Source organism: Monodelphis domestica, chromosome 1, assembly GCF_027887165.1.
Source record: "Monodelphis domestica isolate mMonDom1 chromosome 1, mMonDom1.pri, whole genome shotgun sequence".
Lineage (NCBI taxonomy): Eukaryota > Metazoa > Chordata > Mammalia > Didelphimorphia > Didelphidae > Monodelphis > Monodelphis domestica.
The window spans coordinates 600,420,644-600,542,539 of record NC_077227.1 but is presented as its reverse complement, the minus strand read 5'-3'; the positions used below and the strand labels follow the sequence as shown (position 1 = coordinate 600,542,539).

The 121,896-nt window shown below is 38.6% G+C and overlaps 5 protein-coding genes across 10 annotated transcripts; 3 read left to right on the top strand and 2 right to left on the bottom strand.

Moving 5' to 3' along the window:
* Positions 1–22,130: 22,130 nt before the first annotated feature.
* Positions 22,131–39,045, top strand: LOC103099756 (zinc finger protein 2-like). Its single transcript, XM_056817778.1, has 5 exons — positions 22,131–22,356; positions 36,183–36,232; positions 36,656–36,782; positions 37,404–37,517; positions 38,162–39,045. The coding sequence occupies exons 1-5, from the start codon at positions 22,131–22,133 to the stop codon at positions 38,899–38,901; spliced, it is 1,257 nt and encodes a 418-aa protein (XP_056673756.1). The 3' UTR covers positions 38,902–39,045.
* Positions 39,046–45,236: 6,191 nt separating this feature from the next.
* On the top strand, positions 45,237–60,575 carry LOC130456548 (zinc finger protein 2-like). Of its 3 annotated transcripts, XM_056813749.1 has the most exons (6): positions 45,242–45,320; positions 48,231–48,387; positions 50,946–51,025; positions 51,380–51,506; positions 53,663–53,776; positions 54,696–55,829. In XM_056813749.1, exons 3-6 carry the CDS (start codon positions 50,993–50,995, stop codon positions 55,682–55,684), a joined length of 1,263 nt encoding a protein of 420 aa, XP_056669727.1. In that variant the 5' UTR covers positions 45,242–45,320; positions 48,231–48,387; positions 50,946–50,992; the 3' UTR covers positions 55,685–55,829. The 3 variants fall into 3 exon arrangements, with proteins under 3 accessions (XP_056669726.1, XP_056669727.1, XP_056669728.1); XM_056813748.1 differs by lacking the exon at positions 48,231–48,387 and having other exon boundaries at positions 45,237–45,320; positions 54,696–60,575; XM_056813750.1 differs by lacking the exons at positions 45,242–45,320; positions 48,231–48,387; positions 50,946–51,025 and having other exon boundaries at positions 51,385–51,506; positions 53,593–53,776.
* Positions 60,576–60,678: 103 nt separating this feature from the next.
* On the top strand, positions 60,679–76,109 carry LOC103101462 (zinc finger protein 2-like). Of its 3 annotated transcripts, XM_056813751.1 has the most exons (7): positions 60,679–61,179; positions 66,824–66,935; positions 69,523–69,672; positions 70,104–70,188; positions 70,574–70,700; positions 73,826–73,939; positions 75,050–76,109. In XM_056813751.1, exons 4-7 carry the CDS (start codon positions 70,156–70,158, stop codon positions 75,955–75,957), a joined length of 1,182 nt encoding a protein of 393 aa, XP_056669729.1. In that variant the 5' UTR covers positions 60,679–61,179; positions 66,824–66,935; positions 69,523–69,672; positions 70,104–70,155; the 3' UTR covers positions 75,958–76,109. The 3 variants fall into 3 exon arrangements, with proteins under 3 accessions (XP_056669729.1, XP_007476620.1, XP_007476618.1); XM_007476558.3 differs by lacking the exon at positions 69,523–69,672; XM_007476556.3 differs by lacking the exons at positions 66,824–66,935; positions 69,523–69,672.
* Positions 67,158–68,431, bottom strand: LOC100616755 (small integral membrane protein 15-like). The gene has a single exon (XM_016425195.2). The coding sequence runs from the start codon at positions 68,307–68,309 to the stop codon at positions 68,079–68,081; it is 231 nt and encodes a 76-aa protein (XP_016280681.1). The 5' UTR covers positions 68,310–68,431; the 3' UTR covers positions 67,158–68,078.
* Positions 76,110–95,148: 19,039 nt separating the features above from the next.
* LOC100033201 (zinc finger protein 883-like) lies at positions 95,149–112,671 on the bottom strand. Of its 2 annotated transcripts, none has more exons than XM_056813746.1 (6): positions 112,356–112,671; positions 111,758–112,232; positions 111,258–111,346; positions 105,022–105,148; positions 104,549–104,644; positions 95,149–98,359 (listed from the first exon to the last, which is right to left on the bottom strand). In XM_056813746.1, the coding sequence occupies exons 2-6, from the start codon at positions 111,807–111,809 to the stop codon at positions 96,783–96,785; spliced, it is 1,941 nt and encodes a 646-aa protein (XP_056669724.1). In that variant the 5' UTR covers positions 111,810–112,232; positions 112,356–112,671; the 3' UTR covers positions 95,149–96,782. The 2 variants fall into 2 exon arrangements, with proteins under 2 accessions (XP_056669724.1, XP_056669725.1); XM_056813747.1 differs by having other exon boundaries at positions 111,758–112,149.
* Positions 112,672–121,896: the final 9,225 nt, after the last annotated feature.

Sequence of the window (121,896 nt, the reverse complement as noted above, 5' to 3'; positions counted from 1 at the left end):
CACAGGGCCAAAGAAACACAAAGCTAAACCTGATTAGTGCCAAAAAAAGCACAGAGGATATATTAATGTCGACTCGAGGTTGCGACACTTAACATACATGAAGACATAGGCCTTCCTTGTATCCACACTCTTCTTGAAAATACTTACAGACGAGTATCCCTAATTTGGCTCCTACCTGGCTCCTATAATCTAGTCCCTTTTCATAGCATGGCAACTTTCTGTAGTCTTGGCTACTGACTGGGTAAATGCATCATTGCTTATATCATTTTAATTGGGCCATGATTCAAGGACCTGTTATAGATTTATTTTTCCTTTACTTAGAATTTTTACACATAAAACTTTGATAGTCTATATTTTCATCCAGAAATTATCTTTTTTTAATTTGTATTTTTCTGATGTCTTTTAATTTCTCTTACCAATTGATTCATATACCTCATAACTCAGAGATGCATCCCTAAATGATACTTGTGTTTTTCAATCACCCTCTTCGGGGGGGGGGGGGTGTAAACATATTATTATTTTAAATTGAAAAGTTTAAATTCCTTTTGAGGAGAATTTTAGGTTAAGAAACATGATACCTCTCCGAATCCAGAAATTGAACTGTTTGGAGAAGACACCATGAAGATGCCTCCAGACTACAAGCTGCACGAGAAGTTCAAGAATGAACTTTGGGTGTGGTTGATTGAACATTTATTTATATGTATATTTTCATACCAAAGGGGACTGCCCTCTAACTGGTTTTTTATCAATGCTTCTAGCAATTATTGATTTTGTTCTTTTTTCCCCCTCTTATCCTCAAATTATTGTAATCTTTAAGTTGATTATATTTTCATGTTCCTTTTAGGGAAACTGGTTTCCCAATAACGATCAAAGGGGGATGTAAAAATGGAGATTTGAACCACAGACTTCAATCCCCAGAAGTCCTTGGTACTTCCCAGAATTCCCTATATTCTCACCTGAGATCCCCACCTGGGCGAGATCAAAATTTGTATTTAAACTGGCTGTAACGCCTACTTTTTTCTCTTCCTCTACTCAGAGATTGCAACAAGATGTAAGTGAATTGTGAATGGGCTAATCAATTCTAGGCACGTGTTTTTCTTATTTTGTATTTTCTTATTTCCTTGATTTCTAATAATCTTAATAAACCTCATAAAATTATAATACTATCAGTAGAGACTAAATTTAACTTTTACATTATAAGGTCACAAGTTCTGCCCATAATAGCCCTTGTCTGTTTCTTCATTGTTAGCTCTACTGAACTATGACTTCATCCCTGTCTCTAAACATTTAGGAAGAAGCTTCTTATTGATCTCTGTTGTCATTCCATTGCTATTGCTGTTCTTGACAGTAGCATTTATTCCCCTGTCTTGCGTTTCTATTATTTGGAGTGTATGAAGAGCGAATAATCCCTTTAATTCTTATTTTTTCTCTCTGAAAATGTCTTGAAAGCTTCTTTTTAAAAAAATTTTAATTTTTTAATTTTATTAACAAATTTCCACTTTTTCTGAAGTTATATGACCCATATTGTCTCCCTCCCTTCTTCCCTCCCCCTCCCAGAGCTAAATTATACATGTTATAATGTATATACATGTTATACATGTATTGTCACACAAAATATATTTCCCTATTATTCATTTTTGTAAGCAGATAATCTTATAAAACCAAAACCCCAAATCATAAACCAAAATTAAAAAGTGATAAATCATATGTTTTCATTTGCAATTCCAACAGTTCTTTTTCTGGAGGTAGAGAGCATTCTTTTTCCTAAGTCCCTCAGAATTATCCTTGATCATTATGTTGCTGTTACTAGCAAAGTCCATCTCAGTGATGGCTAATCTTTTAGAAACAGTGCCAGACCCTACCACCCTCTCCCAGACCACAGTCAAGTCCATCCACCCCCAGAGACTGCATGCCCCTCCCCCCACCAAGTGCTGAGCATGCTTCCCACCACCCTTATCCCACACAGGGGAGGGAGGAAGCCCTCCCATTGGGCTGCTGAGCAGAGTGGCAAGTGAAGTGAGGAATGTCCTCAGAGAGTGTAGAGAAGGGGAGGGAACAGCCCCAGTACTTCAATCCCCTCCCCCTCTTCCACCTGTGAGCTGCCCACCTTACCCCCTGTGCTCTTCCATTGGTTGCTGGGCAGAGGGGCAGGGGATGTGAAAAAAATGTCATCAGGCATGGTGAAAAGGGGGAGAGGAGCAGCTCCTCCTGAGTCCCTCTGCATTTCCAGTAATGAACTTGGGTGGGGGAACAGGAGGAAGGTGGTCTTGTACCCACAGGGAGTACTCTGTGTACCATCATTGGCCCCCATGCCATAGGTTTGCCATCACTGGTCTATCACAGTTGATCATACCATAATATTTCAGTTACTGTGTATAATATTTTTCTGTTTCTGCTTATTTCACTCTGCATCAGTTCATATAGATCTTTCCAATTCTTTCTGAAATCATCCTTTTTTGTTGTTATTTTTTCTAGTTCTTTAAAATAGTTTTTTAGTAGTTCAATTAGTATGACACTGAATAAGTAAATTAATTTAGATAGGATTCAAAAGCTTCTTTATTATTGAATGTCCATCTTTTTCATGTATTTTTGAGCTCAGATTTATAGATTATATCACTCTGTACTGAATCTTAAGCTCCATTGCTTTTCAGAAAATATTATTCTTTTCCCTCCTGTGTTTTCTGGTGGGTATAGAATAGTCCTGTATTATATGAATTTCCTTTCTTTTGTATTTGAAGATCTCTTGACTGCTTGTGGAATCTTGTTTCTGAATTGAATTATTAAATTTAACTATTATGTGTATTGGAGCTTGCAGTTTGGGGTTTTTCCCCCCCAAGGATGAACTATAAATTATTTCAACTGGTATCTCATTTTGTATGCTGTTTTTCACGGCTGTTCTATTATTTTCTGCATTATGGTGTTAAGGTTTTTTTGTTCTGTCATGTTCTTCTGGGAGACCTCTGATCTAAAGTTGCCTCTCAGCTTCCAATCTTCCAAATCAATTTATTTTGCTTACCTGTAAGCATATTTTAACATTATTTTGTTCTTTGCTTCTCTTCTGTACTGTCTTTTACTTCTGTATATTAACATTATCAATCTATTGTTCTTTCTGTAAGAATTAAAATTTTGAGACTGGCCTTAAATTAATAAAGTTTATTAGAATCATTTGGATTGAGCCATAGCACTGCTGGGTTTGTACCCCCAAAGAGATTGGGAAAAGACTTGTACAAGAATATTCGTAACTGTGCTCTTTGTGGCGGCGAAAAATTGGAAAATGAGGGGATGCCCTCCTATTGGGGAATGGTTTAACAAATTGTGGTATATACTGGTGATGGAATACTATTGTGCCCAAAGGAATAATGAATTGGAGCAATTCCATGTGAACTGGAACAACCTCCAGGAATTGATGCAGAGTGAAGGGAGCAGAATCAGGAGAACATTGTACACAGAGACTGATACACTTTGGTAAAATCGAATGTAATGGACTTCTCTGTTAGTAGCAATGCAATGATCCAGGACAATTCTGAGGGATTTATGAGAAAACCATTATCCATATTCAGAGGAAAAACTATGGGAGTAGAAACACAGAAGAAAAATAATTACTTGATCATATGGGTTGATGGGGATATGATTGGGGATCATCCTAGTGCAAACATCAACAACATGGAAATAGGTTCTGATCAAGGACACATGTAAAACCCAGTGGAATTGCACATTGGCTACAGGAGGGTAGGGAAGGGCAGGGAAGAAACATGATTCTTATAACCAGGGGAAAATGTTCTAAATTGGCTAATTAAATACAATTTCATATAAATAAATAAAATGAGCTGAAGAAGGGGGAAAAAAAGTACAGCTCAGCCACTTCAAAAAAAGAATCACTTGGATTGATAAAAGATAAGAAATAAGTAGAAAGATAAGAGTAAAATAGCCTAATTAACTACCATGTGGGTGCTCCCAGCATGACCTCGAGCAGCAGTTCCCTTTGGCCACTCACCAGAGACAGAGAAAACATTTCCTTGTTCATCCTTTTTACCCTCTCTCTCTCCTGGGTCAAACTCAGAGTCATATCTGGATCAAGTTCATAGGTCACATTCCTGTGACCTATACTAGGTGATGCAAACTCAAGCAGACTCACGTAGACTCAAGTGACCTGATTTATCTAATGATTTCCCTCACACAGTCCTGGCTTCCAGGTCAAATGGTTGGAGAGGAGATGACGTTAAGTGTGCGATCCCAGAATAGTAAATTTTCTTCACACATCTCTTTTGTTTTTTTGGTGGGTTGTCAATACAAATTCCCATTTTTCTATTCTTCCCATTATTTTTTTCTGTGCAGTCCATAAATTCTGCCCTCATAATTCTCATTATTCTTTTGAATCATGCAGGAATAGCATGCTATTACTATTTGTTCTAACATTCCATGGAGTTCTCTATCTCATTAAGCATTGGATTATACTCCTGTTTTGCAGTATTTATTCACAAGTGTCTGAACTTCTTCATGAAATGTGGAAGCCATATTTCTTTCTGCTATTAATGTCTTTCCTATTAATTTATTGGCTTATGTTCACGATCTTTGATTTTTCTTTTTTCCTGAGATCTTTAAATAATCAAGGGACACCTCATTTTCCTTTTTTTTTTTTTGCCACCACAAAGAAAACAGTGTGGGTTTTAAAATTAATAATCAATAACTAAGTGTTATATTTTATAAAGTTTTATTAATAATAACTAAAACAAAAGAACTGCCTGACTTCAGCCCGGTCACAGGTTCAAGAGAACAAGAGACAGAGCAGTTACAGACACTTAAATACAATCATGCAAAACATGGGGACACAGGAAAATGGAATTTTGGGAAATACTAAGGGACTTCTGAAGGATGAACTCCAAAGGCTCAAAATCTCCATTTATACATATCTCCCCCATGATCCTTTTGGTAAACCAGTTTCCCCCAAAGGATCATGGAAACATAATCAACTTAAAAATTGCAATAATTTGTGAATAAAAGGAAAAGAGAACAAAACGAATGATTACTAGGTTGGCAAAAAACCAATTTGGGGGCAGTCCCCTATGGCATAAGAGTATACATTCAAGACAAAGGCATTTCAACCCCCCCATAGTTCAGTTCACTTCCCAAAGTTCACTCTGGATCTTCTGGTGCAGCATATTGTCTCTTCAGGCATCTATCTTCAAGGGGCATTCTTGATTCTGGGAGGTAGCAAGTTTCTTATCCTAAAATTGCTCAAATTTAAATCAAAGTTCACAATAATAATTTGGCCCCCCTGAGGTGAATAATAACAAACCCAGGGATCGCTCAGGGATGCATGGCTGAGTTATGAGGTATATGAATCAATTTGCAAAAGAAAATCAAAAACATGAAAAAATCCAAATAAAAGAGAAAAATAACTTGTGAATGAAATGCAAAATGTAAAAGTCTTATGTCTAAAGGAAAAACAAATCTATAATAGGTTGTTAAATCAGGATCCAATTAAAATGATTTAACCAATTATGCATTTACCCAATTAGTAGCCAGGACTATAGAAAGTTTGCCACACCATGAAAGACAGAAAAGGGATTAGATTTCAGCAGCAAATGGGAGCCAGGATAGCAGCAAAAAGTAGGTGTTTGATATAACGTCTCAGAGTCCAGCCTCTGACATATGTCAAAACAGTTGCAACCTCAAACCCCAAACAAGTTCAAGTCCTCTTGTCTTGGCTCAAAATTACATCAATCCCACTGGGATCTGGTCTCTTTGACCTTGTGCTCCATAGGCACTATGCAGGTGCTCTGTGCTTCTTTAGCACTGTGCAATAGCTCTTTTTGTATTCTCTTGTCCTGGAATCAGACAGAATCGTTAATCAATGTCCCATAAATTAAAAAAAAAAAACCCTTACCTTCCATTCCATTCCAAGGCAGAAGAGGCTAGTCAATGGGGGTTAAGATGGGGGTTAAGTGACTTGCCCAGGGTCACCCAGCTGAGAAGTGTCTGAGGTCAGATTTGAACCTAGGACCTTCCATCTCTAGGCCTGGTTTTTAATCCACTGAGCTAGCTAGCTGCCCCCCCCCATACATTTTTTTAAACAATCAAGGGCATCATTTTTATAGTCTAAAGCTTTTGGAGCATGCATTAATATGAGAACAAATGTATTTAAAACTTATATTACTGTAAAATAAAAAAAAATTAAAGAAAAATCTTCTCAGTACTGTTGACATGTGCTTCAAATACAAAAAGGAGAGAAAAATAAAACTCAGATACTATATTGCACATGCAATAAAAAAATCAAAGGTTTTTTAAAAAAAGTTTTAAAAATAAAAAATATATAGCTTAAAATCAGTGATACACTGTCAGCCATGTGCAGGTACAAAATGATTTTCAGAATAAAACAGTAACACAGTAGATAATGAACATTTAAAGAAGTACCAAAGTCCCCCAAATTCACAATAGCCCAGTTAATTACAATAGCAAATAAACCCACTATCATATTTCACATAAGTTGCTGTGTGACATAAAAAACCTATGAACTGATGAATCTTTGTCACAATTTTTACAGATGTAGCAAATCCTTCAATCTTGGTAAACATATTTTTAAACAAAGTAAAACTTATTTGGGTCCAGAACATCATCAAGAAATCTAGATTGTTCCGTTGGAAGTAAATTAAAATGAAGAATTTTGCAGGAGCTCTTTTTTGGGGGCTTCCTGATTCATAGAAACACCTTGGTAGCAACATTTCTTTGTTTCTCTACCTTTAATACAACATTCTTTATAATATAAATATAAATGTAAAATATCAACCATTCAGAAACCACTAGTTATGTAAAATTATGTCTAAAGACCCCTTAAAATCACAATTAAATTCTTAGCTTATTAAATTCTCTAAAGGTTGTATATAGCTTTTGATGAAGCCCATCTATCATCATCTATGTGACAATATACAAAGGCAACATGTCATCTTTGATGGATCTAGTGAAAATGGTTTGGGCAAGATGTTCATGGGCTTACAATTATATTTTTGTTCTCCAGCAAAGGTAAAGGTACAAATTAAAGATCAATATAGGCAAAACATAGCTTAAAATTGATTCAGTATTACAGAAAGGTATTGACTAGATTAATACAGATAAACTTAAAAAATTTTAAACCTTAAAGCAATCAGTAAATACAATAATATAAACCAATGAGAAGGTGCAGACAGGCAGTGCAGTCAGAATCCTTTTCAACAATCCCAATAGACTTGTTCACTATTATAGGAGGAGAATAAACTCAAAATAGTTAGCAAGAAGCTTCCAGATCTCTTTTAAAGTTTACTTTCCCTCTCCCACTATTTATTATCCATTTAGATTTCATAAGTCAGGGGGCTGAATTTCCTCATAGAAGCACAGGGTAGAATCTCTACTCTGCATGTTGAGAGCAGTTAGGACCTTTAAAACTTTGTCAAAATATATCAGGTTGGTTTGTAGTTTAAGCAGCCTAACTTGTGGCATATTCTTGAGAAGGAAATAAAGTGGGAAACCTCCAATGAAAATAAAAATTCTCAGTAAAAGAATTAAGCAGATCCAAACTGCACTTTTTAGCTCTACCAACTCAAACTGTTGTTTCAGAGTTTCAAGCATGCTTTGCAATAGCATTTTTCCTGAAAGACACTGAATGGGGTTTATTTAAGGATTAAACAGAAAGAAGCAAAACTTCAGGGAAAACAAGAGTGTATTTGCATATGAGAGAAAAATTGCTTCTCCTTTTTGTTTTGGTTCAAGAGAGAGAAGGAAAAAAAAATCAGGCTTATTCCCCAAAACTGACTTTAAATCTACTCATTTGGAACTAACTGCCCTCCCTGTGAAAAACCTTTAGTTAGCAGCCTTCTAAACTAGGAGTCCAGGATCAGGTTAAAAAAATCTGCTTGAAAATTAGAATTCTCCATGCTGAAAAATGGCTATGGCAGGCTAGAAACACACACATGAAGTATGGAAAAGGATTGGGGTGGAAAGATTTTTATACGTCACCCTCGGTGGAAAAAAATGGCTGGGATTGGCAGGCTCTTGTGACAGGTCTGCTCTTGGCAAGAGGAGGCTCCAAGCTGGGTGAAGAGTGGTGAGGAATGCTGGCTGAGCAGATGGACAGGAGAAAGAGCAGGCTGCAGCAGGCAGTAGGGCGGGGCAGAAACACAGACACACAGTGGACCCTTGTGGTGGGCAGGGGCATGGCAAACTTACTATCTTTACTGTAAGGCTATTTGCTCAAAAATTTTTTTTGAGAATTCATAATCGCCAAACTGTGAGTTTTTAAATTAATAATCAATAACTAAATATTATATTTTATAAAGTTTTATTAATAATAGCTAAAACAAAAGAACTGCCTGACTTCAGCTTGGTCACAGGTTCAAGTGAGTGAGAGAGAGGAGTTATAGCCACTTAAATACAATCACACAAAATGTGGGGATGCAGGAAAATGGAATTTTGGGAAATACTAAGGGACTTCTGGGGGATGAAGTCCAAAGGCTCAAAATCTCCATTTATACAACAGCTATGAATATTTTTGTACAAATATTTTTCAATATTATCTCTTTAGGGTACAAACCGAGGAGTGGTATTGCTGGATCAAAGGGTATGCATTCTTTTAAAGTTGGTTGGTCATAATTCCAAATTGCCTTCCAGAATGCTTGGATCAATTCACAGCTCCACAAGCAATGTATTAGTGTCCCAAATTTGCCACATCCCCTCCAACATTTAATACTTTCCTTTACTGTTATATTGACCAATTTGGTAAGTATGAGGTAGTACCTTAACATTGTTTTGATTAAAAGCAAAATTTTTAAATAAAGTGTTAGCAAAGAGACTATAGCAATAACTTACAAGGATCATTCACCATGACCAGGTGGGATTTATAAAAGGAATGTAGGGCTGGTTTAATGTTAGGAAAACTATTGACAAAATAGACCATATCAATAACCAAACTAACAGAAATCACATGATTATCTCAGTAGATGCAGAAAAAGCCTTCAACAAAATAAAACACCCATTCCTATTAAAAACACTAGAAAGCATAGTTGGCCATTTCTTTTTCTTTTATTCTTTTTTAATTTTTTATAAAACCCTTACCTTCTGGCGTTGAATCAATACTATATATTGGTTCCAAGGCAGAAGAGCAGTAAGGACTAGAAAATGGGGGTTAAGTGACTTGCCTAGGGTCACACAGCCAGGAAGTGTCTGAGTTCAGATTTGAACCAAGGACCTCCTGTCTCTAGGCCTGGCTCTCAATCCACTGAGCCACTCAGCTGCCCCCAAATGTGCCATTTCTTAAAATGACAAGCATCATCTACCTAAAACCTTTAGCAAGTATCATCTGCAATGGTGATAATTTAGAAGTCTTCCCAATAAGATCAGGGGTAAAGCAAAGATGCCCATTATCACCACTATTATTTAATGTTGTTCTAGAAATGCTAACTTTAGCAAAAGGATAAGAAAAGAAAATTATAAAAATTAAAATTAATCATCAATAATAAAAATATTATATTTTAAAGAATTTATTAATGATCATTAGAAATAAAGGAATAAAAGGGATACAAAATAAAAACTACGTGCCCATGGCTAATCAGCCTGTTTAAAATTCCTGAGCTTACCACCACCATCCTTGCCAGGAACCCAAAGAGGCTGAGCAGGACCACCCACTGAATTTATCTCCAGTCTACAAGAAGTATGTAATAACAGGAAGTCAGTGGGCTTCTGGGAAATGTAGTTCTTTTTTAGGGTAACATATTTCTCAATTATACATTCCCCCTCTGTTGATCATTAGAAGACTTGTCTCCTCAATTGATCATTTAACATAATCAACTTTTAAATGACCATAATTTGGGGATAAAAGGGAAAATAACAAATCCATGATTTCTAAGCACATTGACAAAAAGCCAGTTAGGGGGCAGACCCCTTCAGCATAAGAGTATACCTACAAAAATAAATGCATTCAACCCCACACAGTTCAAATCACCACATCCCAAATTTCACTCTGGATCTTCTGGTGAAATGTGTGGTCTGTGCAGGCATCTTCATGGCACCTTCTCCAAACATTTCACTTTCTTGATTCAGAGAGGTAGCATGTTTCTTATCCTAAAATTACTCTCAAAAATAATTTAAACTTTGCATTTTAGAATAATAATACATCCCCCCTTCCCCCCCAAAGAGAGTGTTGAAAAACACAGGGATTACTTAGGGATGCATGGCTGAGTTATGAGGTATATGAATCAATTGGCAAGAGAAATCAAAAACATCAAAAAAAAATCCAAATAAAAGAGAAAAGATAACTTCTGGATTAAATATAATGTACCAAAGTCTTATGTGTAAAAATTCTAAGTAAAGGAAAATAAACCTAAAACAGGCCCTTGAATCAGGGCCCAATTAAAGTGATTTATGTAATTATGCATTTACCCAATCAGTAGCAAGGCCTATAGAAAGTTTGCCACACTATGAAAGACAGAAAAAGGAACTAGATTTATGGGAGCCATGATGGAGCCAGAATTAAGATATTTGGTAGAATGTGGGACAAGGAAGACATGCCTTTGACATATGTCAAAACAGCTGCAACCTCAAACACAAAACAAGTTTAAGTCCTCTTGTCTTTGCTCAAAATTTCATCAATCCCATTGGGATTGGTTGGTCTCTTTGACCCTGTGCTCAATAGGCACTATGCAGTTTAGCTTTGTGCTTCTTTGGCACTGTGAAATGGCTCTTTTTATATTCCCTTCTCCTGTAATCAGACAAAATCATTAAGCAAAGTCCCATAATTTTTTAAAAACAATCAATAGTCTAAAGTTTTTTGGGTATGCATTGACATTAGGGCAAATGTATTTTAAATTTGTATTACTACAAAAATTTTTTTTAAAGTTAAAGAACATTTTCTCAATATTGTTGACATGTGCTTCAAATACAAAAAGGAGAGAAAAAATAAAACTGAAAAACTATATTGCACATGCAAGCAAAAACAATTAAAAAGGTTTAAAAATAAAAAATATATAGCATACAATCATTGACACACTGTGTCAGATGAGAAAAGGTAGAAATCAAAGGTTTCTCAGCCAAAACATGAAATCCATTTCCTTTTTAACTTGACCATGAACAATTGTGCGAATGCAAATGATTTTTTCAAAGTAACAGTTTTTTTTAATAAACAACAGTAGTACAACAGTTAATGCACAATCAAGAAGTATCAAAATCCCCAAAGTTATAATAGTCCATTTAATTACAATAGCAAATAAACCCAATATAATATTTCACATGAGTCTAAAAAAAAAAAAACCTTAATAGCTAATGGATACTTGTAACAAATTTTTTCAGGTATAACAATCTTTCAACCTTGGCTGAGATGTTTTTTTTTTAATCTATTACTGCCATCATTACAAAAATATGGCAGAGGAGTCTAGAAAGGACACAAACCTCTGTACTGTTGATGTTGGGTCTAAAAATGTCACCAAGTGATGGAATACTATTGTGCTCAAAGGAATAATGAACTGGAGGAATTCCATGTGAACTGGAATGACCTCCAGGAACTGATGCAGAGTGAAAGGAGCAGAACTAAGAGAACATTGTACACAGAGACTGATACACTGTGGTACGATCAAATGTAATGGACTACTCTAGTAGTGGCAATGCAATGATCCAGAACAATTTGGAGGGATTTATGAGAAAGAACACTATCCACATTCAGAGGAAGAACTATGGGAGTATAAACACAGAAGAAAAACAACTACTTGATCACACGGGTTGATGGGGATATGATTGGGGATACAGACTCTAAATGATCACCCTAGTGCAAACATAACAATATGGAAATAGGTTTTGATCAAGGACACATGTAAAACTCAGTGGAATTGCAAGTTGGCTATGGGAGGGTTAGGAGGAGGGGAGGGAAAGAACATGTCTCTTATAACCAAGGAAAAATATACTAAATTGGCTAAATTAAAAAAAAATGTCACCAAGAATCTAGATAATTCTGGTAGAAGGGTAGAGTAAGCTGAAGAGTTACAAATGGGAGATGCTCCTTCCTGGGAGCTATTCAGGGATGCCACACCCTAGGAACAGCTTCTCTGGTATGAGACATTGTTACAAATGTGGAGATGGGGATATAATAGTGCTATCACACTTCAGCTACTAAATGGACCCATTACCTCTTGTTACAAATAACTCAGAGGTAGGCAAATGATCAGTCAGAGCTGTTGAAAAAAAATCTGAAAATCATGTCTGAAGACCCCTTAAAAACAATTTTAAGGGGGCAGCTCGGTAGCTCAGTGGATTGAGAGCCAGGCCTAGAGACAGGAGGTCCTAAGTTCAAATCTGGCCTCAGACACTTCCCAGCTGTGTGACCCTGGGCAAGTCACTTGACCTCCATTGCCTAGCCTTTACCACTCTTCTGCCTTGGAGCCAATACAGAGTATTGACTCCAAGACGGAAGGAAAGGGTTTAAAAAAAACACAATTTCAGATATTTTATTTAACTCATTAAATTTTCCAAAGATTGTTTACCAGCTTGACAGAGTCAATCCATCATCTATGTGACAATTAACAAAGCCAAAAATGGAAGAAAAGGTGGTTTATGGGCATTTACAATATTTTGTTCAGTATAGTTATAGGGGAAAGGTAACAGAATATATCTCAAAGCTAAAAACACAGTAGATTAAAATGATTCCATGTAACAGAACAGTATTGATTAGATTAATATATGAACTCAAAACAACAAAATTAAATCTTAAAGCAAATCATTAGTAAAATACAACTTTCATAGAACAATGGGGTCTGAAAAGGCTTAAAATTTTCACCTCCAGACTCTATAAAGTGCCTTCCCTGGGATCTCCCATAGAGATGGAGAATTTTCCACTGAACATGGTATGGAGAAATCCCAAATTGGATAAATCTTAAAGACTGTGTAGGACCAAATGGTGAGAGGTTGTAGGAAGATGAATTTTTCCCCTGGATCTCAGGCAAGATAATTGAAAGGACCAGTGCACCCAGGGATGGTAGGAAGAAAAAACATCCTAAAACTGGAAGCTGTTTGAAATAGGCAAGGTACTGATCTTTGATAGAGTGTGCCATGCTTGCAATTTTACTTCCTGTTTTTAAGAGTAACCTTCCTTCCCCTTCCTCCATGGGGTAAAATGTTGGGAACAGTTTGCTTCACCTGGCACATGGACAGGGAGTTAGGAGGCTAATTATTGCCTAAGAAAAGCACACCCTGGTTTTTACCAGCTTCCCAGAGAGGAGCTCCAAGGACTCCCAGTTCATGAGTTCCAAAGACACAGTGTCAGCTACCAGCAACTCAGCAGGATCAGCAATAGCAGCCAGGTCTGGGGCTGGGGGCCAGGGAATGGGGGATGGGGCTGGAGCAGGAGCAGGAGCAGGAGCAGAAGCAGGAGCAAGCACTATCAGGAACAGAAGGGAGAGACAGTAGCTTCGAAGAGAGTTTGGAGCTCCATCAGAGTTTGGGGAGGGGGAGAAGGGGAGGTGAAAAGCCATGGCAGGAGAAATGTGGCTTAAAAATGTATCTAGGCTATCTTAAAAATTAAGAATTCTGGGGCAGCTGGGTAGCTTGGTGGATTGAGAGCTAGCCCTAGAGACGGGAGGTCCTAGGTTCAAATATGGCCTCAGACACTTCCCAGCTGTGTGACCCGGGGCAAGTCACTTGACCCCCATTGCCTAGCCCTTACCACTCTTCTGCCTTGGAGCCAATACACGGTATTGACTCCAAGATGGAAGGTAAGGGTTTAAAAAAAAAAATTAAAATATAAAAAAAAAATTAAGAATTCTTTTCTCCAACTTCTTGTTGCCAAATATAAAAATTAAAATTAATCTCAAACAGTAAAAATATTATATTTTAAGGGATTTGTTAATGAGCATTAGAAATAAAGGAATACAAGTATTATAAAATAAAAACAATGTGCACATGCCTAATCAGCCTATTCAAAACTCCTGATCTTACCACCACCATCCTTGCCAGGAAGCCAAAGAGGCCAAGCAGGATCACCCACTGAATTTATCCCATTTCTATAGGAAGTACATAATGACAGGAAGTCAATGGGCTTCTGGGAAATGTAGTTCTTTTTTAGGGAACAGATTTTCAATTATACAAATTGAAGGCACTAAAGTAGACAATAAGGAAACTAAACTATCACTCTTTGCAGACAATATGATGACATACTTAGAGAATCCTAGGCAACTAAAAAAAATCAGTTGAAATAATAATTTCAGAAAGTTGCAAAGTACAAAATAATCTCATATAAATCATCAGCATTTCTATATATTACCTCAAAGTTCAGCAACAGATAGAAAGTGAAATTCCATTTAAAATTACCCTAGACAGTATAAAATACTTGGGAATCTACTTACCAAGACTAAGGAATTATTTGAACACAATTGCAAAACACTTCACACAAATAAAGTTAGATCTAAACAATGGGAAAAAATAATTGTTTGTGGAAGGTCAAGTTAATGGAATAAAAATGACATTTCTACAAAAATTATTTTATTTATTCAGTGCCATACCATGTCCACTAAATGTTCAAATTTAACATTTAACATTTTCCCTGAACCATCTTCCTTTCTTCCTATTACTATTTCTGCCACTGGAATTATCATTTGCCCAGCTTTCCATGTAAAAACCTTGATGTTAACCCTTTGACAATTCTCACTCCCTCAGCTCTTATAATCAAACTATCACCAATTCCAATTTTTTCTATCTCCTATTCTCTGTCACTGCCAACACCTTAATAAACACTTTCATTACTGCTTGCCTGGACCATTGATGGCCTCCTAAAGAGTGGTCCTACCTCCATTATTTTTATCTTCCATTCCTTGAATTCTGCTCTGGGGGATGGAACCAAAGTAGAGTCTTGAACTATCTAGGAAGAAAAAGCCTTGCTGAGGTACCACCTGACACCTGTCAGATTTGCCAATATGACAGTAAAGGAAAGGGATAAATGTTGGAGGAGAGGAGGTAAAATTGGGACACTGATGCATTATTGGTGGAATTGAGAACTGATCCAACCATTCTAGAGGATAATTTTCTTTTCCTGGATACATCATTCCCTGAATCCCAGAGCTTTGTCTCTGAGTAGTATTTAGAGCTTGACTATATGTAGTGGCTGATCAGAGCATTGTCTTTCTTGTTCAGATTAAAAGCACCAGGAAAGGAGATTTTTCCAATGAGCTGCAGAATGTAGGACTAGAAGGTTCAATTGATTGGCTTTACAATGGACACAAGGGAAGAAGGTATCTGACCAGGCCTGGACTCCATGGGAGAGGCTGATGCTTTATAATGGATATAAAGAAAGGATTCCAGCCAGGACTGGACTCCCTGGGAAAGATCTCTGATACAATACAATAGGAGAAACTTCCAAGATAAAAGGTGTATTTGTAGCTAGACAGTACTTTCTGTCTTTTTGTCTACATTTTTCCAATTCACTCTTTCCAACTCTTTGTAAATAAAACTGCTAAAAGTCATTTTGACTTAAGCTGTGTAGCATACCAGGTACATCAGCATCTTGGAAGTATTATCGATATATTGATATTGTATCCTATGTATTAATATGTCAAATTCATGGTCATGTTACTTATTGATTATTGCATTTCTAAATCTTCAGTCCAAAGGACAAGAGAATTCCTAAGCAGGGAGTTACTGGCCACAGGGTCCTGGCTCCCATCTTGTCGGACCACATTCCTTTCCAAAGCACATGTTGGATTAATCTCCTCCTCTTTGATATTGTGATTGTCAATTCAACCAATGTTGAAACCTATGTCATGTCACATATTCATTAATCGCCTCCCACTTCACATTCCTAAAATCTCCAATAAAAGTTGGGGAACATGTGCGAGCCACCCTCTTGCTCTTGCCACTCTCTTGCTCTTGCCTCTTGCCTCTTGCACCTCTTGTTCTTACATCTCTTGGTCTTGCCTATATTGCTCCTCATGTCTGCTTGATTCTTGCAACGCTGTTGCCCACATGCTCCCCATTAATCTTTTGGCTCACAGGCCCATGGGAAGAATTACGGAACTTCAAGCTCCCCACATGTTCTCTTGTTTCTCATACTTCTAATTACTCCTCTTGTTATCTTGTTCAAGAGAGATATTAATGGAGCTCATGACTTTCCATGTGTTTTAACTTGTTGTTTCTGAGTCTTTATTCCTGTGTCTCTCCCTCTATTTCTAATATCTATTCATCCATCTTCCTATAGTCTCCATTCTCCTTTTCAGGTCACCACCCACAAGTAAATTATATAGGAACGGCAGGCAGTCCCTATAGCGGGGATGTCTTCTCTATGGATTGGTGCTGAAGATACCCCAGAGCAGGTAAACACGGACCCTCCTGAGGGACAAGCCTTTCCCCAGACTTTGATCATCCAGCAGCAGTCCAATAAGGACTGTTTGTAGTTAAATGACTGAACTGAGGTTCAGCTCCCTCTACACCCCAGAAAAGATAGTCCACTTATCTGACTGTGGTATTCAAATAAAATCAATTTTAATAACCAGTTCAGATTGGAGAGATATCATGGAAAAGGGAAGAGGGATTCTCTAGATAAGGTTTGAGTCTTTCTCAGATATGGAGCTGAGGCCAGGCCTCACAGGCTGGTGGAGGGTTTCTCTTATTCCTGTCTATGCTATATCTGTGCTGGTTTTCTTAATTTCAAAATCTTATCAGTAAACAGCAAGCAACAAAAAAAGTCTTTACTTTCACTGCTGGTTGGGTCTGTCTCTTCGGGATGAAGAAAATAACAGTACCTCTATCCAGAGACTCGGAAGAAGAGCTCTTCCCACTTCCCATGCCAGGAAGGAAGTGCTAGTCACAAGACCAACTGCCACTCCCAGTTGCCCCTTCCCCCACAAATTGTCAGTCTTGTAAATTTCTTCTCTCTCTACTATTCCGACTGTTGCTTGTTCCAACACAGTGGAAGAAAGTCCAGAACTTGTTTTTGTTTTCTTTCCACACTATCTCCCTAGGCTTCCTGTCTGTTGTTTGGTTCTATGGAACCATGTATGTTCAGAATGAAACTGTGTGCCAAGTAGATGTGTGATCATGAGGGTATAAAATAAAGCCAGATCTTAATCAAGGCAGAGCAGTTTATCCTCTGAAACCTATGCTGCGGGTTGAATGCAAAAGCTGTGTCCCATCCATCATTTTGATGACACTGTCCCATCTCCAAGACCCCATCCCCTTTGGGAGGCTGGCCTACCCCATAGCAATGCTTTTCTTCTCCCCTTTCCTCTTACCATCAAAATATTATTCATTTATGAAAGTTTCCCATCACTTAAATTTTTAGAGGATATAGACAAGTAGTAATGAAATCTTTAAAATTCCCAGGAAACTTTATCTCCTGCCTATATCTTCTGGGAGCCATTAAGTCACAAGCCTTGACAAAGTCACTCATAGTAGCTAGGGAGGCCACAGAGTAGCCCTTGGCAAGATGTTATTGCCCACTCAATTCCCTTTGCATAACCTCTTTCATTAACATCCCTTACCTATGGAATTGACATGATTGCTATTCCCCTTAACCTCAGAAGGAATAATGCAAGTGCAAAATACCTGTACTCTATTTCTCTAAAACATCACCAAAAAATCAGACCCTCAAACCCAATCCCTGGGTTAACTAGGTACATAACTCCTAATAAAACCGCAGCTACAAGCCAAACCCAGAACTTTTCCACTCACAGAAACTTATTCTCATGAAGCCAGCATACAAATCAATCAAAAAGGCCCATACAAAATGTGCAAGTACACCAAGCTTCATCATGCCTTGTAAAATGGAGATGATTCTTTCCCTTGAGAAACTTCCTAGTAAACCCTGAAAAATATCAGTCTATTATTAAATCTGAATTGTGTTCCCAGTACCTCTCAAACTCAATGATATGATTGTTGAATTGTCTTTAAGAACTTCTGACTGATAATTTCTTTTTATTAAGACTAATAAGTAAATTTTCTTGATTATTTGTAAGCTCAAGCTCCTCACAGGGTAATGAGAAAATTAAGCCACCTGTGACAAAATCATTTATCTTACGTGAAACCTTTATTCTGTCAAGAATCTGTAATCACAATACAAGAATATATAATGTTAATCAAGTAAGTGATTTGTTAAAAGTTAATGTATCACTTTTCCAACTATCTCTATTTAGACATGTGTGTTAGGTAAAGTATCTGTGTGCCAAGAAAATGGGTATAAAAATAAACACCAAGCCTGGGGATTTGGAGCAGCTATCAGGTGCAAAGCATGCCCATGGCCATAAAATATACAGCTGTCTTCTGTGAATGTAATGAATGTGGGAAAGTCTTTAACCAGAAGATTCTACTTATTAGACACAACCTAATACATACTGGAGAGAAACCTTATGAATGTAATAAACATGGAAAAGCCTTTTTTGGCCTCTCATCTCTTACTCAACATAAGAGGATTCATAGTAAAGAGAAGCCCTTTGAGTATAGCAAATGTGGGAAGTCCTTCAGTCAGAGAAGTCACCTTAGTTGGCATCAGGGAATTCATACTGGGGAGAAACTCTATGAATGCAGTGTTTGTGGGAACATTTTCAGTCAAAAGTCATCTGTCATCCAGCATCAGCAACATTATGCCAAAGAGTAAAAATTGGGGATGTAATGAATTCTGGAAATACTTTAGTCAGACTTGTCCTTTTACTAAATGCACAAGGAGTTAAGGTGGTACAAGCGGCTACATAAAAATATAAAGTCAATCCCTCCTATTTTATTTAATTTATTTATTTTGAAACCCTTACCTTCCATCTTAGAATCAATACTGGATATTGGTTCTAAGGCAGAAGAATGGTAAGGGCTAGGCAATAGGGGTTAAGTGACTTGCCCAGGGTCACACAGCTAGGAAGTGTCTGAGGACAGATTTGAACCCAACCTGACTCTCAATCCATTGAGCCACCCAGCTGCCTCCTGATCCCTCTTATTTTAAATGAACCTCATCTTAAAACTTGTTGCCATTTCTGGTTGCTATTCAGTTTCTTGTCTTTTTCTGCTAAACTTCTTCTTCACCACCTCCATCGTCATCGTCATCGTTGTCTTCTTCTTCTTCTTCTTCTTCTTCTTCTTCTTCTTCTTCTTCTTCTTCTTCTTCTTCTTCTTCTTCTTCTTCTTCTTCTTCTTCTTCTTCTTCCTCTTCCTCCTCCTCCTCCTCTTCCTCCTCTTCCTCCTCTTCCCCCTCTTCTTTCTCCTCCTCCTCCTCCTCCTCCTCCTCCTCCTTTTTATAAATGTAAATCATTTGTCAACTGGAGAATGGCTTGATTTCTTGTAAATTTTACTTAGTTCCTTATATATTTGAGAAATTAGACCTTTGTTAAGGAATTTTGATATAAAACTTTTTCCCCAATTTGTTGCTTTCCTTCTAATTTTGGTTACATTTATTTGTACAAACCCTTTTAAATTTAATATAATCAAAATTATTCATTTTATTTCTTATAATATTCTTTGTCTCCTTTGGTCTTAAATTCTTCCCTTCCCCATAGATCTGACAGGTATACTATTTTATGTTCACCTAATTTACTTATAATATCTGGAGAATACCAGACATGTTAGCATCTTAGAAGTATGATTGATGTATTGATATTGTATCCTATATATTCATTTACCAGACACATGGTCAGATCACTTAATGATCATTGTATGGAAAGGGACAGTCCAAAGGACAAGTACAAAGGACAAGCAAATTCCTGGGCTGGGCATTGCCAGCCACAGTGTTCTGGCTCGGACTATATTCCTTTACAAAACGCGGGTTGGATTAATCTCCTCTTTGATTTCGTCATTGTCAAATCAACCAATGTTAAAACCTATATCATGTTATGTATTCATTAATCACTTCCCACTTCACAAAGCCACTCTCTTACATCTATTGCTCTTACTTCTCTTGCCTTGCCTCTCTCCCTCTTGCCTCTTACATCTTGGTCTTGCCTATAATGCTCCTCATGTCTGACTAATTTACACAACTGAGTTGCCCCACATATCTCCCATTAATCTCTTGGCCATCTGGTCCATGGGGTATATCCCAGAGTTCTCAACTCCCCACATGTTCTCTTGTTTCTTATACTTATAATTACTCCACTTGTTAACTTATTCTAGAGAGGTATTAACGGAGTTCGCAATTCCCCATGTGTTTTAACTTGTGGTCTCTGAGTCTTTATTCCTGCGTCTCTCCCTCTGACTGCCTTATCTATCCATCCATATTCCTCTAGCCTCCAAATCTCCTTCTCAGGTCACCACCCACAGTTTCATTATATAGGAGCTGATGGTAGTTCTGATAATATCACTCTTTATATTTGTCATATACACATTTTTAATTGATCTTGGTATAGGGTGTGAGATACTGATCTACAAATAATTTTTGCCATACTGTTTTCTAATTTTCACAACAGTTTTTGTCAAATAGTAATTTCTTATCCCAAAAGCTCGGATCTTTGGGTTTATCAAATACTAGATTGCTGAGGTCATTTACTCCCAGTATATTTCATTGATACACTCCTTTTATTTCTTAGTATCATATTGTTTTGATGATCACTGCTTTATAGTACAGTTTGAGATCTGGTACTGCTAGGCCTCCATCCTTCACTTTTTTTTTCATTAGTTCCTTTGATGTTCTTGATCTTTTTTTCTTCCAAATAAATTTTGTTATTATTTTTTCTAATTCTACAAAAAAGTTTTTTGGTAATTTGATAGGTATGGCACTGAATAAGTAAATTAATTTAGGTAAGATTGTCATTTTTATTATATTAGATTGTTCTACCCACAAGCAAATAATGTTTTTCTAATTGTTTAGATGTAGCTTTAATTGTGTGAAAAATGTTTTGTAGTTGTGTTCATATAATTCCTGTGTTTGTCTTGGCAGATAGATTCCCAAATATTTTGTATTGTCTATAATGGTTCTAAATGGAGTTTCTCTTTCTAATTCTTGCTGTTTAGTTTTGGGGGAAATAAATAGAAATGCTGATGATTTATGTGGGTTTATTTTGTATCCTGCAACTTTGCTAAAGTTATTAATTATTTCCATTAACTTTTTAGTTGTTTTTCTAGGATTTTTCAAAGCATACCATCATATCATCTGCAAAGTATGGTAGTTTACTTTCCTCATTGCCTACTTTAATCCCTTCAATTTTTTTCTACTCTAATTGCTGCTGTCCTTAGCATTTCCAGCACAATATTAAATAATAGTGGTGATAAAGGGCATTCCTGCTTCACTCCTGATCTTATGAGGAAGGCTTGTAATTTATTCCCATTGCTTATAATACTTGCTGATGGTTTTTAATAAATACTAATTATTTTGAGGAAAGGTCCTTTTATTACTATACTTTCTATTGTTTTCAATGGGAATGGGTGTTGTATTTTGTCAAAGACTTTTTCTGCATCTACTGAGATAATCATCTGATTTCTGTTAGTTTGTTTTTTGATATGTTCAATTTATGTGGATGGTTTTCCTAATATTAAACCAGCCTTGCATTCCTGGTATAAATCCCATCTTGTCATTGTGAATAATCCTTGGGATAATTTGGTATAGTTTCTTTGTTAGTATTTTATTTAAGATTTTTGCATCTTTTTTTTTTTTTTAATTCTTACCTTCCATTTTAGAATCAATACTGTGTATTGGTTCCAAGGAGAAGAGTGGTAAGGGCTAGGCACTGGGGATTAAGTGACTTGCCCAGGGTCACACAGCTAGGAAGTGTCTAAGACCACATTTGTATCCAGAACTTCCTGTCTCGGGGCCTGGCTCTCAATCCACTGAGCCACCCAGCTGCCCCCTGCATCTATATTCATTAAGGAGATGGGTCTTTAGTTTTCTTTCTCTGCTTATGGTCTTCTTGGCTTGGGTATCAGTACCATATTTGTGTCATAAAAAGAATTTGGTAAAACTCCTTTTTTATTTTGTCAAATAGTTTGTATAACATTGGGATTAATTGTTCGTTAAATGTTTGATAGAATTCACTTGTGAATCTATCTGACCTTGGGGATTTTTTCTTAGGGAGTTCCTTGATGACTTGTTCAATTTCTTTTTCTGATATGGGATTATTTAAGTATTCTATTTCCTCTTTTGTTAGTCCAGGCGAGTTATATTTTTGTGAATGTTCATCCATTTCACCTAGATTGTCATATTTATTATGATGTAATTGAAAATGCCCGCCTCTTATAAGAAATACAGAAACAAATGCAGGAAAGGGTTCCATCATAAACTCTGCACATCATCTCGACGAGAGGTGATCCAGCTAGGACTACATTTCCCAGAATCCCTCAGAGATCTAGTTTTCCAGAATCCCTTTGGGTCGAAACCTCCCCAAACGGAAGCGGCGCCGCAGGTGCTGTTAGTCAGACTTCTGTTGGACTCTCAGCCAGCTTCGTCCTGTAGGTAAATTACGCTCTGCTTTCACTCTTACGCGTGCGTCCGGGTGATTGTCCCAGGAGGGGCCCGAGTGCTGTGGGATCTGGTTACTGTGGGACGTGAACTGAGGCGGGGAGAACCGTTCGAAGCCTCCCCGCGTCCCTGGGGGAAACCAACACGAACTGGACCGTGTCAGCTCCGAAGCAGCTGGGGCCGAGAGCATGGGGGCCCCGCCCTCAGGTCTTGGAGGCTTGACTGCTCCCTTGCCCTATCCTCTTCATAGTCAGTCAATAAACATTGATACAAAAGAGGCAAAAGAAATGCCCTTGCCTTGAAGGAGCTTTCAGGCTGTTGGGGGAGGCACCCGGGCAACCTAGGCTGGAATTTAGCTTCCAGTTAGCTAGTTGGGTACATTGGGAATAATTGAGAGAAGGCACTAGAATTAAAAGGGGTTAGGAAAGGCCACTTAGAAGGAAGCTAGGAGGTGGAGATGAGGAAGGAGGGTATTCCAGGCATGGGGGACAACCAGGGAAAATGCTGGGGAGTTGGGAGATGGAGTGCCTTGTTTGAAGAAGAGACCCGTGTAGCTGGATCCAAGAGTACATGTTGGGGTATAAGAAACCTGGAAAAGGTGGCTTATGAAGGTCATTGAAGACCAAACAGCATTTTATATTTGACCCTGGAGATGACAGGGAGCCAGTAGTTTCTTGAGTAGGAAGATATTAAAAACTCATATTCTACTTTAATTTATGCTTTCAGTTTCTTTAGTGCCAAGATGAGAGGCCATCTCCTTTGGTAATTACTATTAAAACACCTTGTATTTATACGCTTGCACCCACAGAAGATGAACCTCCAAAAGTTTGTGATTTTCCATCTTGAGAGTTATATTGAGCAATTAATTATAAGATTTCTTAGAAAAGTACAGTCCAAGGAAGTGGAGAAGTTTTGGAGACAAAATATATAGTTCTCATTAGACAATTGAATTTTTTTTTCTCCACATTCAGCAGTTTCAGTCATATTTAACTTTTTGTGTCCCCATTTGTGATTTTCTTAGCAGAGATACTGGAGTGATTTGCCATTTCCTTCTCCAGCTCATTTGACAGATGAGGAAGCTGAGGCTAACAGGGTTAAGTGGCTTGTCCAGGATTACACATCTAGTTAAGTGTCTGAGACCAAATTTGAACTCATGAAGATGAGCCTTCTGGACTCCAGTCCCAGTATTGTGGAACAACAACTGGTAGCATGGCTTGAATGTTTATTTTATGATCTTATTGTATAAAGTCCATATTATTTTCCTTGTGTGAAATTATTGCTTTGATTACAGTTTTGGATTTACAGTGTTTAAAATAATATTTCTATAAAAAAGAATAAAGTAATATTAGATCAGGAGTGTAACCAGTCACAGATCCCTTTGACAGTCTGTCTGATGAAGTCTTTGGACTCCTAAGAATAATGTTTTAAAATGCGTAAATGAAAATGCATAAGATTACAAAGGAAAACAATTATATTTAAATATAAAAATTTTTAAACACATTCACAGACCTCCCTTGGTTAAGAACCTCTGTGCCAGAGTGAATTTATTTACTTTCCCCTCCTCCCCATGTATGGTAGGCTAGGTTGGGGAATGTTTTAAAGCATTTAGATTCAGTTTTCAACCATGCATTTGGCAGTCTCAGTCAAGGCTTAGGCATAAAACAGATTTAATCTAGATAATAATTAAGGTATATTCTTTTAAAATTGACTGTATCCAGAATTTAAGACTATATGTCAAAATGTTAGCATGCTAATTGGACCTTAAATTTCAGGTGCAAAGGTGCAGAAACAAGACTTCAAGTCTTTCTAATCTCTTCTTCTGAAGAAGCAAATCCTGCTTATTAGATCATATATATAAAGGATATATTCTAGATGTACATCCTTCTACCCCCCAACTCTTCTTTACCTCTGAATTTTCTGTTTTCTACGTCATGTAAATCTGCTAGGCAGTGCTGTAGCACAGTGGATAAAGCACTGGACCTGGAGTTGGAAAGTACCAAGTTCAGATGTGACTTTAGAAAGCTAGCAAAATGTGATAATGATGGCCAAATCATTTAAACTGTTTGCCTCAGTTTCTTCTTCTGTAAAATAGGGACAATAAATAGCATATACCTCCAAGCATCATTGTGAGGATAAAATGAGATGATATTTGTAAAGTCCTTTATAAACCTTATAAATGCTGTCTATAATAATATATACTGTCTTTTTAAAATTATTTTTTTAGTTACATGTGGAAGCCATTTTTGACAATTTTCTGATATTTTAGAATTCAGATTTTCTCCCTTCCTCTCTCTTGAGGCAGTAAATAGTCTGAAATATGTTATACCAGTGCTTTCATGCAATACATATTTCTATATTGCTCCTGGGATGATAGAAGACACATATTACACATACAATAAAAAGCCCATGAAGGAAATAAAGTGGAAGATGACCTGCTTTGATCTGCCTCGGGCAAGGTCCAACCTCACTCGGGACTTCAGGGGTTCCCTATAGGTGGCAAATGGTCAGTCTAGAAAATAACAAATGGAAGACAGCTGTATATTTTATGGCCATGGGCATGCTTTGCATCTGATAGCTGTTCTGCCATCCCCAGGCCTGGTGTTTATTTTTATACCCATTTTCTTGGCACACATGTCTAAATAGAGATAATTGGAAAAGTGATACATTAACTTTTAACAAATCACTTGATTAACATTCTGTATTCTTGTATTGTGATTATAGATTCTTGACAGAATAAAGGTTTCACAAATTATTTTGTCACAGGTAGCTTAATTTTCTCATTACCCTGTGAGGAGCTTGAGCTTACAAACAATCAAAGAAATTTACTTATTACTTTTAATAAAAAGAAATAATCAGTCAGAAATTCTTAAAGACAATTCAACAATCATAACATTGAGGTTGAGAGGTACTAAGAACACAAGTCAGATTTAATATTAGACTGATCATTTTTCAGGGTTTACTAGGGAGTTTCTCAAGGGGAAGAATCAAGTCACTGATGCTTGATGAAGCTTGGTGTACCTACACATTTTGTATGGGTCTTTATGATTGATTTGTATGCTGGCTTCATGAGAATTACGTTTCTGTGAGTGGGAAAGTCCTGGGCTTGGCTTGGAGCTATGCTTTTACTGGGAATTATGTACCTAAGTAAAAGTTAATCCATGGTAGTCTTTTGGGATTGGGTTTGAGGGTCTGATCTTTTGGTGATGTTTTAGAGAAATAGAGTACAGGTATTTTGCACTTGCATTATTGCATATAACCTTCTGAGGTTAGGGGGAATAGCAATCATGTCAATTCCATAGGTAAGGGATGTTAATGAGAGAGGTCATGCAAAGGGGGATTTGAGTGGGCAGTCACATCTTGCCAAGGGCCACTCTATGGCTTCCTTAGCTACCACAAGTGACTTTGTCAAGACATTGTGGCCTGATGGCTCCCAGCATTGCTCAGCAATCAGCCTCTAACAGTTCCTTCTTTCACTAACACTAACATTTTTCTTCATGAGTCCTTTGTAGATATCTTGGAAACTTACTTTGTTGATAATAGTTTAGTCCTTCACAGTTGATCACTGTGTAATATTTCTGTTACTATATACATGGTTTTCTTGTTCTGCTCACTTTACTTTTCATCAATTCATATAAGTTTTTCCAGGTTTTTTTGAACTCATCCTATTCATTATTTCTTACATGCTATAGTATTCATTACAATCACATAACATAACTCATTCAGCCATTCCCCAAGTAATAGATAGCACCTTAATTTCCAATGCTATATAAAGTTCTATATAAATGCTATCTATAACAATATAATATATGCTCTCTTAAAGAAAATATATGAGAAGGGAGATTTATAAACCAAGATGATTATTATTGAGTATGGAATTCTTGAATCAGTAATAGACTACAAATATTCTTGAGAGTGAATTCATCCACTTCTGTTATTAAAGACTGAAGGTATTCTGCTGGTGGTGTCTTAGACACAATATATGCTCTTTTGTTTAAAGAACTGGTTTGGGTTATTTTAGGAGAAGGGGAAAAAGGAGTTCATCTTTATGTCTCTCTATTGTGTCTCCATTGTAGAAAGATCATAAATTTTTCTCCTTTGTTAGCTTATAGCTCACATACATCTTTCATCTCCAACATTTGTATTCTCAAGCAACAGTTCTATAATATCTGCCTCTATCCCATCTTTATGATCTCATACTGAATCATCTTTCCATATTTAATCATGTGATATGTGCTACTCACTAACTGAGTAAAGAATCCCTTAAAATCACTCCAAAGTTGGTCGTCCTTCTACCATTTAAAGAGACAGTCCTTGGGAGGTAGGAAATATAGGATTAATCTCCGTCCTGGTTCATGAGCCCTCACATCATATTGTTCTCCAATACAGTTGTCTGAATCTTCATCCTTGGTCTGGATGCAAAACTTGACATTCACACATTTGTTTTCTGAAACAAGAAATGCTTCAGATGCTGATTTATCAAGTGACCCTAGGATCTTCATCAGTGGCGTCATCTTCTCCCTCAACCACAAGAATACCTTTTTGTTCTTCCTCTCTAAATTGAACATTCACTGTCACATATAAGTACTCTTGTGGAAAGGCCTTTTAGACCCTGGAGATGGCATCTAAACTAATGGTGAGCTTGTTCAAGGAGAACCCCAGTCCAGAGGCATCTAGTCAAGTCAGGGACTCTCAGAGATGTAGAGTATACCAGTATTTGGATCCTTGCCATATACTGCTGCTTTGGTGTTATGTTGCTGCTTCCAGAGCCCATCTTCTAGGTTTAGGATTGGGAATCTCTTTAGGAAACTGTGGAGGAGAGAATTTGCAATGCACGCAAAGGACATCATCTATCAGTCAAGTGACAATTCCATTTGGAATGTTCCTGGGAAAAGAGTTGGAGCCAAGCCAACAGCTGAACTGGTCTGGACTTATTCTGAACTGGGCTGAGAGGCTTTTGGTCTGGACATTGGGCTGCTGGTGGCTGCTGGTGGAGACCCTGAAACTTTTGCTGGCTGGTTGAGGTTACCTGGCTGATTGACAGAGAAAGAAGAAGAAAAGACAGTTGTCCTCATATCTCTCTCACTGACTGTTTCACAAATTGTGATAGAGATTGCCATATCCTCAGTATCCTCCACCCTTAAGTGCATTATAGATAATAGGGAAAACCCCATCCCTCTTACCTTATCCTCCATCCTTTCCTATCTTCCCCCCAAAACCCTTACTTGAGTTAAAGAAGAGTAAAGAGTATTTTCTCAAAAGCATCCTAGTTCACATTGTTAGAGTTAAAATGGTTGAGGTCTTAAACTGTAGTGAGTTAAAATGGTGGAAGATATAAATTGTGTTAGATATAAGAGAGGGAGAGTAAATTTGACCGCAGAAATATGTTTCACTACAGTGTCTTGGTTTTAAATCAAATATAAGGTGGTTGCCAGGGAAATATTCCCAATTATTCAAATACCCAAGTCAATTGGGTTTTATAGAGATTTTTAATTAACAATACAATGAGTAATCAAAGAAAGAGAGAGAAAGAAAGGAATAAGTATGAAGGGCCTCAAGCCAATATGGCCTAGACCTGAGTCTTAAGAGAGAAATCAGTCAGTTTTTTTAACACTCACCACAAGGTCTGACTAAACAAGGATTCTAGTAACACCAGGCCAGCTCCATCTCAGCTGACTTTACCAGAGAGCCTTCTAGCCAGAGACTGTTCCAAAAGGCCTCTCTCCAGAGCCTCCAGAGGGACAGAGTCCCCTTAGAGGAGCTTCAGGGAGACCTCCTTAGAGATTGTCCTCCAAGAGTTTCCCTTCTCCAGAGCCTCTCTCAAGAGATTCTTCCCAAGCAATCCTCATCAGAGATCCTCCAAAAGGAATTCTCCAAAAGGAATATCTCCTCAAGAGCTTCTGCTTTTTCTTATATAGGGGTTTTTCTCCCATGTCACCTCCCCTAAGTCCCTACATCTACCAATCACTGTAGACGCTTTCCAAAGGACTGCCCATCTGAATTCCTGCTAAGTCGACAAATCTCAGTAAGTCTGAACCAGTGAAAACACAGCTGAGTCAACTAATCTCATTAAGACAAAACTTGCCCGACCCTTTTAGGTACCTAGCATCTCATTGTATCAATTCTAAAAACAGGCCTGGCTCAAAGAACTCCTTGCCCCACCATAAGCATGGATCCAAGTACTTTCTTTGTTTAGCAAGGACTTTTTTTCCCCTAAAGCAGTCTTAAGTATGGTTGGAGTAGAGGTCCTCCCATTTCTGATGCTGGCGAGTTCTCACATCAAAATGGGGAATGTTTCTCAGTAGGGAATTTGTTCCAATTAAGAATTCCCTGATGGGAAAATTTTTAACATTCACAAGTCTGAGAGATTTCAAGATTTACAATCCCCCCTGATGATCATTGGGAGACTAGTCTCCCCATTGATCATTTAACATAATCAATTTGTAATCCTAAATGCACTTCTAACTATAGATATACACAATATTCAATTTTCTAAGAGAAATTAGAATAGTGAGAGAGGGATAGTAAAGAAAAGAAAGCAAAACTAATGTTTTGCTAGGCACATTGACAGAAAGTCAAATTAGGGGCAGTCCCTTTTGGCATAAATGTGTACATTTACAATAAATGTTCAATCAAAGTTCAGTTCAATCAATCATATCCAAAGTTCATTCTTGATCTTGTAGGTTTCCAGCATCTTTCTGCAACAGTTCATTCTCTGGATATAAAAGTTTCAAGCTTCTTTCTTGAAGATCTTTTCTTGAACAAAATCAAAATCTTGAATTTTTATAAAAGTACAATCTTAAACAAAAAATCAAAATTCTTGGATTTTTATAAAAATACAATCTCAAAAAATTCAAAATTCAAAAATTCTTAGATTTTAAATTAAAATACAATCCCCCCTGAAGTAGGTGTTAAAAAACATCAAGTTTAGCTCAGAATGCAATGTTCAGTTATGGGGGTGTATGAGTCAATTATCAAAAGAATAGAAAAACAATCAAAGACATAAGGAAAAATTCAAAATAGGCCCTTGTATAGGTCCAATATAAAGTAATTTCTATCCCACAAGTCTGTAGGACAGAATGCAGTAATATTTCACTTAGCCATTTGTAGCCAAGACTACAGGAAGTTGCCATAATATAAGAAGAAAAGAATTAGAATTCTATTTTGATAGGGAAGCGTCATTCCCTCGTCTGATTTTTTTGTCATTCTCAGGGATATAGGGAGCCAGCATGATAGTCAAACTTTGTACTTGTATGAGTACTTCGTAAAGAGTGTAGATACAAGGAAGTCCTACAACTTAACATATGTCAAGCGTCACAACCTCGAGTCTCACATTAGTATTTTATGTGTGCTCTTTTGGGCACTTTTCAGGTTAAGTCTGTGCTCCTTGTTTTTTATCCCTTTTTCTGGAATCATACATAAACATTTATCACAGTCCTATAATATTTTATCAATAAATGGCAGGTTCCCATAGTTTAAAGCTTTTAGGTATATATTGATATTATAGCAAGAATATATATATATATATATATATATTAACTTCTATTACTGCAGAAAAAAATATTAATATTAATTATGTGTACCTTCATACAAAAATGCGAAAAAATCAAATATTCTAATCAAAATAAAGAAAAGAAATAATAAAAATAAGGAAAAAATCAGTAATTCAATGTGTTCTCAAAAAAAAAAACAGCATCCACTTGTCTAAGGATTATTATCTCTAATGCATATGATAGGATAGAGTCAATCAGTCTCAGCAGAAGATGCTTTCTTCACATGTGAGCAGTGAATCCAAGAGTCTTTTTCTCCAATCTTTATGGATGTTGGAGTAGTTAACAATATTTGGAATGGTCCTTCCCACAAAGGCTGAGTTGCTCCAGTACGCTTGAAATTCTTAATATACACTTTATCTCCTGGGTTCAGGTCATGCAGAGAAAAGTCTATTGGTCCAGCTTGTACTGCAGCTCCGGATTCATGAAGTTCACGTAGTTTGTGCTGTAAATCCTGTATATAGGAAGCAATAGTAATATCTCCCCCTAATAGTGAGGTATATGCCGGGGAGAAAGGCTTAGCCTGTATAGGCGGATGTCCAAAAAGCATCTCAAATGGTGAAATATGGAAGTCTCCTCTAGGCCTGCTTCTAAGATAAAATAGGGCCAGAGGGAGAATTTCAGGCCATTTTAAATGGGTCTCAGTGCATAATTTGCCAATCATAGTTTTAAGTTCTTTGTTCATCCTCTCTACTTGGCCTGAGCTCTGGGGATGGTATGGAACATGAAATTTGGGAGTTATTCCCAAGCAAGAATATATCTGATTTAGAACAGAATCAATAAAATGACTTCCCCTATCGGAATCAATACATGCTGGCAGGCCAAAACGAGGAATAATTTCCTTCAAAAGTATCTTTGCAACAAAATCCGCCGTGGTTCAGGTCGCATGAAATGCTTCCGGCCATCTGGTTAGTTGATCTACAATTACTAGACAAAATTTATAACATCCAGCCTTTGGCATCGTTATGAAATCTATCTGTAGATGTTCAAAAGGTGTGTAAGCCAGAGGACGTCCACCAAAGGCTTTTCCATGAAATGCATATTGGTTATATGCCTGGCAGGTAGAGTAGCTGAATACACTTTAGAGGCTATGGTAGTTATACCAGGGGCTATCCATACTCTCTTAACAGAGTCCACGGTGCCCTGGGTGCCAAAATGACCATTTTTATGAATAGATTGGCAAATTTGGTTATAGAAACTTCTAGGGAGCAGGGGTTTTCCTTCAGATGACACCCACACTCCATTAATCTGTTTTGCTTTGAATTTTTGTTTCCATTTTTCCACTTCCTTTTCATTATAGGAAAGTGGTAAATTTAAATCATTAGTAGTTGTTAATGTTAAAATTAATTCAGGCCCTTCTATGGCTGCTAGCTTTGCAGCGGCATCTGCTCAATCATTTCCTCTAGAGACAGGGTCAGTGCCACCTGTATGGGCAGAACAATGAACTACAGCTAGGGCTTCAGGAAGCTGGAAAGCAGAAAGAACTTCATTAATAATTTCTGCATTAGCTATAGATTTTCCAGCTGAGGTTAAGAATCCTCTCTGGAGCCGTAACATTCCAACTGAGTGACAAATGCCAAAAGCATATCTAGAATCTGTATAAATTGTTGCCTTTTTATCCTTGGCAATTATACAAGCTTGCTTCAGAGCTATGAGTTCTGCTTCTTGAGCGCTAATGTTAGAAGGTAGTGAAGCTGACCATTCAGTGGCAAATTCTGAGACTACGGCAGCTCCAGTGTAACGTATGCCATCCCTCATAAAAGAGGAACCATTGGTAAATAAAATCAGATCTGCATTGTCTAAGGGAGTGTCTAAGAGATTATCTCGAGGCGTTTCTGCCATGGACACTAATGTTTCACAATTGTGTAATGGTTCTCCTGAAGTTGGTAAATCTGGAAGCAAGGTGGCAGGGTTAAGAGTAGTACAACATTTTAAAGTAATGTTTTCACTATTTAATAAGTTTATTTCATATCTTGTAATTCTCTGATCTGAGAATGCCTGTATTTTATGTTTTATCAATAATGCTTCTACCTCATGTGGGCACATTATTGTTTTTTTTTTTGTTTTTTTTTTTAAATATATTTTATTTGATCATTTCCAAGCATTATTCGTTAAAGACATAGATCATTTTCTTTTCCTCCCCCCCACCCCCCATAGCCGACGCGTAAGTCCACTGGGCATTAGATGTTTTCTTGATTTGAACCCATTGCTTTGTTGATAGTATTTGCATTAGAGTGTTCATTTAAAGTCTATCCTCTGTCATGTCCCCTCAACCTCTGTATTCAGGCAGTTGCTTTTTCTCGGTGTTTCCACTCCCATAGTTTATCCTTTGCTTATGAATGGTGTTTTTTTTCTCCTGGATCCCTGAAAGTTGTTCAGGGACATTACACCGCCCCTAATGGAGAAGTCCATTACGTTCGATGATACCACAGTGTATTAGTCTCTGTGTACAATGTTCTCCTGGTTCTGCTCCTCTCGCTCTGCATCACTTCCTGGAGGTTGTTCCAGTCTCCATGGAACTTCTCCACTTTATTATTCCTTTGAGCACAATAGTATTCCATCACCAACATATACCACAGTTTGTTCAGCCATTCCCCAATTGATGGGCATCCCCTCGTTTTCCAGTTTTGGGCCACCACAAAGAGCGCAGCTATGAATATTTTTGTACAAGTCTTTGTGTCCATTATCTCTTTGGGGTACAGACCCAGCAGTGCTATGGCTGGGTCAAAGGGTAGATATTCTTTTGTCGCCCTTTGGGCATAGTTCCAAATTGCCCTCCAGAATGGTTGGATCAGTTCACAACTCCACCAGCAATGAATTAATGTCCCTACTTTGCCACATCCCCTCCAGCATTCATTACTTTCCTTTGCTGTTATGTTAGCCAATCTGCTAGGTGTGAGGTGATACCTCAGAGTTGTTTTGATTTGCATCTCTCTGATTATAAGAGATGTAGAACACTTCTTCATGTGCTTGTTAATAGTTTTGATTTCTTTATCTGAGAACTGCCTATCCATTTCCCTGTGGGCACATTATTGTTAATGGACATCCCAATACTAAATCAACAGTTTTTGTTACTAGTAAGGTTGTAGCAGCTACTCCTCTAAGACATGGTGGTGCTCCTGCTGCTACAGGGTCCAATTTAGCAGAATAATAAGCAATTGGGCGCTGAGAAGGTCCCAAAGTCTGAGTTAACATGCCAGAAGCTACTCCTCTTTGCTCATGCACATACAAAATAAATGGCTCGTTGTAATCTGGGATGCCTAGAGCAGGGGCAGACATGATAGCCTTTTTTAGATCTGATAGAGCTGACAAGTGTTCAGGCTCTAATTTGAGGGGTTCAGGAACCGAATCCTTTGTTAATGCTATAAGGGGTTTAGTAATTTCCCCATAGCAAGGAATCCATTGTCTGCAAAACCCTGTTGCTCCTAAAATTGCTCTCAACTGTTTCTTGGTAGTAGGAGCTCTTAAATTTTGAATATTCTCGATTTGTTTTGGAGAAATATAATGAGCACCCGCAGACAGGATGAATCCCAAATATTCTACTTTAGGGAGACACCACTGAACTTTATCCTTCGAGATTTTATGTCCTCTTTTGTACAATTCCAAAAGAAGGTGTTTGCTATATTCTTGACATGTTTTTGCGTCTGTTGAAGCCAAGAGGAGATCATCTACATATTTGATTAATTTGCTATTTTTAAATGTTATATTGTCTGTGTCTTGGCTCAAAATTTGCTCAAATAAACTCGGACTTTCCACATAACCCTGTGGGCGCCGACTCCATGAATATAGTGAGCCCTTCCAGGTAAAAGCAAAATTATGCCTGGAGTTCTCATGTATAGGTATGGAAAAGAAAGCTGAACACAAGTCTACTACTATAAAGTATGTAGCTGTGCTAGGAATAGAGGAAATAATAGTATTTGTGTTAGAAACTATGGAGTGTCTCTTTATAACGTGATTATTCACTGCCCTCAGATCCTGTACGAATCTATAGAGGTGCTTACCATCGGGCCCTCTTTTTGTTTTTTTAACTGGCAGGATGGACGTGTTGTATTCAGATTTGCAAGGGATTATTATTCCCTGTTCTATTAATGAGTTAATAACTGGTGTAATACCCTCAATTGCCTCCTTTGAGAGGGGATACTGAGGGATGGAAGGAGGTGGGCTAGATTTAGTTTTTATCTGCACAGGAACAGCAGATTTAAGTAAGCCTATTTCGGAAGAAGACATGGCCCAAAGAGACTCCAGTATATCCTTAGGTATTTCAAAAGTGGAAGGCTCTTTTGCCTCCTGGTTTTCCGAGAGAAGTACAGGGAGTAAATTTAAAGATTCCTCTGGTACTTCCAATGATAAAGAACCATCTGGTGAACAATGTAATGGTGAAAATTTCACCTTTTTAAGATTGTTGTAATATTGAACAATGGCCACCAAGGAATTTACTTATGAAATTCCTAAAATGAAACACTCAAGTCAGAATGGAGTTTATGGAGGTTTAATCACAATGGGAGTAGGGAAAGGAGAGGGAAAGAAGGAGAGAGGAGAAAAGGGAATGGGGCTACTCAACCTCTGACCAAGGCAGAGGGAGTTTTAGGCCCAAGGCCAAGGTGGAAAGAATCAGTCCTTAACTCATGTGACCGATCTGAAGGAAAGCTGTCTGCGGGCGTCCTCCCTGTCCAAGCTTCTAACACCAACTGTCCTCTCGCTCTCTCCACAAGAAGTGAGCGAATTCCAGAGGCTGTTCCCTACCTCACTTACTGTGCCTCACAAGTGCCAGAGTGTTTTTCATTTAGGATTTGGCGACCAAATAATTATTACATTCAGTTTCAAGCCTAAATTTAACCTTTACACTATTACAGTGTACAGTGTTCTCCAGGCTGCTTATTTCACTCTGCATCATTTCATGTAGATCTTTCCAGCTTTCTCTGAAACCACCCTGCTTATCATTTCTTATAGCACAGCAATATGTCATTACCAACATTTACCACAATTTGTTCAGCCATTCCCAATTGATGAACTTCAATTTCCAATTCTTTGCCGCCACAAAAACGGCTGCTATAAATATTTTTGTACAAAGTAGGTCTTTTCTCCTTTTTTATGATTTCTTTGATATATAGATCCCAGTAGTGATATTAGAGAACCAAAAGGTGTACATAGTTTTATAATCCTTTGGATCAGTTTACAACTCCACCAACAATGCATTAGTGTCTCAATTTTGCCACATCTCCAACATTCATTCATCACTTTACTGTCATATTGACTAGTCTGATAGGTGTGAGGTAGAGAGTTTCCTAATCACGAATGATTTAGAGCATTTTTATATGATTGTTGATAATTTTGATTTCTTCATCTGAAAATTGCTTATTTCCTTTGGCCATTTGTCAACTGGGAAATGACATGTATAGAATGAACTATCTTAAGAGGGAATTGTCTCCCCCTTAACAAGAAGTCCTCACAGACTGTGCCTGCTTTTCAAGCATGCTATTGAAGGAATTTTTGTTCAAGTACAAACTTTACCAGATGACCTCTGAACTTCTTTTCCAACTCTGAGATTCAGTGTTTCTCTGATATGAAGTAAAAGTAATGACAGATTTTGGCAAGTGGTTTCTGAAACCCTATAGCTTTTTAGTCACGCTTTATTGACAGGTAACAAGCCAAGTTATGCAGAGCTACTCAATATTCTTTCTGATTCTGATGTCATATAGTTATGTAACTACTTTGGAAGTCAGTATTTATTCTTTTCATAAGGAAGAGAATGAAAATTACTTTCCCTCAGTTAAAAGAGGTTGGAGGCATAGAGATGTTGAGGTCTGTGTTCTAAATCTTATAACCAGTTAATGACAGAGCTGTCAATTTAGGGTATATTTCCTTTCTCAGAAACAGAACTGTTCCTTGTAATGTTCTACAAGCACAGGAACATGAAGGTGTTAGGGGAGTAATATCTTTGATCCTTGTCTCTTAACCAAGAAAAGGGCAGGACAACAGAAAGTATGGGCACTTTCTGACCTATCTCTGTGTGATGTGAAGGAGAAAGGAAAACCACCCTAAACTGTTATGTATAGTTTTTTTTAAAACCCTCACCTTCCATCTTAGAATCAATATTGTGTATTAGTTCCAAGGCAGAAGAGTGGTAAGGGCTAGGCAATGGGGGCTATGTGTTACATTTAGTTTTAACATGTTGAGTCTGGAAGTTGCAAGAGAAGACCAGGTTTCTTCATGTTCTCTTTTTCTTCCCCTAATCCTGCATTCTCTGGACTTTACCATTCTCCAAGAAGGGAACACAGAAGAAGAAATGGTTCCTGTGTTCCTGGCATCCAGATCTCAGGTAAGTTGGTCTTTCCTGAAAGGTAGTCACAGTTTCCAGAATATATACTTTTCCTTCCCTCATCATGAAGCTTTTCTGCCCAGCTCTATCCTATCCAAGAACAAGAGCCCCCAGTTCTTAAACCCTAGGAAACTGGCCCATTTTTGGTGGGTGATAGACTCTAAAGGATTCTCCCTGCTCTAGTATCTTTCCTTAGTGTGTCCCAGTGATGGGCATAGTATTGGGAAACAAGATATTTTTTTAGCCCAAATGCCTCTCTCTTATGCCTTATTCATTATTCCATGGTACACAGTACTCAAAGCCTTTAGCATTATTGTAGACCTACCTCTTTTCTGTCTCATCTATATTTTTAAAGTACTTTTTGTTCACTCCTTTTCCCAGGACTGAGAGGGCCATAGGTGAACAAGAATGTATTTGTTTCAGGAATCAGTTACATTCAAGGATGTGACTGTGAACTTTACCCAGGAAGAGTGGGAGCAATTGAACCCTGCACAGAGGGAATTGTACAGAGATGTGATGTTGGAGAACTATAGAAACCTCATCTCTCTGGGTAAGGATAACTTCTCCCTTCTATTCAGAATCATTGGGAGGGGCCACCACCTTGACAGCTCTAGGGGCGCGTCTGCTTCAGAGCGAAGTTGCTAAGAGCTTTTCAGTTGCTCATCTGATTTTGCCTTGAGATTCAGATCAAAGATTTCTAATCCTTTTTGAAAATTTTACTGGGAATATAGTTAAAGATGGGAGGTTTCATTTGCTACCCCACCTCCTTGTCTCAAATTGTACCATTCTTGTCCTCAGTTCCCAGAGATTCTGGAAATAAGGTTTGAGCCTCTTTCAGAAATTGGTTCAACTCTTGGCTTTGCTATTCTATTCTAACCCAGTAGGATAGTAGCATGTTATATTGGAAAGAGGAAGGAGTCAGACAAAAATGTATTTGTCCCAGCTCTTTTTCTTCTTAGCTCTGTGATCTTGAGCACATAAATTATTTTGCTTAAACTTGTTTCCTCATATGCAAAATGAGACTATACTGATGATGTAGTTCTTTACAGTTTTCACATTAGATAAATATGTTTCCCCTCTCTTTGCAGAAAAAAAGGCAAAAATTGACTTCTATCACAATTCTGTGTCTCCAGGATAAGCTGTTAAGTCTCATTCACTTCTCTGTATACAGGACTCCCCATTTCTAAACCTGATGTGATTTTTCAATTGGAACAAGGACAAGAGCCTTGGATGCTTGATGTGCAAGGAACTGAAAGGCAAGCGGTCCCAAGAAGTACCTCTTTGAGTGAGTAAAAGAGAGCCTGGAAGGAACTTAAAGGAAATAAAAGCCTAGGTGTTTAGTGAGGAGGTGTTCTCAGTGATCCTGAAGTGTACTGAGATGGTATCATGAGCCCTAACGGAGTTGGTTTTTTTCCCATATTGTATTGGTGGGGGTGGGAGATCTGTTTTTCCTTAACTATTGCCTCTGACTCCAATCTCATTTTTTAGCTTAATATGCTTTATCTAGAGACCATCATTCATTATTCTTTGAAAGGGTATCTATCCAAATTGCCTTGGAAACCTTATATATTCTGATATTCTTATTCATCAATATTCTTTGTACTTTTAAGAATGTTGAAATGTTAACCCAATTCCTGAATAAGCTTAATCATATTTTTGCATGCCTTTCTGATTATTTTCCCCTCTCCCTAATTCTTTCTTCTTTGTATTTCCCCTGTTCCTAGCTTCTTTTTAAGTTATAACATAGTTCATGCTTGCCCAATTATATGGATGATTCAATTGGCATTATTTTTAGCATCAGTATTCTGTATTCTAAGGCATAATAATACCTTATTCTAACAAATAATTTTCTTTTTAAATAGCACAAAGATATATTTATATGTACACATTTTTATTATATTAATTTACATTGTTTTCTCTTGTTTGTAGACTGGGATAGTAACTCAAAGACCTATAGAGCAATTCCAAAGCAGACCATTTCAGAAGAAATAAAAGCGCCAGAGATATTAATGGAAAGAGCCACAAAAGAAGTTACTGTACCTGAGGTTAGAGTGGAGAAGAAAAAGGAAAACTCTGAGGGGAAGATATTGGAAAAATCTCTTTCCCAGGAGAGAGGTTTCAAGAACATTTCGGTCAATATCTCCAAAAATTCCAATAAGGAGAAAAGCTCTGACTGTAATGTATGTGGGAAAACCTTCAGACATATAAGTAGTCTTCGGAGACATCAGATTACTCACACAGGAGAAAGACCCTATGAATGCAGTGAATGTGGGAAAGCTTTCTTTGACTGTTCATCCCTTACTATACATAAAAGAATTCATACTGGAGAGAAGCCCTATGAATGTGATGAATGTGGGAAAGCCTTTTTTGACCGTTCACATCTTAATCGACATCAGAGAATTCATACTGGGGAAAAGCACTATGAATGTGATCAGTGTGGGAAAGCTTTCTTTGACCGGTCATCTCTTACTCAACATCAGAAAATTCATAGTAAAGAGAAGCCGTATGAATGCAATGAATGTGGGAAAACTTTCATCCAAAAAAGGGACCTTAAACGACATCAGATGACTCATACTGGGGAGAAACCTTATGAATGTGGTGTATGTGGAAAAATTTTTAGTCACAAATCATCTGTAATTCAACATCAGCGACGTTATGCGAAAAAATAACCCTAGGAATATCATGAATTTTGGGAAACTATCAGCCAAACTTGTCACTTTATTAAATGCTCAAGAATCTACGCATGTTGAGAGACCACATGAAAACTTTTACTTTATCTCCCTTATTTTAAATAAACCTATTGTTCAAACTTACTACCATTCCTACTTGCTATTTAATTTTTGTCCTTTCTTTTGCTTGGCAGCAAATGAGCAAGTGGTTTGTTGGTAGTATGTCATGGGCCTGATGTTAGATACTTGAAGTACAAAAGTAACTGAAAACTTCTGAAAAATGAATTTTCTCTGGTCTTGTGGGGACTCAGTCTGAGGGGGACACAAATACTCAGGAGGAAATTAAAGTCCTCATATCCTCCTAAAACATATGTCTTCCTTGGCAAGATGTCCAAGTAGATTGAGGATTCCTTGTGAATGACTGACCCTAATTCTGAGGTTGGGATAGTTTGGGGCCAGTTTTACATTCCATATGAGGCTGAATCATTTAACAAACATTTTTTGAGTCCTTACTATGTTTTGGGCATTGTGCTATACTCTGGGGATTCCAAGAAAGATAAAAACAATCCCTGCCCTCTAGAAGTCTATATTCTGGGGAAGATAATGGAGGTGGGAGGGGCACCTGAACATGGGAGACACAGGAAAAGCCTCCTAAAGGTGGACTTTGAATTGTCATGAAAGAATCTAGGAAATAAGATGGCACAGGATAGGGAATGGAGACAATAGAACAATCTAGGAAGAGGGGCAGCCTGTGCAAAAACCCAAGACAGGAGAGAGCAGTATAATTGGTACAGAGAGGAGTAAAGTGTAGAGAGACTGGAAGGGTAGTTAGGAACCAGGTTATATCGAGCTTTAAAAGCTGGAGGACTTCTGTTTGGTCCCAGAGGTAGCATATAGGGAAGTGGCATGGCCACAACTATGGTCAGAAAATTTACCTTGGGGGAGAAGCTTGGTGGCTCAGTTAATAGAGAGCCAGGCCAAGAGATAGGAGGTCTTGGGTTTAAATGTGACTTCAGACACTTCCTAGCTATGTGTCTGGGCAAGTCACTTGATCCCATATTGATTTGCCCTTACTGCTTTTCTGCCCTAAAACTAACACACAGTTCAGATTCTAAGACATTAGGTAAGGGTTAAAAAAATTTTTTTTCACTGACAACTGAGTAGAAGATGAATTCGACTGAATGTTGTTACATGGTATTCTCCAATGGAATTAAGTAATTGGAGCCCTGCAGTGAGTTTGATGCTATCCTCCCACTACTTGTGGGGGTTCCAGTTATTAAAAAAAAAGACCACTATTTTCATTTTAGGTGGGGGGTTCATATGGATTTGAGATTCTAAATAGATTAATGCTGTCTCAGATTCCCTTGTTTTGTTAGCCAACCAACCCCCTTAACCACAATCTGGCTCCATCCTATCAAGGTAACCTATTTCTTAATTTTCATCTTCATGAATTTTCCATTTCATCCAGAGCAATCAACTGTGTTTCTCATTTTCTAAATTTCTTGTGATTTTCCTATTGGAGAAAGATAAAGACACATGTAAGCATAATATAAAGAGAGATCCCAGAAAATACCTCTTCAGGTAAATGAAAAAGCGGGGGTGAATAAATTGGATAGATGGAAGTCACTGGAATGAACAACCCATTATCATTTAGTTGGAGGGAGTTCTGAGTAGCCCTAGGACATGTTCCCTAAAGTTTATGTACCGCCTTATATCCAGGAAGGAAAACACTTTTTTCAAGCAAGATGGGAGTGGTAGGCACTTTTTCCTCTACTGGAATTATCTACTTTTTTCATATGTAATATGAACCTTACACTAGCTCTTGTCTTCTCCACTCCATATTCTTTCCTTGTTCATTGATTGTTTCTTTTTCCCAGTTTCCATCTTTTCTCTGAATCATCTTTGATATTCCTACTCATCAGCCTTCTGCTCTACTTGACCTTATTATCCCTACCAAGTTCTTCCATATTCTTCATTTAGCTTGCTTAGTGGGCTAACCGTATTCCCCCTTCTATCATCGCCTACTCATCTTTTTCTTTTACTAACCCCAGTTTACAGGCTAATCTGTTTTTGAAAGCTGCTAATATCATAGATTCCCTAGTAGACATTCAGTTTCCTTATCATTTTTCTATTTTATTTGTCAACTTTTGGCCTGGGAAGGTCCTATTCCAGTCTCTCCCTATAGTAGGAGCCAGCATGATTGTGGCTGCTGCTCTATAAAGCAGCCATGCCACAGATGTGGAGAGAGCCTCCATCCTCTGTGAGGAAGCATACACCACCTCTTCTCCCATTATTCCTCCCCTGGGCTCTGTGTGTAATTGGAAATCTGTTACCCTAAAAACTACATTTCCTGGGAGCCCATTGACTTCCTGTCGTTATGTACTTCCTGCAGACAGAGGATATTAGCCAGTGGGTTGGCTGGCCTCAGCTCTTTGGCTTCCTGGCAAGGATGGTGGTGGTAAGTGTGGGGATTTTAAAGAGGCTGATTAGCCATGGGCATGTGGTTGGTTTTATTTTGTTACCTTTTGATCCTTTTACATCTAATGATCATTTAATAAATCTCCTAAAATATAATATTTTTATTTATTGAGATTTAATTTTAATTTTTTTCATCTGTATATCAGAAGGCAGCTTCACTGGCAAGTAGGCTGGGCTAGTCCTGCAAGGGAAGCTGCTAAGATGTTTGGTTTCCCTGCTGCCTGAGGCATAAAAGTTAAGCCTGAGGAAATTTGACATCAGAGGTTTTATCAAAGCTCTTGCCCACCATGACCCTGTGTCTGTGGTGACTGGAGTTTGAGAAACTGGTGTAAAGTCCATTCACCCTGAACATTCTAGCTGAGTGGGGATAACCCATCTGTCAGAGCTATGGGATAAAGGATTCATGATTTGGGCAATAGGTTAAACTAGATGACTTCGAAATTCCTTTGAATTTTAAAACTACATGCTTTTATGAAAATTAAAGCTTTATGTAATATTCTATTTGCAGTGCTCTTAATCACCATTGCAGTGGAAATAATATGACTGTGTTAATTTTTTGGCCATTTTATTTTTAATTTGATGCACTAACAAGAGTAAATCAGAACATAAGACATTTAGATTCAGTGTTACCTTGGCAAATGAAATATTGGGTTGTACTTCTTTTCTTTTAAAGAATCTAAAATGTGGATCTATCCCCTGAAGGATTCATTATCTTACAAATTAATAACACCACTAGGAAAATTAAGCCCCAAATAATGTAAAATGGACAGGTGTCACTAGGAACCAAACCTATGGGGATGTGGAAAATAGGAGGTGGTAAGATGGATGGAAGATCATCTCCTTTAGGCAGCAGTGTGGTACTACAAGCATGCTTACACTGGTCAGAGATTGACATCTACTTAAGTCTACAGCAGAAATCTTCATAATTGTTAAGACATTATTATGGTACTTTAAACAGCATGGTATGTGAAGTAGGAGTTTAAGAGGATCTTGAAATAACAAGATGTACTCCTTTTATATATATATATATATATATATATATATATATATATATATATATATATATATATATATATATATATATATATATATATATATATATATATATATATATATATATATATATATATATATATATATAAGAGAGAGAGAGTTATTGTTTCCCTCAGACCAAAGGGGATTAAGAGGTCTTTGTATTTTTAATGCAGTAGGGTAATTTTGTCCTGCGGGAAGAAAGATAGGGTGGAGTAATCTTGTCTTGAAGGGAGAAGCATGGGGGAACCAGCTTTACTAACTTCCACTGGGGTAATTTACCACTATTATTCTTGTAACATATATTTAGAATAATACATTACTTTCTTCTACATCACACAATGGTAACAAACTTCATTAAAAAAAAATCAGGTTTTGACCATAATAATCACAAGAACTCCAAAGAACTTTTAATTTGTTGTTTAGTTGTTTTTGTCATGTCTGACTCCCTGTGACCCCTTTGGGGATTTTCTTGTCAAAGATACTGGAATGGTTTGCTATTTCCTTCTCCAGCCCATTTTATAGATGAAGATACTGAAGCAAACAAGGTTAAGGGACTTGCCCAGGGTCACACAGCTATATATCTGAAGCCAGATTTAAACTCCAGTCTGGATATTCTATCCACTGCGCCACTTGGCTGCCCTAGTAGTTATGGTAATACTAAATTTTGAGTATACCAATAACTAAAACCAAACAATTTCTACCAAGAGAAACACTTTTAAAACATGATCAGGTTATATTATGTATTACTTAAGTAGGATTTTGGTTTGGTTTTTTAAAGTTTCTTTCATAAACAAGGAAATAAAATTAAGAAAATTTTTACCCAATCTGAATTCCTCACACTTTCTCACCTCCTCCCACCCCTCATCCTCATATCCAATCTGTTTCCAAGTCTAAGTCCAACCTTGGAAACATCTTATACACACATGCCCCTCTTCTCTATTCTAACATTACCATAGCCCTAGTTAATCACTCAACATTTATTAAGCACCTACTAAGTGCCAGGTACTATGTTAATGCTAAGCACTGGGGATTCAAAAAGAGGCAAAAGATAGTCCCTCCCTTCAGGGAGCCTACAAACTAATGAGGAAGACAACATGCAACAAATATGTACGCAAGCTATATGCAGGATAAATAGGAATTAGAATGGAAAGGCTGTCAATAAAAGATGGGATTTTAGTTGAGACCTAAAGGAAGCCAGGGAAGTCAGTAGTCAAAGCATAGGAGGGAGAGCATTCTAGGCATGAGGGGACAGCCAGAGAAAATGCCTGGAGCCCAGAGATTGTGTTTTGTTCTTGGCCAGCGTCACTGGATGGAAGAGTATGTTTTAGGGAGGAGGGTGTGAGAAGACTGGAAAGAACAGAAGAGGCTAGGCTAGGAAGGTCTTTAAATTCCACACAGAGCTCTCATCACCTCATTCCTGGAGTACTGTGACAGCCTGCTAGTCAGTCTTCTGCCCCAAGTCTCTTTCCATTCCAGTCCATTCTCCCTTCATTTCTCAAAGTGCTCTTCCTAGAGTGCAAGTAAACTTCCTTGGAGTCTCATTACATGCAAGACCAAATATATGAGCCTCTATTTGGCTTTCAAAACCCTTTAAAACCTGGCCCAGTTAGTCCGCTAACACTATCTTCTCAAGTACTCTGGGGACCTGTAACCCTGACTTTTTCCCATGTATCTTCACTGGCTGTCTCCCATGTCTGGAAGGTTTTCACTCCTTGTCTCTGTTGGGCTTCCCTGAATTCCTTTAAGTCTCAGCTAAAATTCTGTCTTTTGTTCTCCCTCTGAGATTACATCCAAGTTACTATGTATACATCTTGTTTATACATGGTAGTTAGCATGTTGTCTCCTCCACTACAGTGAGTTTCTTGAGGACAGAGACTGAGACTTGTATCTCTTGCTCTTAGCCAAATGCATGGCACACTTAATAAAAGCTTGTTGACTTGACATATATTTATTGATGGGAAGAGTTAAAAAATGGGCTAGTGGTGGTTTGTTAAAAGAAAAGAAAATAAGAGTAAACTACATAATCAAGTTCTGGAATGCAGTACCTCAAATTTTTAGCAGTTCTACACATCTGAGGTTGTGATGTTCCATGGAACAAATCACTCTTAAAGATTTTTATTTATGTTAATTAATTAAGAATATTTTTCTATGGTTATATGATTCATGTTCTTCCCCTGCCCTCTTCCCTTCCCCCCCTCCTGGAGCTCATACATGTATCATTATTCATAACCTATTTCCATGTTATTCATATTTGGAATAGAGTGATCCTTTAACCCCAATTACATCCTCATTGAACCATGTGATCAAGCAATTGTTTTTCTTCTATGTTTCTACTCCCACAGTTCTTTCTCTGGATGTGGATAGTGTTCTCATAAGTCCCTCAGGATTGTCCTGGGTCATTGCATTGCTGCTAGTAGAAAAGTCCAGAACAAATTACTCTTTAAAGTTGTTCCATTTCCAGCGTCTGACTTGAGCATGTCATGCTAATTAAAAGATCTCTGTTACAGAAGACTGTGCTCAAGAATGTTAAGCTATTGCAGGGCCTTCAGTGGACACAGCTTTGCCTCTGTGACTTGTCACTCAACGCGCCCTTCTCTCGAGGAATTATATTTTATAACTATCCGTACTTTGTGGCTTCATCTGCCTGGCAATAGGATTGCAAAGATAATAATAGAAGACTACATTTCCCAGAATACATAGAGGTACATGGCCTTCCATTTAGATTAGATTCCCAGAATGCATCTCCATGACAGACTGGAATGGGGTGCCCCAGAGGCCTCCGGGAAATGGAGTCCGGAGGTGGAATTCCAGGTGGCGTGTATGGGCGGGGGGGAAGAGACGGGTGCGCAGGCGTAGTAGCGTGTTGGAACCGAAGTGTAGGACTTTGGACCAGCCTTGGTCTGGAGGTAAAGGCCGCTCTGTCTGCACGCGCTTGCATAGGTGTTGGGGATTGCGATTGTGACAGGAGAGGCCTGCGGGGAGCTGGGGGGCGCGGACCCCCACTGCGGGGGCAGAGGGAGGCAGCGGGAAGGCGGGGTTCTCCCATTTCCTCTCAGGCAACTCCCCAGCTGGCACCCCTCTCGTGTCCGCCCCTTGCGTGTTCGTGTTTTTTCGTGGGGTCCGCCAGGGGGGGTCCCCGAGCGTACCGGTATCCGTGCGGGTGCGGGTCTGGGTATCCCCGCGTGGAAAGCCTGGCATCACCAGCCTCCGGTCTTCCAGGCTGCCCATCCTCAGACATTTATTAAGCGCCTCCTGAATGCGGGGGTGCGGGGGGGGGGAACCCCCTGCCAGACACTGGGGAATCCAAGGATGCTCCTCTCTCTCTCCCTTTTCGGCCCCGAGACCCTTCTCCGAATAAGGCTTTTAAATGCAAAAAAAGATACATAGAATTGCAGAAAGAAACCAGTTAATAAAGACGCGGGGAGTTGGGGTGGGGAACCTTCTAAGTTCATGGAACCCCCGGTCGGAAGGGGCATTCAGGAGTGACCACATTCCCACTGCTTCCACCCTGATCCAGACCCTATCACCTCTCCGCCCTGCTGCTCTACTGCACCCAGGTTCTCCCAGCCTCAGCCCAATCTTTCCTAAATGTAATTAGTTACTCCGGCGCAAGGGAGAGTGAAATGCTTTGGTCTTTCCCTCCCAGCCCAGCTCGCGGGGCGCGGCGGAAAGAGTTCTGCCCTCGGACCCCAGTTGGTGCTCCAACACAAACTGGTTACTTTCTTGGGTGAGACCCCGAACTTCCCGGGACTTCAGGTCCCTGTGACTCTTGTAAAAGAGATGTTTCCACAGCTCCTTACTTCTAGTCATCATTGTTACTTGAGGTATTCGTAAAGCCCTTAGCACAGGGGCCAGTATGGAAGAAGGCTTCCCCTTGTTCCCTGAGAGCGGCCAGGCACTGAGGACACATAAGTGAAAAAGAAAAGCAGCCCTTCCCAGCAAGGAGCTTCTAGACTGCGGTGGTCTCACATTTAACTGGGAATGGCACTCCTTGCTTGCATATGGACCACATTCTTCTCAGCAGTCTTTGAAGCCTAAACTCTGCACAAATCAGCACCCAAAACAGCTAATGGTAGATTGCATTAAAGGAGGAAGAATTCCCAGCACTGGAAGATAATGTGATACCCTGGGGGAAGAACTTTAAGTCTAGAGACGTCACCTTCCATTCTTAGAGAGATTAGAGTTCTGTTGTCTTCTGACTGGGTTAGCCCGTACCTGCAGTATTCTGTCCACATCAGGGTACCTCCTTTTATGAGGAACATTGATACTCTGGGGGTATTTAGCCGGAGGGCTATTGGGATGGGGAAGACCATTGAGATTGTGGCCCATGAGGATTTGTTGAAGAAATAAGACATTTATCCAGGAGGAGGAAGCTTTTGATGAGGAACATGTCTTCACATTACTTAAAGAACTGGCATGTTGAAAAGGAATTAGAGAGGGAATGAACATTGATTAAGAATCTACTGTGATTTAAATATTAACTCATTTGATTAGGTTTCTTTTGCTTGGCCCCACGGGGCCAAATTTTAGGAGCACCAGGGAAGAAGTTAGAAAGAGACCAATAAAATTTCCTAACAATTAAAATCACCCAAATATAAAATGAGTTCTCTAGGAATTCACAGGCTCCCCATCACTGATAGTCTTCAAGTATAGGCTATATGACCATATTTGCCTATAGTGTAGAGATAATTCTTGTTCAGAAATGCATTTGACAAGATGGCTCTTGAACTCATATTCTGGATTTTGTGAACTGATTTATTCCTCATCTTTACTTCTCAAAATCCTTCCTCTAAGCCTAAGCTCAAATTTTCAATGATGAAGCTTTCTTTCTTCTTTTCCATTGTTAGTTCTATCTTCTTTCTGAAATGACAGTACATTTATGTATTTGTGAATTTGTTGTATTCCTCAGAAGAATTTAAACTCTTTGAAGGTAGAAAATTGTCTCATTTTTGTCTTTGGCTCCTCAGTGCATTGATGATGTTTATCACTTAAATGTCTGTGGAATTTAATTGACCAGTTGGTAATGTGGTAATAGATTTCAATTCAAAGAATATAAAAACTACCTAAATTTTAGATTTTGCCTTCCCTTTAATAAACATTTTAAAAAGTAAAGTTTTTGTAGGAATCTAAGTCAGACTAAGTTTGCAGACACCATTCTCTTACCTTTTTTGAAAACCAGGACATTAGTTCATTTTCTTCAGTCACTGTCCTCTTCTTACTAATCTTCTAATTGCATGAAATTGAGACCTCTTGCCCTGCTGCTTTTCAGATCTGACCTTCCACAAGGCTTACCCTCAATCTTTCCACCTGTGAAAGTATGAATTTGTATCCCAGGAAGGAGAGGGACAGAGCATTCCATGCAGGGATGGCAACCCCCCAAAAGTGACTCTACTATTTACCATCCTTATCATTTTGGCTTTTTTCATTGATTGCCAATTATTGTTATCAGTTCATGTTTATATGTGTCCCTAAGTAGTTTGTGAACTCCCGGAGAAGAGCAAATTTATTTTATAATTTCATGTGTTTTAATGCTTATTTCTTCATTGATGGATTAGCTACTCACTATCCTTGAAACTCTTCTTTCCCCTGGTTTCTATGACATTGAGCTTTCCTGGTTCTTCTCTTATTTCACTACAATTTTCCCCTTTGCTTCCTTCTTCCTCCTACCACTAACTGTAGGTATTTCCCAAGGCCCTATTTCTCTCTTCCTTCCTTCACTTTATCTATAACTACGATGGTAAGAATACTCACTGTGAATGGCTTCATACTGATGACTCCTCAAATCAACATCTCTAATTTGGAACTTTTTTTCACAGAATAGCTGGACTTTTGATGGGAAATAGATGGGAGAAAGGAAGACTGTTACTGTCATGGTAAAAGGCCTAACCAAAGCAGAATTGGATATGGAGGCCTGAGGCTGATGAGAGAGGGAAAGGCCAGAGCTCATAGATTTGAGGGATATTCTTTATAGAGGTGAGAGTTGAAGCCCTGGGAATAGATGATCTCTTCAAGGGGACTGGGACAATAAGAGAAGAAGGCTGAAGGCAGAACCTTGTGGTACAAATAGTGCCCTCTTCTATTTCCCTTATTCTTCACTACATATATATATATATATATATAGTGGACACCACCATCTTGAAGTCACCCAGCTTTGCAATTTCAGAGTTATCCTTGGCTCCTTGATTTTCCTTGCCCTACACATCCAGCCAGTTACTAGATCTTATTGATTCTATACCCATAATATTTGTAGCATTTGGATCCTTCTCTCCATTCACATGGCCACTACTTTAGTCCAGGCTCATATTCTCTCTTCCTCTCCTTCCCTCCTTTCTTCCCTCTCTCTCTATCTGTCTCTGTCTCTGTCTCCTTCCTCCTCCCTCTTCTTTTTCAATCTCTCTTTCTCTTTCTCTCCCCTCCTCCCTCACTCCCTCCTTTTCTCCTCCCTCTCTCTCCTCTTCCCCCATCTCTCTCCCTATCTCTTTTTTAAACTCTTACTTTATATCTTAGAATCCATACTATGTATCAGTTCCAAAGCAGAAGATTGGTTAAGGACTAAGCAATAGGGGTTAAGTGAAAGATAGCTGGGAAGTGTCTGAAGCTAGATTATCTCCTGACTCCAGGCCTGGCACTCCATCCACTGCCCTATGTAGCTGCCTCAGGCCCTTATTATCTCTTGCTCAGACTATGGTAATAATTTCCTTACTGATTTTCCTGTCTCATCTCTCTCCCATCTCCCATCTATTAAACACACAGCTGCCATGGTGACATTCCTTAAAGCACAGGTCTGAGCATATCAGTCCCTTCCCCCAAAACTCCAATGGTTCTCTTATTAACTTTAGAATCAAACATAACTTCCTCTGATTGGCATTTAAAAATCTTCAAAAAGTGGCCTCAACCAACTTTCCAATCTCATTATACATTATTCCCTTTTTTGTATGCTTTAGTTCAGCCAAACTGACCTTCAGTCAATTATTTATTAAATAAATATTTGCTCTGTGCCAGGCACGACTCTTGCTGCTTCTCACATAACATTCTCTCCTATCTCTGCCATTGCACTGGCTGTCTACCATGCCTAGAGGAAATTGACCTTTCACTTTAGCCTTTTAGAATCCCTCAAAGAATCCTTCAGATCTCAGCTCAGATGCTACTTCCTGCCTCATATATTTTTCTGAATTTCTTTTTTTGGTCATAGCTGCTTGGGCTTACCTCTCAAAATGACCTTAAATGTTTTGTTTATATGTGTAAATGATGTCTCTCCCGATTATATTAGAATATAAACTCTTCTCCCATTATGTTAGAATATAAAAATGATGCTTTTCATTTTAAAATTTTGTATACCCTGTGCCTGGTATAGTGCCATATTTAGTGCTTGACAAATGTTTGTTGATTGAATGATAAGTTGAAGGCTTAAATCCTAAGAGGTACCAAGTACAGGAACAAAAGATATCAGCAGGTTTCCACTGGAGATGAGATATAGTTAATTTTCTGGGCCTTGGCAGTTCTAGTATTTAGGACCACACTAGGAGAAGAAAGTTAAGTTAGTGATGATCCTGTTCTCAGGTTTGGCACAATGCCCAGTTTCCACCAAGCTGGCATCACTACTAGATTACAAATGGAATAAATGGATCCTTCATAATCTCAATACCATGACAGTTCAGTGATATTTATAAAAAGCCATTGGTTTTAAGGAATTCCACTTACTGGGTATGTTCTATCAGGAACTACTTTAAGGACTCTATAATCAGTAAGGCCCTTCTAACTCCCAAATTCTGTGATTTTGTGAAGTCAGAAAGTTCTTCCTCAGATGCATCTGACTGGTTCCTCTCTGATTTTACAGGAAGGGAAATGCAGGGTATTACCCTGCAAGGGCCTGGCCAGACAAGAAAAAAGTGTGAAAGTTTTCATAAAAGGAATGAGAGAAAAAGGCAGCCTACCACAAATGTTTAGCAATATCCAAAAAACTAGAGAACTATGAAATTCTGAAGGCAAAAGGAGAAAATGATCCTGATTAGGGAAAAAAAAGGAAAGCAATGATTCTTAGTATTGTAGATCTTTGGAAGATCTTAGAGAATTGGAGAAGAGCAAATGTCTCAATTTTCAAAAAAGGAGGAAAGGATAGATTTTATAGACTGTAAGGCAGTGAGTTTGATTCCTGACAAAAACTCTAGAATATGTTATTAATGGGGTAATAATTAAAAAAGGGAAGCAGTGATTGCCGAAATCTAGCATGGCTACAGCAATTCATGTCAGCTCAATCTCACTTCCTTTTTATTAGGATAATTTAGCCAGCATGGTAGGGTGGATAGGACCATCCCATGGAAGAGCTAGGTTCAAATCCTGTTTCTAATACGTGTCTGGAGAAAGTCATACATGTGCTCTTTCTGCCCTCCCTTCTGAAATGGAATGGAAAAGGGAAGAAAGTCCCACTCCCCAGTTAGGAAGGGATTTCTGGCCTGGTGAGGTTCGGAGCTTTAAGACAAGACCAGCTCCTTCATGTCCTCTTTCTCTTCCCCCAACCCTATATTCCCAAGACTCAGTCTGCCTTGAAGAGGGGAATCCAGAAGAGGAAGAAGAAGAAATGGCTCCTGTGTTATTGCCAACCGTGTCCCAGGTGACTTGGAATTTCTTCTCTCTTGAAATTCAGTCTCATTTTCTGTCATATCTATACTTTTCCTTCCCTTCCTGGGGGTCTTCTCTATCCAGCCCCATTCACGGGCTCTCAGTCCCAGATTTTCCCACTGTCAGGAGGGCTCTGGGTAGTAAGAGAAGCCCATTGAGGGACAGAGTGACCCAGGGACACACTGTTTTCTCCTCGGGTCACCTGCCTCTGCCTTATTCTTCAGGACACAGAGACTTGTCCTTTATCCTCCTTGTGACCCTTCGGACACCTAATCTCTCTAAGGCCTTTTAACTGGCCTTCCCTGGGGCCAGAGGTTCCCCAGTGAGCCAGAATCTGCCATTTCAGGAATCTGTGACCTTCAAGGATGTGGCAGTGAACTTCACCCAAGAAGAGTGGCAACGGCTGAGCCCCGCGCAGAGGGACCTTTACAGGGATGTGATGCTGGAGAACTATCGCAACCTCATCTCCCTGGGTAAGGCCTGTTTTTCTGGGATTCCTAATCTGCCCTGGAGAAAGACAGTCCAGTTCTTCAGTGAAACCTCTCCAAGTGCCCAGTGTCTGCCCATCCTGGGGGTCTCAGACAGAAACTAGAAGCAGGCCCAGCTGGCACTGACTGGCATGAGGAGAAAGGGCCTGGCACATGCCCAGATAGGGAGTGCTGGAAAATCTGAGGAGGGAGTGGGCACCCAGGCCTGAGGCATAAGCAAATGCTAGATGAGGGGGCTGGAACCTGGCTCTGAAGGCTGCTCAGGTACATTGTACCAGAGGATGTCAGTCTGGGGGGAGTTACCTCAGCTCTCTGAGGTCAGGAAGAAGGAGGTCATGTGGGCACTCCTGAAGCAAGCCTGGGTCACAGGCCCTCCAAGGTTCCCTTCTGGGGCCTCTGCCAGGCTCTAGGGCCCATAGACTCCTAGTTGAGGAGTTGGCCATGATGTGGCAGCCCCCGTGGCTACCAACTGGCCCTTCTCAGAAAACTTGGGGAGGAAACTTTGGGAGCAGACCAGGCTCAACAAGCTTCACCTTTGGGACCCCAGGATTCTTGAGGTGCCTCAAAAGATCTGAGTGCTTCAAGAATAGCAAGAGGGGGCAGCTGGGTGGCTTAATATAGAGAGAGTTGGGCCCAGAGATAGAAGGTCCTGTGTTAGAGCTCAAAGGGGGAAGAAGAGCCCCAAAGGCTCAGGACAGGGGCCGAGGGTCCCTTAGGTAGAAGCGAGAAATAAAAGACCAGAGAGATTCGAATCTTCTGTGGTCAGAAGGGCTGCATAGCTGATAGCTAATGCCAGCAAAGTTTATTGAATAGGGGAAGGGTTTATAAAGGAATAAACCACAGGAATGAAGGAGCAGAAGGAGTGTGAGTACATGTGGGGTTCAGCAAAGACATGGTTAAATGGGTACAAAAACATATTATTTCTAAAGATTGTTTTTCTGGCCATCTGTGCTACTTCCTAAGATATTTAGTCTACTGGGATAGGGGAGATATTCACATTCCAATCTTTGTCCTTAGACTTAGAATATTATTTCCAAAGTTTGGACCTTTGCCTAATTTCTTAGGCCCCAAACTTGATTTGTCTCTGTCAGTCCTGGTTTCAAACATAGTCTCAGACACTTCCTAGCTGGGTGACCCTGGGAAAGTTGCTTCATCCTTTTTGTCTTAGTTTCCTCATCTGTACAATAATTTGGATAAGGAAATGGTGGGCCACTTCAGTATCTGTGACAAGAAAACCCCAAATGGGGTCACAATGAATTGGATAACCCTGAAACAACTAAACAAAAGACTAGCAAAGTGTCCAGGTGAACTTTTAACAGTTTGGCCTCTGACATAAAATGGGTAACAGAACATCCAAGAAGCCTCAGAGGGAAACTGCAGAATCTCTGTAAGGCCTCTGGTACAATATAGCAAGGGAAAATGGGATTTCATGAGACCAGAGACATGGAGAAAAGATGAAAGTGGCTAAAAGGTCCAACGATTTTCTACTTGCAGTTCAGGGAGAAACCCTAAATAGAAGAAAAGCTTCCTATTCTTAAAGCCAGATAAGAAGGCAGGAGGAAGAAAGGCACACTCTGAAAAGGCAGTGTGGCCAACATTTGGCAGAATGAAAGTGTGAACTAATTGTGTCAATAATGGGGGAATAATAAAACACCAGGCAAAAAGGGGACCTGGCAGGGTCTAGAGAGAGGAGGAACCACCAGTAGCTCTGTGGATGTTGTTATATTTTAAAAATCAGTAATGACTGTAGAACCCCTGATTTGGTTATCTGAATTTTGGCTTGTGATTCAGGCCAGAGATTTCTATTCCTTGTTGGACTCAAAGACTAGGTATTTCTGTTTCTATTTATAAAATTAAAGTCCTTCAAATCATAAGAGTTGAAAATAGGTATTTCATAGCACCCTACTAAAGCCCTAGAAACCCACGCCTGGGGCTTCTCCAGAATCTCTGTAGATGCTTCTAGATTTTTCTGTCATGTACCATGTCTGTAGGGAGGCAACATGGACTAAATAGTGTGGGTCCTTCAAATTCTCACCTTATATGAGTCTATTTTCTTTGTCTTTCTTTGCAGAAAAGGGGCATAGGACTGACTTTGGAGACAAATTTCAACTGTTCTCTTCCATTCACTTCTCTATAAACAGGGCTTCCCATTTCTAAACCCGATATGATTTTCCAGCTGGAGCAAGGGGAAGAGCCTTGGAGACTTGATTTGCAAGGAAATGAGGAAAAAGCAGGCCCAAGAAATATTTCACTAAGTAAGTAAATTAAAGAGGGGAAGATAATGGAATAAGGATTTATTTGGGATCTATGTGCCAGGCATCATACCAAGTACTTTTCTACAAATATTTCATTTGATCCTGCAAAGTAGGCGCAATGTTGTCCTCATTTTATGGCTGAAGAAACTGAGGGAGACAGATTAAGTGACTCACTTAGGGTCACACAGCTATTAAGTATCTGAGACTGGATTTGAACTCAGGTCTTTCTGACCTCAAACCCAGTCTTTTTTTCTGCCTGGCCACCAGTTGCCTGTGAAAGTGAAACAGTCAGTTGGGATGCAGGGGAAATTATAGCTCAGATGTTGAGATATCTCCTCAGTTACTCTGAAAAGTATTGAGGTTGTTATTATAATGAAAGACAGCAGAACTTTCTTATATTTTGTGACCCAAGCAAGGGAGGAGAGTCTCCTTTATTCCCTCAGGCATCATTGTTCTCATTTTTTCATGATGTCAGCCTCTAGCTCTTTCCCTTCTTCATCTTTTCCAAAAACAGTACTTCCTTAATCTCTAAAATTGTATCTTCCCCAATCCACTCTGATTTTTATTCTTACTTGATGTTTCTACTTGTTACCTTCTCTTACACTTAGAGATGACCACAACAGTATCTACAGTGGTCCTGGATGGGGTCTTTCAGATTTTCTGCTCACACTGATAAGAGTTTAAACTCTTCCTCCTCCCTGCAGGCTCCCAGGTTCCATCCTCTGCTCCCCTTTCTCTCCCATTTCCTTAGCTTTGCATAGTTTACAATGCCTGTTTGGATATCTGCCCCAAAACATGAATGCCCAAAATTAATTATTTTTAGTATATTTATCCTTTTTTCTACTGCAGCATTTTTTTTATTTTCCAGGAAGAAAATAGTCCTTATCAAAGTCACATTTATATATTCTCTTGATTTTAGGCTGGGAGAATATGCCTGAGACTCAGGAGTTAACTCCAAAGCAGAACATTTCTGAAGGAGAACCAGACATATTAATGGAAAGACTCAGAGGAGAGATTTCTCCTGTACCTGAGGACAGAGTAGAAAAGCAGAGGGAAAACAACATAGGGAAGACAAGAGAAAAACCCCTTTTCCATGAGAGAGGTTTCAAGCAAATCTCAATAAATCCTGCCCCAAAAACCACTAAAGAGAGAGGCCATGAATGCAATCAGTGCAGGAAATCCTTTTTTGATCGTTCTTCCCTCAATCGACATCAGAGAACTCATACTGGAGAGAAGCCCTATGCATGTAAGGAATGTGGGAAAGCTTTCAGCCATAGCAGCAGCCTCAGGAGACATGAGATGACCCACACAGGAGAAAGTCCTTATGAATGTAGAGAGTGTAGGAAAGCCTTCTATGACCGTTCATCTCTCGCTGTACATGAGAGAATTCATACTGGAGAGAAGCCCTACGAATGTGATGACTGTGGGAAAGCCTTCTTTGACAGATCATCTCTCACTCGACATCAGAGGATTCATACTGGGGAGAGTCCCTATGAATGTAACGAATGTGGAAAAGCCTTTAGCCAAAAAAGCATCCTTACTCGACATCAGCTAACACATACTGGAGAGAAGCCCTATGAATGTAATGAATGTGAAAAAGCCTTCTTTGGTCTCTCATCCCTTATTCGACATCAAAGGACTCATACTGGAGAGACTCCCTTTGAATGTAATGAATGTGGGAAAGCCTTTTTTGACCGATCATCCCTTACTCAACATCAGAAAATTCATAGTAAAGAGAAGCCCTTTGAGTGCAATGAATGTGGAAAAGCCTTCAATCAAAGAAGTCACCTTAACCGACATCAGAGAACTCATACTGGAGAGAAGCCCTATGAATGTAGTGTATGTGGAAAGGTATTCAGTAGCAAGTCATCTATCATCCAACATCAACGACGTTATGCCAAAGAGTAGTCTTGGAGATATTATGAGCTTGGGAAAAATTTCATTTATCCTTTTTACTTTATTATATTGCCAATATTTAACGTGGGACAAGAGACCCCATTAAAATATTAAGATGGGGAGGCCAATTTTAAAATGTTTCTTAAATCTGCTACCATTTCTGGTTGCTATTTCCTTTTTTCCCTTTTCTTTTGCTTCTTGTTTCTTGAACAAGTAGCCTGTAGGTACCCTATCATAAACTGAGTTAGGTATTTCAGATACAAAATGTTGCTCTAAGAACATTACCAAAACCAGTCTTTGCTAGATGTTGTAAGGTCTGATTGGAAAAGGTAAAGGTGGGGGAAAAAATAGTATAAAGTGACCAGAACAAATTATTTTAAAAAGGGGGAAAGGTGGGAGCTTGAAAGAAAAAGAGAATCATGAATTCCCCATAGACATACAGGTTCCTTTATCTGATCACATGTATTTGGGATCTTTACTATCTGATGGCTTAGAGCCCCAATCCTATGGAAGCCTCCACCTAAAGCAGAAAGCATCAGCCCTAGAATCTGGAAAACCTGATGGCAGGACTATAAATACCTTGTAGCTCTGCATATGACTTCATTCTACCAGTCTTGGCAGCTTTCCTGGGATCTGACCCTTAACTCCTGCCTTGGGTCTTCCTACATCCTGGTTCTTAGGATGTTAGGTTTACTTGGACTTTGGCCCTTCTAAACTCCAGTTATCATGAACTGTATAGCTTTCAGACCCAATTTCCTACCATTAGCTTAAATCATTCTTGTGTCTAGGCCTTTTAAGGGCTGAGCTGCCCAGTCTGACACAAAGGTGGAATCCCAAGCTCACCATTTTCTCTTCCAACTGAACATCCTGCCTCCACTTTCTCATTACCCATTCATATCTTAACTCTTTATGTCCTACTAAAACTCCTCAAAAGTTACTTCTAGTTTTCTTCCATCAGAATCTAGTGGCTATTATTTTATTATCTATTGACTTTCTTCTTCATAGGACTAGCCCTTCTATTTTGACCATCCCCTTCAAACTCTCTTATGTTTGCCTAACAATATAATCTCCCTTTCATGCCTCCCACCTTGGCAGACCCTGCTCTTTTTTCTTTCTTACCTATAGCCCTTGCCTTCATTTCTCCCCATTTCTTCTTTAGGAGAAGCTACCTAATGATTTCAGTCACCACCACCATGTATCTCCTTTTCAGTTTAACACTGATGTCAGAACCCTGCAAGTTAAGGGATTCATTTGGCCAGGCAATCAACCAGGTATAAACCAGCATTCCATGGCTTTCTGACTTGTTCTGCACATAGAGCTCCAGCAGCAACACACTTCATCCCACTGAGAGCTAGGGGCACACCAAAGATTGAGTTTGTTTTCATGTATTTATATATGGGGTTTGGTCAAGTGCAAGATGCAAGGGGGACCAAGATGCCAGATTCAAGGGAACAATTGAGCTGCTTGGCATATCCAGGAATGTGAAGACAAGTCCAATGGGGTAAATGAAAGAGGGAAACAGTGTATATCATAACCATGGGGGAACTGGTTTGGGAATGTTCTGAAGTCTTCATAGCTGATATGAGTTGGCCTATGATGGATCCAGGGCATTTGTGGCCTTCTTTTAACCTAGTAGGATGAGGTAGCAGCTATTCTTCATTCTAGCATCTTAAAAGGACTGATGATTAAGAGTCCAAGTCTTTATAGTTTGCATTCTCCATATGTTACCTGTGCTTCTGTCAAATAGTGTTCAGCCACTATCTGCAGTAAATCTCAACTTGGTTGTTTCTCTCTCACTTTACACTTAAAAGACAAAGACTGATTTCAGCAGGATAGGAAACTCCTTGGGGAGAAAATGACTACAAAGAATATAGGTTGGCAACCTCTCTGCAACTTATGGAAATAATTGTTATTGTTCAGTTGTGTCTGACTCTTCATGACCCCATTTGGGACTTTCTCGGCAAATATTCTGGAGTAGTTTTCCATTCCTTTATCCAGCTCATTTTATAGATGAGGAACTGAGGCAAACTGTTAAATGACTTGCCCAGGGTCACACAACTAATACATGTCTGAGGCCAGATTTGAACTCATGAAGGTGGGTTTTCTTGATTCCAGGCCTAGCTACAAAAGAACCTTAGAGACCATCTAGTCCAACCTCTTCATTTTATAGATGAGGAAACTGAGGCAGGGCCCCAAACCATATCAGTCTAAGTTACAGAGGCAGTATAGTATCTGAATGTCAGTCATCTGATTCCAAATCCACTGCTCTTCAATTTTGAAATAACCTGATTAGCAGGAGTCAGGATTTTTTTTTTTTGCTTCCTCAAATAACCTTGCAAATAGTAGGTGCTCAATAAAGAGTTGTTGAATAAATGAATGACTTGTTGTTCTCATATTCAGTAAGCCACTAGTTTCTGTTAATCCTCATTTGTCACCATTTTCTTTGCCATCAGCATAGTCCAGAGCTTTTGGTCTCCCTACTTTGAATTCTGTCTCCTCCTCATGCATCTTGCATAACTTTCCCAATCAAAAGCCCCAAATGCTTCCATCAGGTCTAAACTCTGCCAGCCATTTAAGATCTTCTTTAATCAGACCATATCCTATCTATTAAATGTTATCTCCAAACACTTCAGTCCCTTAGTCTCTTCAGTATTCCTCGAGATACTCTACTCATTCTCATTTTTTTCTGCCTGGTCCCCTATACCTGTCCTGTTCCCAATTTCTTTTGCAACTTAAGTGTCAGTTCTCCACAAAGCCTGCTTTCTCTAAAGACTCTAAAGACCATTCTGCTCTATCTAAATGCTCCTTTATCAGCCTCTCAGCCTTGATCCAAAACCACAAATCACTTTTTCAATATTTCCATATTCTGTGCTCAACTGATTCCCACTAAAGTGTCAGTGAGTGCCATCCCCATCACACAGTATAATTCTCCCTGTTTGCTTGATTATAACCTTATGTGGTAGTACTTTTGGTAGGAGGGTGGATATTTTTAGGCAGGTCCTTAAATCACAACATTCACCTGTTCTTATGTAGAAGTTCAGTCAACAAGCAAAAGTCAAATCACTAAGACGGACCTTGTGTTGAGGAGGGAAAGAGAGTAGGAAGGATAGACCATGACACCTCTGCATCCCATTTCTTCTTCCCTCCTTAGTCTTCTTTATCAGAGAATTTAGCTCTACCTAGTTTTTCTCCCTGAAAGCTTTTTATTTGATCCCAACTTCCTTTCACTGATTGATCCTCCAAGCAAGATCCTGCTTCTATCCTCATTCTTTGAGGGTACAGGAAATTTTCACTTGCAATTATTTCCAGCTGCCTGCTTGAGGATTCTAAACCAGAGTCATTGTGGATGGTTGCTTACACCTAGTAACATTTCTCTTTCAGATTCCTCTTGATCCTGATTCTTCTGCAGGTGACATTGCTGATTGCAGTTCTGATTTCAGTAACAAATTCTAACCATCCCTTGAATATCCTTTATTACCACTGTGGCAGAGATAAATCTCTTGGAAACCTCTGGGCCTCAGCTTTGGGTACAGGAAGTGGGAGGTCCATCTATAAGAACAATGAGAAAGAGCCTGTGTCAAGGACCTGTAAGAGGATTCCTGATGAGAAATGGTATTTTTGCTTGTGATCCCAAAAGGTATTCGCTAAGCATATTGGCTGAGTTTCTATGCTCTCTTCCTGCTCATTTCCTGCCTGGGTTGATCTGAGGCAGACGAATGGGAAGAACAGTCCTCAGAAAGTATCTAATCAGACTGGTCCTGTTAGAAATATTGGAAAGGGACTTAAATGATTGAATTTCAGCTCAGATCATTAATCCACATTAATCCACATGCACACAGCTTACAAAGGGGAAAAAAATGTATCATTTAACAAAATATGGTACTTTCAAGCATTCCTGCTTGAAAAGAAACTTCGAAATTTAAAAACAGAATTAAAAGGTAATTACAAATGAGCAAGCATAAGATATTAAGCAAGGAGGAAGCATTTATAATTTAATGGGAGAGACATACAGTACCCTAATTTCATCAGAGGTCATAGAGAGAATCTAATTAGACATAGGGAGAGGGAAGAAATAATCATTTCTATAGAGGCTACTTTGTGCCAGGCACTGTGCAAAACCACTTTTTACAAATATTATCTCATTTGATCCTCACAACAGTCCTGAGAGGTAGGTACTATTATATCTCCATTCTACAGGTAAAACTGAGGCAAATAGATTCACCCAGGTTTGCCCAGCTAGTAAGAGTTTGAGGCCAAACTTGAAGAAAAAGAGTAGGCTGATTTCCATTTGTGAAACTGCAAACTGCCTAACAATTACACCTTAGCACAAAAAAGGATTGTAATAAATATAGGTGACACATATGTGGGATATTCCCTTGGAATATTGGCTTCTACATGCTATTACATAAGTAAAACCTAAACAAGGGGTTTAACTTAGCTAAGTGAAATATATTGTCTAAGTTAACAAGTTTACTCCATGCCTGACAATATGCTACAGGCTAGAAATACAAATAAAAGCAAAAAGGACGACAGTACCTGCCCTCTAGGAGCTTACAATCTAATAAATAATAGTGAAGATAACACCTAAAAGGAAACCAAATAATGGTGTGGGGGCAAGTAGAGATAGATGAAAGTGCCATATGGGGGTATGGGCCTAGGGAGGAATGAAGGAGTAGACATGGCTGGTCTGGATGCTTCTTTAAAATAAATGTTCTAGGTGGGCAGCTGGGTGGCTCAGTGGATTGAGAGCCAAACCTAAAGACTACAGGTGATCCCAGACACTTCCTAACTGTGTGACCCTGAGCAAGTCACTTAACCCCCATTGCCTAGTCCTTACTGCTTTTCTGTCTTAGAACCAATACACAGTATTGATTCTAAGCTGGAAGGTTTAAAAAAATAAAAATGCACAGATCATAGAAAAAAGTTTAGTAACAGGAGAGCTTTGAAAATAACATGATGAATCTGTTATTCTTAAAAAATAACGTTTTCGGCATAACAAATTCATGGCTTTGTATTCAATTTTCCATTGTATTAATTTTCACCTGAAAATGTTCATCTCCTTTGGTGTTTAAGTTTACAATGAAAAAAATGCTGTATCCTTTTCCCACTTTCCCCCCCCCCTCCCGTATCATATCACTAACCACTTGGCACTATTCCTTGTCTCTAATCTCACCTCCGAAGTCTTTCCTTAAAACAAATTAGTATGGTAAATCAAAACAAATTTACACTTTGGTCATCCCTCAGTATAGTATAGCATCTCTGCCCAGAGGTGGTCCAATTGGGACTACACTTCCCAGAATCCATAGAGGCAACATCAATTTCCCAGAATCTATTTCCGAGCCTGCTTAGAGCAGAGAGCCCCCGAAGCCCTTGGGAAATGAAGTCTGGACGGAGGAAGCGGAAGAGGCCTGAAGAAGTCTGAGGGTAGTTGGCCTGCGAGAGTGGGCGCAGGCGCAGTTCTGCTTCGGACTTCACTCCTAGGATTTTGGACCACCCTTGATGTGGAGGTAAAGCCCTCGCCGCTAGCGCACAGGGTTGTGATTGGGAATGTATCGAGAGGGATTGTATCGAGAGGGATTGTACCGAGAGGGATTGTACCGGACAGGGCTTGTGTGTGGACCTCGGGCTGAGAAAGGGAGGGAGGGATCCCCATTTTGTGGAGAATCAGACTTTCCTCCCATATGCGGCAGCAGTAGCGGGGATCGTGGGCTTTTTTAGATGTCAGTCTAGTAAAGGCTTCATGCATTTATTAAGAGCCTACGGTTTACTCTGTGGTAGGAACCACGGGGGCAAAAGGCAACCCCCTGCCCTCCAGGAGCTTACACTCTAATAGAGGAGAGGACGAGCAAACGGATATGTAGGGACGAGTTATAGACTGAATACACGGGAGATAATCAACACAGAGATACCATCAAGCAATTAACATTTATTAAGCGCCTGCTGGGCACAATGCTGATTGATTGCTGGGGATACAAAGCAAGACAAAACAGCCCTTGCCCTCAAGGAGTCCCAGTTCTAAGGGCAGAGAACTGTACTACAGAATCGGAGGAGTACGTACGGGTTAAATGAGAGGTAATGTCCCAGGGAAGGGACTAGGGGAATAGGCTTGGAGAAGACCTCCTGCATGCGGAAGATAGGATCTGAGCTAAGCCTGGAAGGAAGCCGATTGTGGAGCCCCACACTTGCAGATGTTTGTGCGGGGGCTGTTTGGGTTTCTCTGAATCTGCCCGAACTCACTTTCGGGAATTTCAGTGTAAGCTCTGAGGCAGGGACCGGCTCCTGCCTTTCTTTGTGCCCCTCAGTAATTAGCACCGCTCCAGACGCTGTGTGCTGATGACTGAGTGACTGGAGGGATTTGGTGGCGGATTCTGGCTCCTCACTTCAAGCTAACAGGCTAGAAGTCGCCTAGTCTTGTTCCGATGTTCCCAGCCCCTCTGTCCAATGTGCTACCTATCCAGTCTTATTTTTAATACTTTCCCTGCCTCCAGTCTCTCCCACCCTCAGCCCCAAATAATCTTTCTGAATTCAATATATGCCCAACTTGAGTCCACCGTGGGACCCTGCTACTGACCTCACCTGCTCTTATCTCTGGTCATGGGATATGGTGGAGAGAGCCCTGCTTTGGGACATCCATCTGGCTGGGTGTCATTCTGAGCAGGTTCCTTTATGGCTCTTTCTCAGTTTTCTGAGATCTTATAAATGACTGCTTTCATTACCCTCCAATTCATTCAGCAGCCATTTATTTTGTACTTGCTACAGGCCAAACACCAGCCCTTGCCCTCAAGAAGCTTGAATTTTATTTAGGAAGCTTAAAAGACTGAGCAACATAAAATAAGAACATAGAGGGAGTGGAAGAGCAGAACAATGACCATTAAAAGGCACATTAAAAGGTTGTGGGCCACCAACATTCCATTTTTCTTTCCACTGCTCAGGACTGCCTTTTCCCTAGCTGTCTATGGACATATGTGGATTTCTTTTTTTACTTTAAAAGTATTTAGTTGATCTGTTTACCATGTATGACTTTTTACTATGTACCATACATAATGATTATGTACTCATTAAATATGTATCATTAACTGGTATAAATTTAAGTTGTTTTCATATTCATTTCATATTTTTAAGGAATATTTAGTAAGAGTTTATTTTGTTTGGTGTGGCATGATCTAAAAGTATAAATAAAAGATTTAAAGAAAATTAAATGAAAGAATGGAAAAACACCTGAAGGGGAAGAAGAGTTAAACAAGTTGGTTTAAGATGAGCTCTCAGAGGAGACTTTTGGATGCTTAACAGTAGAAAGAAAGAATCTGTGGAGGAGAAGGAAGATTAGTAGAGGAAGTGGATGACAGTGGACCTAAGATCCTAAGGGTGATAGAAGATAGGATGGTGGGATAGAGGGGATAGCATTAGGGGAAGAGTAGGATCACCTTTCCTGGAAATTGTCTAGAGAAAGACACCAAGATCACTGGTGAAAGACCTTGAGTCCATGCCATATGAAGATTAGTGGAAGGACCAAGGGCTGTTTAGAGCCTTTAGGGTGGAAAATGGAGTTGGGGGCACAGAGCCATGATGACTTTGGTCACATATGTGAAGAATCATTATGCTGGATTAGACTTGCTGTGTTTGTCCCCATAGTGCAGAACCAGTAGCAATGGACAGAATACAAGAAGAGAATTTAGGCTTGATGTCTGAAAAAAATGCCCTAATAAGTAGAGTATTTCCAGAGTGGAACAGGTTTTCTTGAAAAGAAGTGTGTTCCCCCTCATTAGAAGTCTTTAAACATGGTTTGCATGACTACTAGTGTATAGATATTCGAGTTTCCTTTTGGTTATAGATTGGACTATATGACCAACTGAATTCCGTTTCTCTGATTCTTTTGAGACCTGAGAAAAAGATGAAAACACAAATGGAGGATCTTTGAGGCAAAATGACACTATATAATAAACCCCTAATGTATGGTCTAAAATCTCCACCAATAAGTGTATAACAGAAAGACCTCCACTGAGAGTGAAGTTATGAGAGTCAAGTCAACAAGCATTTATTAAACCCATACTATGAGCTGAACACTGAAGCTACAAAGAAAGGAAAACAAACACCCCCCCCCAAAAAAAAAGTATCTGTTCTCAGGTCTTTTGGGGAAACTCAGAGTATAATGGGAAATACACCTTGCAGACAGTAAACTTCCCTTTATTCTCCTTTATATTAAGCATGGGTATTCTTTTCTTCATTTTCTAAGTAACAAAAGAGAAGAGAATGAAGTTTATAGGGGAAAGAAAGAAAAAGAACAAGGCTAGGACCATCATAATAATTTAGAAACAGAGAAAGCATGGAGGGGATGAACATAAACTAGTGCAGACTGAAGAAAGCATAGCCAGGAAACATTTTCAGTATATAAATGCAAAGAACAACCACACAAAAGAATCAAAAGTGAATATTGCAAAATTCTAAAGAACCAACATGGCTTGGAAGAAGAATAATGAGTAGACCCTCGCATTTACAGAGGTAGGAGGTCCACAAGTGTTGAACATTTTATATAGTTTTAGGCTTTTTTTTGGATGAATTGATTAGTTATGCAAATTTTTTCTTTTTTTCTTTTGGAAAAATACTTATTATATGGAGTAACTGTCTTGGGGAATTTGTTATATGGGGAAACTATGGTGACAAAAAAGCAAAAGATATTAATAAATTATTTAAAAAGTAAATATATAGACAAAACCCAAGGTATATAATGGAGATTTGTGGTTTTATATGCAGTCAGTCCTCTTTTTTTCTTTTTCTTTTTATATGGGGAAATGTTCATATTTATTGAAATGTATTGACTTCATAATAACTAAAAGAAAAAAGTTGAATAAATGCACCAATTTGAAAAAAAAAGAACTCTAAAGACATAGAGAAATTACTTTTATGAGGAAGAAAAATGGAAACTCCTCAAAAAGATTGATATGATGATTTAGGACACTCTTAAACAAATTATATTTTAAAAAGACATGTAGAAGATGGAACTTCTGTTAACAATGTGACTACTGTGGCAAAAATTTATAACACCAATGTAAAAACTCCAAGCTAAATAGGTGTATTGAAAGGGGGCCAAACTTCCAATAAAGCTGAACCCTGGTCAAGATCAAGACCAAAGACCCTAAGCCTTAGAAGACAGCCTTTTTAATGCCATTAAATCTGATGACACGGTGACAGGAAAAAACCAAACCCAAAACAACCAAATCCAAACAATCAGAATTAAAATGGAAAGGATACAAAATCTTCCACATGGGTGTTTCTTAATTAGTGACCGGCAAGTGCTGGTTAAGTGTAAATCACCATGGGTGGTGACTTATGTCTATTACAAAGCCTTTGCAGTACTCAGCCAGGGTCTCGGTATTTTTGCTGACGATTATTGTGTAATATTAGGAGTCAGCAGTTTGGTTAACTGATATGTGCAAACAAGAGTAGCCCTCCACCTCCTGTGTGAATCTCATAATGTACAAACGAGAGGGGTATGATAGGTTTATTGGAAACTCCTGGGTTATAGGCCTAAGGTCAAGATGTAAACAAGATTTGATTCTTCCCTAAACTGTAATTTTCTTAGCTGATCTTTATGGTTTTTATAAAGTAAACTATAGTATTTGACTAAAAACTAATAATTGTGTTATGAAAATAATAATAAAAGCTAATGCTATTATGATCATAAAAGGGAGTAGGGAGTTTTACACTAAACTACTAAAGAGGAAGGGCACAGGCACAACAATTATATCTGGAGCTCTGAAGCCCAGAATGAAGCTGGCAAAGAAAGCTAGGGGCAACAGAGAGGGGATTGATTGATTGATTTGTTTATTTTAACTCATGTTAGGATCAAGGGAGTCCCAAAGAAAGTTTATTATTGTTTTGGGGAAAAGATGAAACTACAGGTGATAGTGAGGTAGATCAACTACTCAAATCTTATTTTGCTTTGACTCTTTAAGGCCTATGGAATGGGAAGATAGAACAAACATTTTTACCTGGAAGTGAAAACCAGAGAATAACAAGGAGACAATCAGGCAGCATCCTTCTGTCTCCAAAGAATTCAAGTCACCCTGCCCAGAAGAATGGCATCTTTTGTTTTTTTTTTTAAACTTTTCTGTCTGTCTTAGAATCAATACTAAGTATTGGTTCCAAGAACGGTAAGGGCTACGCGATTGGGATTAAGCAGTTTGCCCCGAGTTCCATAGCTAGGAAGTATATGAGGCCATATTTGAACCCAGGACCTCCCATCTTGTCTCTCCATCCACCTGTCCTAGAAAAATGACATCTTCAATAAAGAGAGACCTGGCAGTTATGACTGCTGAATAGGATCTCTGAAAGATCAGAGAATAGGAAGGTTGCTGCAGGATTAGAAAAGAGCAAACATTCAGATTTTCAAAAGAGAGAAGAATTCTACAGACTCCAGCAGTGAGCTTATCTTCATTCACTGAAAAGATTCTAGGGCAAATTATGAAACACTTGCTAATATCAAAGCTGTTGGTCTCCATATTTTAGCATGACTTTATCAAGAAATCATACTTGATTAAACTTATTTACTTTTTTGACAAGGTAAAAAGATTGATAGACCAGGGGAACAGTACCCATGGGATATATGGATTTAAGATTTTCAACAAAGTTTAATGTAGTGCTCGTAGGTAAAATGAAGCAGTTTGAGTTAGATTAGAGGTCTTAACCTGGGATCTGTGAACTGGTTCCTAATTTACCAAGCCACCTTGCTGCCCCTCTGTTTATCAGTTTTTAAAGCACAATAATAATAGGCAGTTTTTATTTTTATTTTTTTTCTTAAAAAAGTATCAAATTTATTTATATTCCTAATTTATTTCTTAAATTAGAATTACTAGACTTTTAAAACTTTAAATTCTTTAATTTAAAACTTTAAAAAGTTTAAACCTTAACTTTAAAATTTAAAAAACTTTAAATTCATTTAGGAGGAAAACATGATCATAACAATTAAATAGTCATAAAAGCATACAAGAAGGTTAAATCAATCAAACAATCCTTTTTTCAAAAGAGAAGTCTTATTTTAGCTTTTTGATTAAAAACAATTAACTTGTTTTCATTCCCATTTAGTTTACATATCAGGGTGGTTTTTTTTCCATTCTACCAGCACATATAAAAATGGGTTTTATTTTGGTTTAGGGGCCTGTTTTTAAGATGCCTCAGGAAACTGCCCTTTAATGTGGAGTTATCTGAACCTATGGGTACACTGGATCTGTTATCACACAGGTTAAAATAATGGATTAAAAAAAAGGTATGTATTTGAAGAATCATCAGACAAAACATTTTATCAATTCATTGTTATGTACAATACGAACATGAATAAGTCAGATCCCAGTAAGTCTGGCATATTTATAGCAATTGTAAATTCTCCTCTGCAGGTGATTCCTAAGGTGGATAGCAGTGTTCATAACTGCACATAGTTCTATTTGCACAATATATAATATGCTATGCAATTAAAAAAGAAAGCAGGGGACAATTCTATAGTGTATTAAAATTAATCAAATATGAAATGTCTTACAATCACATTGCCAGAATCTTTCAAGTGTAGCTGACATTAACAATGCAAAAATGATCAAGATTTGCTTTTGCTCTCAAAAATGATTCCATATTAAGGAAACAATTGTGAATAAGAGCTGTATGGTAGCATAAAGTATATCATAAGGACATGCATAATCAGAAAAGGAGGTAGGCTAGTTTAAGAGTGAGAATGAGACAAGACAGATAGCCCAAGCACCAATATTAAAAGAACTAGAGGAAGACACCCACTGGGTGGCTCCTCTCAAAGAAATATGGAATGACATCAACAACCATTGCAGAGGATGAGGAAAACATGCAAGGGATATAAATTGTACTGGTAGAGCAAGTACGCACCCCAATGAATCATAAATCTATCGAAGGGTCACAAAAAACAATGGTCTAAAAAAATAACTGAAGAATATATTTCTCATCCCCCTAAAAGAGAAAAAAAAATTGATTTTCAATATTCCAAATCTTTGTCCACAAACAGGATCCCAAGCTTAAGGTGTTATGAGATGATCATTCATATTCTTAAATCATTTTCATTTCTAACATAAGATTCACTTAAGAGCATGGGCTACCAAAAAGCAATGGCAAACTTGAGTTATAAAGAATTTGCAGTATAAATGTTCATTTATAGTAGCTGACAGGCACCAACAAACTTCTGTACCCAAGCTGAAAAAATTACTAGTTAAAGCATTGAGGTTAGAGTTTAAATTTTCTCACATGGCCAAATTTAGTTGGATAAGATAACACTATTATAAAATACAACAAAAGCACCCTAGTGTTTCTTTGAAAACTGCATATGTTGAATGATTTTTCTCTAACTGTAGACTCTTTCACTGAGAAGGGTTTTCTTCTTAACCTGATTTTTCTCTCAATCTTTCTTTAGCCGTTTGGCTTTTGCAATGTTTTCTTGACGTCTCTGTTTCTTCTTCTGCTCCTTTTCTCTGGCCTCAATCATTTTTGCCAGTTTCCAAGACAGTACTGCACTTGCTAGAAAAAGTGGAGTCAGAGCCAAAATCATTGTAGTAAGGAAGCCATATGGATCCTTTGCAGCCCACTCCACAACATACTCTGCCCAGGCTTTTACATCAATCATCTCCATAGCTGTCCTTGGAAAAATCCTTTCCAAAGACTTTACAGCAGGATCATTCCTGACACTTTTGAGGACCTTGAGGTTTTACACTTCTTTGCAGGACTCCAGCTCCCCCAGGCTCAGCGAACCGACCGCAATAGGAAGTTTTTAAAGCAAATTATGTTATGGAGATTTCGTATATAATCTGCCTTTTTTTGATATATTGGAGGTCTTTGTATTTCAGTTCATCATAAAAAAAGAAAAAATGAAATCAATAGAAAAGTGAAAGTTTGTACTAAGGGAGACTAGAATGTGTAATGGAGGGAAGAGTCTTCCTTCTTCAGATATCTGCCCATCATAGCCACAACAGACTAGAAAATATTCGACACCAGATTCAATAAGAAGAATCAGAGGTCGAACTTGGAGGAGGGAAGATTTAGAGGGGATATGGATAAGTTATAGGGAAAGAGACTTGGCCCCTGTCCAGAAAGCAGTGAAGAGGCAGATTTGGGCAGAGTCAGAGCCGTCCAGAAAGGGATAGGCTATTGGGGAACAGGGCCCCCCTCTCATTAGAGGCCCTCAAGGACCGGGGTGGCTCATCAGGGGTGATCCAGAGAGGATTCTTATCCAGGCATAATGTGCACAAGAGGCCTTTGAGCTCCTTTCTTAGATTCATTGGCTCAGTGAGGTGAGGTGCCCCTCAAAATAAAGTCACCGCAGACTTTGGTGAGTGGTTTCTGTAATCCCTCCCGGTTTTTTTTTACATAGATAATCAGAGCACAGCCCCTCAGCTCCCTCTCTGATTCTAGGGTCCATAATGTCATTTTGGAAGTCAGAGACTTAATTTTTCATAAAATAGGCGAAACAAAAAAGAGAATAAGAATTATTTTCCTTCAGTGAAAGAGGCTAGAGGCAGAGTGGTTGTGTTATAGCATTATAGGAATAGAGCAGGGGTCTCCAAACTTTTTACACAGGGGGCCAGTTCACTGTCCCTCAGACCGTTGGAGGGCCAGACAATTAAAAAAACTGAACAAATCTGTATACTGCTGTGTGGGATAGTGGAGGCTGTAGCACTGGCTGTGATGGACCTGTCACACCTTGCACAGGCCCATCACTGCCACCACTACATGGGGCAGCAGTATATACAGTGTGGAATCCCCTCCCCCAGATCGCTGCTCACCATGCTGACGTCTTCCATTGTGCAGCCACATAATCCTTTGCACTGCTCCTCATTCTCATTCAGTTACTCTCAGAACAAGGCGTCACACCAAGGATTATGTCACTGGAAGTAGTATTATATGTGAGCAACACTGCACTTTGCGGCGCCACCATATACAGTACTCCAGGAACAGGATGCAGACTGTGCTCTTCTCATTGACCACCAATGAAAGAGGTACCCCTTCCAGAAGTGCAGGGGGGGCAGATTAATGGCCTTAGGGGGCCACAGTTTGGGGATCCCTGGAATAGAGCTTGCTTGAAGGCTAATTAAGTCCAAGTAGATTCATTTTACAGATGAAAAAACTGAGGCCCTGAGAAGCTACATGACTTGCTAAAAGTAATTTAGATATTAAGTGACAGGCAGGATTTGAACTCACATCCTCTGACTCCAGAACCAGTGAACTCTCTCTTTTTCTCTTAACCCTTCTGTCTTAGAATTGACAGGAAGTATCAGTTATAAGGCAGAAATGCAGTAAGGGTTAGGCAATGAGGGCTGAGTGACTTGCCCTGGTGGGAAAAAATTATGTCACACTGCTATGGAGAGAGTCTAGGAATTAAAAAATAAGTCCAGGCTCCCTCATGTATGTTCTCATTCTCTTTTTGCAGCCCTGTATCTCAGGACTTTGACTTTCTCCTCGAGGGTCATACAGAAAAAGAAATGGCTTCTGTGCTGCCAACAGCCCGGTCCCAGGTAAATTGTTCTTTCCTCTCTCTTTCCTGAAACGCAGTCACTGTTTCCAGAATATGTGTGCTTTTTCTCCCCTTATCATGAAGTTTCCCTGTCTGGCTATCCCATCCAAAAACCAGAGCCCCAGTTCTTCAACTCTAGGAAGCTGGCCCCATCTTGGTGGACCATTGATGGCCCAGGGATCAGCATGGTGGCTTGGAGATAGTCTGCTTCCTGCCTTTAGCCTCCTGCCTTTGTCTTCTGCCTTATCCCAGAGGAGGTGGTCTTTAGAGCCCTTAATGGCTTTGGACTGACTTCCTTTTCTCCATTGGTCTCTGTAGTTCATCTAATCAACTCTCATTCCCTACAAGGGAGGACCTGCGGGTGAGCCAGAATGGGTTTATTTCAGGAATCCGTGACCTTCAAGGATGTGGCTGTGAACTTCACCCAAGAGGAGTGGCAGCAACTGAACCCTGCTCAGAGGGACCTCTACAGAGATGTGATGTTGGAGAACTACAGAAACCTCATCTCACTGGGTAAGGATGGTTTCATGCTTCGGTTCAGAATCTATACACTATCAAGAAAACATTTTTCTGGCATAAATATGGATAATGAAATTATTTTTTTTAATTAAGTGCTGGGGGTAGCTGGGTAGCTCATTGGATTGAGAGCCAATTCCAGAGATGGGAAGTCCTGGGTTCAAATCTGGCCTTAAACACTTCCTAGCTATGTGACCCTGGGCAAGTCATTTAACCCCCATTGCCTAGCTCTTACCACTCTTCTGCCTTAGAATCAATGCATAGTATTGATTCTAAGACAGAAGGTAAAGGTTAAAAAAATATAAAATAAAATTAAGTGCCTATATGAGATATAAAATTATACCCTAAAGTGATAAAATCAAAATATAAAATAGTACTAAATGAGAAGTAGACTGGTTGATCAATTGAATAGATTAGAAAAATAGAATACAGAAGTAAAAGACTGCAATCTCCTAGTGTTTGATAAATTCAAAGATCCAAGCTGTTGGGGCAAGAACTCATTATTTGACAAAAACTGCTGGAAAAAAACTGGAAAGCAAATTTGGAGACCAATATCTCACACCATGTGCCAGTATAAGCTCAAAAGGAATGGGATTTAGACATAAAGGGTGATGAAAGAATATGAAAAAAAATTACCTGTCAAATATATTGATAAAAGAAGAGTTTATGACCAAACAGGATATAGAGGATCACAGAAGATAAAAGAGATAATTTTGATTACACTAACTTAAAAGGATTTTGCACAAACAAAGCCAACGTGGCTGAAATTAGAAGGAAAGCAGGAATTTTGGGAAAAAATTTTATGGGAAATTTCTCTGATAAAAGTTTCATTTTTCAGATATATAGGAATCTGAGCCTAATTTAAAAAATAAACATAAGCTATCCTCTCATTGATAAAAGGTTACAAAGGATATGAACAGGCATTTTTCAGAAGATGAAATCAAAGCTTTCTATAGTCATATAAAAAATGGTCTAAATAACCAACATTTAGAGAAATGCAAATGAAAGCAACTCTGAGGTACTATTTATCAGATTGGATAACAGACTGATGAATGACAAATGTTGGAAGGCATGTGGTAAAATAGGGAAACTATTGTACTATTGATGGAACGGTGAACTAGTTTGTTCTATAGAATCACTTGGAACTGTAGCTTTAGTAGCTTTATTAGATCAGAGCAGAGATAGTGACGAGAGGAAAATGTAGGAAAGAGGTAGAGAGTTGCCTAACCTACCACCCTATATACCATTCTGATGAAATCGAAGCTTGCCACCACCAGGAGTCCAATCTCCAGTCAGAAGAGCACAAGCGTCAGCCTTCAGGTTCCAATCTTCAGCTAGAAGTCCAAGAGAGTCAAGAGTCACCAGAGGAAGAGTGTCTTCAGCAAGAGTCACCAAAGACAGACCCAGAATCCGAATGCCTGAATCAGAATGAATCAGAATCCAAATGTCCTCCAGACCCCTGGTCTTGTCTTTATAAGCAGTTTTCTCTACCCACTAGCTCTTCCACATCACATCTTCAGGAACCAATCATAGTTCCTTAATTTGTCTGGCACCATCTTGGGGGCAGTGCTTGTGGGATCAATTTCCTGTCTCTTTCGTTTCAACTTCCTTTCACTGTGGGTGGGTGTATATCCCTATATAACTCAATGGTAAAGGACCTCCAGGTCCCTGATTGATTAAATCAAAACAAAGGGAGATGAATTCCCTTCTTACAGAACTAATCTGGAAATTTGTTCTGCATTACTTCATATCTATAATCAGTACTTTATTTCTTGCCTTCTCTGGGGGGAGGGGGAAAGGATGGAGGGAGAGAAAAAATTTGGACATGGAAATTAAAATTTAAAAAATTAAGTCAAATATTATAATGACAATGATAGTTCATATTTGTATAATACTTTTAGGTTTGCAAAGCATTTTAAATACATTATCTTAATTTCAAAAACAACCCAGTGTTACTCATTATTATTCCCATTTTACAAATGAGGAAGCCAAGTTTCAGAAAAGATAAATGACTTTCCAAAGTTACCATAATGATGCTAGGCAAGACTTCAGCCCAGAGCTCTTTTCTTCCAAGTCAAGACTTTTTCCACTAAGCTGTGTGTTATTTCCTTTCAGTGTGTGCTGGGAATAACAAAGGCAGAAACAAAAAAGCAGAACTCTGGAGCTCACATACTCCCAGATAGGATCTATTGTTAGAAGATAATGTAATCTAAGGAGGATGCAGGTCCTGATAACTGGGGCATCAGGAAGGATTCCAGATAGGTGCAACCTGAGCTGAGCCTTGAAGGAAGTGGAGTAAATAGACATGGTTGTGTTCTATGGGTCCTAGAAGAGTAACTTCAGGACTTTAAGGTTCCATAATTTTGGACTACTCCTTAAAACAAATGCAGGTGACAACACCTCTGTGCCACAGTTGGTGGTTATCATGAGTCCTTTTAGTCAACAAATTCCATCCATTATAAACAAATTGGTGATGAGGTTCTTAGGACTCAGTTCTAACAGGCCCCTTCTTAAAGCCTTTCCAGGTTAGTATGGAACCTGTCAGAGCTTGTACTCAACTGGTGTAACTTTTGAGAATTCAGGGTTATGTTTTTGCCATGATGAGGCATCAAAATGGGACTTTAGTTGTGGACATAGGAAATGCTTTGAAATTACAGTGACAGTTAGCTTTCTCTCTCAAAATCCTTACTTTCTGTCTTCACATCAATTCTAAAACAGAAAAGCAGCAAGGGCTAGGCAATTGGGGTTAAAGTGACTTGCCCAGGGTTACACACCTAGAAAGTATCTAAGGCCAGATTTGAAACCAGCTCCTCCCCTCTCCAGGCCTGGCTCTCTATCCATAGTGTTACCTAACTGCCCCAAACCTGGAGCAACTCCTGACTTTCCTATCCTATGCTGTCTCAGTTTTTTTTTTTTAATACCCCAGTCTTTATTATTAAAGTCTGGCATTTTCAGAGTTAAAACAGGAGATGACAAATCTGCTTTTTAAGATTCGTAGTTGACTGTGATGGAAAAAAGTCAACAAAGTGTAGCAGAAGGGAAAAAGGCCAGGACAGAGCTTTGGAACAATCTTTGTATCTCTGAGACAAATGGCTATGTTTCATTCTTTTCTTTTTAAACAGGGTTCCCAATTGCTAAACCTGCTGTGATCTTCCAATTGGAGCAAGGTGAAGAGCCATGGATACATGAGCTACAAAGAATTGAAGAGAGAGAGGTCTCAAAAAATACCTATTTGGGTGAGTAAGAGAGAGGTTGGCAGGTAGAACATAATAGAAACAGGAGCCCATGTGAGAGTGCCTTCTCCATGGCCCCAAGGGCTTCTGAGATAGTCAATGCCCAGGATCCATGCAGGAAAGCCATTTCCCATCTTGTGGCAATTGGGGGTGAGAGATTTGTTTTTCCTTAACTGTGATTCTTCTGCTTTTCTTTTCATTTTTTTAGCCACCAACTTTTTACCCTTCCCAGAAACCATCCTTCTTTATTAAATGAAAGTTTTATCTTCCTATATCCTGTCTTCCTGCTACTGCATTCTTGGATTATTTCTCCTCGTTTTAAGAATGATAAGAGGGGGAGGCTAGGTGACTGGATTAAGAGCTAGGCCCAGAGATGGGAGGTCCTGGGTTTAAGTCTGGACTAAGATACTATCTAGTTGTGTGATCCTGGGTAAGTCACTTAACTTGCTCTGGCCCTTACTGCTCTTTTGCCTTGGACCTAATACATAGTACTGATTCTAAGCTGGAAGGGAAGGTTTAAAAAAAAAGAATGAGAATCAAATTACCTTAATTCCCTGTCTTGATAGGCTTGATCATATTTTTTGCTCATTTTTCTCTTTACCTTTCCCTCCTTTCCAATTTTTTAATCTCTGAACTTCTAGTCTCTTCTCAGTTTCCTAGGCTATTGTAACAGTTAAAATTTAGTTTCTCTACTAAAAGTATTATATTTTATGAGGTTTATTAAAGATGATTAGAGTTAAGAAATAAAGAAAATACAAAATAAGAGAGCACGTGCCTAGGCAGAGAGCCCATTCACAACCACTTACATCTTTCCTGTGTGTGCTTAGAAGCGGAAGCAGAGAGAGCAAGTAGGCAGTACAGTCAGTTTAAATACCTATTTTGTTCTCGGCCCAGGTGAGCACTCAGGTGAGATTTTAGGGAATTCTGGGAACTAGCAAGGACTTCTGGGGATTAAAGTCTGGGGTTCAAATCTCCATTTTTACACTATTTAGAAGATCAGCCCAATAACAGTGACCGAGGAGACATTTTTTGTCTTATCTACTTTCCACCAGAGAATTTCCTTTTACAAAATCACAGTTAAATACATTAATTTGTGTTTTCTTTTGGTTTTAGGTAAGGAGAGTAAACCTGAGGCCCAGGGATCAACTCCAAAGCAGAAGATTTCTGAAGAAGTAGAATCATCAGGAATGTTAATGGAAAGATTCACAAGAGAAGTCCCTGTTTCTGAGGATAAACTGGAAAGGCAGAGAGAACATTCTGAAAGGAATATAAGGAGAAAATCTGTTTTCAATAAGAGAAATCTCAAGAAAATGGTAAAAAATGACCAAAAAAATCCCAATAAGGAGAGAAGCCCTGAATGTAATATTTGTGGGAAAACCTTCAGACACAGAAGTAGTCTTCGGAGACATCAGATTACTCACACAGGAGAAAGGCCCTATGAATGTAATGAATGTGGGAAAGCTTTCTTTGATTGTTCATCCCTTACTATACATGAAAGAATTCATACTGGAGAGAAGCCCTATGAATGTGATGAATGTGGGAAAGCTTTCTTTAACTGCTCAAATCTTACCAGACATCAGAGAATTCATACTGGAGAGAGTCCCTATAAATGTAATGAATGTGGTAAAGCCTTCAGACATAGTAGTAGCCTTAGGAGACATCAAATGACTCACACAGGACAAAGACCCTATGAATGTAATGAGTGTGGGAAAGCTTTCTTTGACCGTTCAACTCTTATCATACATGAGAGAATTCATACTGGAGAGAAGCCCTACGAATGTGAGGAATGTGGGAAAGCCTTCTTTGACAGATCGTCCCTTACTCAACATCAGAAAATTCACAGTAAAGAGAAGCTCTATGAATGCAGTGAATGTGGGAAAGCCTTCAATTTGAGAAGGCACCTTAACCGACATCAAATAACTCATACTGGAGAAAAACCTTATGAATGTAGTGTATGTGGGAAAGTTTTCAGTCGCAAGTCATCTGTTATCCAGCATCAGCGACGTTATGCCAAAGAATAATCCTAGGAATATCATGGATTGAGGGAAAATTTGTCAGACTTGTCACTTTATTAAATGCTTGAGTCAAGGTGGGACAACAGACCCCATTAAAAACTTGATGTTGCCCTTCCCTAACTGAAATAAACCTGCTGTTCAAGCCTATTAACATTTCAGCTTGCTATTCAAATTTTTCTCTCTTTTTTTTTGCTAGCAGACTCTCTGAATAAGTGATCTGTGGGTAGTATGTCATGAGCCTGGATTCAAGTATTCTAAATACAAAATTACCTAAAAACTTCTCAAGAGATCTCTCACTGTCCTTGTTGGCTTCAACTTGAGAGAGGCACAATTACTCAATAGGAAACCTCAATTCACCGCATCCCCTTTAAGACATAAATCTTCCCCTACCTGTATCTTTTTCTCCATACTTATTAATGGTCTAGAGCCTCAAATCTGTGGAATCCTATAGCTAAAAGCATTAAGTTCACAGCAGAGTTTTAAATTATTTTTGTCCATTTGAGAAAAGCTTATGTTAAACATTCAAATCTTCTATAGGATGTGAAGCTGACCTCAGATCCTACTTTGTATCCCAGTTAGTCATCCACCAGGAAGCTTAGGCATCTTGCTGTCCTTTCTGCTCCTGCTTTCCTCTTCCCCCTTGGAAGCAATGCTTTCCAGACCTCCAGAAAACAAGCCAGCCCACCCTCCCAATTTTCTTGTAGTTGTAGAACCATTAGGGTTGAGCTGTCCTGATTGGCAAGTACAAATTCATCTAACCCACCATTTCTGCTCAGGTCCCAACCATGCTGCAGTCTCAATCAGTCTTTTGCCATTTGTGCACAGGCTATAACCATCTGCTTCTCTCCCTCTTTCCACTTTTTGCTCTGGGAACAGTAATCAACTCAATATATCTTTGTCACTGGAAAGGAAATTGGTTTCTGTGTCTCAAAACCATGGACTATCCTCTGCCTTCCTGTGACTTCTCTGATCATTCCCTTCCCAGGTCACCCTATCCACCATATATACATATATGTGATTATTATAAAGATAAATAAGTTTGTTAAATTTATTTATGGTTGGACTTGAATATTTAATTTTGTGGTCACCAGGGATTTAATTTCTAAATCCCAAAATGAATTACTAAAGTAAAATGGAATTTGTGGTAGCTTATTTTTACAATAGCGTCTAAGATATTAAGGAAGTGAGAAAAGGGGAGAGAGAAAACTCCAGCTTCCTCTGAGCCAGGTAGAAATTCTAAGGCCCTAATCAAGGAAAAGAGTCTCAAGACAATGGACCTTTCTCAGAGGTTCACACCTCCAGAAAGGCAGGGTCACTAAGTCAGCCTTTTACTCACCAACAGTGACCATCTAAAAGGAAAGCAGTCTGAGGTCTCCTGCACAGGCTCCTCCAGGGGTTCAATTCCACAGACAAGTCTGAGTGTCCATCTTCCAGTCTCTCCTCCGTGTGACTCTTCCCTCTATCACAAATCTCAAATGCTCGAATATATCGAATCTTGAATGTCTTCGAATGAATCTTCTGACCTCTGTGGGTCCTCTTTTTTAAAGATCTTTTTCTCTTGTGTCACCTCCCCTAAATTTCACATCTACCAATCACAGCAGATGCTCCTCTCCAGGACTGCCCATTCTTTAGTTCACACCTTCTTTGGTTAAAATGGTTAGATCTACTTCAAGTACTGAGTTTACACTTTTGGTACATTAAAATGGGTAAATCTACTTCAAATACTGAGTTACCACCTTTTGGGTATTAAAATCTAAAAATAGATTGGGGATTACAATTCAATCTTCCCAATAAAGGAAGAGCTAAGTATCTTCATTGTTACAATCAGGAGATAGCCAAATTCAATCTTCACAAGTTACTCCATTATATACAAGTTATATGTGTAGTGAGTGTGATAGGAGACCCATCACTCCTCCCACAAGACTTGTCTCTACTTTCTCATTACCCATTTTCTCCTTAACCTTTTGTCTTCAACTTACTTCTTTTAAAGGGTACCGGTGATTTTTAAAAATTGATTTCAAAGCATTATAGTGCTCTTTGCTTTTATATCAGTTTCAACTTCTCCACATGGCCCTTTTGACTACCATCTCCTTTGAATTTTCTTTTGTTTTAAAGATATTTATATCTCTTCTATTTCTAACCACTATGCTTATAACCCTTCTTGCCTGTAAATGAGTTTCAGGTTCAGTCTCTGATTTTCTATCCTTGTATTTATTCTTTGGAAAAGCCTTCTTCTCATGGGTTTAGTTATCACCTCTATGCTAATGATTTAAAATAGAGCCTTGCAATATTGTGCTGGAATTTAAATGCTTAATTTGATAGGCATTCACCCACTGAAGCTACATGTCCTCTTCCCCACCCCAACAAACCCCTGACCTAAACTTAAATCTGGGGTGGCAGCATCAGATCATTGTCACTGAAAGTTGAGAAGGAAAGTTTGAGTTTTGTGTCACTTGTCACTATCAATGGGATCTGGACAAGTAGAAGATGTAAGGAGGACCAAGATGCCAGATCTGAAGTTTTCCTTTCCACAACACCTAGGCCAAATGGGGCATGTATGAAAATGGGAAATGGGCTATCAAAATCATGGGCTATCTATCTGGATTGAGAAATGTAATTAGTTCCTTATAATTGAGGTGAGTGGGGCCAGGGTACCATGCCCTTCCAGGGTATCATGGTAACCCTTCACCCCTATTCCTTTCCCCACAGCATCTATTTTTTTTAAACTCTTACCTTTCATCTTACAATTGATAGTGAGTATCAGTTCCAAGGTAGATGAGATATATGGGCTAGGTAATGGGGGTTAAGTGACTTGCCCACAGTCATACAGCTAGGAGGTATCTAAGGCCACATTTGAACCCAGGACCTATCTCCATGTCTGGCTATCTATCCATTGAACCACCTAGTTTCCTTTCCTTCTAGCATCTTAAAGAACTCATGAGAGGGCTGCTAGCTATCATGAATCTTTAGTAGACATTTTTTAAAAACCTTTATCTTCTGTATAAGAATCAATACCATGAATTGGTTCCAAGGCAGAAGTGTGGTAAGAGCTAGGCAATGGAGGTTAAGTGACTTGCCCAGGGTCATACAGCTGGGAAGTGTTTGAGGCCAGATTTGAACCTAGAACCTCCTGTCTCTGGGCCTGGCTCTCAATCCACTGAGCTACCCAACTGCCCCTTTAGTAGACATTTAATTTCATGATCTTCTTTCTACTTGTAGCATTTTCCTTCTTTTCAGCATAAAAAGATGATTTTTTTTTTCATTTCAGAAAGGGAGAATAAATTTGAAGCCCAGGATTAAACTCTAAAGTAGAATTATGATTAGGGAGAAAATTTATAAATTCATAACCAAAGAATGGAGAAGATAGAAAAAGACCAGATAGTTTTGACTATAAAATTTAAATATTTTTGCACAAAATCAATGCAAAAAAAACATAAATAAGAAAAATTAAGAGAACATGGGAAGACTTCTATGAAGTGATATAGAATGAAATAAGCAGACTGGAAGACAGTATATATGACCACAATATAATTTGAAAGAACAAACAAACTGAATGCTGTGCAATTACAATGACCATGCTTGGCCCTGGAGAAAAATTAAAAGAATATATTTCCCTTATTTTCACAGAAGTAAGAGATTCTAGGTACAGAATATTATAGAAGTTCTCTGGCTAAGTTGATATCTTGGTTGATTTTGCTGAACTGCTTCTTTTCTTTTTCCTCTAAATCTCCATTACAAGAAATATCTCTGTGGGAAGGGAGGTGATATATTTGAAAATGGAGGTGACATAAAAGTACTAATAAATTTTATATAAATCTAAACATGCTAATAACAGCATCTTTAGCATATGACATGACAAGAAAAAAATAAAAGCACAAAAATAAAGAGGAGAGAAAACTATATTTGCTGACAATCATATGATTTATTTAGAAAATCTTAGAATCATCAAAGATACTAATTGAGACAATTAATAGCTTTGGTAAAGATGCAAGTTACAAAATGAACTCACAAAAGTCAACAGATTTTTTTGCATAATAATAAAATCCAAGGGATAATTTTAGAAAAGGAAATCACATTCCAAGTAACTACAAGATGAATTAAAATATTTGAGAACCAATCTATAAAAACATTCAATACTTGTAAAGATTTAATTATGAAGTGCTTCTTAGAGAAACAAGGAACAGCTTAAATAGCTAGAAGAATATTTAGTGCTTGTGAATGTGCCAGCTGAAATGATAAGATAAAAATTATCTCCTTCCTCTCTCTGACATGACAAGCAATTTGATCTGGATTACATATGTATGATCATGTAAAATATATTTCCATATTGGTCAAGTTGTGAGAGAATACTTATATAAAACCATAACCCCAAAATAAAAACATTAAAGTAAAGTGAAAAACAGGATGCTTCAATCTGCACTCAAATACCATCAGATCTTTCTCTGGAGGTGAAAAGAATTCTTTGTCATAAGTCCTTCAGAATTGTTTTGGATCATTGTCTTGCTAAGAATAGCTAATTCTTTCACAGTTGATCATTGTACAATATTTCTATTACTGTGCACAATGTTCTCCTGTTTCTGCTTACTTTGCATCACTTCATTTAGGTCATTCAAGCTTTTCCTGAAATAATCCTGTTCATAATTTTTTATAACAAAATAGAATTCCATCACAATCATAGACCATAGCTGGTTCACCCATTCCTCAATTGATGGAGACGTCAATTTCCAATTCTTTGCCACCATAAAAAGAGCTGCTATAAATATTTTTTTCAATAAATAGTCCCCCTTTCTTTTAAAAATCTTTTTAGGATACAGAACTTGTAGTGATATTGCTGGATCAAAGGGTATACACAGTTTTAAAATCCTTTGAGCACAGTTCCAAATTAAAAATCCAGAATGGTTGGATCAGTTCATTCCTCCAACAACAATGCATTAATGTCCCAATTTTGCCACTTCCCCTCCAACATTATCACTTTACTGTCATATTAGCTAAATCTGATAGGTGTAAGTTGATACCTCAAAGTTGTTTTAATTTGCATATCTTTAACCAATAGTGATTTAGAACATTTTTTTATTTGACTATAGGCAGCTTTGATTTCTTCATGTGAAAACTGTCTGTTCATATCTTTTGGCTGTCAGTTGAGAATAGATGTATTCTTAACCAAACAGGGGACAAAATTCATTGCAAAAGAAAAGGTAATTTTACATGAAACTGAAAAAAATTTTACACAAACAAAATTAATGCATCTAGAATAAGAAAGCAAGTAGTTTAATGGGGAAAAAAAATCTTTGTATCTGTTTTTTCAGATAAGGGCTTGGTATCCAAGATGCATAGACAACTAATAGATCTTTATCTATATACTCTCATATATAACTATATACAGATATATAATATATACATATATGCATATTTGCATAGATAGATGACTAGATAGATAGATGGATAAATAACTATCCAAAAGTCATTTCCCAGTAGGAAAAGGGCAGGGATTAAACATTTATATAAAACCTATTATGTGCCAGGTACTACAAATGTCTCATTTGATCCTCACAATACAGGTAGGTGCTATGATTATTTCCATTTTGTAGTTGAAGAAATTGAGGCACCAGCAAGTCACTGAGGCTAAATTTGAAATCATATTTTTCTGACTCCAGCCCAGCACTCTGTGCACTATAGTGCCACCTAATTATCTCTATTAGATTAGTGGTCAAATGATATGAACAATTCTCAAAAGAAGAATTGAAAACTATTAACAATCATATGCAAGAATGCTCCAAATCACTAACAATAAAAGAAACAAAAATCAAGAGTACCCTGAGTTTTCACCTCAGACTCTGTAAACTGGCAGAGATGACAAAAGATGAAACTACTCAATATTGGAGAAGATGAGAAAAACTAAACACACAAGTACGTTGTTGGTAGAGGTGTGCACTGTAATAGCATTTTGGAAAATAGTTTTGGATTATACAATTAAAGTAACTAAATGGTCTATTCCTTTTGCCCAATAAATTCAGTTACGAGGCATTATACCCCAAGGTAGTCATGGTTAAGAAGAAAGTTTCCATATATGCCAAAATATTTATAGCAGGTCTTTATTTTTGGTAACTAAAAACATATATCCATTGATTGGGGAATGGCGTAACAAATTGTGGCACATATATTGTGCTGTAAGAAATTATGAATGTGATGAATACAGAGAAGCAAGATTTACATGAGCTTCTGTAGAGGGAAGTAAGAAGCACTAAAAAACACACAATATAAATGGAAAAAGCAACCACTAAATAATCAAAATTGAATGTTGCAGAATTACAAAGAACAAGCATAGATCAAATGAAGAGATATGAACAGAAATCTTCCCCCCAAAACTTTGCAGAGCTAGGAGGCTTGTGAAAGGGATTTTTGAAAATCTTAACTTAATCAAGTACTTGGATTGCTCCACCCTTTTAACTTAATCAGTCAGAAAATTGTGAATTCTTTTGATAAGAGTTCATATCCACAGAGGATGGGAGGTAGATCCCACAAACACTGTCCCTTGGGCAGTACTAGGCAAATTGAGAGACTTTGACTGCGATGTGACAGACCAGTCCACAGTGAAAGGAAGGAGGAACCAGAGAGACAGGAAGTGACATAGAAAAAATGCTTATAAAAACCAGCCAAGAGCATTCTGGGTGACTTCTACTTCTTTTGCAGTGCTGGTGGCTCTTGTTGAGAATCTGCTTCTGCTTCTGCTGAGCTGGTGGCTCTTGCTGAGCGAGAACCTCTGTGTTGATGCCTCTGTGTTGAATTCATCTGCATAGCACTTTTTCTGCATTAGAGGATTTCTGCTTTGGAGGCTGAGACTCTCCCACTCCTCTGACTGGAGACTGGAACTTTGTTGGGGAGTGAACTAGATTTCTTTGGAGCAGACTTAGAGTGGTAGGCTAGACCCCTATCACTTTCCTACATTTCCCTCTTTACTATCTCTACCCTGCTGTAATAAAGCTACCAAAGCTGCTAACAGCCTCGTGACTTAAGAGTTAATTTTATAAACAGCAACCACCATAACTTTTTATATTTTTATAATATATATAATTTATATAATTTTATATTTGTCAAACTCATTTTAAATTAATACAGGCTTATAGATGTTGAATATTCCACATATCTTGAGACTTTTTCAATATATTCATCAGTATTGCTGATTTTTTTCTCTTTATTTAAAAATATTCTTTGTTAAATGGGATGGCTCTTTGGAAAGGGGAAGAGAGAAGTGACAGTGGAATTTAGGCACTGTAAAAATAAAGATATCAATAAAATTTATTTAAGAAGTAAACTTGGGGGCAGCTAAGTGACTCAGTAGATAGAAAACTAGACCTGGAGCTGGGAGGTCCTGGATTCAAATTTTTTCTCAGTTACTTCTTTCTGGGAATTCTGGGAAATCACTTGGCTCCTCTTACTCTTCCCTCTCTTTTGCCTTGGAACTAAAATTAAAAGGTTTAAGAAATCAAAAAAGTGAAGGGAGCGGACAGAGCCAAGATGGCAGAGAAGGGACAGATCCTCATATGATCTCTACTAAATTGCCATGATATAATGCCTTGGAACAAATTCTGGAGTAGCATAACCCACAAAAAGACAAGGTGAAATAATTCTCCAGAACAACTTAGAAGGCCAGCATGAGGGATCTGGTGCATGGGGTTAGAAGTGAATTGCAGCACACAGGGGCAGGCCACACCACAGCAATTAAGCCTTGGGCACAGTCAAAGCAGCAGCAAAAAAAAAAAAAGCAGCAGCAAAGGCTTCTGGAGCTCTTAGTCACAGATGGTAAGGAAGAATAAAATAAGATTACAGGTTTCTCTTTGCTGGCTCTGAGCACAAGACTCTTGTTACACTGCCCATACACAGCACCAGGTTGCAGCCTAGGAATGCAATCTCAGTTGGAAGAAGAATACTAGCATACTCCAGAACCTGAAACCACAGGAGAGCATGGACCCTGGTCATAGTTCCAAGGGGTAAAAGCATACTTGGGTTTACTCACAGACCAGATCATAGACCAAGAGAGTATTAGACACACCTCTGCTTATATCATTCCACTTTGGAAGAACTGAAAGTAGAGAGATGCCAAGATCTAGCTCTGAAAACAGCTGCACAAAGAACCTGAATCTTGGTACAATGAGTGATCCCTTCACCACAGATACAGAGCCTAACCTGAACAATTTTTTAAATTAAAAGAAAAAAAAAAGGCTGGAAAATGAGGAAATAACAAACAAACAAAAAAAAACTCAACATAGAAAGTTATTTTGGTGACAGAGAAAACCAAAACACAAACTCAAAAGAAGACAACAAAATCAACACTGCTGCATCCAAAACCTCCAAGAATAAAAAAGAATTGCTCTTGAGGCCAAAAAGAATTAATAGAGTAGTTCAGAAAGGATTTTAAAGATTAAATAAGAGAAGTAGAAGGAAAATTGGGGAAAAAATGAGAATGATTCAGAAAAAATGAAAAAAGAATCAAGAGCTTGGTAAAGGAGGCACAAAAAATACTGAAGAAATTAATAAGTTAAAAAACTTATTACAAGACTTCCGGGTAAACATGGTGGCAGTCTAGACGTGGGATGCTTCCTCTCCCCAGCACCCAATGAAATAGACTACCTCAAAAGAACATAAAAACCATTCTCAGAAGAATGGAGGTACTCAACAGAAGGGAGCAGCATTGAAGGTACATGGGGTTTGAGCATTTCCACACAATAAGAGGGTGAAAAAGCTCCCATCCAAATGTGAGCCAATCTACCCTCCCCCACACCACCTACAGAGCTACGGAGCCAGAGTCAGAGCAAGTGCACGCCAGAATCAGTGAGTGAGCGAGGGATACCTCTAGAGTGAGCAAGGAGCACCTCTAGGTCCTTGGGAGCTGACTAAGACCTCCAGGGACCTACCCCTGAGAGTAGTTACACTGAAAACCCCTGCGCACCGTGGAGCACAGACCGTGGGTGCTCTTGCGAACAGAGGAGGCTGCAGAGATTCGAGAGCTTGCCTCAGGCAAAAACCTTGCTCCTTAACTCCATAAACAGAGAACCTGCCCATCTCACTCAGATTTCCGACTAAAAAGGGAAGGAAAAACAACCATAGGGATGGCTAATTGTGCCCAGGACCAACAAACACCCTCCGAAAAAAAACCAGAAAGAAGGCATTGACCCTGGGAAATTTTTACAGAGGGAAAACCTAGGCTACAGAGGAAAAAGAGGAAGAAATTCAAACAAAATCAAAACTTAAAAAAAATGGAAATTGTCTACAAGCTCTGGAAGAATTCAAATTGGAGCTTATCAAAGAGATGGAAGCCTTCTGGCAAGAAAAGTGGGAAATAATTCAAAGAGAAAATATGAGTCTAAGGGACAAGAATTCCCAATTGGAGAAACAGCTGTAAGTCACAAAAAGCAGGATAGGCCAAACTGAAAAGGAAAACCAGTCTTTAAAGGCCAGAATTAGGCAACTGAAAGACAATGATCTTGCAAAACAGCAAAAATTAATAAAGCAAAGTCAAAAGACTAACAAATTAGAAGAAAACATAAAATATCTCACTGAGAAGGTGACAGGTCAGGAAAACAGAGGAAAGAGAGACAATTTGAGAATCATTGGTCTTCCTGAAAAGCCAGAAATAAACAGAAATCTTGACATTATACTACAAGAAATCATCCAAGAAAACTGCCCTGATGTTCTTGAACAAGGGGGCAAAATAGACATTGAAAGAGTTCATAGAACACCCTCTACACTAAATCCCCAAAAGACAACTCCCAGGAATGTAATTGCCAAATTCCAAAGCTTTCAAGCTAAGGAGAAAATTCTACAAGAAGCCCAAAAAAGACAATTCAGATACCAAGGAGTACCAATCAAATCACACAAGACCTGGCATCTTCCACACTAAAGGACCGCAAGGCCTGGAACACAATATTCAGAAAGGGAAGAGAACTGGATCTTCAACCAAGAATCACCTATCCATCAAAACTGACTATATACTTCCAGGGGAAAGTATAGGCATTCAACAAAATAGAATATTTCCAAGTATTTGTAAAGAAAAGACCAGAACTAAGTGGAAAGTTTGATATCCAAACACAAAGATCAAGAGAAAGAGAGAAACATGAAAAGGTAAATATGAAAGAGAGGGGAAAGGAGAAAAATGGTTTTTTTTTTATTCAAAATCTCTTCTTTAAGGGCTACAATTAGATCAAACTATATATATTAATATATGGGGGAAATGTTATTTGTAACTCTCAAAAATTGTATTCATTATTATAGTAATTAGAAGAATCACTCAGAGGAAAAGATTGGGGCATTAAGGGCTATAAGATGATATGAAAAAAAAGAAAAAGGGTGTGGGGGGGAATCGATGATGGTACAAAGAGATACTTGAAGAAATAAAATAAATAGAATAATCTTTTTCTCACAAAGATACACATGGGAAGGGGAGGGGAAGAATACTCTTATAGGAATGAGAAGAAGAGGGAGCTAATAGGTAATACTTAAACCTTACTCTCAATGAAATCAACTCTGAGAGGAAAGAGCATCTAGATCCATTGGGATCCTGAATTCTATCTTATCCTACAGGGTAAGGGAGAGGGGAAACTAAGGGGGGAGGGAGTACAAAAAGGGAGGGAACTTAACAGACCCTAAAAAAACAAAACAAAACAAAAAAGGGAACAAAAAGGGAGGGACCAGAAAGGGAAGCATATCAAGGGAGGGGATTAGGGGGATTGATTAAAAGTAAATGACTGGTTTAAAATGATATAGCAAAAGAAGAAAGGACAGAACTAGGAGAGGATATCAAAATGCTAGGGAATTCACAAGTGACAATCATAACTTTGAATGTGAATGGGTTGAACTTACCCATAAAACGTAGATGAATAGGAGAGTGGATTAGAATCAAAAATCCTACCATATATTGTCTACAAGAAACACACCTGAGGCAGGTAGATACTCACAAGGTCAGAATTAAAGGTTGGAGCAAGACCTTTTGGGCCTCAGCTGATAGAAAGAAGGCAGGAGTTGCAATCATGATATCTGACAAAGCCAAAATAAAAATAGACCTGATTAAAAGGGATAGGGAAGGTAAATACATCCTGATAAAAGGGAGTATAGACAATGAGGAAATATCACTAATCAACATGTATGCACCAAATGGTATATCACCCAAATTTCTAATGGAGTAACTAGTAGAATTGAAGGAGGAAATAGATAGTAAAATTATACTAGTGGGAGACCTGAACCTACCACTATCAAATTTAGATAAATAAAATCAAATATAAATAAGAAAGAGGTAAAAGAGGTGAATGAAATCTGAGACAAATTAGAGTTAATAGATATATGGAGAAAAATAAATAGGGACAAAAAGGAATACTCCTTCTTTTCAGCAGCACATTCACAAAGATTGACCATATGCTAGGTCATAAAAACATGGCATACAAATGCAGAAAAGCAGAAATAATAAATGGAACCTTTTCAGATCATAAGGCATAAAAATAATGATCACTAAGGGTACATGGAGAGCCAAATCAAAAATTAATTGGAAATTAAATGATTCTCCAAAATCAGTTAGAGAACAAATCATAGAAACAATTAATAATTTCATTGAAGAAAATGACAATGATGAGACATCCTTTCAAGCTTTATGGGATGCAGCCAAAGCAGTAGTTAGGGGAAAATTTGTATTCTTGAGTTCATATATTAACAAATTAGGGAGGAAAAAGATCAATGAATTGGACATGCAAATCAAAAAACTTGAAAGTGAACAAATTAAAACCTCTCAGAAGAAAACCAAATTAGAGATCCAAAAAATTAAGGGAGAAATTAATAAAATCGAAAGTGATAGAACTACTGAACTAATAAAGACTAAACACTGGTATTTTGAAAAAAACAAACAATATAGATAAAGTACTGGTCAATCTAATTAAAAAAAGGAAAGAAGAAAACCAAATTAACAATATCATAGACGAAAAGGAGAACCTCACCTCCAATGAAGAAGAGAGGTAAAAATGGAGATTTTGAACCCCAGACTTCAATTCCCAGAAGTCCTTGGTGTTTCCCAGAATTCCCTATAATCTCACCTGAGTCCCCAGGTTGGAGAGATCACAATTGGTATTTAACTGGCAGTAACGCCTCCCTCTCTCTCTTCCATTCCATTGCAATGATGTAGTAAGTAAACTAAGTGAGGGGATTCTGAATTGGCTAATCAGTCATGGGCACATGGTTATTATTATTGTATCTTCTTTATTCCTTGATTTCTAATAATCCTTAATAAACCTCATAAAATATATTTTTATTATGAGATACTAATTTAATTTTTACAGAAATTAAGGCAATCATTAAAAACTATTTTGCCCAATTATATGGCAATAAATATGCCAATCTAGGTGATATGAATGAATATTTATAAAAATATAAATTGCCTAGATTAACAGAAGAAGAAATAGAATTCTTAAATAATCCCATATCAGAAAAAGAAATCGAACAAGCCTTCAAAGAACTCCCTAAGAAAAAAATCCCAGGGCCTGATGGATTCACAAGTGAATTCTATCAAATATTCAAAGGACAGCGAATCCCAATGGCATACAAACTATTTGACATAATAAGTAAAGAGGGAGTTCTACCAAATTCTTTTTATGACACAAATATGGTAGTGATTCCAAAGCCAGGCAGGTCAAAAATGGAGAAAGAAAACTATAGAGCAATCTCCCTAATGAACATAGATACAATAATCTTAAATAGGATGCTAGCAAAATTACTCCAGCAAGTGATCAGGAGGGTTATTCACTATAATCAGGTAGGATTCATACCAGGAATGCAAGGATGGTTCAATATCAGGAAAACCATGCACATAATTGACCGTATCAACAAGCAAACCAACAAAAATCACATGATTATCTCAATAGATGCAGAAAAAGCCTTTGACAAAATACAACACTCATTCCTATTGAGAACACTAGAAAGTATAGGAATAGAAGGGTCTTTCCTAAAAATAATAAACAGTATCTATCTAAAACCATCAGCCAGCATCATCTGCAATGGGGATAAACTAAATGCATTCCCAATAAGATCAGGAGTGAAACAAGGATGCCCATTATCACCTCTATTATTTAACATTGTACTAGAAACACTAGCAGTAGCAATTAGAGAAGAAAAAGAAATTGAATGTATTAAAATTGGCAATGAGGAGAACAAGCTATCACTTTTTGCGGAGGATATGATGGTCTACTTAAAGAATCCTAGAGAATCAACTAAAAAGCTAGTTGAAATAATCAACAACTTTAGCAAAGTTGCAGGATACAAAATAAATTCACATAAGTCATCAGCATTTCTATATGTCTCTAACACATCTCAGCACCAGTAATTAGAAAGAGAAATTCCATTCAAAATCACCCAAGACAATATAAAATACTTAGGAATATATCTGCCGAGGCAAACACAGGAACTATGTGAACACAACTACAAAACACTTTCCACACAACTAAAACTAGATCTGAGCAATTGGAAAAACATTAACTGGTCATGGGTAGGATGAGCTAACATAATAAAAATGACAATCCTCCCCAAATTAATTTACTTATTTAGTGCCATACCCATTGAACTACCAAAAAAGTTTTTTACTGAATTAGAAAAACCATAACAAAGTTCATTTGGAAGAAGAAAAGATCAGGGATACCCAGGGAAATAATGAAAAAAAATACAAAGGAAAGTGGTCTTGCAGTACCAGATCTCAAACTATATTATAAAGCAATGGTCATCAAAACAATTTGGTACTGGTTAAGAGACAGAAAGGAGGATCAGGGGAATAGAGTTAGGGTAAGTAACTTCAGCAAAAAATGCCCAAAGATCCCAGCTTTTGGGACAAAAATCCACTATTTCACAAAAACTGCTGAGAAAATTAGAAGACAGTGTGGGAGAGATTAGGCTTGGATCAATATCTCACACCCTACACCAAGATAAATTCAGAATGGGTGAATGACTTGAACATATAGAAGGAAACTATAAGTAAATTAGGTGAACACAGAATAGTATACATGTCAGACCTTTGGAAAGGGAAAGATTTTAAAACCAAGCAAGAGCTAGAAGAAAATCACAAAATGTAAAATAAGTAATTTTGACTACATTAAATTAAAAAGTTTTTGTACAAATAAAACCAATGTAACCAAAATCAGAAGGGAAATAACAAACTGGGAAACAATCTTCATAACAAAAAACTCTGACAAAGGTCTAATTGTTCCAATTTACAAAGAGCTAAATCAATTGTACAAAAAAATTAAGTCATTCTCCAATTGATAAATGGGCAAGGACATGAATAGCCAATTTTCAGATAAAGAAGTCAAAAGTATTAATAAGCACATGAATATGTGTTCTAAATCTCTTATAATCAGAGAGATGCAAATCAAAACATCTCTGAGGTATCAACTCACACCTAGCAAATTGGCTAACTTGACATCTATGGAAAGTAATGAATGCTGGAGGGGATGTGGCAAAGTTGGGACATTAATTCATTGCTGGTGGAGTTGTGAATTGATCCAACCATTCTGGAGGGCAATTTGGAACTGTGCCCAAAGGGCAATAAAAGACTGTCTACCCTTTGATCCAGCCACAGCTCTGCTGGGATTGTACCCCAAAGAGATAATAAGGAAAAAGACATGTACAAAAATATTCATAGCTGTGATCTTTGTGGTGGCAAAAATTGGAAAATGAGATGCCCTTCAATTGTGGAATGGCTGAAGAAATTGTGGTATATGCTGGTGATGGAATACTATTGTGCTAAAAGGAATAATAAAGTGGAGGAATTCCATGGGAACTGGAATGACCTCCAGGAATTGATGCAGAGCGAAAGGAGCAGAACCAGGAAAACATTGTACACAGAGACTGATACACTGTGGTACAATCGAATGTAATGGATTCCTCCAGCATTGATCCTGAACAATCCGGAGAGATATAGGAGAGAAACCACTATCCACATTCAGAGGAAAAATTGTGGGAGTAAAAACAGCAAAGAAAAACAGCTGCTTAATAACATGGGACAAAGGCGATATGATTGGGGATGTAGACTCTAAATGAACATCCTATTGCAACTACCAACAACATGAAAATGGGTTCTGATCAAGGACACATGCAATACCCAGTGGAATTGCATGCCAGCTATGGGAGGTGTTGGGGGAGGGGAGGGAGGAATAGAAAATTATTTTTGTAACCAAGGAATAATGTTTGAAAATGACCAAAAAAAAATGTTAAAACAAACAAAACAGTCCAATTGATAAAAGAGCAACAAAAATCCAATAAAGAGAACTTCTTAAAAAACAGAATTGACCAAATGGAAAAGGATATACAAAAATAAGCTGAAGGAAGAACTTCTTGAACTCCAGGGGAAAAGAAGTATTTAAATGCACTGAGGAAAAGTGTTTTTTTTATTTTTTGAAAAGTGGTTTTTACAAAGTAGAAGTTGCCAAATGGAAAAGGATGTACAAAAGTTCACTCAATAAAATCATATCTTAAAAATTAGAATTGGGCAAGTGGAAGCTAATCATTCTGTGAGGCATTAAGAAACAATTAAAGTCAAAAGAATGAAAAATTTGAAAAAGGTGAAATATCTCATTGAAAATCCAACTGGCCTAGAAAATAAATCCAGGAGAGATAATCTAAGAATTATTGGACTACCTGAAAGCCATCATCTAAAAAAGAACTTGGACATTATCTTTCAAGAAATCATCAAGGAAAACTGCCCTGATATTCTAGAACTAGAGGGAAAAATAAAAATTGAAAGAATTTACCAAACACCTCCTGAAAGAGATGCCAAAAGGATGACTCTCAGGAATATTATAGCTAAATTCCAAATCTCCCAGGTCAAGAAGAAAATATTGCAAGCCACCCAAAAGAAACAATGAAAATATCATGGAGCCACAGTCAAGATAATACAATGCTTCATTGTTTCTACATTAAAGTATCAGAGGACATGGAATATGATAGTCCTGAGGGTAAAGGGGCTAGAACTTCAACAAAAAATCACTTACCTAGCAAAACCGAGCATAATCTTTAAGGGGAGAAATGGATATTCAATGAAATAGAGGATTTTCAAACATTCCTGATAAAAAGGGGAATGCATTGAGAGGAGGAAGCAAACAATAAATGGGGCTAAATTATTGCACATAAAGGAGGTATGAAAGAGTTTTTATGCTGTAGGGGAAGATGGGGGAAGTAAGAAGGGGAGCATGTTAACCTCACTCTCATTGGAATTGCCTGAACAAGGGAAGAACATACATAATCAATTGAGTAAAAAGAAAACTATCCCATCCTACAGGAAAGTCCTTAGGAGGGAAAGGGAATAAGAGGAGGGTGGGCCCAAAAGAAAACTGGACAAATTGGGGGAGGTGGAAGTCAGAACCTAAACAGGGATAAATAGGATGGAGAGTAATACACTGTAATAATGGTACTAATTTTTTTACAAATATAATAAAAGCCTCATTTCTCAAGTGCATAGAGAAATGAGTTGAATATATAAGAATACAAGTCATTCCCCAATTGATAAATGGTCAAAGGACATGACCAGGCAGTTCTCAGACAAAGCAATTAAAGCTCTCAATATTCATGCAAAAAATGCTCTAAATTGCTATTAATTAGAGAAATATAAATTAAAACAAACCAGCTACCATGTAACACCCATTAGATTGGCTATTAGGACAGAAAAGGAAAATGACAAAACTTGGAGATATGAGAAAGCTGAGACATGAACATTTTGTTGGGGGATCAGGGAACTGACTCAACAATTCTGGAGAGCAATTTGAACCTATTCCCAAAGAGCGGTAACAGTACGTACATATGTTTTGACTCAGCTATACCAATCCTAGGTTTGTATCCCAAAGAGATAAAAAACCAGAAGGGGAAGGATCCATATGCACAAAAATATTTAAAGCAGTTCTTTTTGTGAAGGCAGAGAATTGGAAAGTGAGAGGTACCCATCAATTGGAGAATGGCAGAGTAAGTTGTAGTATATGATTATAATGGAATACTATTGTACTGTAAGAAATAACAAGCAGGAGGAGCTCAGAAAACAAACAACTGAAAAGACACAAAATGAAGCAGAGTAAAATAAGTAGAACTAGGAGAATGTTGAACACAGTAACAGGAATATTGTACAATGAACAGCAGTAAATAATTTAGTTATTCTCAGCAATACAATGATCCAAAACGATTCCAAAGGACTCATGATAAAAACAATTCCATTTGCTTCCAGAGAAAAAAGAACTGATAGCCTAATTAACTGCAGACCAAACCAATATTTTTTCACTTTCTTAATTTTTAAAAATTTGAATTTCCCTCCATAAAAGAATATGGGAAACTATTTTATATGATCACATGTAAAATCTATATAAGATTGCTTACCATCTCAACATGGGAGGGAATTTTTAATCTTTATTTTCTGGCTTAGAATCCATATGAAGTTTCCTTTCTAAGGCAGAAGAGTGGTCAGGATGAGGCAATGAGGGTTAAGTGACTTGCCCAGGGTCACCTAGATAGGAAGTGTCTGAAGAGATTTTGGGAGAGATTTTGAGACTCAGGAATTTTTTTTAAAACCCTTACCTTCCGTCTTGGAGTCAATATTGTGTATTGACTTCAAGGCAGAAGAGTGGTAAGAGTTAGGCAATGGGGGTTAAGTGACTTGCCCAGTGTCACACAGTTGTGAAGTGTCTGAGGCCAGATTTGAACCTAGGACCTCCTGTCTCTAGGTCTGACTCTCAATCCACAGAGCCACCTAGCTGCCCCTGACTCTACTTTTTGAAGAATGTTGTTACATGTAATTGGAGAAAACTAAAATAAAAAAATGGTCATTAAAGGACACAATTAGGAATAGAAAAGAAAAAAAGAGAATACTAGTTGGTATAATTGGTTACTCAGTCAACAAGTATGTCTGCTAAGGATTTGCGGGTAAGCTGTTGGGTATAAAAAAAGGCAAAAACATGGTCTCTACATTCAAGAAGCAATTAGAAAATGTCACTGTCCTTATGACAAGAGTCTAACTGAATCAGCTCTAAATAGATTTGGAAGACCTCCACATCATTTGGGCAGCTGGATGAGATTTCCAGCCTCAGACCCTTACTCACCATTTGTGAACCTTAGACAAGTTACTTAACTTGTTTGCCTCAGTTTCCTCATCTGTAAAATGGGGATAATATGGCACCTACTTCCTAGGGTTGTTGTAAGAATCAAATGAGATAATAAAGTGCTATTAGTGCTATATAAATGTTATTTGTGTTTTTATGGCAGTTAAATAGCATAGTGGATAGAGCACTAGGCCTGGAGTCAGGAAGAACTGAATTCAAATCCAGCCTCAGACCCTTACTCACTGTTTGTGATCCTGGACAAGTCACTTAACACCATTTGCCTCAGTTTCCTCATTAAAAAAAAAATAAGCTAGAGAAGGAAATGGCAAGGGTACTAAATGGTTCCATGAACAAGAAGCCAGACCAGACCTAGAGACAAGAGGACCTTAGTTTAAATGTGGCTTGGGACATTTCTTAGCTATGTGACCCTGGACATGTCATTTAACTCCCATTGCCTAGTCCTTACCACTCTTCTGCCTTAGAAAGGATATTTAGTATGGATTCTAAGACAGACTATAAAGGTTTAAAACATAGGTATTGAAATTGCTCCAAAGGCAAGGTTTTTCAAAAGACTGATCTTTAGTACCTCACTCAACTCCATTCCACTCTAAAGCCTGTTGTAAAATAAAACTAGAGAAAAGGTGGCAGTGAAATGGCTCAGTGGATGGAGCTATACCTAGAGTTGGGAGGTCCGAGGTTCAAATCCGACCTCACACTTTCTAGCTGTGACCCTGGGCAAGTCACCAATTACCCAGCCCTTACTGCTCTTATGCCTTCAAATCAATATTGAATATTTATTCTAAGATGGAAGGTAAAGATGAAGAAAAAAAAAGATTAGGGAAAAATACATTTTCTTCATTGCTTCAGATGGAATAAGAGCTTTCCCTATTTCTATCCCATCCCTAAAAAGTCTTATAATCCCTATCTTCTGAAAGAAACTATTATTTAGAATAAACTGTTTAGGTGTTTTAGATGAACTATTGGCCTTGAAGCTCCCATAAAGGAGAAATTTTTCATATTTTCTTAAGTATGATTAGACAGCAAAAAAAAAAAAGCAACACCAGAAGATACAGTCATTTATGAGCAGAATAAAAAATGGATGCAAAACAAGTTATTTTATTTTCATAAAGTTCAGATGCCAAATCAATAAAGTTGTATTGAGCACCTATTATGTGCAAGGCACTGTGCTAAGTGCTATGTGGACTACAAAGACATATTAGACAGTCCCAACTCTCAAGGAGCTTCATGTGTGAAAAATTAAATAACATTTAAGTATTTAAATAACAGTTCAAGTCAACAATAAGACATCACAAGAAAGTACATAATTACCAAACGAATCATACAATTTCTTTAGTTCAGAATAGGGGAAGTCACTCAATCTGTGGGAGAGGGAGGAGGTCAGGAAAGTCTTTTAGAGAGGTGGAACCTGAACTGGTTTCTGGAGGATGGGCAGAGAATGAATGGGGAGAACATTCCACAGCTCAGAAGTCTATGAGTAAAAGATGAGGCAGTCATGTGAAAGTTGGGTCAGCTGATATGAGCAAACCAATTGGGCTAAAGTCAGCAATAAAGTATGGCAAGATTATGGCAACCTCTAGGATTACCAAATTAATGAATTTAAAAATTTACCTTGAAGGCAAAGGGGAACCACTGAAGGTTTTTGAGCAGAGGAATAATTATGACTAAGTGCAAAGGATGTTTTTCTCATTTTCATGTCTACTCTCAATGGGATGTCTCTGATATATGAGTAAATTATATTCAAGGCTGTATTAATAATGTTCCCCTTATGAAGTCCTCAATATGCAGGTAAGGACTGAAAAGTGGCTTAATGTTGGCATAGTGAGGAAGGGAGCAAGGTTAGTCTGTGAAAGTAGAAAAGCAGCAGCTGTGCTCAAGGGCATTGGAGGGGGTCCTCTCTCCTTGATGACAATGCCTGTGGCCAGCACACAAAAGAAAGGAAAAGTAAGACTTTCTCTGTGGTGTCTAGAGGTTGGTCCTAATTATATCATGTGCTGCCAGTGCTAGGAGGAAAAGAATAGAAGGCAGATGGATGGGATATTGTTCAAGCACAAAAAATGCAAAAGGGGTGTTCTCAGATGTTGTTCTGTCTGTGGGCTTCCCTCATATGGACTGCTCCTCTGGCAGGTTTTATGTGCCAACCTCACTGTTAAGCTGCCAAAAGTCTTGGACACAGAACATCAAAGGGATCTGGCTGATAAGTCTGGTCACAAAGTCAGCAAATTCTGCATTCTTGGCAGTATCTTCTGATCCAATCCCTTTCCTTTAGGGCAACTGTGACAAGGGACCATGACAGTGAAGATTTTCATACATGGAACTCATATATTTAAGAAGCACAGGAAACTTCACTGGACTTGGATGGAGGGGACTGGGACTCAAGTTCTGGTTCTAATACTAGCTGTGTGACCCTGGATAAATTACTTATCTCTCTGAGCCTTAGTTTCTTCATCATTAAAATGGGGATAATACTTTACTAGCTACCTCATAGAGTTGTTATTAAGAAAATAATCAGCAAAATTTAAATGCTATATAAACATGAGTTGTTTCTACCATATATTTTAACTCATGACATTTCTATATAGTATAAGGTAGAGGCAGTGTAGGATAATAGAAAGAACAAAGGACTGGGAGTGATGAAACCTAGCTTTTAGTCCTAGCTCTACCATTTACCAGCTGGGTGACCTTGAAGAAGGGAGTTGGCTCCTTTCAACACTAGTATTTTATGATTCTATGAGTCCTTTGATGTTTAAAAAGGGATGAGCTCTGGCTGAAGGCCTTTCCACATTCATTACATCCATATGGTTTCTCCCCAGTATGAGTCCTCTGGTGTTTAATAAGGGATGAGCTCTGGCTGAAGGCTTTCCCACACTGATTACATTCATAGGGTTTTTCTCCAGTATGAGTTCTCTGATGCTTAATAAGGGATGCGGTATGACTGAAGGCTTTCCCACATTCACTGCATGAATAAGGTCTCTCTCCAGTATGACAACTCTGGTGTAGTGCAAGAGATGAGCTCTGGCTGAAGGCTTTCCCACACTCATTACATTCATAGGGTTTTTCTCCAGTATGAGTTCTCTGATGTTTATTGAGGGATGAAGTGTGGCTGAAGGCTTTCCCACACTCATTACATTTATAGGGTTTCTCTCCAGTATGAGTTCTCTGATGCTTAATAAGTGATGATGTATGACTGAAGGCTTTCCCACACTCATCACATTCATAGGGCTTCTCTTCAGTATGAATTTTCCGATGTTTTGTAAGGAACAGTATGTGACTGAAGGCTTTTCCACATTCATTGCATTCATAGGGTTTCTCCCCGGTATGAATTGTTTGGTGTTGAGTAAGATGTGTTCTTCGACTAAAGGCTTTCCCACATTCGTTACATTCATAGGGTTTTTCACCAGTATGAATTCTCTGATGTTTAACAAGGGAGGAGGTATGACTGAAGGCCTGCCCACATTCATTGCATTTATAGGGCTTCTCTCTAGTATGAATTGTCTGGTGTTCAGTGAGGTGTGTACTACGGCTGAAGGTTTTTCCACATTCATTACACTTATAAGGTTTTTCCCCCGTATGGATTCTCTGATGTTCAGTAAGGTGTGTACTCCGGCTGAAGGCCTTCCCACATTCACTGCATTCATAAGGTTTCTCTCCCGTATGACTTCTTTGATGTTTGACAAGGGATGAGGTATGCCTGAATGCTTTCCCACATTCATTACATTTATGGGGTTTCTCTCCAGTGTGAAATCTCAGATGTAGAGTAAGAGATGAGCTCTGACTGAAGCCTCTCCCACACTCATTACATTCATAGGGCTTCTCTCCAGTATGAGTTCTCCTATGTCGAGTAAGTTCTGAGTGATAACGGAAGGCTTTTCCACATTCATTACATTTACAAGGTTTGTTACGCAAATCAATTTTCTGATGTCCAATTATTAGTGGATTTTGTCTGAAGTTATTTCCATTTGCATCATATTTATAGGGTTTTTCTCCTGTAGGAACTTTCTGTTGTGCCACAAGGATGGAACTTAAACTGAAACTTTTTTTAAGGTCATTACATCCATGGTCTTTTTCCCAGATTGGTGATTGCTTGTGGTTGATTGCCATTTCCCTTAAATATGTTTCCTGGCTTCTCTGCTGCCCCTGTAACCACACTTCATGTTGCCAGGTATCACCTGACTGAGGATTCCGAAGACTATCCTTTGTGAATCTTTGTATGATAACTTCTTGAGATGATTCCTCTTTAGAAATGTCCTGCTTTGCAGTTTCCTTGATTTCAGCCCTCGCCTCCAAGTCTGAAAGAAATAAAAAAATCAAATGTCCTTTGTTTCATGTATTCAGAATGTTGTGATAAAACTGAAAATAATGTAGACAATGTACATGTTTCTCTGAGCGCTCACAAATAAAGCCTTTTAATCTTTGAAGGAGTTAGGAAATGTCAGGAGGGATGAAGTGAAAGAACAATGGAATATAAATTAAGCCCAGCTGAGGAGAACCTCTCAGGAAGGATTACAAGGTCAGAATAGTAGCCACAGAACCTAATTAAGGTATATCAGTATCAGGCTATCACTACTTATGCCTAGATTGTAATAGGCTTCTAATTTGCTTCCCTACCTCCAAACTCTCCTGAGATTTACCTTTCTTATCTCAAACCCAACCATACACAAAATCAAAATCATTATTTCAAATCCACCTCATTCCAAAACGCCCAATTTCTACTAAAGGAACCACCATTCCTAGGTTCATAACTTTAGTGTTATCCTCAGCTCTTCAGTCTCTCCCATCTAATACTCAATAAGGAGTCAAATCTGGATGTTTCTACATTTATAATATCTCTCACACCTGAACCCGTGTCTCTTCTTAAACATTAACCTCCATCTGAGTTTAGATCATCGCCTCTTCCCTAGACTTCACTGGTCTCTTAGACTCAAATGTTTCTCTACTCTAACCCATTGTTTTCCACATGGCTGTCAGTGATTTTCCTTAAGTACAGATAAACTATGCCACTATACTATTCAATAAACTTCAGCAATGGGTCACATGGTTCCTAATTATCTCAAAAATGAAATGCCAATGCCCCTATTTGGTTTTCAAAGCCTCTTACAACCTGGCCCCAACCTATCCCTCCAACCTCATTACTTTTCTTCCCTCATTCTGCAGTCCAGCCAAACTAGCCTTCTCTCTGTTTCTCACATATAGTAGCCTATCTCCCATCTCTTAGAACATTTTCCTTCTTCACTCTTATTTTAGAATTCATCTCTTCCTGATCCCAACTACTTGGGTCAACCCACTTCCTAACTACCTTGTATTTATTTTGGTGAATGTGTGAATATGTATACATACACACAGACATGGGACATATTCTATACATGAGCACTATACACCATATATATAGTAAACATGTTGGTAGACTATGTATATGATGAATATATGTACACACATATATGTATCTCTGTGTATGTATTTATGAATGAGCGTGTATCTGTGTGTGTATCCCTTATAGAAATGTAAGCTCCTTGAAAGTGAAAATAGCCTCTCTTATTTTTTAATTGGGGCGGGGGGGGTTCTTACAAGTCATTTTTTAAATTTAAAAATATTTATATTTTATCAGTTACATGTAATAAATTTCCAAATAAGTTTTCCCAAGTTATATGATCCAAATTATCTCCCTCCCTTCCTTCCCTCCCCCTTCCTGGACCTGGCAAACTTATCTGATCTGAGTTATACATGCAAAACATATTTCCATATTGTTCATTTTTGTAAGAGAATAATCATATAAAATCAAACCCCCAAAATAAAAATGCAAATAAACTAAAGTGACAAATTGTATATTTTGATCTAAAAATACCCTCTTTTATGAGCAGGTGGTGGTGCAATACTCAGAGCACTGGGGTCTTATATAAGAGAGTCAACCTTTAAGTTTCCTCAACTGTAAAATGAAGATAATAATAGTACTTTCCTCCCAGGGATATTGTGAAGACTGAATGAAATAATATTTATCAAGTGCTTAGCATGATGCTTGGTACACAGTAGGTACTTAAAATGACTGTTTAGTTCCTTCCCCTGTATTTACCTTCCCAGCCCCTAGCAGTACCTGGCCCATAGTAGAAGGTTAATAAATGCTTGCTGACTGACTGCTAAAACAGCAATTTTACAATGTTGTGTGTTCCTAGTCTAAAACTTCCAGTGCCTCCTCCTTTTTTATAATAAGGTCAAAACCTTTGATTTAATGTTCAAAGTCCTAAATAGTCTGGTTCCACTCTACCAATCAAAAGGTATTTCTAACTATTCTCTGATAAGCACTTTAAATCCTCTATGAAAGCTATTTTCAACCCCAAGCCTTTACTTGGAGGCAGCTACATGGAGCAGTAGGTACAGCGATGGGTCTGGAGTTAGGAAGACCTGAGTTCAAATTAAACCTTGGTCACTTACTAGTTGTGTGGCTCTGGACAAGTCACCTAACCTTTCTGCCTCAGTTTCCTCAGTTGTAAAATGAAGATAACTGTGGTCCCACCTCCCAGGGTTGCTGTGAGGATGAAATGAGATATATGTAAAGCTCTTAGCCAGCACAGCACCTGGCACACCCTGAGTGCTTACTAAGAGCTTGTGTCCTTCCTTCTTCTCTCATGATGTTTCCTCGACCCTGAAAGTTGTTCTCTTTCTCCTTTGGACACCAACTTATGGTGTCTAATGATATCTTCTTTATAAAATCTTCCCAAACCACTTCAAGGTACCTTGATCTTTCCTGTTACCAAGCCTCAAATCTGGGCAAAACCCATGGTTCAAAACTTTTCTCTCCCTATATTCCTACCTATTCCCCTCTCTCATACACAGAGATGAGAATATCCAGAATTATCTGTAGGATATAAGGTACTTGGGGCAGTAGGTGACTCTGTGAACAGAACTCCAGGCCTAGAGACAGGAGGACCTGGATTCAAAGCTGGCTTCAGAAACTTCCTAGATGAATGATCCTGGGCAAGTCGCTTAAATCCAAATGCCTCACCCTTGTCCTAGAATTGTTACTGGAGTGGGGGTGAGGGTAGCTAGATGATTCAGTGGATTGAGCCAGGCCTAGCGACAGGAGTTTCTGGGTTCAAATCTGACCTCAGACATTTCCTAGCTGTATGACTCTGAGCAAGTCACTTAACCCCCACTACCTAGCCCTTATTGTTTTTCTGCCTCAGAGCCAATCTACCATCTCCATCTCTCCTGCCTACAGGTAGGTTCAGGCTTTACCAGTTCTAAAAAAATCTTCCCATTTAATCTCTTTTCCTGAATGGCTTCAGTCCTTTTCTTCATTTCCTTTATTGGCAAATTTCAGGAGTTATCTATACCTTCATTTTCTGGAAATCTACAGGCAGTTTCACATGACTTAACACTTGCAGCCATGTGGGTAAACTGGGAACTATATCCTGAATAAGCCTCACAAAGAGAATGCATTCTGGAGCTGGGCAGGACTGGCACAGACAGAGCTGGGCACAAATGGGTCAGAGACTATACTAAGGTGAATCCCTTGAATATTCTAGACAAAGTGCTTGTGGGAGAATGGGCTAAGTATCACAGACATGCCCTACTTCTTAGGCCCACGTGGGATTTTGCTTAGAAGCTCATATAACAGCTAAGATCAGGGGCCTGAAGCTAGTTTAGGTATGTGTCACAACTGAAAGGGAAATATTCCTCTACCTCCTAATCTGGGAGAAGGCCAGGAAATTAACTTCTAATTAATTCCCAGAACAGACAAAGGAAGCCTAGTTAAGAAATCTGTAAAATCTGAGGGAAAATGGATCTTGTGTGATTGAGCCTTTTACTATTTGGACCATGGATGAAACTGGAGATTGTTAGCTGGCATACTTCCTTATTGGCAGCAGAGAGATCAATCACAGCATTATGGATACTCAGATACCGGAAGGAATCTCAGAGCCAATCTCACTCAACCTGTGCCTGCACAAGAATCCCCCTCCACAACATTTCTGACAGTTGCTCACCCAGTTGTTGTTTGAAGTAAGGGTAAAGCCACTAAATCTCTAGGAAGCTCATTCCACCTCTGGGTAGTTCTAAGTATGAGGTAGTTTTACCTTATGGGCAGGGTGCAATGTTTACAGCAAATTGAAAACCTCAAAGAGCACAATTACGTATAAAGAAATGAATGAAAGAAAAAAGATGGGCTAGTCTTATGGTAAGGAAAAAGAAATGTCACTGAAGTTGAGAAAGGCCATTGTGGGGGAGGGGATCCCTCGTGGTGAATTGATGAGAGTACATGGACAAGAATTGTACGTGACAGGCAAGTAATGATGGGATCCAGTCTTCATCAATGGAGGAAACATTCAAACTGCTGAGATCACAGATCTTTGAGCCTTTGAGTTGTTTCAGGGATTGTCATGGTAAAAAAGGCATTCCTAGAACAGTTATTCTGCTGGAGATAAACCTCTCTAGACTTGACTAGGCCGGTCTCTAGGCAGTTCAGTTGGCAAGATTGCAGTCCAAACTTTTCTAGCTGCTAATGCTCTGCTGGCACAGCTTCCAAGTACTCAGGGTTGTGACTACACTGTGGTGCAGCAAAAAAAGAGCAATATTTTGTGTATGTGTGAATGCCTTCCAAATTTCAGTCTCCAGCCTTGAAAGCCCATGTGAGCTCTAGACCTACACCTCTTATTGTCAATAGGATATAAGCATTGTATGTCCAAATTCAACATTTATAAAACTGGAGGGCATTATAGTTTTCCCTGAACCACCTTCCTTTCTTCTGACTATTATTCCTGCCCCTGGAATTATCATTTGCCCAGCTTTCCAAGTCAAAACCTTGATGTTATCTTTTGATAATTCTTTCTCCCTTATCTCTTATAATGAAGGTATCAGCAATTCTAATCATTTCTACCTCCTATTCTTGGTCACTGCCAACATCTTAATAAAAGCCTTCATTACTGCTTGTCTGGACCAATTAATGACCTTCTAAAATGTGGTCCTTCCTCCATTTTTTTAATGCTTTATTCCCTAAGTTCTGTTCTGGGGTATGGAACTAAAGTACAGTCTTGAACTATCTAGGAAGAAAAAGCCTTGCTAAGGTACCACCTCACACCTATCAGATTGGCCAATAAGATAGTAAAGGAAAGGGAAAAATGTTTGATGAAATGTAGCAAAATTAGGACACTGATGCATTGCTGGTAGAGTTGATCCAACCATTCTAAAGGGCAATCTGGAGCTATACCCAAAGGACTATAAAATTGTGCATACCTTTTGATCTTGTAATACCACTATTAGATCTGTATCCCAAAGAGATAATAAAAAAGGGCAAGGGACCTACTTGTACAAAAATATTTATAGCAGCTTTTTCTGTGGTGATAAAGAATTAGAAATTGAGGGGATGTCCATCAATTGAGGAATGTTTAAACAAATTGTGGTATTTGTTGGTGATGGAATACTATTATTATAGTATAAGAAATAATGAATAGGATGATTTCAGAAAAAAGCTGGAAATCTGCATGAACTGATGCTGAGCAAAATAAGCAGAACCAGGAGAACATCGTATAGAGTAACAACAGTATTGGACAATGATCAAACATGAAAACTTGGCTATTCTCAGCAATGTAATGATCTGGGCCACACCTGAAAGACTTATGATAGGGAATGCTATCCATCTCCAGAGAAAGAACTGTTGGAGTTGGATGGATGCAGATCAAAGCATAACATCTTTTACCAAAGCATAAACATCTTACAACAGTGACCAATATGGAAGTGTTTTGCATGATAATAAAATTAAAAAAGGAAGAAAAAGCCTCTGAAAGACTAAGACTTAGATTTGATCAACTGATAACAGTCATTTCTGGTCTGTGACTACCTTTGTTGATATTCACCCCAAACTACTACTTGCTTTTATGAACCTACACTTCCTGATCTTGTCCCTTGATCCTTGCTCTTAACTGTAGCTTGACTAGGGGTCTTCTTATTATCCCAACTGAGATAGAATACCTTGAGGTAGATCAAATAAATTCATGATATAGATCAAGTGATTTACTTTGAGATACATCTTCCTGTCACAAAGAAGGAAATAAGAAGCTTAAGGGAGGTCATCCACATTTTTAAAATCCTTACCTTTTGTCTTAGTGTCAAAAAGAACCGTGAAACCTTTACCTTCCATCTTAGAATCAATACTATGTACTGGTTCCAAAGTAAAGAGTGATAAGGATCAGGCAATGAGGGTTAAGTGACTTGTCCAGGCCCACACAGCTAGGAAGTATGAGGTCAGATCTGAACCTAGGACCTCCCATCTCTAGGCCTGGCTTTCTATCCACTAAACCATCCAGCTACCTGGTGACCATCAAGGTTGAGGAGAAGACAAAATATGTGAGAGTGCTTATATTAAATAGTCTCAGATTTTTTCCAGGCCTTCAGATCTTTGAAGACAGCTCCTGACTAATAGTTTAACAGTTAGGCTGAATACCTAAAATACCAGGTAAAATCCATCTGTTTAGTTTTTATTCACTCACCTAGGCAAATGCCTCTTGAGACTTCTCTTTCCACCACCCAGGGTTCTTCCCCTTGCTCCAGCTGGGAGATCACATATGGCTTAGAAACTGGAAATCCTGGTCATAGAGAAAGAAATAGGACATGTTTGTTTGTGCTGATTACAATGGCAATTACATAATCAATGTCTGGGTCCTTGGTGTGGGATGACAGAGAAGTCAGCATAGGAAGGATCCAGCAGTGAGATGCAGTCCTTTAAAGGGTAAGGTAGTTGATAAATCAGGGATAGCACAATGAAGGCCCACTTTACACTCTGTAAATAGTGGACTTTTCATCTGAAAACAGGGAACAGAACTGCCCTGTCTCTGGGCTCTAAAGGGATTATAAATCACTGAGCTCCAGGTGAAAATTTGGCTAAGTAAGTATCTTTTAAAAATCAAGGAAGCAGAAGTATTCTAGCTGACAGTCAGTGTCACAGTGGGGAAGACATTCTTACCCAGTGAGACCAGGTTCCCATAGTTCTCCAGCATCACATCCCTGTACAAGTCCCTCTGTGCAGGATCCAATTGCCCCCATTCCTCCTGGGTGAAGTCCACAGCTACATCCTTGAAGGCCACTGATTCCTAAACATCAAATACATTCCTGTTTATCCAATAATCCTACATCAAACATAGCTCAGAGAAGATTTGTGAAGTTGGCAGCATCAGGATAGGTAGAAGGGATGGACCAGACTTCTTTGGGTATGATGATATAAAAAGGGGAGGAAGTTAAATGGAAATGACAGGGAAGAAATAATCATGCTATGTTAGAGAAGTCGTAGTAATCAAAGAAGGAAATATCAGACATCATCCAACCTATACCCTAAGTTTTCAGGGTGTATATTTCAGAGTTCAGGGATACATATGGATAGGATCCTGTGGCCTTGAATTTATGAGACCCTGGTTTAAGAGACAGGATGCTCTTAAAATCTGAAAATGAAGATATAAACTATTCTGATGAAGATGAGAAAGTGAATATGGATATTAATTTACTTGCATGGGCAACTCAATAAATTTAAATTTTGAAAAGATATATACATATGACAGAAAAATGGGGAGTATAAATAGAAAATAATGCATAGTCTTGTGTCAGGAAATGATTTAAGATCATTTCAAAAGGACCTTTGATGAAAAATGTTAGTAACTTGAGGAGGGATGGAAGGGAAGGAGAGAATTTGTAATTCAAAATGTTAAAAATTTTTTATATGTAATTGGAAAATATGGAAATGTTTAATGAAATACAAAAATTAAAAAAAGAATACTGTTGGGAAGACTAAAAAAATATAAAAGCAGAAAAAATCTTAAAGACAACCAAAAAAAGCTTTTTAAAAACTATGTTTGACCTACTGTACATTGACTCTCTTGCATAGGCAATGACTTCTCATATGCAACATATGAGAGAATGAGGAAACTGGTCCAATCAAACCCAAATGTCTTATCTCTTCTGCCTAATGACCAACATAAATGTACTGTAAATAAGTTTGTTTTTTTTTTATTTAAACCCTTACCTTCTGTCTTGGAGTCAATACTGTGTATTGGCTCCAAGGCAGAAGAGTGGTAAGGGTAGGCAATGGGGGTCAAGTGACTTGCCCAGGGTCACACAGCTGGGAAGTGTCTGAGGCCAGATTTGAACCTAGGACCTCCCGTCTCTAGGGCTAGCTCTCAATTCACTGAGCTACCCAGCTGCCCCCATAAATATACTGTAAATAAGTTTACCAACAATATGTACTATTCATGCAATGAAAATAAAATACTCAGTTCTTTTTTTTTTTTAACCCTTACCTTCCATCTTGGAGTCAATACTGTGTATTGGCTCCAAGGCAGAAGAGTGGTAAGGGCTAGGCAATGGGGGTCAGGTGACTTGCCCAGGGTCACACAGCTGGGAAGTGTCTGAGGCCATATTTGAACCCAGGACCTCCCATCACTAGACCTGACTCTCAATCCACTGAGCTACCCAGCTGCCCCCAAAATACTCAGTTCTAAAGTAAAAAATAAAAACTGTTTGGAGTCAAAGTCTGAACAATAAAAAAGTAGAATATCTGCTTGGAAGGAGAAGGATCAGTGTGATAGACAATATCAAGAAGACAAATATGTCATTCCTATTTTGTTTCTGTTTTCTCTACCAAGTCGAGAAAACTGATCTGAGGATAAAAAAAAAATTGGCCTAAAGGGAACTGAAACTTAAATAAATGAAGAGATAACAAAAGAACAACTAGCTGCTCTCAGTGAGTTCAATTACCTGGCACAAGTAAAAGAGATAGCTTTTAGGGACCTCAAAGAACTTGCAGATGTGAGTGCTATTGATAATTTTAGAAAAGCAATGGTGGAGGGGGAGCCAGGTGGCTTAGTGGATAAAGAGATGGAGAAAGGAAGTCCTGGGTTCAAAACTAGTCTCAGATGCTTCCTAGCTGTGTGACCCTGATCAAGTTACTTAACCCCAATTGTCTATCCCTTACTGCTCTTCTGCCTTGGAACAAATATTTAGTATTGATTCTAAGAAAGAAGGTAAGGGCTTTAAAAAAATGGTAGAGAATAGGAAAGTTACCACAAGACCAGACACTACCAAATTTTTGCTTGGTTTTCAAAAAAGGTTTTAAAACTATAAGCCAATGAGTTGTATGCCAACTTCTGCAAAAATCTTAGAATTTAAGAACCAAAAGAAGAAATCCTAAGGAATTGGCAGGGGGTCATTACCAAGTTGTGCCTGAGTACCCTTATTTACAGTTTTTATGGGGTTTACTAGGCTCATGGGTATTTCAGCAAGGCCTATGATATTACTTCATGAATTCCTGTAGATAAAATGGAGAAACTGGACTGAATGTTAGGCCAACTAAATGGATTTGGAGCAGAAGGAATAGCAGCACCTGAAGGGTGGTGACAGGGGAAACTCATCAAGTGTAGTAAAGAATCTAGCGGGGTCCTCAGTCTCTGTCCTTGGTCCTATTTTGTTTAACATTTTTACCACTGGTCCAGATGAAAGTTGGATAGCATGTGGTTAATAAAATTGTAGATAGCACAAAGTTGAGAGGAAATTGATACACTGGATGATAGAATATGAATCCAGAAATATTTCAAAGGTCTAGAATGATGGGGGAGAAACTAGTAAAAAATTTAAGGGTGATAAATGTAACATTAGAAGTAGCATCGCATAGTGGATAGTGGACCTGTGTTGGATTCAGGAAGACCTGAATTTAAGTCTGACTTCTAACATATATAAGCTATATGACCACAGACAAGTCATTATGTCCTAGACCAGAGGTGTCAAACTTGCCTTTTAAATTAGATTAAAATGAAATTGGGAAATATTTAACAAAATAAATAAAAATACTATATAGGTAACATTAATTAGTGATTTTCTAAGTCAAAATTCAGTTTGGGGGGCAATTGGGTAGCCCAATGGATTGCGAGTCAGGCCTAGAGACAGGAGGTCCTAGGTTAAAATCCGGCCTCAGACACTTCTTAGCTGTGTGATTCTGGGCAAGTCACTTGACTCCCACTGCCTAGCCTTTCCTGCTCTTCTGACTTAGAACCAATACACAGTACTGTATTAACTATAGTAACCACAGTAAGGGTTAAACAAAAAATTCAGTCTGCAGGGATCCATTTATATTTGAGTTTGACACCATTGTGCCAGACAATCAAAACTATAAGTTAAAATCACCTTGCCAATCTGCTTCTATGGAGGGTTACTAAACTGGGAATCCCTTACAACCTAAGTTCAGTAGTTTCAATTATGTTTGAATCTTTGTGACTCCATTTGGGTTTTCTTGGCAGAGATACTTTGAAATGGTTTGCCATTTCCTTCGCCAGCTCCCTATACAGATAAAGGAAACTGAAGCATACAGGGATAAGTGATTTGCCCAAAGTCATATAGTTAGTAAGCACCTGAGGCCAGAACTGAACAACAATCGAGATTAAAAAAAAAAAAGTCAAGTTCTGTACCTGACTTTAAAATGATTAAATGTACAAATACAAGATAGAAGGGTCATGACAAAGGATCCAACATATGAAAAGGACAGTGGTGACTGCAAGTTCAATATGAGACTATAGAGTGATATGACAGCCAAAAAAGCTAATGTGAACTTAGCCTGCATCATCAGAAATATAGTCTCCAGAATGGAAGGCGATAGCCCCCACTGTATTCTCTCTTGGTCAGATCACATCAGGAATACTGCACTTATTTCTGGATGTCACATTTTCAGAAGGACACTGGAAGGTTAGTACCTAGGGAGGGTAACAAGGATGAGGAGAGGGGAATGCTGAGGGGCTGAAAGCCCCCAAAAGAGGGCTTCCTGATGAGGGAGTTTGTGTAGGGAATATATAAAAATGACTTTGGTAGAAAGAGATCAAAACTCACATTTACACACATACTCAGGGTGATTCTATTAGTATAAAAAAACCCTCACTAATCCAATGATCATTATTTGCCTTTACTTCCTATACTTCCCTCAGACACACAAAAAAATGTGCTCTGATTTTTAATTGGGCATTGACCCATAAAAGGTATTCTATTAGTATAAAAAAACCCTCACTAATCCAATGATCATTATTTGCCTTTACTTCCTATACTTCCCTCAGACACACAAAAAAATGTGCTCTGATTTTTAATTGGGCATTGACCCATAAAAGGTATGTGGTAAGATTCAATATGTAAATTAGGAAATATAAATTATGATACCCAGTCTCTCTAATATTAAGTAATATAAATAATTACATCAGATATGAATGGCTATAAAGAGATAGCTGGTCCCTTTGCTTCACTGGTATTCAGAATGTCAAGAGATGGATCCTCTGTGGAGAATCTATGGAAGAACTGAATCAAGTGTTATATAAAATGAAAAGGTATGGATGGTTTGTGCACTTTTGAAAGGAGTATCCTCATGTAGAATGTGGAAATATGTATTGCATGTATAACCTATAACATATTGTTTGCCGTCTTGAGGAGAGCAGAGGTTAGGAAAGAGGAGAGGAGAGAATTTGTATGGGAAAATGTAAAGAAAATGTTAAAAATTATTTCTACATGTAAATGTGAAAAAATACAATAAAATATTACTGGAGGAAATACACATATACATACACAAAAAGTAGTAAGTACCCACAATGATGAAACCTCAGAACCATTTAATTACTATATCATCACTGAAACTGTTTTTGGGCAAAAATTAAAAAATGGACCATTGGAAGAGAGGAGATATTACAAAAATAAAATATCTAATACCTAGAAATCAAGTTATAAAATAATAAATTTATGTCATTGTGGAAATATGCTTAAGACAATGTACACTAAACAAGTGATCACTGTATTTCAGTATTATAGGCAGCAAGGTCATGAAAGTTGAAATCCCATTACTTATTATTATTAATAGTTAACATTTATATAGCACTGTAAAGTTTGACAAGCCTTTTACAGATGTGAGCTCATTATATTCTCACAACTCAGTGAGGTAGATTTCCAGAGGCATTAAAGAGACTCAGAGAGGATTTGAGAATTGCTCAGTCATACTTCTGGTGTCAGGGGTGGGAAGCCTAGGTCTATCCTGGCTGCAAGACTAGTGTTCTTTCTATTATATTCTATTGCCTCTCATTTAACTACCACTGTAAAAAGTCCTTTCTGGGTTTTTTTCCCCTCTGAGGAAAATATAAACATTTCACTTCCATTAAGCAATCAAACAAGCTATAATCCCAGGCTTCTTAGAAAGGACAGACTAGAGCCTGACATCTAAAGGAAAGAATTTGGGAAGAACCCTGGTGTCATAACATAAATCCATGGATTAACATTTTGGTTATCTTACCTTTTAAAAAGGATATGTTTCAAGGCTTGGCATAAATCCAGCTTTATTATTGGAAAACTCACCTATCCTCCAGATTAGCAACTCTAAAGATTTTTTAAACTCTTCCCTCTCATTAGATCTTAAGCATTTTAAATCCTTTTCCTTAAAATGAATAACTTTCAGGATATAGTCTAAACTGAGGATGGCATTCAAAGCTTTCTACCATCTGTTATAATTCTTCACATTCAAATTTATTACCTATTCAAGCTTATACTGATTTTACCCTTTCATAAATTCCAACACACCTGTTGTTTATATACTTATTTTTCAGTTATCATTTTCTTGTATCACTAATTCTTTGATGTGTCAGTCTACTATTAGTGGTAATACTGTCAGCATACTCAGAAGACTATGTCATAATTTACTTTCTATTCATCAGTGTACTTAGCATAGTAATGAACATACAGTAGGCCTAAATGACTTTTTTTTTAACGAACTAGTGCAGTGGTTCTCAACCTTTCTAATGCCGTGACCCCGCAATATAGTTCCTCATGTTGCAGTAACCCCAAACCAAAAAATTATTTTGGTGGCTACTTCAAAACTGTAATTTTGCTACAGTTATGATTTGGAATGTAAATACCTGATATGCATTATGTATTCTCATTGCTACAAATTGAGAGGTTGAGAACCACTGAACTAGTGAATGTTAAATGGGAAAGCCAGGGATGCTGAGGGAGAACATTCAATAACATGGGAGCATTTTCTGTGGAGTCATTCACTATCATGGGCCTCATCTCTTTGGAGAGAACTAGGGATAGAGTGCCTGGATGGGAATTCCTTGAAGAAAAATGTTTTTAAGTGCAGGGAGCAAATGTATCTACAATCTAGGCATTTTAGAAAAGAGTAAGAAAATTACAACTCACCTGGGACCTGGTTCTGAGAAAAAGAATTGTCATTTGCTCCTCTTCTGGGTTCCCCACTTGAGAAAGGCCAGGTTCCTGAGAAGAAGGAGCTGAAGGGATGAAAGAAGCCAAAAAGGTGACTGATTCTATTTTATAGTTCTCATACTCAATAGGTTACAAATTCCATCACACCAATTAGTTTGGATCCCCATATTTTTTAGAAATTGTTTAAAAAGGGGTCAGAATAAGCCTGCCAATTTGAAGACCACTAACATTGTTATCTTACTCTATGTTCACGGCAGATTTCAGTTAAAGGAGTTGAAGTCATAGATGTGTGTAAATGGCTAGAAGAGGTTGGATGTTATAAGGGGCCCCCTATTTTGAAGTCCCAGATATTCTCATTTGTTAATCCCATGACACTGAGATCAGGAAACCCTCCCTTGAGATGTTTTCCATAATGAGAAGGGGGGCTTCCCCAGACTCCTCCAAACCCATACATTTATACTGGAATCCCTTCTTACCTTTTCCCTTAAGTATCTGAGTCAGATGCTCCATGGTCATCCACTGTTCCATGTTCAAAGGTCACCTTGTGCCTTCACCCAAATCCTGACCTTTATCTTACAGGATCATCAGGAACATTTCCAGCTCCATCAGTTTCAGCATCGACTGTGCAGACTCTCTCCTGAAGCTCTGGTGTCAAGCTGAAGTTGGAGGTTCTTCCTGGGAGGAATTCCTACACCCCAGGGGACTCTTCTTTTGACTTCATGTTAAGAGCTCCACTTACTGCTGAGGATCCTTTATCTAGGAGCTAACATCCTTTTGGCTGAGGGATCCAATCATCTACTTCTCTGGTGGGGAAACAGCTCTCTAATGTTCGCAGGTTGGGCCTCTGCAGACTCCCAGGAAGGATCCACTAAAGGATAGTGTCACAAGAGAGAGCCATTACTTTCAGTCACACCGAGAGGATGGCAGGAAAAGAAGCGGTGGGGCAAGGCACTGTTTGCAAAGAAGAAAAAGAACTCCAGAATCCTGCTCAGCTAGATGTGCACCCACATAGACACACAGACACACAGACCTTTCCTCTGCTCCACGCCCCAAACTCCCACAGCAGATACATACTCAAAATACGGAACCAAGTACTGGACGGCGCCACTAGTCTCGCCTCGGTTTCCCGAGCCTGGGGAACGGAAGGGGGTCAGGCCGGTCCATCCATGCCCGGGGAAGGATTTTCCCCCCCGAGCTCTACACTGCTGCCTTTCTCCAGCCACAGAGTCCTTCCTGACCCCCTGACACACGCACACCGCGGCCGGGATCCTTTCGCTCAGTAGCCGGTTGGAGTCGCCGAGCTCTGGACCGCCCGCCCTAAACCGGTACGGGACCCACAAAGGAAACCAGCTTGCAGACCGGAAGGAACCGCCGGCTTAGCCCAATCCTTGCACTACGTTTCCCAGAACCCTGTGGGCGTCGCCGCCACCACTTCCGGCTCGTTACCTTTCGTGTCCCGTGGGAAGCTTAATTCTCATAGGGAACAGGAGGCTTTTGACCCTCGAGTGGCTACTGAGGTTCCAAGCTCAGGCGCTTCTTCTCTGGTTCTTCTGGAGCTGCGACCCCTGAGAGCTTGTTAGTGCGAGTCTGGCTTAATGTCGCCCCCCAAGCTCCCCACGTTCTGCCTAGATAAAGCAACGTTGCTGGAGGTGACCTCTTTGAGAGTATTTGCTTGTCTTTGTATTCCCAGCGCTTAACAATGCCTGGGACTTTGTGCCTGAGGTACCTGGGGTCTAGAGATGGGGAGAAGGGAAATGGAAGAGCTTTTTCCAGGCCCCCCCACTGCTACTAGTAACTCCCCCTCTGAGAATTCCTTCCTATATATTCGCTATATTGCCTGTATTTACATATACTTTGAATCGTTATTAACATATCTCTAAATGGCATTACCTCCTTATTTACATATTTGGCATTACCAAGTTATTACTATGTATCTAGCTTGTATTATTTATTAACGTCTAGATATCATGTTATTACCTAGTTATTAACATTTCTATAGCCGGTATTACCACATTATTAACATGTATGATTTATATTGCCTTATATTGCCTAATATTTATATTAACATCTAGATTCCTGGTATTGCTTAGTATTAACATTTCTATATCTGGTATTACATAGTTATTAACATGCACATATCTGGCATTACTGAATTATATACCTGTCTCTATCTTGTATTATATAATTATTTATCTATATGTATTTGATATTACTGAGTTATTAACATGTATCTATCTTCTATTATTTACATATAAATCTAGTATTACCTCTCTTTTAACATGTATATATTTGGTATTACCAATTACTCACATCTTATCTCACCTGTTCTAATATATCTCCAGGGCTTAGCAGAATGCCTGACACATAATAAATGTTTAATAAATGCTTTTTGATGGTTGATGTGGGTGGGATGGAACACTCAAGCATGGTTCAAGTGAATAGCACAAAGACAAAACTTCATCCTATATACTAAGTATACCTCATTTGATGATGCAACGTCACTGTTAGTTGGATTTCCAGAACCATTTGAGAGTAAGAGCATGTTTCAGAATCTGATTTTTGAGGAAGTAGCTGTGGATTTCATATCAGAGGAATAGGGCTGGGTATGAGTCCTGGTACCGTGCATCTCCAAAGACCTCAAAATCTGTCTACTATTCAATACAATAGATATTAAACAACTACTCCGTACAAGGCAATGAGGATACAAAACAAAAACCAGTCTCAATTCTTAAGGAAATGACACTTCTGATGTGGGATGGAGTAGGGAACAGAATACATAATGAAATAATTATATACATGATTGAGAAGGAGAGCACTAAAAGTAGTGGGGACCAGAAATGGCTTCCCTTAGGAGTTGACTCTTGAGATGAATCTTAACGGAAGTTGGGGTCTCTCACAGGCAGAACTAAAGGAGTGAATTTGAGGTATAAGGGATAGTTTGAGCAGGAGCATGGGAAGCCTAGACCAAAAAACCCAAATAAAGTCCCCAAATATGGAGAATACAAGACTTGAGGGCATGGGGGTGGTGGTGAGGGTAGTCATGCTAGCCTTTACTTGGAAGGCTACATAGAAAAATTAGATTTTTGTTCAAACAACAGAACTAGAAGCAGTAAAAGAGGTGTGTGTGTGTCCAACAGTGAAATGGGTCATGTTAAAAGGTTATGACTTCCCCTTCACTGAAGATCTTAAATCCTAGGTTACCACTTGTTAGCAACAGTATAGAAAATTTTCCTAAAATATAGATTGTATTAAATGCCCCTGAGGTCTCTTTCAGCTCTGAAATTCTTTGGCTCTGAAATTGTCAGCAAATAAATCAAAACACATCTGAGGGGTAACTAAGTGGCTCAGTGGATTGAGAACCAGGTCTAAGAAAACAAGGACGTCCTGGGTTCAAATGTGGCCTGAGATACTTCCTAGTTGTGTGACTCTGGGCAAGTCACTTGACCCCCATTGCCTAGCCCTTACCACTCTTCTGCCTTGGAACCAATACACAGTATTGACTCCAAGATGGAAGGTAAGGGTTTAAAAAAAAAGAAAGAAAGAAAACACATCAGATGTGGAAAAAGAGAACTTGAAGTCTTGGACTACTTATTTGTAGGACTACTTACTTAACCTATCGGGCCTCAGGTTCTTAGCAAAGTGAAACCACTTCCCTTAGAAAAACCTGGAAGGGAATGACATTACCCAGGGAGATTCTTAACATGGTAACTAGCCTGCGAGATGCTTTAAGCAAAGTCAGACTTTGCTTGTTATGCTGTTTGACAGGAGCCAAGCGAGCAAGCTTGCGCAGATGGATTCTCGACGGAGGGACTCTCGAGACTAGAGGGGAGACTCAATTTTCCCAGCATCCCTACCAAGCCTTGTGGGGAATGAAGGCAGCATGCCAATCTATTCAAAGGACTGCTGGGAATCGTAGTTCTAAGGCGACATTCTTGTAGCTTACGGTCATTCCACTATGGGTACAATAGCAAGTCGGGAGAGAGTACTGGTTTCTCTAGGACATGGCGAAGAGGGTCAGATGGTTAGGTGAGGACCTGAGTGAGGACAGCTATCTATCCGAACAGCTTCGGGGGAGATGGGAGAATCTCTGCGGAGCGTTGGGGGGTGGGGGGGCTGGGGGAGAAACCACTCCAGAATGTGCGGAGTAGGGTCCGACAGGAGGCCAGCATCCAACCATCCATCTTGGTGGCCTTTGCCCTTGGGGACGGTGGGGGTCGGTAAACTCCAGCCTGTCAGCAGCCTCGGAACATTCATACCGGTCTATTCACCTGTAACAAGGGTCGGAGGGATGACCTAGGTGAGAAGATCTTCAAGCAGGTGTTCTGGTCAGGGAAATGACCTGGGGCCAAATGAGAACAATGGGAATCAGCCTGGGCTGCAGGCTTCCTAGAGAAGGTGCAGATTGATCTCTCTTTTTCTCCCCCCCCCCCTTTCCACTCCCCTCCCAGTGGAAAGAGAGATTTAATTCCAATGCAAAGTAAAGCAGGTATGACAACCAAGAAAAGTCCTTTGGATTTGGTAATGTCAGAAAAGGTGTCTTTGTTAACTCACAGAGAAGAGTTTCTGTAGAATTGTTGGGGGGACCCATCATCCCTGGTAGTTTGCGCAGCTTCTCTGGGAATAAACTACCCCAATCCACTACTCTTTTTTTTAGCACAATGCCCATTTCAATATTAACAAGAGACCAATTCACTGTGGATGGCTCACCCTGCCACCTAATCTCACTGCTGTGAGCAGAAGCAACTTCTCTCCAGGTCAGAGAAGGCAAGAGTGAGACCTGAAAAAGTTTGTTTCTTTGCCCAAGTAAAATTCAGAAGTGGATCAAGCACTGATATATAGTGGAGAGAACAGTAGACTAGGAAATCCAAGTCCCAACCTAACTCCTAGTTTTTAGCTATGTGATTTTGGGCTAAATTCTTAAACCTCAGGTAATCAGTCTTCTCATCCATAAAATGATAATCTAAAAATTTTTTTTCCCTTTTGAAGGGTTTGTTATATCTTCATGATTTGTTATAACTGAAACCCTTCATCTTTCCAGCTTTAACATCCTTTGACATTTTATGAAATGCATATTTGAAACAACCCTCCCTCTCCCTCCTCAGACACACACCAACACTTACAGAGACTTCTTTGTGAAGGGTTTCAGTTACAACAAATCATGAAGATTCAAAAGCTGACTCTAATGAGCAAAGTGATTTGTCATAACTGAAACCCTTCACTTTGGCCACTCTAGTGATTTGTGAGAATGGTGTGAGAGGTAAGGTAAATTACAAAGAGATACAGGGTTCAAAGCAAAATATCTTGACTGGAATGCAAAGGAGAAGGGTTCCAAAAAGAATGTGAAAGCAGGATAAACAGAAGAGGGGAAGCTGAAGTTGGAAAGTTCCTAGTTCATTCAGAACTTTGAGAGGGGTTTGTGAGAAGTAACTGCCAGCCCCGGGGGAAGCAGTTGGTACCCTGAGAGGATTTGTCATCTTCTGGACTGTTTCTCCTTTTATTCCTGTTTGTTGGTTCCTGTGTTGTTCCTGCTTTTTGGTTTCTGTGTTGTTCCTGTTTGATGCTATCTGCTCCTGATATTGGTTAACCTACCTATGAGACTCTGAAGAAGAAAGTCAGCCTGAACCTGAATTTATCTGTCTGTTACTCCGGCAACCCAGCAGGCCTGTGGGCCCTGTTGACCCAACCATCAGGTCAGCACCCTTTTCCAGCCAACCTTATCTATTAACCATTACCAAAGACTGTTTTAGAGTGGCCATAGATAGAGAAGCTAGAATAAGGATTTTTGGGGTACAGCACAGTCAGGTTAGGGTGTTACTTAGCTTGGAAAACAAAGAAGACAGGGTTCTTGAAAGCCTCTTAGTTCATTCAAAAAGAAACAAAAGGTTTAATGATGTAGATAAATAATGAATAAGAAAAGAGGACCAAGGGATTCCCTAAGCTAATAAATCTCCACTCCACCCTCCGAACTAAGAGGCTTTCAAGAACCCTGTCTTCTTTGTCTTCCAAGCTAAGTAACACCCTGAAAAGCAAACCTAACAATAAGACAGAGCCAAGGAACCCTCCTGCTGGACTCAATTCAAAAGGTATGCCCCCCAAAAGCCGGAATCTGAGAACACTCGGGTTTAAGGGGAAGGCAGAAGGAAGGTTCAAGGACCCCCTTTCCCCCAGAGCTCTAAGCCTCCAGTGGCAGTGGGAACTTCCGGGTGGGCAAAGGCACTGGTCTGGAGGGTGTACCTTGTGGGTAGGGCTGTGCCAGCCTCAGAGTGTCGAACATCAGCAGCAGGGAAAGAGCTGGAGAGGGAGCACAGAGCTGGCAGCCTGTTCAGAATGGCTGAGACCCTCCATATTGCTCCAGCCTTCCAGGAGGTTTTGGTCTCAGAGCACATCCAGTGCAACCCAGCTGAACCTAATCCTATCAAAAGTCTTCAGAGCTCAGGGAAGCCCAAGCTCCAACACCCCTCCCCCACAGACTGCTGGACATTAATCCAATCAAAAGCCTCCAGAGGACAGGGAAGCTCAAACTCCAACACTCCTCCCCCCACAGACTGCACTAAGAGATCTTCTGTCAAAGCTTCAAGAGGGGAGACTGACAGAAAACTGCAAAACCAAAAAAAATGAGAGGAGCAAGAGCTCAGACAAATATGGGGAGCAAAGGAGGGGTAAATGTGAGCAAACAACAGTAAAAGAAGAAAGAAATTACAATCAACAATTTCTGTAGAGTAAACAGAACGGAGGAGGAGGCAAGCAATAAAACAGAAATCCCATCAAATTGGATACAGGCTTTGGAAGAACTCAAAATGCAATCCAAAACACAATTAAGAGAGGCTGAAGACAATTGGGAAAAGAATTTAAAAACTAAAGTCATCTGGAAACAGAAAATAGTGTCTTGAAAGCCAAAACCAACCAGCTTGAAAATGAGGCAAAGGAGATGAAAGATGAGGCAAAGGAGGTGAGAGATGAGGTAAAGAAAATGAAAGATGAGGCAAAGGAGATGAGAGATGAGGTAAAGAGGATGAAAGATGAGGCAAAGGAGATGAAAGACAAGATAAAGAGGATGAAAGATGACCTCCAAAGAAAATCATACCAGAAGGAGAAGAATGACCAAAAAGCCAGGAATGAAATCCAGTCTTTAAGAACCAGAATACGAAAACTAGAATTAAGTGACCTCACAAGGCAGCAGGATACTATAAAACAAAACTAAAAGAATGAAAAAATTGAGGAAAATATGAAGCATCTCATTCACAAAACAGGATTTAGAAAATTGTTTGAGGACAGACAATTTAAGTATCATTGGTCTACCAGAAGACCATGACAAAAGAAAAAGCCTGGACATAATACTACAGGAAATTATTCAGGAAAACTGCCCCAATATCCTAGAACAAGAGGGGAAAGTGGAGATTGAAAGAATCCACAGATCACCTCTGTATTTAATCCCCAACTGACAACAACCAGGAATGTTATAGCCAAATTCAAAAACTATCAGACCAAAGAAAAGATATTACAAGCTGCCAAGAAGAAGTCATTCAGATACCATGGAACCGCAGTGAGGATAATGCAGGATCTGGCTGCATCCACACTGAAGGACTGAAAGGCGTGGAATATGATATTCTGGAAAGCAAGGGAACTAGGTCTACAACAAAGAATCAACTACCCAGCAAAACTGACTATATTCTTACAAAGGAAAGTATAGAAGAATTCTAAGAATTTGTAAAGAAAAGACGAGACCTGAACAGAAAGTTTGATGCCCAACCACAGAACTCAAGAGAATCATCAAAAGGTAATTAAAAAAGAGGGAAAAAGAAAAACAAAACAAACAAAAAACAACACTTTTTTTAGAGACTCAATAAGTTAAAGTGATATGTATCTCTATAAGAAAAGAGGTCATTGGTAACTCTTAAAAACTTATTATCAACTGGGCAGCTAGAAGAATTACACTTAGAGGGAACAGTGACAAACTATATAGGATGAAATGACAAGACATAAATAGGTATATAGATATATGTATACATAAATGCATATAAATGTGTATATATACATATATATACAACTAGAGCTAAAAAAGAAGAGGCTAATACTAAAAGAAATGGGAAAAGAAACAAAAGGGGGGTAGATTTATATGTCACAAAGAAACTCATGGCAGGAGGGGGGAGAACAGCAATACACTGGAAGGGTAAAGAGGTTGGAGATAAGAAATACTCAACTCTTATGTGCATTGAAATTGACCCAAAGAGGGAAGAACAATCCAATCCATTGGGGCAGAGAATACATTCATGCCCTATAGGGGAGTAGAAGGGTAACAAATGAATTGGTGGGGAGGGAAGCAGTACAAGGGAGGGAGAGGGTGGGGGTAGTTTTAGAAAGACTGCAAGGAAAATCAGGGGGGAATAAGAAGGGAGGGGGATAGAAAGGGAAGTAAGGTAAGGATGGGAACTAGGGGGATTGATTAAGAACAAACATTGGTGTAGAAGGAAATAGTGAAAGAAGAAAAGGCAGGTTAAGGAGCAGAAATCAAAATGCTGGGAAATACACAGCTAGTAATCATAACTCTGAATGTGAATGGAATGAACTCACCCATAAAATGCAAGCAAATAGCAAAGGGGATTAGAATCCAAAACCCTACCATATGCTGTCTACAAGAAACACACATGAGGAGGGTAGATATGCATAGGGTGAAAGTAAGAGGATGGAGCCAAATCTATTGGGCATCAACAACAATGATAAGAAGAAGACAGGAGTTGCAATCATGATATCTGACAAAGCCAAAATAAAAATCAATCTAGTTAAAAGAGATAGGGAAGGTAATTAGATCCTGTTAAAAGGCAGTATAGACAACGAGGAAATATCTGTACTCAACATGTATGCACCAAATGGCATAGCATCCACATTTCTAAAGGAGAAAGTAATGGAGCTCAAGGATAAAATAGATAGAAAAACTATACTAGTGGGAGATGTGAACCTTCCTCTATCCAAACAAGATAAACCAAAAAATAAATAAGAAAGAGGTAATAGAAGTGAATGAAATCTTAGAAAAATTAGAGTTAGTAGATATGTGGAGAAAAATAAATAGGGACAAAAAGGAATACACCTTTTTTTCAGCAGCACCTAGTACATTCACAAAAATTGACCATGTATTAGGGCATAAAAACATTCCAAACGAGTACAAAAGAGCAGAAATAATAAATGCAACCTTTTCAGATCACAATGCAATGAAAATAATAATTAGTAAGGGTACATGGAGAGGTAAATCAAAAATTAATTGGAAATTAAACAATATGATTCTCCAAAACCAATTAAAGAACAAATCATAGAAAAAATTAATAACTTCATTGAAGAAAATGACAATGATGAGACATCCTTTCAAAACCTATGGGATGCAGCCAAAGCAGTATTCAGGGGGAAATTTATATCCTTGAGATCTTAAATTAACAAATTAGGGAGGGCAGAGGTCAATGAATTGGGCATGCAAATTAAAAAACTAGAAAGTGAACAAATTAAAAATCTTCAGATGAGGACTAAATTAGAGATCCTAAAAATCAAAGGAGAAATTAATAAAATTGAAAGTCAAAGAACTATTGTTTTAATAAATAAGACTACAAGCTGGTACTTTGAAAAAACAAATAAAATAGACAAAGTACTAGTCAGTCTAACTAAAAAAAGGAAAGAAGAAAACCAAATTGACAGTATCCAAGATGAAAAGGGAGACCCCACCTCTAATGAAGAGGAAATTAAGGCAATCATTAAAAACTACTATGCCCAATTATATGGCAACAAATATGGCAATCTAGGTGAAATGGAGGAATACTTAAAAAAACATAAATTACCTACACTAACAGAGGAAGAAATAAATTACCTAAACAAAACCATATTAGAAAAAGAAATTGAACAAGCCATCAAAGAACTCCCTAAGTAAAAATCCCCAGGTCCAGATGGATTCACAAATGAATTCTATCAAACATTCAAAGAACAACTAATCCCAATATTATACAAACTATTTGACAGAATAAGCAAAGAAGGAGTTCTACCAAATTCATTTTATGACACAAATATGGTACTGATTCCAAAGTCAGGCAGGTCTAAAACAGAGAAAGAAAACTATCGACCAATCTCCTTAATGAATATAGATGCAAAAATCTTAAATAGAACACTAGCAAAAAGACTCCAGCAAGTCATCACAAGGATTATTCACTATGACCAGGTAGGATTCATACCAGGAATGCAAGGATGGTTCAATATTAGGAAAACCATCCACATAACTGAACATATTAACAAGCAAATGTACAAAAATCACATGATTATCTCAATAGATACAGAAAAAGCCTTTGATAAAATACAACATCCATTCCTGTTGAAAACACTAGAAAGTATAGGAATAGAAGGGCCTTTCCTAAAAAAATAATAAACTACATATCTAACACCATCAGCCAGCATCATCTGCAATGGAGATAAACTAGAAGCTTTCCCAATAAGATCAGGAGTGAAACAAGAATGCCCATTATCACCTCTATTATTTAACATTGTACTAGAAACACTAGCAGTAGCAATTAGAGAAGAAAAAGAAATTGAATGTATTAAAATTGGCAATGAGGAGACCAAGCTATCACTTTTTTTGGAGGAT

Excerpts from the sequence above, each read along its gene's own strand:
- LOC100033201 (XM_056813746.1), bottom strand. The coding sequence starts at position 111,809 with ATGGAACAGTGGATGACCATGGAGCATCTGACTCAGATACTTAAGGGA. Across the intron at positions 105,149-111,257 it reads TTCTCAGAACCAGGTCCCAG|GAATCAGTGGCCTTCAAGGA; the intron begins GTGAGTTGTAAT and ends TTTGATGTTTAG. Across the intron at positions 98,360-104,548 it reads CTCAAGAGGCATTTGCCTAG|ACTTGGAGGCGAGGGCTGAA; the intron begins GTGAGTGAATAA and ends TATTTCTTTCAG.
- LOC103099756 (XM_056817778.1), top strand. The coding sequence starts at position 22,131 with ATGCCCGCCTCTTATAAGAAATACAGAAACAAATGCAGGAAAGGGTTC. Across the intron at positions 36,233-36,655 it reads TCCTGGCATCCAGATCTCAG|GAATCAGTTACATTCAAGGA; the intron begins GTAAGTTGGTCT and ends TATTTGTTTCAG. Across the intron at positions 36,783-37,403 it reads TAGAAACCTCATCTCTCTGG|GACTCCCCATTTCTAAACCT; the intron begins GTAAGGATAACT and ends CTCTGTATACAG.
- LOC100616755 (XM_016425195.2), bottom strand. The coding sequence starts at position 68,309 with ATGGAGATGATTGATGTAAAAGCCTGGGCAGAGTATGTTGTGGAGTGG.
- LOC103101462 (XM_007476556.3), top strand. Across the intron at positions 70,189-70,573 it reads TGCCAACAGCCCGGTCCCAG|GAATCCGTGACCTTCAAGGA; the intron begins GTAAATTGTTCT and ends GGTTTATTTCAG. Across the intron at positions 73,940-75,049 it reads CTCAAAAAATACCTATTTGG|GTAAGGAGAGTAAACCTGAG; the intron begins GTGAGTAAGAGA and ends TTTTGGTTTTAG.
- LOC130456548 (XM_056813748.1), top strand. The coding sequence starts at position 50,993 with ATGGCTCCTGTGTTATTGCCAACCGTGTCCCAG. Across the intron at positions 51,026-51,379 it reads TATTGCCAACCGTGTCCCAG|GAATCTGTGACCTTCAAGGA; the intron begins GTGACTTGGAAT and ends CTGCCATTTCAG. Across the intron at positions 53,777-54,695 it reads CCCAAGAAATATTTCACTAA|GCTGGGAGAATATGCCTGAG; the intron begins GTAAGTAAATTA and ends TCTTGATTTTAG.